The following is a 144,179-nucleotide window of genomic DNA, read 5'->3' as shown; positions in this document are numbered from 1 at the left end:
AAAAAAAAACACTGAAGTGACCAAACAAATGGTGGGGTAGGAAAGACAGCTCAGTGTTAAAAGATCATACTAGAAAGCACTCATTACTCTTGTAGAGTGTCTGTGTTTGATTCCCAGTATCCACATCAGGCATCTTACAATTGCCTTTACCTCCTGCAGCTGGAGAGGGCACCAGCACTCATGTGAACCTACTCACACAAAGACACACATACACGTAATTAAAAGTAAAATAAATATTTTTGAAAAAGAAAACAAATAACAAAAAAATATGTAGATGAAGATGTGAGGAAAGAGCAGCCCATAAACACTGCTGGTAGGAATGGGAACTGGTGCAGCCACTACAGAAATCAGTATGGAGGATTTTTATAAAATCAAAAGTAGAATTACTGACCCTGCTCTATCACTCTTGGGCAAAGGACTCCAAGTTCTAACACAGATATCTACACATCCACAATAGCTAAGAAATAAAGCAAACTAGATGTCCATCAACACATGAATCGGTAGTATACACAAGAGAATATTTTTCAGCTCTAAAGACAAATGCAGTTATAACACTTTCAGGAAAATTGATGGAACTGTAAACGATTATGCTAAGTGAAATGAACAAGGCTATGAAAGACATACCCTCACTGTTTCCTCACATAGGCTGATTCTAGACTTTGAGTATATGTGAATATATATACTAGTGTGTGTGACTAAAGGTCTTAAAACTAGAATGAGGAGCAGAGGGGCAGAAGATATTTAAAGGTGGAAGAATAACGTGTCATAAAAGGAGGAGAATTATTGGACAGGTAGATGAGAAACAAAAGGACAGGGTAGAGTGTGAGGGGGAAGAAAGGAATAGTGGGACCAATAAGAACAAAACATGTAGGAAGAATACATAATGGAAACCATTAAGATATATACTAATTTCAAAAAGCTAAAAAAATTAAAAGGCACATAGAAATAAGTATTTTTAAAAGACTAAAGGAAGACGATAAATATTAAGTAAGAATTTTCACAAGTAAAGAAAATATTTTGTCACTCAAATTAAAAATACTTGACTTCTTGTGATTGGTAGAGATAAGACATCCTTTTGCCATATTAATATTTAATATCCAAGTATCATTTATTAAAATAATCATATCGTCAACATTTCTCTGCAATACCCACCACATTTGTCAGAAAATCTTTGTTAGATATTCTGTTCTATCTCATTTACATGGTTTTTTATCTTTATTATAAATTCATTTTGTTTTTCAAGATAACCTTAATTCTCAATCCTGTGTACTTCCAGTCATCAATTTCCGCAACAAGAATTGGGAATTGAGCAAAAAATGATACTTTTGACATGAAGTCTTTTGTGCAAACAAAATACATTGCTGATAAACACTGAGCTTTCAAATAATAGATAAAAATGAAGTGAAAAATAGAAAAGGGGCTGGAAAGATTCCTCAGTAGTTAAGAGTACTTGCTGTTGCAGAGGACCCACATCTGCTTCCAAGCATTCACATTAGGCAACTCAAAACTGCCTATAACTCAAATTCTGGTGGATATGATGCCCTCTTCTTGCATCTTAGGATACCTGCATATATGAAGAACTCATACAGGCAAACAGGCAAAAAGATACCAACATACGTTTAAAAAGAAAAGAACAAACATATGTTTCAGCTACCCCACTTCCATAAATGCTTGCCCCATGCACAGCATTAACAGAGCGGCAGTGGAGATGCCTGTGTTCCATACAGATGCTGATACTACCCTGGGTCCTAGAACATTGGTTTCTACATGTTTACTTATGCTTCAGACTCTTTCACCAAGATGTTAACAAGAGTTCCATTAATGAAACACTGGTCCAAAAATGCTCTTAAGTAAACTCTGTTTCCAAAGGTGTTGATCACAACTTTGTAGATAGGAGGGAAATACATGAAAAGAGCAGAATCAGGCTTTGCCATTGGAAATATCAATAGTGCTCACCACCACAATGGACAACCTTACAGCCTTGGCTGCTGAGGAACACTGCAATCCTTCAACATTGACCTCAGATGGTAGAATTTTGTGGGCAGTATACCATGTTCTGTCATTGGAAATAAACAAGATACTCCACTGAAAACAATCAATTTGAAGACAACTATGTCTAAACAAAGTTAGGATTTATTTAAGTATTTGTTTTAAAGTCTTTAAAATGATTTTTTAGTTAATTAAGCAACTATTATTTTAGGTCACTGTGGCATATTTAACACCATATGTGTGTTCCAAAATATTCATATATCTGAGAGCTTATTGCATTAATTAAAACCTACTTCTTCCTCCTCAAGACTGGTGACTGATTCCATGGGCATTTAACTATCAAAATCTGGAGGTCAAAGAGGATAAAGGGACTAAGAAGACAGTTTATAATTTGGTTCTTACTCTCCAAGGTCAGCCAGGATTCCTAGCCTACAGTTCTACTAAGATACCTATCCTCTTGAACAGAGAGGCTGTATAAACACTGAATATGTGTTTTATCGCAGTAGATAATGAAACTGATGCATCTGATAGAAAAAAGTTAAAGGAGTCAATGAGTGCCTCGTGTCCCTAAGGAGCTTCAATCAAACAGTAAAATAATGAAGAAAAAGATACTTTTAGACACATACATTGTCTTAAACATTCAACAGAAAAGTATAGCCAATAAATGAACTAATTAGTAACAATAATAAAAAACAAAAAGAGGCAAACTGGATCTGAAAGAGGGCTATCAGTATGCACTATAACAGTTGTTACAAGAATTTTTCAAAAATAATAAAAGATATCCATGGATATAGCTTTCAGGGAGAAAAGCCAACAGTTTCTAAACGTTTCTTGACACACCTCTGCTATTTTAACCAAGAGCCATAAAAAGTCCAGTACAGCTAGCCTTCACCATAATGTATCATTCAGCCCTTCTTAACACTACCATTAAGATATTTTAAAATACAGTTAAGTGTATTTTCAATTATGTAAACAAACTTTCTGTTATCTACCTTGGTTTGGGATGTATGTTTGGGTTATCTGAAGCCAATAATTACCACAACTATCTTTAGTGCTACAAAGTGGAGATCAGAGCCTGAGAAGTGAGCCCTATAATAGAGGTTACTCCAAGGTGTCTGTGCTATTTAAAGAGCTAATAGTCAAACAAGAAGATAAATATCTTCATTTGTCTTCATCACAGGCTACATTTCTTTCTTTGCTATGCATTATGATTTGCCATATTTCTTGCTCTAGGACAAAATGTCTAGATTATTTTAAAGTAATATAAACATCATTTGGACAGCAATAAAAATTGTCTTGCTTCTAAGGTCTAACCTATTTTTTATCATTCTTAAGCCCCTGATAACTATTATTCTGCTCCTCATATTTGGTCTCTACATTTTTTTATTTTAAAATACAAATCTTTCAGACCAACGATTCCATGCTAAAAAGATGGTCCTGTAAGATTTCAAAGGCACCTGTACCACCTCTGACTGCCATGGGTCAGAGTCAGATTGCTTTGCTCTCAATAGGTAGAGTCAATAGAACAGTGTCAGCTGGGAGTCATTCACCCCTCAAGACTAAGGAATGGGAATCTCCAAGAGAAGAAATAAGCTAGATAGGCCCAGAGGGGAAAGAGGTAGGCTAACGGTTGCTCTAACTGTAGAGTTGTACTACAACAGCACATCATTCGAATAAGCAAACAGTAAAGACATAAAACCACCCCAAACCAGGTGAAACCAAAATAGCCAACTGAGAAGACAAATTGCCCTTCACTTCATTATATTAGCAGCTCCATATCGTTAGCTGTGCAAAATTGTCCACCCTGTCATGTCTGATTTTATCCACATCTGAAAATTCCCAAAAAGGGACAGAAAAGGAGGGTAACGTCTATTACAGGAAAGTCTCAATCCATTCTTAGAATTCCTTACCTCTCCTTCATCAAAGTTGAACCCACAGAACTAACTATCCAACATCCCTGGGATGTGTCTCTTATTGGTCTTTTCTTACATATTATGGTCTTTGATTTAGTCCTTTTCATGATATGTGTGTGTATGCGTTTGCCTTGTGGGGTTTGGGTTCTTTTTTTTAGCTTACTTGCTTGTTTTTTGTTTGTTTGCCTGTTCATTTTCTAAAGAGAGACAGAGAAAGAAAGAAAGGAAAGAAAGAAAGAAAGAAAGAAAGAAAGAAAGAAAGAAAGAAAGAAAGAAAGAAAGAAAGAGAGAGAGAGAGAAAGAAAGAAAGAGTGTCGTTGGGTTGGTACGAAGGTGGGGAGGACCTAGAAGGTACTGAGGGAGGGAAAAAGCATAATCAGACTATATTGTAAGAAAAAAATTGCTTTTTGAAAAAAAACTCCTACTGCGGTGGTTTGAAAGAAAATGGCCCCCAAAGGGAGTGGCACTAGCAGGAGGTGTGGCTTTGTTGGTGTGGGTGTGACCATGTTGAAGGAAGTCTGCCACGGTAGAGGCAGGTTTTGAGGTCTCATATACGCTCAAGCCACACCCAGCATGTTGGACCCCTTCCTGTTGCCTGCATGTCAAAATGTATGATGTACCAGATCCTTCTTCAACACTGTGTCTGCCTGGATGCAGTCACACTCCCCACCATGATGATATTGAACTAAATCTCTGAAACCATAAGCCACCACCTCAATTAAACATTTTTTGTTTGTAAGAGGTCATGATGTCTCTTCACAGCAATAGAAACCCTAACTAAGACACCTACACTCACCCTTTGAGTGTGTTACCATTATCCTGTAATAAATTCACAATCAATTCCTTAAAGAAAGAGGATATATAAATTGCAAATATATATAGCCAACATAGAAGCACATAAATGTATAAAGCAGATATTAAGAAATATAAAAGGAGAAGTAGAAATACAAGTAAGGATTGATCATCCAGAGAAGCTATAAGGAAACAGGACTTTTTAGTAAATGTAAGTAAAATGGACCTAACACAAATATATAAGCATTCTGTCCAATAGCAGCAGAATACATATTATTTTCATGCATATGTGGAATACACTACAGGAAGGGCACAAAAGTTCTATATACTTCAAAAGATAAGACTCATGTCAAACATATTTTCTGGACACAGTGGCACAGGAATTGGCAACACGAAGAATTTAGAGAAATTCACAAATTTGGTACTAAATGACCAATGGGACAAGAAAGAAAATAAAAAGGGATATTGAGAAAATTAAACGGCAACACCACATTTTAAGTCTAATGAATTGAGAAAAATAAAAATGGCAACACAATATTTGAAATCTAATGGGATTTGAATCCCACGGTTAAAAAGGAAAGCTCTCAACCATCTTGATACTACAACTCAAGTAACTAGGGCAGGGTAAAATAAACACAAAATTAATATAAAAAATAAAATAGAATCAGACCAACATTAATGAACTAGAAACTGGAAAGGCAGTAGAAGACAAGCAAAAGTAAACGTGGTTTTTCAAAGGATAACGGTAACTGACAAATGTTTAGGTAGCCCCAACTCCAGCAGACTCCATCATACAGTCCAGACCAGACTGAAGAACAGCAGCCCTGCTGGACTCTGCATCCCCCCAATGCTATCAGAAGTTCGCTGCTTGGCTGTTAGCCACATCAGTTCAAGGAGCAGGTGAGTAATAGGACTGACAGCTGGACTGCCCCCATTGCCTGGAACCTGTTCCCTCAAGACCCATTGCACTGCCCAAGTCTTCCCACTTGATCATCCTCCCTACAGCCAGCCCTTCCCCCCAACTCCCGCAGACTTCATCAGCTCAGGTACAGTGCACACCAGTCTAAAGAACAGGTGAGTGACCTGCTTGACAGCTGAGCTGCACCATTTTCCAGAATTGTTCCCCAGGACCCATCCTGTGTTCATCCACCTCCTATGTCATCACCAGCACCACTGCAGGGCCCTGGCCACAACTCAGGTGAAATCCCAGCACTCAGGTGCAGACCATACAGTCTGAGGAGCAGACTTTGGTGGCTCATGTATAGACCACACCAGTGGGAAAAACAGGTGCAGATAACAGCAGTCAAAAAGAACAGGCCACACCAGTTAGAACAGAGACCCGCCCCCCATCCACCCACTGCACCAAAGGCCAAGCAAACCACCAGTAGACAAGCTCCCAACTTGGACAGAGATGCCTTATTAGTTCAGAGGTCACACTGACTGTCAGAAATACAGAATACAAAGATGAGAAGACCAAAAAGAAAACAAAAACCAAGGATCAAAACACCCATCTGACAAAAAAAAACCCTCAGAAATCAGGATCTAGATATAATCACGACCCCAACCAGATACCTAAGCACCAGTGTAAGAACACAAACAACAACAGCCATGGCAATATGACACCACCAGAGCCCAGCTATCATACTACAACAGGCCCTGAATATTCCAATGCAGCTGAAACACAAATGCAAGTACACTGACATTTGTAAAAAAAAAAAATACTAAAGTTTAAATCACACATCAAACCCAACATATTAACTGTCTGAGACTTCAATACCCCATTCTCACCACTGGACAGGTCTACCAGATAGAAACCTAACAGGGAAATATGGAACTAACAAATATTATGACTCAAATGGACATAACATATCTACAGAACATTTCACCCAAAGACAAAGAATCTATCTTCTTAGCACCTCATGGAACCTTCTTCACAACTGACCATGTAATCGACCACAGATACAAAAAAATCGAAATAATCCCTGTATCTTATCAGACCACCATGTATTAAAGCTGAATTTCAACAATAAAAGCAACAGAAAGTCTATAAATTCATGGAAACTGAACAACTCTTTACTAAGTTACCACTGGGTCAAGGAACAAATAGAAAGAAATTAAAGACTTCCTAAAATTCTGTGAAAATGAATGCACAACATAACCAAATTTATAAGACACAATGAAAGAAGTGCTAAGAGGAAAGTTCATAGCACTGAGTGCCTTCATAAAGAATTTGGAGGGATCTTATACTAGTGACCGAACAACACACCTGAAAGCTCTAGAACAAAAAGAAGCAAACACACCCAAGAGGAGTAGACTGCAGTAAATTATCAAACTGAGGTCTGAAATCAATAGAATAGAAACAAAGAGAACAATACAAGGAATCATGGAACCAATGAGTTGGTTCTTTGAGAAAATCAACAAGATATACAAACTCTTATCTAAACTAACTAAAAGGCAGAGAGAGAAAAGGAGTGAATTCAGGGAGGGTGGGGGAGGGAGAAGAGGGAGAGAAGGAAGGGAGGCTGGGGTTGGAATAGAAAACAAATAAATTAGTTAATGACTAAAAGATATATTAAATGTTTATGTAGACTAAGAAAAAAGGAAAGTATTCATATAATTTAAAGAAAGATGTACTGCACTTCAAATGACAACACAGATATACTAAAAAACATTGTGAACAATAACACACCACAAATTGGACAATTTAAAACAGATGTGATGTAGGATTCTTCTCTGTATTCTATGAATACCATTGTTTAATAAAGAAACTGGCTTGGCCTGATAGGGTAGAACAGAGCTAAGCAGGGAAAACTAAACTGAATGCTGAGAGAAAGGAGGCAGAGTCAAGAGAAGCCATGTAGCCCCCACCAGAGACAGATGTCTGAACCTTTCCTGGTAAGCCACAGCCTCGTGGTGATACACAGATTAATAGAAATGGGTTAAATTAAGTAAGATGTAAGATTTAGCTAATAAGAAGCTAGAGTTAATGGACCAAACAGTGATTTAATTAATACAGTTTCTGTGTAGTTATTTTGGGAGTTTGGGGAGCCAGATGGTCGAGAAACAAAGAAGTGGACTCCTACAACAGAGATAGATACATTTCTCCACTTACAGACACTACCAAGACTGAAGCAAAATCAAATACAAAATCTGGGCAGACTAGCAGCAAGTAGTGTGTTAAAGTCTAGCACAGAGAAGTTTGGGATCAGGTGGCATCACAGCTGTATTCCATCAAATGTGGAAAGAAGAGATAACACTAATCCTCGCCAACCTCTTCCCAGATATTAAGGAATACTTTCAAAAACATGTTACAAAGCTAGCAATACCCTGTTCCTAAAGCTGAGAAACACAGATTCTTAAAAATCATTCAGTGGAATTTCTAACAAATTGTACTCAACATCACATTAAAAGGACCAGCCATTCACCAGGTTTAAGTTTACTCCCTGGAGTGTATTCCTGGGGTTAATAATGCAAAACGCATGATCAAAAAGACTAAACATCATAAGATCATATCAATGTGTGCATAAACAGTGTTTGACAAAATCCAACATCTTTGTAGTATAATGAAGTTGGGTATTTTAATACCTCCAGCAATGTTCTTATGCCTTGGAATTGTTTTGACTATTCATAATCTTTTGTAGTTTCATATGAATTATTGGATTGCTTTTTCTAAATTGGTAAAATGTGGCATGGGAATTTTAACAAATACAGAACCAAGTATATATATAATGTGGTGCACAGAAATACATGCAGGCAAAACATGCAAAAATACAAAATAAAAGTAAATAAATCTTTCAAGTATCCAGTGTTGTCTAAAGATTCAATGCCATCTCTATAAGAATCACAATGTGGTTCTTTTTATATTAAATCCTTCTTATTTTAATTGTTTGGAAGCACAATGTGACTCTTAAAAAATAGACAAAACAATCCTGAAATTTATATGAAACCAAAAAAGACTGAATAATTCGAACACTCTTATGGATGCTATTTGATCAACTAAAAAAATTAAAACAATGAAAATAAAGTGATAGTATAAGCAAAATAAACATCTAGAACAACAGAACTAAATAGAAGGCCTAGAAATAGTCTCACATGTATATAAGCAACTAATATTTAACAAAGGTACCAAGGACACACAAAGGTAAAGAAGAGTTTCTTCAATAAATTGTGTAGGGAAAAATGGATATTCACATCTAGACAAAGGATTCCTCTGGCATATATCATCTATTTACAAAACAAATAAAAATTACCAAAGAATTAAACATAAGACCTAAAAGTGTAAAATGTTGGAATAAAACATGAGAAAGATTTATTAATGTTGGCCTTAGCAAAGATTATTTTAATATGAATGGCTCCAAAAACCTAGAAAACAAAGTAAAAATAGACAAATGAGGTTACCAAAAACTTAAAAGTTGTTTCACTACTAATAAGACCCACAGAGTAGCAAAGTGGAAAATGAAGAAAATGCTGTATTCAACTGGTAATGGATTATGTTCTAAAATATATGAGGAACTCAAACAATAGTATCAAAGCAAATACATCAATTTAAAAAATAGACTAGGTCCATGAGAGTTTATTTCTTAAATGTAGGCAAGTCAGTGGCCAATAACTATATGACCAGTTTCTGAACATTACTAATGATCAGGAAAATGCAATTAAAATCACAATGAAAGGTCATTTTGTACCTGTAGAATAGCTTTTATCTAAAAGAAAGAAGATAAATGTCAGTGAAAGTTTAATCCTATCCATATTGCTTAGCAAATTAAAGACTCATGTGGTCAGAAAAAGAGGGATATACAGTAAAGATAGATTCAAAGATGAAGAAAACCACTAAACAGTTTACTGTGTGTTTAAAAATATATGTAGGCTTGGTCAGTGAGCTGCTTGGCCAAGAGGGGACCTGAAAGTCTGCCAGAGGATGCATCATTCATTGGGGTGAGTGAGGAGTGAGTGCCGGAACCGCGGCAGCTGCCTGGAGAGGGACCACCGACATTTCCCAACTCCTCCCCCCCCATCCTCCCATCTTTGGGGCCACAAAAATCCCACAGCTCAGCCTGTTTGGGCGCCGGGGACCTGGAATTGAGTGCACCCAGGCCGGTGGGAGGTCCCCTCCTTCACTAGCCTGCCTGCAGCAATGTAGGCCTTTTGTCAGTGAGCTGCTTGGCCTGCAAGGAGACCTGACAGTCTGCCAGAGGATCCACCATTCATTGGGGTGAGTGAATTGAATTCATTGGGGTGAATTGAACTTCTAAAAGAAGACCCAAAGGGGATTATTCAGAGGATAAAATGGGCAGGTGCCAATGCAAGAATTCCTCCAACAATTTGGAAAAAAACATGAAAGCACCAGAACCCAGCGAACTTATAACAGGAGGACTTGAACACACTAATCAAGAAGAAGTAGAAAAAATTGACTTTATGAAAGTAATAGAGTCCCTTAAACAGGAGGTGAAAAACTCCCTTAAGGAAATGGACGAGAAGAATAACAAAAAGTTTGAAGAATTGAGTAAATCCGTAAATGATATCCTAGGAAACCAAGAAAAAAAACAATCAAACAGATAATGGAAACAGTGCAAGACTTGAAAACTGAAATGGAGGCAAGGAATAAAACACAACCCGAGGGCCAGCCGGATATGGAAAATCTATGTAAACGAACAGAGACTACAGAAACAAGCATAACCAATAGAATACAAGAGATAGAAGAAAGAATCTCAGATTCTGAAGATACCATAGAGAAAATAAATGCACTGATCAAAGAAAACAGCAAATCCAACAAATCCTCATCACAAAACATTCAGGAAATCTGGGACACAATAAAAAGACCAAACCTAAGAATAATAGGCATAGAAGAAGGAGAAGAATTACAGCTCAATGGTCCAGAAAATATATTTAATAAAATTATAGAAGAAAACTTCCCAAACCTGAAAAAAGATATTTCTATTAAGGTTCAAGAAGCTTACAGAACACCAAATAGACTGGATCAAAAAAAAACATCCCCTCGCCATATTATAATCAAAACACAAAACATACAGAATAAAGAAAGAATATTAAGAACTGCAAAGGAAAAAGGTCAAGTAACATATAAAGGTAAACCTATCAGACTAACACCTGACTTCTCTATGGAAACCATGAAAGCCAGAAGGTCCTGGATAGATGTTTTGCAGAAACTAAGAGACCATGGATGCAAGCCCAGATTACTATACCCAGCCAAGCTTTCATTCACTATAAATGGAGAAAACAAAATATTCCAGGATAAAAACAAATTTAAACAATACATAGCCACAAATCCAGCCTTACAGAAAGTAATAGAAGGAAATTCACAAACAAAGGAGTCCAGCATTGCCCAAAATAACTCAGACGTCTAGCGACCCTTCACCAGCACATCTCAAAGAAAGGAAACACACAATCTCTACTACCAAATAAAAAATGACAACCGGAGTTAACATCCACTGGTCATTAATATCACTTAATATCAATGGGCTCAATTCACCTATAAAAAGGCACAGGCTAAGAGATTGGATACGAAAACAGGATCCAACATTCTGCTGTTTACAAGAAACACACCTCAACCACAAAGACAGACATCTACTCAGAGTAAAGGGTTGGGAAAAGGTTTATCAAGCAAATGGACCTAAGAAACAGGCCAGTGTGGCCATACTAATTTCTAACAAAGTTGACTTCAAACTAAAATCAATCAGAAGAGATGGAAAGGGACACTTTATACTCATTACAGGAAAAATCTATCAGAATGAAGTCTCAATCCTGAATATCTATGCCCCTAATACAAAAGCACCCACTTATATAAAAGAAACATTACTAGAACTCAAGGCAGCAATCAAACCAAACACACTGATAGTGGAAGACTTCAACACTCCTCTTTCACCAATGGACAGGTCAATTCGACAGAAACCTAACAGAGAATTAAGAGACTTAATAGAGGTAATGAACCAAATGGACTTAACAGACATCTATAGATTATTCCACCCAAAAAAGGAAAGAATATACCTTCTTCTCTGCAGCTCATGGAACCTTTTCGAAAATTGACCACATACTCGGTAACAAAGCAAACTTCCACAGTTACAAAAACATATTAGTAACCACCTGCATCTTATCGGATCACCATGGATTAAAATTAGAATTCAACAACAATGCTACCCCCAGAAAGCCTACAAACTCATGGAAACTGAACAGTCAACTACTGAACCACAGCTGGGTCAAGGAAGAAATAAAGAAAGAAATTAAAGTCTTTCTTGAATTTAATGAAAATAAAGACACAACTTACTCAAACTTATGGGACACTATGAAAGCAGTGCTAAGAGGAAAATTCATAGCACTAAGTGCCCACTTAAAAAAAAACGGAGAAAGCACACATTGGAGACTTAACAGCACACCTGAAAACTTTAGAAAAGAAAGAAGCAGACTCACCTAGGAGGAGTAGAAGACTGGAAATTGTCAAACTGAGGGCAGAAATCAACAAAATAGAAACACAGAAAATAATCCAAAGAATCAATGAAACAAAAAGCTGGTTCTTGAAAAAAGTCAACAAGATTGAGAAACCCCTAGCCAAACTAATCAAACGGCAGAGAGAGAACACTCAAATTAATAAGATCAGAAATGAAAAAGGGGACATAACCACAGACACAGAGGAAATTCAGAGAATCATTAGATCTTACTACAAAAGCCTGTATGCCACAAAAATGGAAAATGTAAAAGAAATAGACACTTTTTTAGATAAGTACCATATATCAAAGTTAAACCAAGACCAGGTAAATGCTCTAAATAGTCCTGTTAGTCGCGAAGAATTGGAAACTGTTATCAGAAACCTCCCTACCAAAAAGAGCCTAGGACCTGATGGGTTCAATGCAGAATTCTACCAGAACTTCCAAGAAGACCTAATACCTATACTCCTTAAGGTTTTTCATAATATAGAAACAGAACAGTCATTGCCAAATTCCTTTTATGAAGCTACAATTACCCTGATACCTAAACCACACAAAGACTTAACCAAGAAAGAGAATTACAGGCCAGTCTCACTCATGAACATCGATGCAAAAATTCTCAATAAAATACTGGCAAACAGAATCCAAGAACACATTAGAAAAATTATCCACTATGATCAAGTAGGTTTCATCCCAGAGATGCAGGACTGGTGCAACATACGAAAATCTATCAATGTAATCCATCATATAAATAAACTGAAGGATAAAAACCATATGATCATCTCATTAGATGCAGAAAAAGCATTTGACAAAATTCAGCACCCCTTTATGATAAAGGTCTTGGAGAGATTAGGGATACAGGGTTCATTCCTAAATATAATAAAGGCTATTTACAGCAAGCCGACAGCTAACATCAAATTAAATGGAGAGAAACTCAAGGCCATCCCACTAAATTCAGGAATGCGACAAGGCTGTCCACTCTCTCCTTATCTCTTCAATATAGTGCTTGAAGTTCTAGCAATAGCAATAAGACAAAACAAGGGGATCAAGGGGATTCGAATTGGAAAGGAAGAAGTTAAACTTTCGTTATTTGCAGATGATATGATAGTGTACATAAGCGACCCGAAAAACTCCACCAAAGAACTCCTACAGCTGATAAACTCCTTTAGTATCGTGGCAGGTTACAAGATCAACTCCAAAAAATCAGTCGCCCTCCTATATACAAAGGATAAGGAAGCAGAGAAAGAAATCAGAGAAGCTTCACCTTTCATGATAGCGACAAATAGCATAAAATATCTTGGCGTAACTCTAACCAAGGAAGGGAAAGACCTATTTGACAAGAACTTTAAATCTTTGAAGAAAGAAATTGAAGAGGACACCAGAAAATGGAAGGATCTCCCTTGCTCTTGGATTGGGAGGATCAACATAGTAAAAATGGCAATACTACCAAAGGCAATCTATAGATTTAATGCAATCCCCTTAAAGATCCCATCAAAATTCTTCACAGATCTTGAGAGGACAATAATCAACTTTATATGGAAGAACAAGAAACCCAGGATAGCCAAAACAATCTTATACAATAAAGGGACTTCTGGAGGCATTACCATCCCTGACTTCAAACTCTATTACAGAGCTACAGTATTGAAAACAGCTTGGTATTGGCATAAAAATAGAGAAGTCGACCAATGGAATCGAATAGAAGACCCAGATCTTAACCCACAAACCTATGAACACCTGAATTTTGATAAAGGAGCTAAAAGCACACAATGGAAGAAAGAAAGCATCTTTAACAAATGGTGCTGGCATAACTGGATGTCAACCTGTAGAAGAATGAAAGTAGATCCGTGTCTATCACCATGCACAAAACTCAAGTCCAAATGGATTAAAGACCTCAATATCAATCTGAACACACTGAACCTGTTAGAGGAGAAAGTGGGAAGTAGTCTACAACATTTGGGCACAGGAGACCGCTTCCTACGTATAGCCCCAGCAGCACAGACATTAAGGGCAACATTGAATAAATGGGACCTCCTGAAGCTGAGCAGCTTCTGTAAAGCAAAGGACACTGTCAATAAGACAAAAAGGCAGCCTACTGACTGGGAAAAGATCTTCACCAACCCCGCAACAGACAAAGGTCTGATCTCCAAAATATATAAGGAACTCAAGAGACTAGACTTTAAAATGCTAATGAACCCAATTAAAAAATGGGGCACCGAACTGAACAGAGAATTCTCAACAGAAGAAGTTCAAATGGCCAAAACACACTTAAGGGCATGCTCAACCTCCTTAGCAATCAGGGAAATGCAAATCAAAACAACGTTGAGATACCATCTTACACCTGTCAGAATGGCTAAAATCAAAAACACCAATGATAGCCTTTGCTGGAGAGGATGTGGAGTAAGGGGTACACTCATCCATTGCTGGTGGGAATGCAAACTTGTGCAACCGCTTTGGAAAGCAGTGTGGAGGTTTCTCAGGAAATTTGGGATCAACCTACCCCAGGACCCAGCAATCCCACTCTTGTGAATTTACCCAAGAGATGCCCAATCATATTACAAAAGCATCTGTTCAACTATGTTTATAGCAGCATTATTTGTAATAGCCAGAACCTGGAAACAACCTAGATGCCCTTCAGTGCAAGAATGGATGAAGAAACTGTGGAATATATACATATTAGAGTACTACTCGGCGGTAAAAAACAATGACATCTTGAATTTTGCATGCAAATGGAGGGAAATAGAAAACACCATCCTGAGTGAGGTAACTCAGGCCCAAAAAGATGAACATGGGATGTACTCACTCATAATTGGTTTCTAGCCATAAATAAAGGACATCGAGCCTATAATTCGTAAAAAAAAAAAAAAAAATCCTAGAGAAGCTATATAAGAAGGTGAACCCAAAGAAAAACATATAGTTATCCTCCTGGATACTGGAAGTAGACAAGATTGCCGGACAAAAAATGGGAACATGTGGGTGGGGTGGGATGGGGGGAGGGCGGCATGGGGAGAGAAAAGTGTGAAGTGGAGGATGGGAAGAGCTTGGGGGAATAGGATGGTTGGGATATAGGAAGGGTGGATATGGGAACAAGGAATTATATATCTTAGTTAAGGGAGCCATTCTAGGGTTGGCAGAGACTTGACTCTAGAGGGGTTCCCAGGTGTCCAGGAAGACGCCCCCAGCTAGGTCCTTGGGCAGCTGAGGAGAGGGTGCCAGAAATGTCCAGATCCTATTGCCATACTCATGAATATCTTGCATATCACCATAGAACCTTCACCTGGCATTGGATGGAGAAAATGACAGAGCCCCACATAGGAGCTTCGGACTGAGCTCCCAAGGTCCTGATGAGGAGCAAAAGGAGGGAGATCATGAGCATGGAAGTCAGGACCGCGAGGAGTGCGTTTACCCATTGAGACGGTGGGACAGATCTAACGGGAGACCACCAAGTCCAGTTGGAATGGGACAGATGGAACAGGGGACCAAACCGGACTCTCTGAATGTGGCTGACGGTGGAGGAGGACTGAGAAACCAAGGACAATGGCAATGAACATGAACTCTACAGCATGGACGGGCTCACTGTGAGCCTTGTCAGTTTGGTTGCTCACCTTCCTGGACTTAGGGGGAGCTGGGAGGACCTTGGACTTAACATAGTGAAGGGAAACCCTGATGGCTCTTTGTCTTGGAGAGGGGTGGAGAGGGGGTATGGGTGGTAGGGAGGGGAGGGAAGGGGGAGTAGGAGGGAAGGAGATGGAAAAAAAAGAATTTAATTAAAATTTTAAATATATATATATATATATATATGTATATATATATATATATATGTAGGCTTGGGAGAAAAAAAGGATAAAGTCCTTAAAAGAAAAAAGAAAAAAGAGAGTAGTTGGGTGTGGTGGCACACACCTTTAATCCCAATACTTGGGAGGCAGAGACAGACAGATCTCTGAGTTCAAGGTGTGGTGGCACACACCTTTAATTTCAGCACTTGGGAGGCAGGAGAAGGCAGCTCTCTGTGAGTTCAAGGACAGCCTGGTCTATAGAGTTCCAGGATAGCCAAAAGTACACAGAGAAACCCTACCTCAAAAAGCCAAAAATTAGGGGCTGGGGAGATGGCTCAGAGGTTAAGAGCACTGAACTGGCTGATCTTCCGGAGGTCCTGAGTTCAATTCCCACCAACCACATGGTGGCTCACAACCATCTGTAAAGAGATCTGGTGCCCTCTTCTGGCCTGCAGGCATACAAGGAGGCTGAACACTGTGTACACAATAAATAAATACATCTTTTTTTTAAAAAAAGCCAAAAATTAAAAATAGGGTTTAAAATAAAGCCATGTAAAGATTAAAAATACACAGAAAGTCGGGATACTGTATATTATTGTGTTGTCTTTAAATTGTTTGATGACTGAGGAAGTAGCAAAAGCTGTTAGAAGACATTTGATGGTAAATGCTGCTAGATTAGTCCAGTGTGTGTGTGTGTGTGTGTGTGTGAGTGTGTGTGTGTATTAAAAATGCTTTGACTTTAAAATTTAAGTCAAATGATATGTTACTTTGGAGAAGAAGTTTTTTTTTTTTTTTTTTTTGCTTCCACAGGAAATGAGGGACCGTGAATTCATTCTGCATTAAGAAAATCAGGTTTGACCAAGGAAGACTCTCTGAGAAATCTCTGATCGGAGGAATGGCCCAGATATCTGAGTTCTACATCCAGAACAGTTCAAAGACTGCTGCCTAAGATGATGAAGCCTCACAGGATACTCCAGTCAGCACTTGAGGTCCCCATAAGATTATCAGTGCCCCCAGTCAGCAAGAAGTAACCTAGAAAACTATGCCCACATTCCAAAAAATGGATTATGGATGTTTGCCTTTGTTTAAAATGTTGGTTGCAAGTTGTTATGGATAATGGTCAGTAGAAAGCTAAACAAAGGAGATTCAATTTAGAGTTCTTGTTTTAAAAACGGAGGGGCGGGTGCTGTGCGACAATGGTCTGTACCCTGTCACTTGTATTTTAAGTAAATGCTGGTTGGCCAGTAGCTAGGCAATAAGTAGAGGTGGGGCAACAAGAATTCTGGGAAGAGGAAAGTTTCAGTCTGCAGTTGTCACCCAGACAGAGAAGAAGCCAGACACAGAGCAAGCAAGATGTGACTGCCTCGCTGAAAATAGATACCAAGCCACATGGCTAACACAGACAAGAATTATTAACTAATACAAGTTAGAAGAGTCATTAAGAAGCCTGAGATAATAGGCCAATCAGTTTATAATTAATGTAGACGTCTGTGTGTTTCTTTGGAACTGAATAGCTGTGGGACTGGGCTGGACAGAAAACCTCTGGCAACAGTTTGGTCTATAGATGAGATTGTTCATCATTTTCAGTTGTTACTGAACTTCTCAATTAGGACACTATTTGTAGTCCCTCCCTTAACTTTTATCTCTTTGATGATCTTTTTGTTTGTTTTTTGAGACAGGGATTCTTTGTGTAGCCCTGGTTGTCCTGAAACTAGCTCTGTAGACCAGGCTGGCCTTGAACTCACTGAGATCCTCCCGTTTCTGCTTCTGTAGTGCTGGGATTAAAGGCATGTACCACCACCTACTGCTCTGCTATTTCGTTTATATCCTAAATTTTTCCCCCAACAGTGGAACAAGTGGACATCCCAGAAACTTTATTGAAGAGATAATTCCAGGCCATTGAAAGTATGTCCAGGAAAGTTAGGATGCTTCTACAACTGTAGAACTATCAGATGTGGATTTGCTCTCTAATGATATCAAAGAAAAGCAATGATTTAAAATTTTTCAGAAATAGAGGAATAACAAATAATTAACAGTATTTTGGTCTTCAGAAATGTCTGTGGTGATGTATGTACAGTTAGTGTAACCACCTATGACCTTGTGATTACTACATTCTTCTGATATAAAAAGGAAAAAAGTCAAAGTCAAAAACAGTAATGTCTAATGAGTGTGTATCCACAGGATATAACAGGCAATGAAAAGCAATAAAGTGAGTATCAAAGGAGAAAAAAAAATGATTACTGGTGATATTAGCATGCTTGAGATACCAGAAACTAACAACAAATATAGAAGGTAGGCACTATCTTAGTTAGGTTTATCATTGCTGAGATGAAATATGATTACCAAATGCAACTTGGGGAGGAAGTGGTTTATTTATTTGACTTACACTTCCACATCACAGTTCATCATCAAAGGAAGTCAGGACAGGAACGCAAACAGGGCAGGATCCTAGAGACAGGAGCTGATGCAGAGGCCATAGAAGGGAGCTGCTTACTGGCTTGCTTCCATTGGCTTGCTCAGCCTGCTTTCTTGTAGAACCCAGGACCACCAGCTTAGTGACGGCACCACTCAAAATGGGATAAAATAACAAATTAAGAAATTGCCTTACAACTTGATCTTCTGGAGGCATTTTCTCAGTTGAGCTTCTTTCCTTTCAGATGACTCTAGCTTGTGTCACACTGACATGAAACTAGACAGTATATGCACTATCAGTGGCAGCTGTGTGATGGGAACCAGCACAGTCTTCTATGCTCATAGTGGATATCTTGTACTGAGGCAGGACAATAGCGCAAGTACAAGCAAGCACATGCAAACTCACAATGAATAAGCAACATTGGCCAAAACAACCAGTCAGTGGACCAAAAGCACAGTAACTAATGACACGCACTCCTAGCCAATCACAACACGCCAGCAGTGACCGCCAGTTTCAAAAGGACCAAAAATGTTGCTGTGGCTGCTTAATTTCTCTAACCCTATAAAAAAAACCCTACCTTTTTATAATAAAAAGCTTCTGTATTGGAATCTCTGGGAGTCTGTGTCACTGCCTCTGCACCTTCTCACCCTCTGCCCTCCCCCCTCACAGAAATGGAGATCGCACAACAGGCAGCAGTAACAAACCCACAACAACCACAACTGGCACCCAACGCGGATGGATCTTTTCCTTTTGCTTGCTTTTTGGGTCCTCCTTATCCTCTTTTGGGCATTTTTCTTTATTGCTTGCTGCCACACTGCTGTATTCATCCCGACTCCTTGCCAGCATCTTGAGTTCACCCCCTTCAGCTGTTTTCAGTGAATTGACCCTTATTTTTGTGTTCTAATCCCTTGGTGGGTTGCGACTTTCTTTCCTATTCCTACATCTTTTGCCCCTCCCCCCGTTTGTGTTCCTGGTTAGGAACTCTCCATCGTGACTCAGTTCATCCCAGTACATAAGGGCTGACCACCCAGGAGCTAGAACCAATAAAGAACTCTCTGACCAGTCCCTTTGGCCCGGAGACACTGTGTGCGCATATGGTCATGGGCTAACAAACTATGAAAGGCCCTCACTATAAGCAGCACACTCGGTCTGCGGAACACTGCTTTCCTTTTCCCCTCTGTCCTCGTCCTAGCTCAGACTCCCTCGTGGCCTGAGAGCAAGTGACAACTTTTGCCCAGAGCCACTCTCCTGGATTATCTGAAGGCTCTCTTGCTTTAGGGGAGTTCCAACTGGGGAGTCCCAACCGCTTGTCTGAGTGTGGACTGTTGGACTTCCTCTCCTAGTCTTTCTTCTCAACTAATCTGGTTATTTGACCACCGGTTAAGAGCCATTAGGGCGGTGGCTGATCTCTTAATCCACGGAAAGGCTTTGGCTGTTGGATTATAGTTGAATCCCCTTTCTTTCCCTCCCGGAATTGGAACATTCTCCTCAGATGGCAGCTACTTCCACTAGCTTGACCCTGGAGCTGAGCAAGGGGACCGAGATGCAGTTGCTGCTGCTCACCCCGTGTCTTCTGACTGTTTTCTTCTTTGCTGCCCCCTCCTCACAGGCTCCTCCTGAGGCCCATCATGAATGGTACCCCTTACCTGAAGGATGGGGCCTTCCCTTCTCCACCAGCGCTGTCACCACCCCCTCCCCGAAGTTGGCAAGGGTTCTGTGAGTACCACGCGAGGGCTGCTGCCCTGGATCTTCCCCACCATTTTCATCTCTACCTGGCCTCCCACCCACAATATGCAGAGCATGGAGCAGAAACTGCCTTTTCTGGTCATTTTGCTGAGCTATTCCTACACCACTTCGAAGCTGAGGTGGCCCGGGGTCTCGGGCTCATTCTCCTCACTTGTCTTGGCCCCATTGAGCCCCCGTATGGAGATTGTGCCACCACATGACTTGTCCTTTGACAGTTGCAGGGTGGGAGGGTCCCTGGCTGTGCTGGGCCCATCTCTATCTACCTAGATGGCCCCCTTCCTTCCTCAGCCTCTTCCTCCTCTACATTTTCCTCAAAGCTGAAGTTCAAGAAATGCTTTTCCCTCCATTCAGTGTGTCATTCAGTCAGAGATTCTCTATGAGGCATCATGCAGTGGAGGGAGGCCATTGATACTTCCCAGCAGGGCCTCTGGAAACCACATCAGACCTTCCAGTCCTAGGTGGAAACAGGAACTCCAATTCCTCTGGTGGTGCTGGGACAGGTGGTAGGGGATTGGCTAGTGATGGCACATCCCCTGGGGAGAGATGAACTCATTACTTTGAGAGGCTGAGACTGGGTCATAGAGGAAAAACCTTGAAAGACAGAGCAGGAATGGTACAGAGAGAAGAGCTGCTCAGTTTTATGGGGTCTGAAGAAGCTGCCCCTGACCCAGCAGGAGTGGGTCATGGAGGAGGGGCATCTGAGCTAAACTGGGGGGGCGGAGGCAGCCTCAGTGGCAGAAGTATCACCTACTGCTTCCAAATGAAGAAAAAGGAGGAAGAAGAAATCGCTTGGAGTTTTTTGTACCACCCAAGGCAACCCAGCCCCAATTCAGCATTTCCTGTTCTACTATCACTGATATCAGCAAGCCACGACCCTAGAGATGCCTGACAGGGAGAACACGTTTGTGGTTAAGGTAGAAGGCCCTTCAGAGTACATTCTGGAGACAAATGATGCACTTCATGAGAAGGCCTGAATGTCTGACATCCAGGAAAGGGTGCCTAAGCCCAGGATCCTGCCCTGCTAACAGCCCCTGTAACATGACCCTTCTTCTGACCCCTGGGACTTCCTTCCTCGCAAAGGAAAATACAGGTACAGCCTGGAGTTGCCCAGCTTGAATCCTTCAGAGAGTCTGTCCAGCCAGGATCTGCTGCTGGGACCCAGCAATAGTAATGACCGCTTGTGAGAGGAGGCTTATGGGGGCCTTTCTGACCAGCCATCAGCATCCTTCTCCCCTAGTTCTGCCTCCATTGCTGCCTCCTACTTTGACTCAATGGAACTGCTTTCTCTGGAACTGCCCCCTCACATTCCCATTGAGGAGGAGCCCCGGCAAGAACAGTTCATCCCCTCTCAACTCCCTGCCCTCCCCTGGATACTTCAGAAGCAGATGCAGGGTTATTTCTGTTCCAGGGGTTGTCAGAGGGCACTGAGGGGGAATCAGCCCCTTTCAGGATATCCTTGGTTCCATGGCATGCTCTCTCAACTCAAGACTGCCCAGTAAGTGCTGGAAGGAGGCACTGGCTCCCATGGTGTCTTGCTGGTACATCAGAGTGAGACAATACATGGTAAATATGCCCTCACTTTCAACTTCCAGGGCAAGGCCAACCACTTGTGTTTATCCCTGAATGAGGAAGGTCGGTGTCGGGTCCAACATCTGTGATTCCAGTCCATTTTCGATATGCTTGAACACTTCCAAGTGCATCCAATCCCTGTGGAGTCTGGAGGCTAAAGTGATGCTGTCCTTGTCAGCTATGTTCCCTCCCAGTGGTAGCTGGGCTGGGAGCAGGCTGGGAGCCATGCAGGGGTGTGTAAGGGTGACCGATGCTACCCTGATTCTCCTTATTTTGAGCAAGTACTCAAAAAATGGGCCATGCAGCTTCAAACCCATTACAATTGTTCCTTCATGTTGAAGGCAGTCTTTGATCCCTCAGTTTTCCTCCAATGGTGCTCTGCAGAGACCCAAGCCCATACAAATTTGTAATTTGAACTTAATATTACCCTCAACATGCTTACTGGCCATGGTCAATATATTGATCCTGTCTCACAATCCACAATTGACCTACATGCCTATTTCCAACAAGTGTCCAACCTAGCCCTCAAATGTTGTATACACCAAGATAGAGTAGGCTATTTCCGCAATCTTGTCCAGCAGACTGCTGAACTATTTCCTGAATTTTTGACCCAAGTCAAAACAATGCTGTTAAAAAGAGTGTCCCATCTGGCCCTTACTAAAGATATCCTTTTTAAACAGCTAACCTGGGAGGGGCTCAACACTGTCACACATAATGTCTTTGCACCTGTTAGAAATGAAAATATTCATAAGTGGGTCTTGGCCACCAGTGATATTGAACAGGCCCATTTCCACCCTTATGGCTTTCATCAATGTCTTTGTCAACACCAAACTTGACAAGGATGATAATTCCATCCTGCCAGATCATACTTGCTGGGGATGTGGACAGTCTGGCCATTTATGTATAGATTGTCCCAGGGATCATCCAAAGACCTAATGCCCTAAATACTGAAATGGCTATCATTGGGCATGAGACTTTAGAAGCTCCCAGTGGGCCCTGATAGAAATGATAGACTAAACAATGACTTCACACTCCTGCAGCCTGAAGGTAAGTGGTGTGCCTTGGTTTGCACTGGTTAAGGTGAACTGCTTCTCATCCACGAGGCAGAGCTCTTTGATTTCAGAAGCATAGTAGATGTTATTTAAAAAAGATAGATTGCCCCAATACTTTTGTTCTTTCTGCTGAGGTTAGTTGAACAGCAGTATAGCCAACCTTAATAGAGATTTTGGTGTCTTTGCGAGCTAGCTTGAAAGCATCATGGAAGACCTTTAGGTCCTCTTCCTGAGCCAAGGTAGCAGCAGGGAGTTTCTGTTGCTCATGCTCTATGTGCTCAGCCAGCTTCCTGGGACAGCCCATGAAAATAAGCTATTTACTGCTGTTCAGGCCAGTCAACAGTCACTCGTGGTACTTGGTGCACTCCCTGACCCAGGAGTTACATTTATAGATATAGACTGCAGAGATGTTGTTGTAAGCAAAGCCAGGAAAAACAGCAAGCCACTTAGAGAAGAAGTCTGTTTTAAAGTGATTGCTAGGTCCAGTATGGGCATGCTGGATAATCATTTCCCTCAGGACAGACAACTTTCTGCCCTACTCCCTTTAAAATTAAAGATAAAAAAATTGTGCCACACCATCAAAAAATGTCATCCCTCAGGCTGCTATACACTTTACAGATGCTAATGAAACTAATTTTGGGTTAATGAGAGTTAATCATAAGGAAAGGACCTATACCCAACCAAATCTTGAATCAGTACAACTAGGGGAGTTATTGGCAGTCCTTAAGATACTGGAAAAGACCCAACCAGATCCCGTAAATATTTTCTCAGATATCCACTATGACACACAAACATGCAAAATTAAATCTTTTGCAAAATTAAAGTCCCTAAAGGAGTCTACCTCCAAAACCATGTAAACTATTCAAGACATTACAGTCCAGAGGACACCCTTAGCATATATCCCTTATCAGACCACATACAGGACTGCCAGGAATGCTAGCAACAGGCAACCACAGAGCAGATCACCTAATTATGACTATGACAGTGTCATTGCCTTTGCTGGAACAGGCTAGGCTCCTCCATCAGCAATTTTATTTGTCCCCTCAAAATTTTCATAATCTTTTACCTGGTTTACCCCTGCCCAGCTGTAAACATTTAATCAGTACCTATACAACTTAACTTACCACGAGTCGAGTCATTGGATTTTTCTACCATATTCTTTGGCCAAGTATGAGATCACATAAAATCCCTTCTAGACCCCTCTAAACTTGTTGCAGGGATAGTGGTGGCTCTAATATTTCTGCTTAAGGGTCTCCTACAGTCAAGATCCTGAAGAAAGCAACACTCCAGGTGTTAATGGCTATGGAATGCACCGGACTAAAGCCTTCAAGGGAGGTGGTCCTTGCTTGACTAACACAAATACAGGAGGCAGTTTAAAGCCCTAGTTCTCCTTAAAGTCTCCCCTTGCTTCTAAGTTCTTAGAACCTTCCAGGGACCCAACCCTTCAAGAACTGGCAGTCAAAGTTGGGTAAAAACTTGTCCAGCAGGTCAACCTAAGACAGACACAGCCCAAAATGTCCCCAAGGTGGGGTTATAAAAACCCATAACTCCTACTAGGTCACCCACAAAAAAATAAAATAAAAAAAGATGAGATGAAGCAGTACAATAGCACAAGCACAAGCAAGCACATGCAAACTCACAATGAATAAGCAACATTGGCCAAAACAACCTGTCAGTGGACGAAAACCACAGTAACTAATGACATGTACACCTAGCCAATCACAACACACCAGCAGCAACTGCCAATTTCAAAAGGACCAAGTAAAAACATTGCTGCTACAGCTTAATTTCCCTAACCCCATAAAAAAACCTGACCTTTTTATAATAAAGAAGTTCTGTATTGGACTCTCTCAGAGTCTGTGTCATTGCCTCCGTGTCTTCTCACCTCCTCCCCGCCCCCAGAAAATGAACAACAGGCAGCAGCAACAACCCTGCAACAACTACATTGTACCAATAACATAGTCAATGTCCTTAGTCAAGATTTTACTGATATAATAAAATGCCATGACCAAAAGCAGTTTTGGGAGGAAAGTGTTTGTTTGGCTTACATGTCCTAATCATAGCCCATGCGGATATGATTAAGTGGCCGGAAATAAAGCAAAGACTATGGAGGAGTGCTGCTTATTGGGTTTCTCTCCATGACTTGCTCAGCCTTCTTTCTTGCACTCTCCAGGACCACCAGCCCAGGGGTGTCCGCTCCTCCTATGGACTGGGAATTCCCACATCAATAATCAATCAAGAAAATGTCCTACAGTTGTGCCTACAAGCAATCTGATGGAGGCACTACTCAGTTGTGCCTCCTCTTCCCCTACATTGTGTCAAGTTAATACAAAACTAACAAGGACAACCAATATTTGTTTCTGGAGAGGAATCATAGATACAGAATACATTTCATGAGAAAGCAGTTGCTGTTGTGCCATTCTAGGAAAAGAGTGACAACATCTCTATACTCCACATATACCCCAAGCCTGGAGCTGCTCCACGAGGGCCCTCTAGACTTGAATGAGACCTGAGCTCTGTGCCTGATTGACGTGCTGTTATCTCAAACACTGGCACTACCATGATAGCAAGCTAGTTTCACGTCCAGCCTCTAGAGATAAACTCACACTGAGCATTCTCATAATACACACATCACAACAGAAAGTTGGGACCTGCCATAACTGCAAACTGCTCAAACTCTGCGCATGCTTGTCCTACCATTTTTTTATAATGACTGGCTACTTCACAAGCATTCATATCTTGTCTACTCTGAAATAATGCAGGAGTATCTGTACCATGGACATTAGTGCCATTAGTTCCCTGGATTCTAGAGAAGTGGCACCTCCACAAATGCCTGTGTGTGAGGCCTCAGCTCAGTGGCTACACCATGAGTGCCACACACCATATACTAATGTCACAATACTGAGACTTCTGGAAAGTGATGCCACAAGCCAGTCTGAGTACCAAGAGGGAACCTTTCAGTAAAAAAAAAAAGACGTCAGGAGTATTTTAGTAGTTATCATCAAAATGCCCAACAACTATAACCATAAGAGTATAACCAATGTTCACCTGCTGAGGAGCCCAAGAAACTTCATCAACAGCAACTTCAACTGACATAGCACATAGACTACATAGGCATCATTATACTTGGCAATGAAAACTACTTTATACCACCCAAAAGGTGCCTTGCACCAACGTGTAGAAAGAGGAATTTCCAAAACAAAACAGGCTAAAAAATCTGCATCATGTAGAAATTCCATCAAACTTGCAAACATCAAGGCAAGGTACCTAGAAACATTTTTTTTTAAAAAAAAGGAGTCTTAACACCAACAAAATAACATAATTTCAGTAGCAGATGCCAAAAATGAAGATATAAACCAACTAATAAAGACTCAAAATTATTGTTTAAGAAGAGATCAGCAAAGAGAAAGAAAACACAAACTGTTCAAAGAAATCAGAAAAATGTCAAAATTTTCAACTTAGAAGAAAGGTTAAAACTATAATTTTAAATTTCTGGAGCTGAAAATACAACTGATGAAATAAAAACATAATAGAGAGAATCAAAGAATTGACCATTGCAGAAGAATCTGTGAAGTTAAAGGTGGGTCATTTGCAAATCTAGTCAGAAAAGATTAAAGAGAAGGAAACGGAATGAAAAGTATTCATGAGCTTATGAAGCAGCATCAACACAGGAACCATTTGAACTGTATAAGCTTAAGAAGGAAACAGGAATAGAAGGCTTCCTTAAAGATGTAATAGAACATCCAGGTACAGAAAGCTCAAACTTCTTCAGATTTAATCTAAGAAACATAATCCCAAGACACATCATTATCAAATTTCCCAACACACAAAAAAAGCAAATATAAAGAGAAGATCCTAAAATCAGCAAGATAAAGGCACATGTGAGAAAATTTCAATAAGGGTCAAAGAATATCTTCAAAAAACCTGGAAAGAAGCCAGGCAATGGTGGGACAGACACACCTTTAATCCCAGCACTGTGGAGGCAGAGGCAAGTAGATCTCTGAATTGGAGGTAAGCCTGGCCTACAGAGCAAGTTCCATAACAACCAGGGCTACACACAAAAAAAAAACCCTATCTCAAAAAACAAAACAAAACAAAAAAACAAACAAACCAAGAAGAAGAAACTGGAAAGGAAGGCACTGGACTATGTAAGCATTCAGAAACTAAAGTGGAAGAGGAACATAAACTGAAACCATAGATAATAAGGATTGATGAATTGCGATAAAAATGAGGTTATTTTATTAATCTCCTCAGACAAATTTTTAAGTCAAATTTACTGTTTTTAAATGCAAATTGTTAGGATTTTACTAGCTGGAATTACAACATATGCAATAAATGTTTTATTCTTCCATTGTCTTCAAGTAAAATAAATGCCAAATTAATATAGGAAGCTGTATGTAAAATTAATTTAGCTCTCTACACTTGGTTTTAAATTTATTTCCTGTGCATTCTGTAGCATGTTTGTATATTTTCAAATCTTCAAATAATTTTTCTAAGCAAAATGAATGTAGTTTTGTGCCTAGGTTTTATGTGATTTTAATAAAACATGGATACTTGTGGCTACATGCTATTTGTTGTTTAAAATTAAAGATTTTCTTATATGGAAAAAGGAGGATGCTATCAAAATAGAGAGATCAATTGATCAGTGAAACAGGATAGAAAGATCCTAAACAAAGCCACATACTTACACTCAACAGATTTTTTTCATCAAAGCACCTAAGGACATAAAGAGAAAGAAAGGCACCTTCAAAAACTGCTTCTGGGAGCTAAAGAGAAGGCATAACTGTTAAGCGAACTTACTGTTCTTGCAGAGGACCCAGGTTCAGCTCCAAGCACCCACATGCCAGTTCACGACATCTATAACTTGAGTGTGGGGACATCCAAATACCCTCTTCTGACTCCTGCTACAGACCTACTGTGAGGTACAACATCATGGTAGCAAAAATGCGAGAAAAAGTCAAATTACTTATCTCAAGGTGGCAAGGAGAAAGACAGAGACCATAATGACTTCATTTAATACTAATTACCTCCCAAAGTCTTTATGTGTAAATATCATTAATATTAATTTACTGGTAAATTTCCCATGAATCAACTTTTGAGGGACGTATTTATAGTATTCCACCAGCCATATCTAAAATTATTATCTTTCTCATGTGCAAATACATTCATTCTATCCCAGTACCCACAAATTCCCAACTCCTTCCAAGTCCAAATTCCAGAGTCTTATGTAAATAATACAGGAATAAAAATCAAGTCATGATTGATCCTGAGTCTAATGAAATCAAGCAAGTCATCTTTATTCAAACTAGAATGCTGAGAAAGATATAGAACACATGTTTCCATTCCAAAAGGGACAAGTAGGCAAGGAAAAATATGAATCCCAAGTAAGCCCAAAATCCAGTTGGGAAAGCAACCATGTTCTGTCACTGTTCTTGTTTGATGTAAGATTTCATACAGCCCAGGGTGGTCATGAACTCTCTATGTAGTGAAAATCAAATATTGTTTAAGATAGACTGTTGATAATTTGTGCTTGGAAGAATAAAAAAAACAAAGAAGGAAGTTATAGTTTAAGATAGACTATCTTTCCTAAAAACTGTATTTTAGTAACATCATAAAAGAAGTCCATAAGCCATTTATATATTTGTGGTGTTCTATGTAATGAGAACAGGTAGAAAAGCTCAGCAGTACAGTCTGCCTGATTTGTCCAAGAAGCAGAGAAAATAAAAGTGTGAGGGGAAAAAACTATACTAAGAAATAAAGTCTGAAAAGACTTGTGGGCTGGACCATATGACTGAAATATGTATTGTGAGCAAATCAATACATCGAAAGGAGATGGAAGTCTATTGGTAGGGGTCACTTGTGTGTTCCCAGCTGCCCAGACTTGAAATAACCACATAGAATCTGTATTAATTAAATCACTGCTTGGCCCATTAGCTCTAGCCTCTTATTGGCTAGCTCTTACATCCTAAACTAACCCATCTCCATTAATCTGTGCATCACCACAAGGTCATGGCTTACCGGCAAAGTTTTGGCATGCTCCGGCAGAGTTGTCTGTCTTCTGTGGCATATGGCTTTTCCCTGACTCCACCTACTCTCTCTCTACATCTCTGTTTGGATTTCCCACCTGGCTTTACTCTGTTAAGCCATTGGTTGAAAGCAGCTTTATTCATTAACCAATAAAAGCAACACATATACAGAAGGATTTCCCACACCATAAGCCATTTATAGAAATTCAACATACACTTCCAGAATCCTTCTGGCTATTGTGCTGACAATAAATTGTTTAGAACAATGTCAGAACTAGGAAGAAAAATTCTAAGCCCATACCAACAATTTGGTTGACTATGAACACAGTAGTTTTATGGAGTTAATTTTCAGATTCTAGATTTATTTTCATGACATAACTGTTAGAATTTGTTAGCATACCGATTTCCTAAAATCCTTGAAATGAAAAGGCAGTCTGGTATGAAACCAAGCATTTACACTGCTTAACTTTAAGAATTAATCAACCATCATTTATTGTCAACCAATTTTTTTAAGATGAGAAAATCTACTGAAAGAACAGATTTGAAAGGGAATCCCAAGAGCTCAAATTTGAGTATTTTAGAATGTAGTGCATATTATGTATAAAAGTGAAAATTTTGATAAATTAGTTGGTTTTGAGAGGAACTTCATGGTGAGAACCCAAACTCCAATATTAGAAATGAAAATTGAAATCATTAGCATCACAAATGACTTGTAAATCTAGGAAATAAGAGAAGAGTGAGAATAACTGGGCAGGGGGTGTATACATGCAGAAAAAGAAAACAGAGTCAAGGATTAATCCTGGTATATTCCTAGGATCCTAAGAGAGGAAAACAGCTGGTAGTAGAACAGGAAGAAACTGGGAGAGTAGTGTGTAATATATTTTGAGAAGGAAAAAAAATAATTGTCAAAAGTCACTAGAAAAGATCAGCGCCTGATAAGTGATCAGTGGATTTATCAATTTAGATGTTATTACATACATTGTGAAGTGTAGTTGAAGCTGAGCAATAGAAGAGAACCCTAATTGCACTGAGTTTAGAAATAAATTGTAAGAGATAAAAATAAAATAACAATTATATATACTCTTTTAGAAAGCTTAATTTTTGCTGGGAATGGTATGCTATCTCTGCATGAAAAGTGATCATTTAATCTGAGCTCATTAAGAGATAATTTCAGTTAAACACTGAATGCCAGTAATACTACTTTCAAGAAGGAAAGACGTAAAAACACTATTTGACTCTGATTTTAAGTAACTTTCCTGAAGAATACTTGCTATCTCCCAATTTTCTACATTTTCTCACTTAGTGACTAGGATTTTGTCTTGGAGTTACTTTTTGTTTTTGCATTTTGCATAATTATCTGAGAGCTAGATGTTTCATCACACATTTTCATACAAATCTAATAACTGCTATTTACTTACCAAATTCTTGTCACTGTTCATTGAAATATTCTAATCTAGAAAGAAATAGAACAAAATATTTCACTCAGCAAAAAATCATATTCATCTTTAAAATGACTGCCCTGGTACCATCTACTTAATCAACGAAACTGACAGTTCTCAATCTTGTAATTATATTTTCTCTTCCATGTGCCAGCTTTTTAAAAAAGACTTACTTTATTTGTGTGCGGAAGTGGGTGTGTCTGCACCTAGAGCTGGAAGAGTCCAGATGAAAGCATGGATACCCTAGAGTTATTGACAGACAAATGTATACAAAAAAATTACCTAACATTCATAACTATCAGAGAAATGTACGTCAAAAGTACATGCCGATCCGTTTTACCCTGGTCAGACTGGCTATAAACAAAAGAAACAACAAACGCTGGTGAGGATGCAGGGGGAAAGCGCCCCCTATATACCACTCAGGGAAATACAAATCAGTGCACTCACTACAGAAATCACTGTGGATATTACCCAAGAAAATAAAATTAATGTTACCTTATTATCCAGCCATATTATTGCTAGGTACTTGCCTTCGGGATTCCAAGTTAGTTTGGCACAGAGATGCCTGCTCATCCATGTTTATTGTGGCTCTATTCACAATCACCAGCTTATGCAAATAGGTCTAGGTGTCCATCATGGATGACTAGATAAAGAAATGTGATATATATTCATAATGTAACCATAAACGAACGAAATTATATTATGACAGGAAAATGAGTGGAGTTGAATCAGATCATCATGTTAAGCAAATAAGCCAAGTCCAGAAAAACAAATATGTTTTCTCCCATATATATAATCGAAGTATAAATAAAATAAAGTAAAACTTGAAGGCAGAAGGAAGATTATTTAGGAAGAGAAACAAGATCAGTGAGTCGGAGGAGAAGGAACAAGATAGTGTGACAAGGTAAAAAAAAGATCAAAGTACATAATATATATGTATGAGAATGTCACAATGAAAACCCATATTTTGTATGATGAATATATGCTACTCCAAAAGACACACCTCTATTAAGAAACATGGAAAAGTGATACAGAACTTAACTAGTAAACAATATATCATCAGAATCTTTCTTTCAAGAAGGTCATGCCAAAAGTAAAATAGTTCATTGATGTGGATGAACAACACCCATGAAGAACAATGAAAAGCTATTTAATCCCTTTTGATGACAACAATAGTGATAATAACAATAAGAGAAAGAAGAATTACAGAAGGGTGGGCTTAAAGAGAATGAAGCAATAACTTTAGTGAATGTTATATGTACCACCAAGATGCCCAATTCTCCCCGGCTGAAGTGATTATTCCTTCAGTACTTAAGGCTGTTGAGAGTTGCTGGGTTTATACTTCCATAGATCACTCTTTTCTGGAAAGAACTGACTTCTGCACAGACAAATCTCTTCACCAGGGTCAGGATACATCCAATGGCTGAGCAGCACTATGGAAGTATAAAAATTCAGTCACTTTTCCTAACTTGGGGGCAATTCTGTAGGATCACCCTGCCTTGAAACTTGCTGGTGAAATCAACTAATCTATTTGCTGCAACTATCACTATTCCGCTTCTGCAGATTTCAGCTTCCTTTGCTTTCTCACAGGCATTGAATCCCAACACACTCCCCGGTAAAATTTTCAGGGAAATTTCCACTTCTCGGTTTAATTCCTGGTAAAGAAAATCAGCTTGCAACATCATCTATGCATTGCTAACTATATCTGGTCATGTTGTATTTTACATGTTATATTTAATTATTACATAATTATGGACCAGGTAAAATCATTATACTCATCTTAAAAACAGGGTTACTGAAGTGCAAAAGTGTTAAGTAACTTATTCAGTGTCTCATATCTGATAATGAGGGAGACCCTGGGTTTGTAGCAGGCAGTATAGCTCTAATCACTATGTGTTAATTCCTTTAATATCTTTATACAGTGGAGACTGCTTTCTTGGGTATTTTATTTAAAAAGAGGTTGCCTGACTCTAATTATTTAGTTCAATTTTCCTTGAAAAAATATATTTTCTTAAAAGAATTAAGAAAAAAATTCTGTCTTAGAATTAGAAGTTCTGTTTTCTTTGGCCTTTTAGTTTTTCAGTACAAGAGCCAACATAATTCTGTCAAAACTAACTCTAGGGGCTGGAGAGATGGCTCAGTGGTTAAGAGCATTGCCTGCTCTTCCAAAGGTCATGAGTTCAATTCCCAGCAACCACATGGTGGCTCACAACCATCTGTAATGAGGTCTGCTGCCCTCTTCTGGTCTGCAGACACAGACAGAATATTGTATACATAATAAATAAATAAATATATTTAAAAAAACTTTAAAAAGAAAAAAAAACTAACTCTAGTCCTTCCAGTCCTCAGATGAAAATCTTTCAATAGCTTTCCATCTCACAACAAATACTAAATTCTCATACGGTCAGCTGACTTTTTTTATTCAAAATATGTGTAGCTTCTCTTAGGCCAGTTACTACATATCCTTCATTGGAAGAAGTACACTATCCTTCCATTGACAGCAAGGTTGACTATTTGACATGGATTTTGCCAATGGACTATAATACAACTAAGCATAAATTTTTAAAAGCACTATACTGTTCTAGTAGGGCTATTTTACCTTTGGTAGAAAAAATAGATTTTATGTATGTGGGCTACTCCTTTAGCTTGTTTACCTGAATGAAGACAATATAAACAGAGTGACAGGAAACCCATGGAGATCATGGAAAATGGGCTCAAAAAGTGTGTTGGTATATATCACTGAAAGTTGAGAGTTATTTATTTATACATGTATTTATTTATGTAGTTACATGTTTAATTTTATATGTAAATGCACGTGCACATGTGTTTGTGTGGACGCCATGTGTCTGCAGGTACCTGTGGAATCCAGAAGAGGATGTAGGATCTCTGAAGCTGGAGTTTCAGGTGTCAATGAGTTGCTTGGTGTGTGTGCTGGAAAACTGGACTGAGGTCCTCTAGAAGAGTAGCAAGTGCTCTTAACTTCTGAGCCATGTCTCCAATCCTTTTTAAAAATATTACTTTTTCTTTATTCTTGAGAATATTATACACATATACAATGAACCATGATATCCACCCCTCCCCATTTTTCCTTCCAAGTCTTCCCCAACATGACCTCCCACAATGTTGTATCCTTTTTTCATAATCTACTAAGTCCAATGTGTACTGCTCCTGTGTGCATGGGTGTGGGGCCATCTAATGGAGCATGGAAAATCTACCAGTGGCCACACATTTTAAAAAGAAGTATTCTCTCTCCCACAGCAGCTATCAACTGCCAATAGCGAGCTTGTCAGAAAAGGTGGAGCCTGGAGAGCACTTTCCCCATCTATAGTACAATTTTGACTACATTGATCTTGTGCAGGTCTTGCAAGGGTAACCACAGTTGGTGAGAGCTCATGGGCACAAAAGCCATGCCCAGTGAAGAGCTTTGTATTCCACAAATTCCACAACACTCTTCCCCATCATCCAGCTCTTAAAATTCTCTCCATGCTCTCTTCCTCCTTTGACGGTCCCTGAACCTCAGTGATGGTAGGGGTAAGAAAGATGTACCATTTGGGGCTAAGCACTCAACTTGGGGATACATATTAAAACTACAGTATAACTCAGAGGAAGCTAATTCAAACATCCTTTTTTTAATTATTTAAGACAAGTCCTTATGGATCCCAGGCTGGCCTTGAGCTCTCAGTGTAGCTCATAATAACCTTGAATTTCTGTCCCTCCTGCCTCTACTTCCTGAGTGCCAGGACTACGGGTGTGAGCTACCACATATGGTTTATGTGGTACTTGGCATAGAATCCAGGGTCTTGTGCAGACAGTCTGAGTTAAATCCCCAACTCACGGACTCATATATCTTTTATTAATTTTTTATTATTATGCATGTGTATATTTTTGTGTGAGTGTCTGCCACATGTGTGGGTTGCTGCTAGGGCCAAAGGCATTGGATCCCCTGGAGATGGAGTTACAGGCAGTTGTGAGGTGCCCAAAGTGGGTGTTGGGAACCAAACTTGGGTCCTCTGGGAGAGCAATAAGTACTCTTAACCAGTGAACTATCACTCCAATCCCATGGCTCAAATACCTTAATGCCATGTGAAATCTCTTACCAATCCACACCAATACTCACTGAAGACTGAATCCAGATTTGAGTTCATTGACCTCGTGCTGTATGAAGAATTTAATCTTGTCCTCCCACCCCCATCATGGTCACTATGGACTATTTGGATTCAGGAATTAGATTGATGTGTTTCCTCTTAACTCCCATAGAACTCTCTACTTAGTGTACTACATAGTTTATAACATAATAAAATTTCTGGTTCTCGAGTTCTGGAGATCTTGTAAATGTCTATCATACTATTACAGAATATACTACTCTCCCCATTGTATGACAGGAATTGAATAAATATTTATTGAATAAATTAGTGCATCAACATTGTTTGCTTTATCACACCTTTATTTTTCAATACATTTTAGCACAGCAAAGCAAATACAGGTAGACATTAGTATTCTTCACACAATAGCAGACAGAAAGGGAAGCCAGCCACAACTTAGTGCTTTGTCAGTTGTTGTATATTTGTTTGTTTAATATCTGAAGCTAGATCACTTTACTGATGATTTTTTAAAGCTTTCAAGGAAAAGCCTGTATCTATAGCTATATGCTATATATTATCATTTTGACAATGCAACAAGATGGAAAGAGTCCCAAAACGTTGTGTAACACTATTAAAACTCTTACACCAAAGTACAGCAGAGACGGCAAGTAGCCAATCACATTTACATCACTGGACAACATTATTAAAACAATTGAAACTTCAAGATACCAAACAAGAACTAAATATGAAAACACACCAATGGAACCGGAACACAAATATCAAACACAATACGTAACCCCCCCTAACCCCAATACATGAGAACCAGGGCTCTAGACCCTGCCGTACAAGGCCTTGCTGACTGCCACACAGTCATCTATCGCAAGTTGCGAACAACCAAGGGCCGGTGCCCGGCTTCAGCTCTATTGGCCTCATCTTCCAGGGCCTCCCTGTACTGCTCTGGCCAGTCCTGTGGCTCCTTCCTGTGGATTCGGGCCACATAACGCAGGACCTTCATCTTGGAGGTTTCCAAGCGGGCTCTAGGGCCCCACACAAAATCATATTGCACTGGATCACTGTCAGGAACCCGCAAACTGTCAATGTAGCGCTGGCTCAAATACCTGCAGGTGATCACATGCTTTCTTCCATTTTGAACTCCCAAGCCCCTCAGAAAGGCCCAGACTGCAGATTCCCTCGCATGGTTGCCCATTATAAAGATGAAGCTCAGAACCTGCATTAAGAAGTTGTTGCCGGGCCTGTTTGGACTGTCCATAATCTCTTCATTATCTTCCATTTCTCTTCGGTTGTACAGGGTGTAAGAGTGGTTCCTGGGATCAAGGACCACTAGCTCTGTGCCATACACATGGTTTAGGGTGCGAGCAGCCCGATTCAGGAGGTCAGGGAACACTTTGCTACACTCTCGACCAATGTAATACAGAATTCCTTTCTTTGGTATAGGCAGCTTAGTTGAATCCATCAGCAGAAATAACTGGACCAACTTCCTTGACTTGCTCTCTAATCTTGACTCAGGCCATGAATGGGGGGAATATTTTGCGGGACAGCCAGGAGCATCTGAATCAGGAGCCAGGAGCTCTGGAGAAACTTCCTGAAAAAAGGGCCTCCTAAAACGAGGAACAGGCCGCCATCCATTAGCAACATCTCGGACAGCTTCTTCTTCCAGAGCTTCATTGTACTGCGCTGGCCAGTCCATAGGATCTTTGTTATAGATCTTAGCCATGAACTTCAGGATTTTCATCTTGGTGGTCTCGAGGTGGGATCGTGGGCCCCAGTAAAATTCATATTCTACTGGTACACAGTCAGTTATCGGCCTGTAGTCCAAGTAACGCTGCCACACGAACTCAACAGACAGAAGCCTCTTCGGGTTGCCAAAAACCGAAAGCCTTCTTTCACGCTGCACCCCAAACCTCCAGAGCATTTCCCAAATATCAGCTTCCCTGGCTTGGTTGCCATTTAGGAATATCTGTCCCAGGATCATCATCAGGAGGCCCATCTTTGGCCCATTGGGGATATCTTGCAACCCTTCAAAGGGCACAGGTCCCAGTTTGTTGAGCAGGATGTAGGTGTGCTCCTCACGATCTAGCTCCTTCAGTTCAAACCTAAAAATGCACTCCAGGTGGACTGCTGCTCGCCTCAGGATCTCAGGGAACTGGTTGCGGTATTCTCTAACAATGAACTCCCTCATTTCCGATTCCTTAATAGGGTACTTGGTCTGATCCTTCACCAGCAGAAACTGCAGCAATTCTGCTACGTTTTTCTCCATAGGATCCTGAGGCTTCAGGGTAAGGGCAACGTGGGCGGTGCCAAGGCCCATAATGGTAATGGAGTTGGAATTCTCACTGTCTCTCAGGACCTGGAAGTCCCAGGGGCCTTCCGATCGCTTCGGGCGTACAGAGGGAGCAGAGGCCTTTTGCAGAGCAAGGGAGGTGCACTTGAATAAGTTCATGCCGGCAGAAGCACCGCAGCTCAGCTCAGCCTCAGGGCTGTCAGCGGCAGTGGACACTCCGGAAGCGCAAGCGCCCTCGGCTGCGAGGGGCATCTGCAAGGTGCTCCGCCCTCCCCCCAGGGTGTGCAGCCCGGAGGTGCTTGGGCCCTCGCCGCAGGGAAGCAGCCCGGAGGTACCGGGGCCCTCACCGGAGGGAAGCAGCCCGCAGATGGCAGATCCCTCCGCAGCGCAGGATGCCACCGAGATGCTGAAGCGCTCAGCAGAAATGGATCGCAGGGATGCACCCCGGCCCTCAGCGCAGGCGCTCGGGCTCTCGCGGGCAGCGGGCCGCACCAAGGTGCGCAGTCCCTTTTTGGAGGTGGGCGGCACTTTGACTCTAGCTCCCTCCAAGATGGTGGGCGGCACCCAGGTGCTCTGGACCTCACCGGAGGGGGGCGGCATGGAGATGCTCAGGTCCTCCCCGGAGGGGGGCGACACAGAGATGTCGGAATCCTCCGAAGCCGAGAGCAGCTCGGAGATGCTCGGGCCCTCAGCAGAGGTGGGCGGCAGGTTGATGGCCAGTCCATCAGAGTCAGTGGGCGGCACCGAAGTGCTCAGGACCTCACAAGCGGGGGAGGGCATGTTGATGCCCGGTCCCTCCGAGATGGTGGGCGACACGGAGGTGCTCCGGCCCTCGCCAGAGGGAAGCGGCGCGGAAATGCCCGATACCTTGGAGAAGGTGGGCGGCACCGAGGTTCCCAGGCCCTCAGCCAGGGTGGGTTGCACACCAGGGCCCTCATCGGAGTGGGGCTGCTCGGAGATGTTCAGCCCTTCAGAGACATCGAGATGCTCGGAGGCCTTTGAGCCCTTAGGAGCAGTGGGCGACACAGAGGTGCTCAGGCCCTCCACAGCGGTGATTGACATAGCGGTGTTCAGCCCCGCGGAGACTGCAAGAGGCCGGGAGGTGCCAGGGCCCTCCTTCCCGGAGGTGGGCAGCTCCGAGGTGTTCGGGCCCTCAGAGATGATGAGCTGCCCGGAGGCGCTTGAGCCCTCTGAGGCGGTGGGTAGCACAGAGGTGCTTGGGCCCTCCCGGGGGTTGGGTAGCCCGGAGGTGCCTGGGCCCTTAGAGGCGCAGTGGCCCTGGAGGATCTGAGGATCGCTGGGATCCTGAGGGACGTCTGGGCCTGGCACGGCAGCAGGGAGACCTTTCCCGCTGCTGTTGCGCGCATTTGCCCTGCCACCGCGGCGGCGTCGCGAATTCTGGCTTACCAGCGACATGGTCCTGACGACCTGCGTGTGGAAGCTGACACCGACAGGCCCGCTGTCTCGCAGAAGAGGACGCGAGGTTTGTAGGTGCCCCTACACAGAACTGCCACTAGCAAGTAATGCTGCTGCTGTTGCCAGAACCAAAGTTCCAAGCAAGTCACAGGAGCCGAAATTAGAGGTGGTGGGAAAGAAGGAAGGTTCTAGCCAACGATGAACGCTAGTCTCAGAATACTCGGCTCTCACACCCCGCCTTCTGCCGCAGTCCGCGCAGGCGCAGTTGGGCTCTGCGACAAGGCGACCCCGCCCCGCCCAGCCCCTCCCGTGGGTCTGCGAAAGTGGACCTGGTGATTCTGCACCAAAACTGCGCAATGGCTGGAGGGAGGCTTTGGTAGGGTAAAACAAGGAGCTTGGAGCAGATGGGCAGAGAATAAAGATGGAGGTAACACTAGCCATTTCTCAGAGTCAGGGTACCTATTAGAGGGTTTCTACTCAATTGTCAGGTACTTAATAGATTTTCAAAATTGGTAGTTAGCATCCTTAGGATTTGCATCTTCCTCAAAACCGTTTATGGGGAAAATATGCGTGCTGCGTGGGAGGGTGAAGCTCTAATTCCTTCTCTTGTCTCCTCTGTCATTTTCTCTATTGAAGCCTCTAAGAACTCTTACATTGCTGCCAGCTATAAGAGCCTGTCCCTTCTCCAAAGAGCCAAAGGGCTGGGATTTAGCTCTAATTAAGAAACCTGTAGCTATCTAGACAATCTCACTGTGCACAGTCCCAACCCTTACAGTACAGAAAAATATAATTCCTTTTGTGGGGTCCGGCCATTGTACTATTTCAGTCACATCCAAAATTAGTGGTCCTAGGGTAGTTAGCACCATGGGCGCTATTAGGATACCTCATTGTCAGCTTTGGAAAACTGCAATTAGCACGATTTTTGCAGTCTTTTGGGAGCTTTCTATTAGTTACCAAAAGGCGACTGGAATTTTGAGTCACAGTCAATTGCAGGAAACATTGCCCAGGACTGCAAGGAGAAGGAATCAATGGATGGAAGAAATAGTGTGTTTTCCTCATAAGCCTACGTGGTAACCTATGCAGGCAGTATTCTATATGTTCCTGTGAAGATAATTTTGTGTCATTTAGTGCAATACCAACTGGTTTTAATAGAATCGTATGATGTCATACTCTGGCAAGATTTTAAGCTAACCACCTTGCATCCAGTACGTAGATCCACAAAATTGGTTATGAGCCTGTAGCACACCATTACCCAAATAGTTGTGTCTGATTAGCTTCTGAATCAAGTGGTAAATGTCCTTGACTTGGAGGACAGGCTCATCTTCAATAAGTGAGGTTTGTCGGCGGTGGGGGGCGGGGGAGAGTAGGGCTTTCCAGAAGAGATGCTGTAATCTGTACTAAAAGCAGGGTGGCCAGAAGCAGTTAAATATACTATCTTATACACTGCTGCAGCTACACATGTAGATTTGAAAAGTTGAGTGTTTCTTCTTGTTTATATTGGTATGCACTAGAACTCATTTCACGGTGATTGTCAAACACACAGAAAAGGGTGCTTCTATGGACATGCAATAGACGTCACATGAATTAATGGCAATTTAAATAAAGTTGCTAGTTTGATAGCCACACACAAAATCATACCGTGTACTATGGAATCCTCAAAGGTGGCCACATTACTTCAAAAATAAATACTAACTGTATGATACATTTGCTCTATTTCTGTCCCTTCTTGTCATGATGTGGCTATATTTCAGTGAAGAACTACCTGCTCTATCATATCCATTCACAAGGAAACTTTTCCAGAGAGTTTGTTTATATAGTTTTCATAGCCATAAGGATTGCTCCTTGGGGGCACAGTAGTACCAGAACACCAACAAATTTCTTTCCAGGTCAGCTCCAATGCTATTGTTCTCATTGCTGTATGTGAGATATGTACTAAGAACCAGAAAACACAAATTGGCAAGGTTCGACCATATACGAAAGTAAAATTATACCCCAAAGCTTTTAGCAACCTTCTCAGAAAAAAAATGACACTTTTATCTACAATAAACAGCCCTGGAAACCCACCTCCTTCAAATCAGACCTTGGATGATGTCATTTTACTAACATTAGTAACAATCTAGGAAGCTAAAGTATAACTTCTGTAACAATCAGCCACAAATGGCCAGGACTCAATTAATAATTAACAACTTCCATAATTTTTGGCTACGCTTCTAACTTAGGTCCAACAAGAGACAGTCAAATACACAACTCTGAGAAATCATATAGGATGCCCCATTTCTTGTTAGCTGGTCTGCAGCTTCCCCGATTTAATGGCTGCCTACCTGTACATACCAGAAGCTTGCCCTTTCCCACTATAAAATTCTCTCACTCCTCTACCTGCCATTCTCTGCTAAAACAAAAGTTAGAGTGGTTGTCTCTTTGCTGCAGTAAACCCTGAATAAAAACTCTCTGCACATTGGGTGATCTTTACTATTTCCACTGTATGTTATCTTAGGAACCCTCAAAAACATATTGGAACTGGGATGTGGCTCAGTAGTAGAACACTTGCCTAGGATGAGTGAGTTTGATCCCCAGCACTACAAAAAAGTAACATTGATCAGAAATGCCCTTCAAGTGTCTGTCAATGTTTTATTGCTGCTGGGTTTAGTAGGACCAGCAAATATTCTAATAGCTATAAGGAATTCGTTGACCATTTGGATAGGAAATCTAACAGCAGAGAGACGTTAGAGTTCTCCATGGGTCTAATATACTTTTAGTAAGAGCCATCTTTGAGGTAACACTTAAGAACTTTATTTAATATGACAGCCAGTTTTTCAATTGTTGCATATGAAGATACAAGAAGCTTACAGAACACCAAACAGACTGGATCAAAAAAAAGTACCCTCATACTACATAATAATGAAACACTAAACATACAGAATAAAGAAAGAATATTAAGAGCTGCTAAGGAAAAAGACCAAGTACCATATAAAGGGAGACCTATCAGACTTCTCAATGGAAACAATGAAAACCAGAAGGTCCTGGTCAAGCGTTCTGCAGACATTAAGAGACCATGGATGCCAGCCAAGACTACTATACCCAGCAAAACTTTTAATCACCTTGGATGGATAAAACAAGATATTCCATGCCAGAACCATATTTAACCAATATTTAGACATAAACCCAACCCTACACAAAGGAAAACTCCAACCCAAGGAAGTTAGTTGCATCTACAGAAACACAGCCTTACAGACAAGATTATGGTAACACATACCTTTAATCTCAGTAGCCATAATGACACACACCTTTAGTCCAGGTAGCCTCACTAGTTGCCATAGAAACTGGGAGGTGCATGCCTTTAATGATGGTGGTGCATGCTTTTAATCCCAGCCCTAGAGAGGATTATAAATCCAAATGGATCAAAGCACTCAACATAAAACCAACCACACTAAAGCTCATAAAAGAGAAAGTGGGAAGTACAATTGAATGCACTGAAACCTAACACCAGTAGCACAGGGACTGAGAGCAACAATAAATAAATGTGACCTTCTAAAACTGAGAAACTTCTGTAAAGCAAACAACACAGTCAATGAGACAAAAGGCAGCCTACTGAAGGGGAAAAGATCTTCACCAACCCCACATCAAACATATCGCTGATCTCCAAAATATACAAAAAACTCAAGAAATTGATCATCAAAACAACAAATAATCCAATAAAAAGGGGGTACAGACCTAAACAGAGAACTCTCATCAGAGGAATCTAAAATGGCTGAAAGACACGTAAGAAAATGTTCAACATCCTTAGCCATCAGAGAAATGCAAGTCAAAACAACTCTGAGATTCCATCTCACACCTGTAAGAATGGCCAAGATCTAAAACACTGATGACTACTTATGCTGGAGAGGATGTGGGGTAAAGGGAAAACTCCTCCATTGCTGGTGGGAGTGCAAACTGGTGCAGCCCCTTTGAATATCAGTATGGCAATTTCTTAGAAAATAAGGAAACAACCTACCTCAAGACTCAGCAATACAACTTTTGGGCATATACCCAAAGGATGCTCAATCATATCACAAGGACACATGCTAAACTATGTTTATAGCAGCATTGTTTGTCATATCTAGAACCCGGAAACAACCTAAATGCCCGTTGACCAAAGAATGGACAAGGAAAATATGGTACATTTACACAATGGAGTACTACATAGCAGAGAAAAATGACATCTTGAAATTTGCAGGAAAATGGATGGAGCTAGAAAACATTATTTTGAGTGAGGTAACCTAGACCCAGAAAGACAAATATCACATGTACTCACTCATAAGTGGCTTTTAAACATAAAGCAAAGAGAAACCAGCCTACAATTCACAATCCCAGAGAACCGAGAGAACAAATGAGGACCCTAAGAGAGATATACATGGATCTAATCGACATGGGAAGTAGAAAAAGACAAGATCTCCTAGTAAATTGGGAGCATGGGGATCATGGTAGAGGGTGGAAGGGGAGGGGAGAATAAGGGAGGGGAGGGGAGAAAAATATATAGCTAAAAAAACCAATTTAACAATAAAAGCACAGCTGTCTGCAAAAGTTATACAAATAACAATGACAAAGCTAATAAGTAAAGATGCTGGTTTACATACATTTGTATATTGTAATAACTTTGAGAAGCAATATAAAATGGGTGGAAGTCTTTTGGGCTAATACAAAAATAATGTTCTTTTTTAAAAAATAAATTTGTTTATGTATTTTACATCTCAGCTACAGTTTCCCCTCCCTCTTCTTCTCCTAGGCCCTCCCCTACTCCCCTCTCTGCTCACCCCCACAATCCCTTCCTCCATTGCTGCTCAGGAAAGGGCAGGTCTCCCACAAGAATCAACAATCTTACTGCAACTTGATAAAATAATGCTCTTATTAAGCAAAATATAGTACAAACAGTACTTAACATGGACATTTTTATATTATTTACTGTAAGACATTATATTTAGTGTTATAAAAACAATGGAAATTTTCCTGAAGTCTAGGTTCTGCCAATCATCCACATTGATGTTTACAGTATTTTTTTTTTTTGATGAAAAATCAGTAAGATGAGATTTGGTGACTTGAACTGAAATATCAGAATTTGAGTAGAAAAATGTTGTTCCAAGGCATGAGGAAAAGTGTTAATAGAGAATTATGCTGACAGTCAGTTCAGGATTACATCATTTAGAGTATTGAAAAATAAAGATATACAGGTTGCTGATTCTTCATAAAGAACTTCTTTCTTTCCTTTCTTTCTCTCTTTCTCCCTCCCTCCCTTTCTTTTCCCTCCCTCCATTTTCTGGTGGATTTCTTCAATGTATCCAGATTTGGAAGAGGGACAGAGAAATCCAGTGAACCTTGCCAATCCAATTTCTAGGTCCTGAAATGAGATTAAAGTTTCAATTGAGAGCTAAAAACATGCATATCTAGGCAATCCAAGGTAGGGTGTGATCCTGTTTACCACTATCCCATCATTGTCTCATTCTGTGAGGTGATCTGAGAAAATTATTAGAACTGTGAAACTTCTTTCCAGGAGACGTTTGTCCCTCTGGCTAAGGCCTACTTTTTCTCCCAGCATGATATGCCCAGGGAAATTCCTTTGTGGGCGATTTTTGAATAGTCTCATAGTCAGAATGAGAGACACAATTGTCTCTTTAGATCATCTTCATCTCTGCCAGACCCATTACAACTCACTTTTGTTTTAACACTTCAATCTTGAGATACAATACCTACATGTATGAAACAAGTGTAAGAGCAAAGCATTAAGTTTAGAACACATTCAGTTGGTGCATGGGAACCATTTTTTATAACTTCCTAGCTTGTTGTTAACTTAAAAAGGGTTGACACATAGTTCCTTTAGTCTCAGTATTTTTTATAAAGTGAATAGTTTTTTAATATTTATTTTTTATTTATTATATATACAGTATTCTATCTGTATGTATGCCTGCAGGACAGAAGAGGGCACCAGACCCCTATACAGATGGTTGTGAGCCACCATGTGGTTGCTGGGAATTGAACTCAGGACCTTTGGAAGAGCAGGCAATGCTCTTAATCACTGAGCCATCTCTCCAGCCCCAAGTCTCAGTATTTTAACTTCATAATTCTACATTGCTAAGATATTTGGTAAACTCTAATTTTAGAATATCTCAAGAAATTTTTTCTTTTCAATACAAGGTCCCTCTGTGTAACAGCTCCAGCTGTCCTGGAAATCATTCTGTAGATCAGGCTGGCCTTGAACTCAAAGAACCAACTGCCTCTACCTCTACTGAAATCAAAGGTGTATGTCATCTTTGATTTCTATTTGACAAGAAATTCCTAATTTCTAATTGACAAAAGTGTAATTAGTTTTAATTTATTGCCTTCATAAGCTTGAAATATATATACACAAGCGTGTTGGTATATGTACACGTATCTTGTCAGTATCATAGCTTTTTTCTTTTTATTGAAAAATAGATTATTTTCTCACACAATATATCCTGATTATAGTTTCCCCTTTCTCTACTCCTCCCAGTTCTTCCCCACCTGCCTTCCTATCTGGATCCACTCCCTTTCTGTCTCTCATTAGAAAAGAACAGGCTTCTCAAGACATAAAATATAAAATATAATAAAATATATATATAATAAAATATAAAAAAATAAAACAAGTGCTAGTTTGCCTTGTCGAAGTTGAACAAGGCAAATGAACAGAAGACAAAGAGTCAAAGACAAACAGGATTCAGAGACACACTAGTTTTCACTCTCAGGAATCAAATAGCTGAATTAAATCCTTACCTACTAATAATTAGCTTAAATGTAATTTAAATTCTCAAACCAAAAGACATAGAGTAATTCAATTATATGTTACCTACAAATAATTTACTTTACTAGTAAGGACACACATACAGTGAAAGTGAAGACATTTTAAAAAAAGGTTATTCTATGCAAATAGAAGGAAAAACAAAGTAGGAATAGCTAATATATCAAACAAAATTGATTTTAAGAAAAAAAATTTAAGAGACAAGCTAATGATATTGTGGCCAAGCTTATAATAATTGTAAATGTATTTGTACCCAACTTTGAAGCAACTATTACGGAGCACAATCACCAAATGTTCTGATGGAAAGAATAAAAGGAACATAATAGGCACGTTTTCAACAGTGCACATTGTTTTATTAAGTACAGCACTCTCGGGAGGCTGAGCTCATGGCAGGGAGACAGGAAAGCGGGGAGCACATGCAAACCCAGAATCAGGTGTTTCTCCTCTGGGAGCCCACTTAAATACCCTGTGGGAGTGGTCCTGACCCTCCCCAGGGAGTCCAGACCAATATACTCCCAGGCCAGGGTGGCTGGGATGGATACCAGGTGCTGGACACTATGCTCCAGACTTAACATTCCAGACTCTTTGGATATAGGGGTGACAAGAAGTTGAAGTGATAATTAGGCTCTCTTTGGAAAAATGGCGTAGACTCAAGTCTGGCTACTTCCTGAGGGCATAGGGCGATGTGAGGAGGGGAGAGCTGGGTGTTGGTGGGTCCACCTTTATCAGGAGGTGTGGCTGGAAAAGGCATCCTGTGTGCTGTCATCTTGGAGATGCCAGGCATTTGTTTTAGGTGTCTAAAAGGAAAAAATATTGTTATCATTGGTCCTGTGAAATGGAGCTAGCCATGGGATGAGACACAAACCAGATTTTTGTTGGCAGGTGTTTTTGATCCAGGAGAGCTGATACCAATGATGAAGTCCCAGGAGCTGGTACAGGTGCTTTTGGCATTGTCCTGGGAGCATTTTGTAGGCTGGTCTTGACTTAGGCAGCAGGAGTAATCTGTGTTAAGAAAAAAATAAGAGGGGCAGCTCTGCCAATGCAAAGAAATGCAAATAGGTCAGATCAAACTAAATTAAAATGCTCATTTTATTAAGTACAGCACTGTCAACTAGCAGCACAAAAATGTATTCTTCTCAAGCACACATAGAACATTCTCCAAGATATAGTATTATATTGTTGTGTGATACTACTCCTGGAGAGATGTGAAGAAATGCCTACTTGCCTCAGATGGGGAAATGACAAGAGAAAAAATGTCACCCAAGTCCATCTCATTGAGCTAATGAGTTTTATTGGTCTTACATCTAAGAGTATAGGTAAGGTGTTACTTATAGAAGCAGAAATAACTCAAAGACAGCTGCACCACCAAAGCCTCCCATAACATGGGTGACAGCTCACAAAAGTTGGGAAACTAAGGCACACTACACAATCTGCAGGCAGCTCAACAGTGCATTTCATGATTAAAAATAACTTCCAGTGTTGCAGCTATAAGACCTCAACAATGTTGTTGCCTAAACAAAAACTACATAAAGACAACACCAGTGAAGAGAACCACTGTAGATGGAGCAGCAGGGCTGCGTCCCGCCATCCAGCTAGCTTTACATCCGAAATAATTACACGGAAACTGTATTCTTTTAAACACTGCCCATTAGTTTCAGCTTCTTACTCACATCTTGACTAACCCATGAGGTGGTCGCTTACCAGGAGAGATCTTAACCTGCTTCTGTCTTGGAGAGGAGAAGCATGGCGACTGACTATGGCGACTGCCTGAAGCGTCTGCCTCACTGCCTTCTACCCAGCATTCTGTTCTGTTTACTCCTCCTACCTAATTTTCTGTCCCATTAAAGAGCCGAGGCAGTTTCTTTATTAACCAATGAAATTAACACAGACACTCCTCCATCATTTCCCCTTTTCTGTTTAAACAAAAAAGAAAGGCTTTAATTTTAACATAGTAAAATTACATATAACAAAACAGTTATCAAGCAAGAATTACAGTTACAATATTTAGATCTATTTTATCTTTTATTATAACTAAGGAGAGCTATAACTATTTATTCTTCAACTCCATCAAAGACTCCAAAAGGATATAATACTACCTAAGTAAACAAGAAATATGCAACTTTCAAACTCTAGAAATGACAGAGACACGCGCTGCCTGGAAAGTCACCCAAAGTTCCTCTGTACCATTGGAGCATCCATCTTCGGTCTTCAGCCCCATAGTGTCCAGTAGACATTTCCATGAAGCAGGAAATTCCAAATACTGTTCAGTCACTTTCTGTTGTGTCCTGAAGAATGTCTCGCAGACTCTTTCATGAATCAGGAACCCTGAAAGATCATCTCACCTTTAGGCAAGTTCAGTAGTCCTCTCTCTGAGGGTTCTTTGTGTCCAGTTTATGCAACAGTCCAGGCAAGAGCAGTTTCTTGCCCAAATGGCTATCAAACTCCATAAGGAGCCTCTTCGATGCCCATCTTCCTCTTGAAGTAGATTGGTGCTGCCAGGAGCAGACGTGTCTCATTGTCATGAAAAGCCCTAAGTTATTAAAAATCTTAAATGCCATGTTCTGTAGTCTTTGAAAGATATGAAGAATGCCTATTTAACTAAAATATATCTCTATATATCTAGAAAATCTAACTAACATGACTACATTATTATTATTGATGAGTATCCATTAACAACCTATATTCCCCAATTATACATTACAGTTTTTAAAATGAACTACACAATCAAAATACCTTAATCTATATCAGAAATACATATACATATAACAAAATTGACCTTAAAATCCATACCAATGCAAATCATTCATATCTATATCATATCCCCCTTTAAATGTAAAAGAACATTTATAAACTATATTTGAAAATATGGGCATAATTTTTTCTCTCCAAACTGCTTCCTGCTGAATGGGGGCACTGTTAATCAGACCTTTCATGGTGTAATCTGTGTGCCAGGTTCATCTCAGTCGGCAGTTGAGTGAAGTAATTTTTTGAGGGTGTTCACAGCAACCTTTCAGGAGGGCGTGGTCTATCATACCATATTGGGATAGAAGCAATCCACAGGGTGTCATCCTCTGTGAAAACAAAAGAAGACCCTCTTTTCCAAAGCATCATGTTCTTAGATCCAAATTCTGAAATCATACCATTAAGATGTCCATTCTGGTCTAGCCTGGCAGCCCATATAATGAAATGTCTCTCTGTACTTAGCTCCTTTACTGTCAAAAATTTCAAAGAAAACACAATAATACAAAGAATCCAGACTCTCTGTGAATTTTCCATTTTTACGTGGCTTATTTTTTATTCTATCAGTTTACTTTATTTTGTCTCTTTAAAGACTTTACCCTTTTTTAAAGGCATTAACTTTATTTTTTATATTTTTTCTTCTCTCTCTCAAGCCTACGTACATTCATCCAACACTGTGATCCATTTAAATGTCTTTTATATCTGAATTTGTCCTATTGTGAGTCTGTAATTTTTTTACTATTCAGGAGCACTTTTGTTTTGTGCTTTTAAATCGCTAAGCACTTAAGAATCTAAGCTGAGACATTCCTAGGTCAAAAACAGGTACTGTGAGCTTGCCACACCCAGTCCAACATGGCGGAGCCACTTGTGACTGAATCAGTTGCAGATCTGGGCTGCAGAGCCTCCAGTTGTTCTAGATGTTGGTTCCACCTCTCTCCAATTTCAAAATGGAGGACATACCATTTTCTGCTAGCTCTGGGGCCACCAGGTAGGAGCTGTACTCAGCACTTTAACTTTGAGACTGAGCATGTGGCACAGAAACTCTTTTCATCCAAGTTACAATAAAATCTGATATGCAGAGCACCGTGCAGTCTGAAAACAACTCTCTGTATGGCAGCAGGAATCCGCCATGCTCGCCCACTCGCCTAAGCCTGATTCTGCCATCTGCCCAGGTGCAGGCAGGGAGTGCTGAGCCATTGGCCCTGTCTCAGTGCACTCTCCTTCTGATCCCAAGCGGGAACACAAACATCCAGTCCCATAAAAGCCATTGAAACGCTTTAAAGCCAGAGTTTGCACTGGTGGCACAGCACCAGGAAGCCGCGTTTTAAAATGACTCAGCTTTTTCTCTGCCGCTATTGCCAAAACAGGAAATCTCTCTACGGCACGTCCTAGCAAACAGCTGTGTTAAACTCTCTCTCTCTCTCTCTCTCTCTCTCTCTCTCTCTCTCTCTCTCTCTCTCTCTCTCTCTCTCTCTCCTTTATTTAAAGCCCTCTCAGGTTTTTAAGTGGATTTAGTCACCACGTTGGAGCGCCAATCTATAGAAGGAATGGCGGGGCTGTGTCCCGCCACCCGGCTAGCTTTACCCAAAATAATTACAAGGAAACTGTATTCTTTTAAACACTGCCTGGTCCATTAGATTCAGCCTCTTATTGGCTAACTCACATTTTCACTAACCCATATTTAGTAATCTATATAGCACCACGAGGGGTGGCATACCAGGAGAGATCTTAACCTGCATCCATCTCAGAAAGGAGAGGCATGGCAACTCACTATGGCGACTGCCTGAAGCGTCTCCCCAGCTCTGCTTCCTTTCTCCCACAATTCTATTCTGTCTACTCCGCCTACCTATTTTTCTGTCTCTTAAAGGGCCAAGGCAGTTTCTTTATTAATAATGAAAGTAACACATAGACACTCTTCCATCAAATCTGTAATTTTTTTACTGTCGAGAAACATATTTGATTTGCGCCTTTACATCGCTAAGTCCTTAAGACTCTAAGCTGTGAAATTTCTAGGTCAAAAACAGGTACTGTGTGCTTGCCATGCCCAGTCCAACATGGCGGAGCCGCTTGTGACTGAATCAGTTGCAGCTCTGGTGAGCTGTTCTGGATATTGGCTCCACCTCTCTCCAATTTCAAAATGGAGGACATACCATTTTCTGCTAGCTCTGGGGCCGCCAGGTAGGAGCCGCACTCAGCACTTTAACTCTGAGACTGAGCATGCAGCACAAAAGCTCTTTCCATCCAAGTTACAGCCAAATCTGACACGCAGAGCACGGTGCAGCCTGGAAACATCTCTCTGTATGGCAGCAGGAATCCGCCATGCTCTCCCGCCTGACCAAGTCTAATTCCGACGTCTGCTCAGGCAGAAAGAGCTGAGCCAAGGGCATGGTCTCAGCTACTTTCCTCCCGATCCTGAGAGGGAACACAAACATCCAGTCCTATAAAAGCCATTGAAATGCTTTAAAGCCAGAGTTTGCACTGGCGGCACAGGCCAGGAAGCTGCATTTAAAAATGACTCAGCATTTTCTCTGCCGCTATTGCCGGCCGAAAAAGGAAATCTCTCTATGGCACGTCCTAATGAAGAGTCCAAGAAATAAATAAATATATGGATTCCAAAAATGAGGAATATACATATATATATACGTATATATATATACATATATATATATATATATGTGTGTGTGTGTGTGTGTGTGTATGTATGTATGTATGAGAATAGACCATCAGCAGCTTTCCCAGCAGATCAAGGATCATTCACTCACAGGGAGCTGTTTTCTCAGGTGTTTGGGAAGCTTAGGTCATTTTATGACTGGCTGTTTCATTTACAAGACCAGAACTCCCCCCTATAAATTGAGAATGGTGTCCCGGCCAGTCCTGATAAATGACAGACATGAACTGAGCTAACCTTTAGGAGACAGAGATAGGTGACCTTTGGGTCAGACACTGTCTCCGTTATGGACAAATGGTGCCACAGCAGCATATTTTATGGGTTACATCTGGTCCAAAGATTAGCTGACTGGACTAAGCTCCCAGGCTACCTTATCACAGTTGTCAAACTGATGAAGTATACCTTGCAAGAAAACCTGGGAACAGACAAATGGGACTGTCCCCAAGATGACCCAAGCCCCTACCAATAGAATTACTGTTACTATGCCCCCCCATGTAACCTGTAAACCTATAAAAGCTGAATAAAAAGTTGGATCAGTGTGGTCAGTTAGTGAGAGCTACTGATTCACCCACAGACGCCTGTGTAATCAATAAAGAAACCTCTTGCTGATTGCATCTATTGGTTCGGATTGTTGAGTTTGGGGGGAACCTCCACCCTTGAAAATGAGCGTCTTTTCACTAGCAAACAGCAAAAAGCTGTGTTAAACTCTCTCTCTCCTTTATTTAACGCACTCTCAGGGTTTTAAGTGGAGTTAGTCACCACATTGGAGTGCCAATCTGTAGATGGAGCAATGGGGCTGCGTCCCGCCATCCGGCTAGCTTTACATCCGAAATAATTACACGGAAACTGTATTCTTTTAAAAACTGCCTGGCCCATTAGTTTCAGCTTCTTAGTCACATCTTGACTAACCCATATTTAGTAATCTGTGTAATACCACAAGGTGGTCGCTTACCAGGAGAGATCTTAACCTGCTTCTGTCTTGGAGAGGAGAAGCATGGCGACTGACTATGGCGACTGCCTGAAGCATCTGCCTCACTGCCTTCTACCCAGCATTCTGTTCTGTTTACTCCTCCTACCTAATTTTCTGTCCTATTAAAGGGCCGAGGCAGTTTCTTTATTAACCAATGAAATTAACACAAAGACACTCCTCCATCAGACCACACGAATGGAAAAAAATTCACAAGGCCCCACCCGTAGATGAAGAGTTACTGGGTGGGAGGCAAATCTGGGGATGAGTGCCCTAGAAAAATATATGTATACACAGACACACACACACACACACACACACACACACACACACACACACACACACACACACACACATACACAGAGTGAGAGAAATAACAATGAAAAAGAGTTATAAATTTGAGATGGAGTCGGGGAATAAAGGAGGAGTTTGAGGAGAAAGGTGGTGTGGTAGTTTAAATGAAAATGGCCCCCAAGCTCATAAGGAGTGGCACTGTTAGGACATATGGACTTTTTGGAGTAGATGTGGCTTGTTGAAGGAAGTGTGTCACTAGGGGTGGGCTTTGAGGTCTCAGATGCTCAAGCTAAGCCCAGTGACTCTCTCTTCTGTTGCCTGCTGATTGAGATGTAGAACTCCTATCTCTTTCTTCAGCATCATGCAGATAGCTATGCTGATTAGTTTTTATTGTCAACTTAACAAAAATTAGAGTTACTTAGGAAGAGGGAACCTCAGCTGAAGCATTGTCTGGATCAGAGTGGCCTGTCTGTGGGGCATTATCTGTATTGCTAACTCATGTAGGAGGACCCAGTCCACTGTGAGCATTATGTCCCTAGGCAGGTAGGCCAGAGCTGTATTAAGGCCTGAGACTGAGAATAAGCCTGTGAGCAAGCAAGCAAGCAAGCATCCCTCCATTTTTCCTGCCTTGAGTTTTTGCCCTAACTTTCCTCAATGATGGACTGTGACCTACACAGAAACCCTTTCCTCCCCTATGTTGCTTTTGGTTAGGGTGTTTTATTATAGCAACAGAAAAGAAATTAGAAGAAGAAGAATAGAGGAATATACCAACCATCAACCTCTGGCTTCTATACATGCTTGTGCTGGCAAGCACAACTGTACTCACATATTTGGATGTATTTACATATTTGTATGGAAAGATATACAAATACATACATACAAAATGAAATTTAGTATGTTAAGGAGATATCCGTACTCTGATAGAATTGCAACATTACTCATAACAGTCAAAATACAAAATCATCAGTTTGTATTCACTAGATGGATAACGTTTGTGTGTGTGTGTGTGTGTGTGCGCGCACACACACACGTGTGCACGTGCATACACATGCATGCCAATGAACACATGTATGTCTATGCCACAACCATCAAAAATAAAAATTGAAATAAAATTTTGTCATGGATAAATCTGTAGTCTGAAAGCTATTCTGCTAAGTAAAATGAATCAGGCACAGAAATACAAAAGTTTCATGTGTTCAGTCATATGTAGTAATTTGAAAGTTGAATTCATAGGGGCTGAGTATAGAATGCTAATTTCCAGAAGTTTAGGGATGGGTTGATATGAGTGGGAGCAGGAAGTTTGGGATCAAAGGATAATAGAAAGTTACTCACAGGAAGAAAAAATTCTGAGACTATTTGCAAAGCAGAATGACTGTAGAAATAATAATATTGTGTCTATTTAGAAGTAATATTAAAATTTAAATATCTGACTATAAAATATTAACAATGAAGTGGCATGTTAATTATCTTAATTTAATCATTCCATATTTTATACATGTATCAAAACATGACACAATGCTCCATAAATGTATGCAATTACCATTTGTCATTTAAAATAATATTGTTTTGTAAAAAGAAAATTTAATCTGGACATGGCAGCACATGCCTTTAATCTCAGCATTTAGGAAGCAGAAGCAGGCAAATCTCTTGAGTTCAAGACCAGCCAGATTCGAAACTTCCTGCTCCTGCTTATATCAACCCAGGATTTATCCCAACTGATTGTTTTAGCTTTTGGAACCTATTCTCTTTGGTTGAATACCTTGCTCAGCCTAGATATAGTAGGGAGGGCCTTGGACCTTCCCCAAAGCAATGTGCCTTACCCTCTTTGGGGAATGGATAGGGGTGGGGTGAGGGGGTAGGTGGAGTGGATGGGAGGAAGGGGAGGGAGTGGGAATTTGGATTGGTATGTATAATGAAAAAAGATAGCTTGTTTTCTTTTTAAAAAAGAATAAAAGAAATTATATTTTTAAAAATCCTTTAAAAAAAGAATGTCTGGGGGGCTGGAGAGATGGCTCAGTGGTTAAGAGCATTGCCTGCTCTTCCAAAGGTCCTGAGTTCAATTCCCAGCAACCACATGGTGGCTTACAACCATCTGTAATGAGGTCTGGTGCCCTCTTCTGGCCTTCAAGCATACAGACAGAATATTGTATACATAATAAATAAATAAATGTTAAAAAATTTAAAAAAAAAAAAGAATGTCTGTCTTCCAGGGAGACATCCTTCAGCCACCACTAGTTCCTTCAGTACTGAAGTAAGGGTCCACTAGGAGAATTAGAGGCACACATGGAGTTAAGACTGTCTCTGGAACAGTTAACCCACAGAAGTACTGTAATTTGCTTACTGACTTAACAGGAATCATCTAATTCAGACCCTCCCTCAGAGTCCTCTGTAACCTCCCTTTTCATCTCCAAGCTCACAGGTAAGCAGAGTCTTGGCTGTGAATGGGTTGTTTGCCTTAAGCGTGGGATAGTGTCATTTGTTTGTAGTAACTGATTAGAACCAAACACGGTACTGTTTATTAGAACTAACAGGCAGCGTTTGACTCTGGGTTCACTTTTTGTGAGTTTTTATTAAATCTAGAGCAGACACAAGCTACTAAATTGTTTTCATGTTAGCCATCAATACTAGTATAGAAGATTTACATTTGTCAGAACGCCCCAGGAGAAACAACCGGGTGGACTGAATTCAGCCTCTGGACTTTCCACATGATCATGCTGAACAATCAATCCCACCCAAGCTGATTGAGGAAGATTTGACTCTAGCTAGCAATTTATATTGACGCTTTGAAGTCTGTTAAGAGGCCTTATATGAAGTAGCAGCCCACTAGACTCTAACATCACAGCAGCTGAACCAGCATAACTAGAACGTTGAAGGTGGCTAACAGGGGTTAGGAAGTCAGGTGGACCCAAGAAAAGATGGACAATGTTGATACAAAATTGCAGTTAGATAAAAGGAATAAACTCAAGGGATCGATTATGCAACATGGTTACTATTGTTAATAACACTGTATCACAATCTTGAAACATATTAGAGGTAGGGATGGGGAGGGAAGGGGAGAAAGAGAGAGCCAGAGGGAGGGAACCAGAGAGTCAAAGAGAGAGGGAGGGAGAGAAAAGGAGAGATCTTGCTGTGAAAACCAATTGTTCCTTTATACCCTGATTATTGAAACTTGCTTCTAACTAGATGCATTCCATACAGCTGGGCAGCCACTTCTTTGCTTGATTCAATACTTAAGTACTTATAAAAAAGACTGAGTTTGGGGGAAAGGCTATGTCTTCCTAGATCCAAACTCTTGGCAAATTCTAGGACTGGAGGCATTAACAAATTGTGCCTGTTTGCTTGTTTTGAGACAGCATTTCTCTGTGTAGTCCTGGCTGTCCTAGAACTCGGTCTGTAGAACAGGTTGGCCTCAAACTCAGAGATCCTCCTGCCTCTACTGACATTTACAAAGAGATATTTTTCAATAGCTGGACACACACACACACACACGGAGAGAGAGAGAGAGAGAGAGAGAGAGAGAGAGAGAGAGAGAGAGAGAGAGAGAGAGAGAGAGAGAGAGAGAGAGAGAGAGAGAGAGAGAGAGAGAGAGAGAGGGAGGGAGAGAGAGAGAGAATAAAGTATATCTATTTTCATTACTATCATGATGATACTGTGCTTCATTTTCCTAGAGGACAGCAGTTTTCTTCCCTGAAACCCTCCCCTCTTGTTTCCCCCACAAAGTCTAAGACCCCACCCTTTCTCCATACAGTGTCCTGGTAAGAAGCAATCTACAACAAAGTCCAACACACAACTGGTGGTTTGGGTTGGTGATTCTGAAAGCTGGTCATCTCTGCTGAATCCTCAAAGGGACAGGAATAAAACTTTATCTTTGGTCAACGTAATGTTTCGACTGGCTTGACACAAACAATGGAGCCTCAGTATCCCTTGGAAGAAGGACTGGAATGATGCCAGCTGGAACGCAAAAGCAAGTGCATCCAATCACAGGTAAACTACAGCAGTACCTACTACAGTTAGATTTAGGAAACTGGCCTCAGCTTTACTGTCATGTATTTGCCATAACATCCACAGGGATGAGAATGTCCTCTCATCTCAGAGTGCCCCAAATAATTATCCCAACTGCAGGGAGACCCTCTCACCATAGTTCATTATGGGGTCAGCAGGCAAGCCATTCTTGGTTGAGAGGCAGGTATTCTACCTTTATCCTATTCAGGCCCACTGCCTACCTGTCATGAAACCAAGGCCAGCTGATTGACACCCCCATATTTAGACAGGTAGACATCCACAAACCAATTCCAATTGTGTGAGGTTTTGCAAACTGTGGTGCTACTACTTGGCCAGGTTCACGAGGCACAAGGGGAGACCGGAGTACAAAACATGTATATCTAAGTGGTGCATATACGCCCCAAAATGTGATTGCCAATCATTCACGGCCTTCCAGGATTGTTTTTGCCAAATAGTTTTCCAATTGGCCAGATGAACCCAGCAGTTTGCTTTTTTCTTTACTACTTGCTAGTTTCAATAATGTAGTTATGTTTAAGGGAGGGAGAAGATAACCACGAGGTGGCAGTAGCACACAATGATCTTCATGTTAGCAACAGGGACAGGTCTTCATACTGAGAGTGGGGAAATAAGCAGGCTCAGAGGTGGGGGCTGTCTGAGAGTGAAACCTTCCAGGGGCTATAGGTGAAGGATAAAGGAAGGGAATCAACCCAAAGGAGAGCGGGCAAGGACTTCACAGGGAGAAGAGAATCAGAGTAAGATGCAAGATTAGACTTACATGTCTAGACGATGCTAAGAAGCATGAGGGGATTTCTGGATCGGAGCTCTGGAGGCCAGTAGTAGTTTGTGCTCTTCTAGCCCAGAAATTATCTTTCTTAGGGTAAGCAAATGTTTGGTGTACTTTCATAGTGGATGTAGTATGCCTAGCCCCTGAATAACTAAAAATCTCAGCATGCTACACTTGTAGTAATTGAATATATAAATATCTGAGTGTGTCATCATCAGGCTTTTAAAACCTCGCCCTACAACCAACAGATTTTTGAGCTAATGAATTCTAACCTCTTCTGAATAAGTAAATAACATACAACCAATATACAAATGCCATGTCCTTAACTCAATTACATAACAAACTGAATAGCATTAAAAGGTGGAAAGGGAAATGGAGATAAAATGTTCTAAGGTCTTTACAATATCTGGGGAAAAATGAAAGTAACAATTTTAACTAATAAGTCAATAATACACAATAATAATAAGCATAAAGATGAGACTATATTTCATTTATATGTATAATATAATGTTAATATGTTTCAAAACCTAGGGGCCTAAAACAAGTATTTTATAGTTATAAATTATCTCAAAGCACATTATTAACTTTGTTATGGGTCGAGTGAAAGTTTGATTGTGACGATAAGCTTCAAACAGAATGTTTGAAGTATGTTCAGGAAAAACATTCCATAGGGCCAGGAATATAGCTCAATGATAAAACATTTGCCTAAATGTATATGAGATCCTAAGTATCTGCTTACATCCTGCCTACATACTATTTACTTAACCTGTTCAGAATTAACTAATTTCTAAGAAAAACATTGTAATCAGTTATACTGTGCTTTCAATATTCTGATGTAGCATGTTCCCTATTTTTCCTTTGTGATCCATTCATACACCTGATTCAGAACAATGCCTACACATATAGCATGTGTGGCTAGCCCCAAGACCATTCTATTGAAAACAACCCCTCATACACACACACTAAGACAATGCTGAAATCAACAGATAAAACCATAGATTGAGAACAACTGTTTGTGGTTTTGTGTGCTATTCTGAGTAAACAAGAGATAAAACTAATTTTCTCCCTTGTGAAACTCCTATAAAAGGCTAAGACAAAAGTTTCAAGTTCTTTTTAATACCATATTTGCTGTGCTGCTCCTACATAGAGTGGTCAGCCTTTGTTCAAGAGTTCAGATCAGTGGATAGATCAGAGCTTTTGTCAACAAATCCTGCCCACTTGGTTAAACTATACTAAGAGTCAGTAGTTTTGCTTTTGCATTGTGCTAGAGCCCCCCCCCCATTTTTTATTTTTAAATTGTGAAGCAGTCTTGCTAAGTTAATCAGGCTGATCTTGAACTTACATTGTTTCCCTGGCAGGCCTCTTGTATTAGCCTCCTGGGATGCTGAGATTACTGCCTGTGCCTGCTCAAAGTCTTGAAGAATGGAGACAAATTTGCATAGAGCGAGGTAAGGAACTGGTAAAGGCCATCATTAGAAGCTGAAGTAAAAGCTGGTACCCTAATAATTTTGAAAAGGAGAATACAAGAGACAGAATGTGAGACAAATAGAAAACAGGAGTAAGTTAATATATGTATACCAGATACTCTAATGATTATATTAAATATGATTATGCTAGAGACTACAAGAAATAAGACAAAGACAAACATCATGAAATTAGAAAAGTAAAAATGTCACCTACAAGAAATATCATCTTAAATATGATATTAGAGAAACATTAAAGGTAAAACGATAGAAAAATGTCATAAAAGCACTAACAAAATTAAGTTTTGTGGTAATAATAACATTAGGGAACATGAACTTATTTAAATAAACATATAAGAGATACATGGAACCATTATATTGTCATGAAATTGTCACTACATTATAAAGACATAACAATTCTAAATCTGTATAACCTAGTAGCATAATAGTAAGTGATATAATGAGCAAAAGTTGACACAATACAGGGTAGCAGAATAGCATCCTTTGAAATACAACCACATCCTAATTACCAGGACCTACAAACATATTATGTTTGATGGAAAAGGAAGAAATTAATGTAGTGGATGAAATTAAGGTTGCTAATAACCTGATCTTAAAACATAACATTTATACCAGGGAACCCAAGATAATCATAGTAGCCCTCAAAAAGAGAAGAGGGAGGCAGAAGAGATGGCATAATGATCCAGAAACCTCTAGTAAGTTGACTTTCTTTGTGTGAGTTCCACTTTCAGTTTTCTGAGGCACCCCCTCTCCCCATGGTGATTTCCAAAGTGGTTTAATTACGTTCCCACCAGCAGTATATAAGGGTTTCTCTTGCATCCTCACCAACCTTAAGATAATTGGGTTAAACAAAGGAAGTTATATGTGTGTATGTGTATGCCTAGAAAAAAACTTAAATGCATTGAGATTAAAAACATATTAATTGTTGCTCAGAATGGGGTTGAGAGAGAAATTGGGAATGATTGATCCTAATAAGTGCAGGATTTATTTGGGCTGTAATAAAATGAGATTTGGAATTTTTCCAACACTCTATTGAAAATTATATGAGTAGATATTCCAGTTAATGAAAGAAAGGAGAAATAACACAAAATTAGAGGATAGGAACAACTGTACTATTACTTGGGAATAAATGATTAGAGGAAGCTATAAACTCACAGAAGGCAAGGTAAGGAGACTTCCTGTGCAGAATACTAGAGCGGAGAAAACAAGAGAGAGAATACCAAATACAAGGGGACTGAGACAAGAGTACTACTCTGTGGCCCAGGCTGGCCTGGTATTCATGGCATACCAACTGCATAAACCTCCCGAATGCTAGGATTCCAGGTACGAATGCCACACATTTGCCGTAGGTTTCAATTATTCAGCTTAGTTCTGATTAGTGCATGCATGCACAGATTCTTTTGGGGGAAAAGTCCCCAAAATCAATACATGCCCAGAAAAGACCAACCATCCAGAGTAGGAGATTTTGTTGGAAACTGTGTTAAGAAATTTAGAGAGGCTTTTTCCCCCTCAGTAGTAGAAAAAAAAAATCTCAAGTAATTGTTACTCTACCTTCATCTCATGAAGCTTAAAAGTTAAACCCAAAGAGATCAAACTGTTTTTAAACAAGTTAACTTAATATGAAAGCAAACCTCAATATTATTTATAAAAATAAAAATTTCAAATACCACATAAGTCCCTAGATGAAAATGAGTCCTTGCCCAAGTAGAAAGCAAATGTCAAAGCAGCATTATCAACTGCCTGAACTTTGAGTACGCTCGCATTTACCTCCTAAGTAAAGGTCGGCGGGCACACAGGCACAGTGTTTAGACACCACCTCTGTCTAATCACTTGGTGAACAATAAGTTATGTTGACACAGAGGCAACTCCAAGGACACTAGACTAGAAAATTGAAAGCAACTCAAAAGACAATGACATAAACAATTAAAAAAGAAAAGAAAACACACAATAACCAAAAAATGTGCAAAGGGAAAAGTGGCCAGATACTGCCAGAGAGAGGAAGAGATTGCAATATGCATTATCAGGTACTTAAAAGCCAAGTGGGTCGTGTGGTGCAGAGCAAGTAAACCAGCTTCTGGGTGAAGAAGCAGTAATCCATAATTCAAGTCATATATATTATTCAAAAGCAGGAGTGTTTGAATTTAAAGCATGGCAAATAGCCAGGCGTGGTGGTGCACACCTTTAATCCCAGCTCTTTGGAGGCAGAGGCAGGCAGATCACTGAGTTGGAGGCTTCACAGAGAAACCCTTCTCGAAAAAACAAGCAAAGAAGCACAAAAGAATGGCGAATAAAAGCAGGAGGTTCTAATCTATGCAGGAGGCACTGTCTGGATCCAAAGTAAAAAGTAAGCTAGATTACCATTCTAAAATTTAAAATATGTGCCCATATACAGATACTCTAACCAAAACAGATAAACACAACTGATTAGTTATCAAAGTACCACTACATTGATATTTTATTTTTTTTATTTTTTTTTTTTTTGTTTTTTCGAGACAGGGTTTCTCTGTGGCTTTAGAGCCTGTCCTGGAGCTAGCTCTTGTAGACCAGGCTGGTCTCGAACTCACAGAGATCCGCCTGCCTCTGCCTCCCGAGTGCTGGGATTAAAGGAGTGCGCCACCACCGCCCGGTGATATTTTATATTTTAACCTATATTTTTTATTTTATTATTTTTATTTTCTTGGTTGTATATTTGGTTTTAGTCAAGCCTGTTAGCATAAGCCTATTAAGTCCAGCTGCTTGGAAAAGCAAGGCCTGACTGGGCTCTGTGTGTGCTCAAGGCAAGCCTTGGCAACCTAGTAAAAGGGAGGCTGGGAATTTAGATCAGTGGTGGAGTACTTCCTTAGTGACATCAGCGGAACTAGAGTCCCAACTTGGGGTTCTTTTCCTCCCTAAGCTTGAAAACAAGTTTTATTGAAGAAAATATTTAATCATTAAACCTGCAGGCACATTCTTTTCTTAATGGCAGTTCCTACTAGCCTCACAGATACCCCAAACTCCACACCAAAGAGACAGCTTTGAAAGGTACCACCACCGTTTTCAGCCAGTTCCACAAACAAGCTTGCCTCCCCATAAATCAGGAGGGGACAAACACATTTACATAAGTTATCTGCTTTGGCAAGACTATTCACTTCTTAGGACATCCAGGAAGGTAACAGTTCCCGACCAGCATGCATGGGGCCCCATACTAGTTTTGCAGGGTGTCCCTGCGATGCTCAATATATGCCAACATATATTGGAAGGTGTTGATTTATCACATGTACAAAAAAGAGAAGTTGCTGGAAGTGGGGAGGGCATGCAGGGCAGGGTATCTGCTACAGTCTTACCCAGCTGCTTTTACCTTGATGGAAGTCTGACTTGGGGGTTCTTAGTCTCATTTATAAAACAGAAGCTTGGGGATAATTTTTATTAGAGTTTAATAGAAAAGACCCTAGGCCACACAAGCTGCAAATCTCAACAGCTACCCACAGGAGTAGAATGGAGGATAAGCAGAGCCGCTACTGTAAATTATTTCTTTGTCAAAGAAAACTCCGATAAATTGCTATATTTGAAGAAAAATACCAATAAATGTTTTTTAACCCAGCATCTTAAAGGCCACAATACCTTGTTTTGGCTATTTTATCTTCATTTGATTTTAGCCAAAAGGCCTAGAGCAATTGAACATCAAATCTTAAAGAGCTAGCAGAGACAAATACAACCCTGATTGACTACCAACTCAGAAAAAAAATATGTTAGCAGTCTCAAAGATCTTTGCTAAAGTCATGTTAAATAAAAGAGATTTTAATTTATCAATTTTAATTTATATGATTACTCACTACAAACCAATTTGGTACCATGGACATAGTACACAAACATATATTAACTTGTAAAGATACTAGACAAAAAATAGACAAAAGCCTCAAAGATTATAAAGATTTCATTTAAATTCATCATCTGCCAGTTTGGAGCTTTTTCCCCCTGAAAATTTAGACTGTTTCTTCCTCTGGACCTTTAAGCAAACACCAATTCTAAATCTTTACTCCCAATGATATGACAATTAGTAGAAGCAAGGTCAAAATATTTACACGTTGAAGATAAACTTATAAACATCATTGAGAGGCTGTCTTATATTTTCTACTATGACCAAGGCAATTTGCAAAAGAAAGCATTTAATTGGATTTACAGTTCAGAGGGTTAGCGTCTGTGATGGTAGAGCAAAGGCATGGCGACAGAATCAGCTGAGAGCTCCCAATCTTGATCAGCAAGTAGGAGGTAGTGAGAGCTACTGGCAACGGCATTAGTCAGCCTCAAAGACTGACCCAGCGTCACACCTCTTCCAGCTAGGCCACACATCCTATCCGTCCCAAACAGTTCTACACCCTAGGGACCAAGTATTCAAATATGTGAGCTTCTGTGGACTAGTCTCATTTAAACCACCACTGAGGGGTTTATATAGAAGAAAAAAATGTCAAAAGGTGAAGGTGAAGTTTATCGCATATTCTTAAGTAATATTGTTCCTTGGTTTAACAACTAATAGGACCAGGCTGTTGGTTCAGTGGTCAATGATGCGGGAGATTTGAAATAACCAAAAATAGTCCTTTTAGAATAAATCAATTTTAATAAAAGGAGAAAGAGGGACACTTACAAAGCCAAGACTCCAGCGAAGCAGAGGGTGACGCGGGGAAAAAACAGGGCGCCCCTCTCCCACCCAGTTCTTTTTAAAGATACCCCTCTCCCCTGGGGCAGCCATGCCCCTGAACGCAGGGATTGGGCCAGCTGCCCCAACAGGTCAAGACCCATACTTGTGGTGGTTTGAATGAGTGTGGTCCCATAGGCCCATATATTTGAATACGTGATCCCCAGTTGCTGAAATTATATAGGATTTCACCATATAGCAGAGGCCTATAGCAAAGATTTCCCCACTTTGCTGTAACTTGCCTACCTCATGCTTCCATCTATATATACTGAAAACTGTCTTCAGTTATAATTATCTTATTCTGTGACTATAAGGGTTCACGAAACTGTTACCACACTGAAACATAGTATGTGGAATAACCTAAATCTGTGTTTCTGGGTCATTGCCAGTCAAAATTGGATCCAGAATAAACTATTTCATATTCCCTTTGAGGTGAGGAATTTTTTGTATAATCACTATACTATTATCTTTACCTTCAGATCCCCTAATATTTATACATATTTAGGTGCTCCAGTGATGAGTTCATATATGTTTACAGTTGACATATACTTTTGGCTGTTGCTTTTGAGCTAGGATCTGTATTACTTACTTTTCCTGTTGCTATGTTAAAGTATCCCGAGAAAAGCAACTTTAAGAAGGTACCCTGGTAGGGTTTTGTTTACACAAACTATTTATCTGGGAAGAGGAACCTTGAGAAAACATCTCTACCAGATGGCTTACAGGCAAGTCTGTATAGCATTTTCTTGATTTTTTTGGGGGGGGAGGGGTCGAGACAGGGTTTCTCTGTAGCTTTGGAGCCTGTCCTGGAACTAGCTCTTGTAGACCAGGTTGGCCTCAAACTCACAAAGGTCCACCTGCCTCTGCCTCCTTAGTGCTGAGATTAAAGGTGTGCACAACCACTGCCCGGCTGGCATTTTCTTGATTAATGATTGATGTGGAAGGGCCCAACTTATTGGGGTACATGCCACCCCTGGGTTAGTGGTCCTGGGTAGTATATGAAAACAGGCTTGAGCAAGCCTTGAGGAGAGCAAGTTAATAAGACGTGTTCCTCTCTGGCCTCTGCTTCAGTTCCTGCTTCTGGGTTTCTGTTTTGAGTTCCTGACTTGACTTTCTTTCATGATGGACTATAACTGTAAGGTTAAATAAACCTTTTTCTCCCCAGGTTGCTTCTGGTCATGGTGCTTTCTCACAGCAATGGAAACCTAAGACAGAAAAATCTTATTTTGACTTGTTAACAATTAACACTAACCATCACAGGGTCTCACTCTGTGGCCCAGAGGAAATGGGAACTTGCTTAAAGCTACTGTAATTGCCTCCAAAGTGCTAGGTTTACATGTGTGTGTTATTGTGTTTAGCTACAGTTTTTACACTTGGCATATACTATATACGAACTGGCCATTTTATTATTAAATAATGACCCCTTTTCCCAGTTGGTGCAAGACTTCAAATCTATTTTGCTTGCCATAAGCACAGCTGTCTCTTCTCCCTTTGCTTGAATTTGAATGGAATATATTTTTCATCCCTTTGCTTTCAATCTGCATGTCTGTGAAAGTAAAGTACATTTCTTTTAGACTATTTATACCTGTGTCTTTTTAAAAAAGTGTTCATTAAAGGTTAGGTGGGCTGGCTCGGTTGTTAAAGGTACTTGCTGCCAAGTCCATGGGCCTGAGTTCAATTTCTAGGCCCCACAACTTCTGCAAATTGTCCTTTGACCTCTAGGTATATGCCCTGACATGCCCTCTCCCCACAGTAATTTAAAGATTAAACTAATGTTACTAGAGAAAATTGGGGAGTCTTACATTGGGTCCTATACTATATGTCAGCATGGCAACTGAGGAGCTCCTCTGGGATTCTTAGTCTCATTAAGGAGGGAATTTAAAGTATACTGGGAGGAAAGGGTGGTCAAGGACAACAGGGCCAGCAGAGTCTGAAGGAGGGAGATACGGAACAGAAAGAAGAAAAGCCATGCTTTTACATTTTAGGGTCCAAAAAAGTCAGCAAGTCTGGCAACGGAGGACAAGGACCATAGAGCCGAGTGGGACAGCTTTAGAAACAGTGAGAGCTCCCAGAGTGCCTGGGAAAGAGACAAGGAAGAGAAAATTCACACTTTTCCAAGGGGGTAATCATACTCAATTTATTTCTGCCTCCCCTAGATCAAAGTTCCAACTTACAGCAGGGTTAAAAGCACACACGGGTGGGACCCTTTGAGAGTGGCTGGGTGGTGGGTCACAATTCTGGTTTTTCAGGTTCTTGTGAAATCTACAGGGTGTCAGAATCCAGGGCTTCCAAGGGATTTTCTGACCTGCTAACCTTACATGCTGGGGGTGAAACTAGAGTTTAAAAAGACACATTTTAAAAACATTAATATTTTCAAATGAGTCCTGGTACACACAAAATATCCTTTTCAAGCTGAGCAAGATTTAACATCTATTAGATAGAACTGTCCACAATGTGCAGAACAGAGGCAAGAGGCACAACTGGACTGTCACGTGCAGCAGTAGTGGCAGCCTGAGGAGTTCCTCTTAAGGACTTCCACTCAGGTCAAAGTGAATTTGTGGCTTTGTTGCCGAAAAGAATTTCAGAACTGACCAATGTGAAACAAAGTTGGGATTTAATAAAGATACTTTATTAGTAATCTAAGCTTAGTCACGAGGGTTTAGAGAGAAAGAGGCCAGGAGTGGTGGCACACACCTTTATATCCATCACATGGAAGACAGAGGCAGGTAGGTGTCTGTGAGATCAGCCTGGTTTACACAATGAGTTTCATGCCAACCAGGAGTATATACCAAGTCCCTCCCTGTCTGGCGGTTGTGGTGTGTGTGTGTGTGTGTGTGTGTGTCTCAGAAGGCATGAAACACCTCAGAACATGCTTGTATGCTTCTCTAAAAGAAAGTTGCAGACTTTTAGAATATATATATATATATATATATATATATATATATATATATATATATACAATTTTGATAGTTTTATTTAAAGCTATTATCCTCAAAGTGTTCCTAAGGAACATAAATGAACTAAATCACTGGATGAAAGTCTAGATCACAGGAATGCAGGAAGGTAAGGTATTGTCTCAGAACATAAAGCTAACAGTTTAAGTTGAACAGAAACTATCTGGGGAAAGGAATGAGGTCCTACCCAAGATCATATACATCCAGATCTTGAGCTTAGTTCAATATCATTTTAACATAAAATAGCTTTAAATAAAAGATTACTGCAGAAAGGACTCAGTTAGTAAAGTGCCTACTACGCAAGCATGAAAACCTGAGTTCAGATCCCTAGCATTTACATAAAAGTAAGGTCCAATAGTGTGTGTCTGCAAGCCCAGCACTCGAGTTGGGGGCAGGCAGATATGGGTAGATCACTGAAGTTCACTGACCAAATCAAGGACCTTTAAGTTCAGTGAAAGACTGTCTCTATAAATATGACAAAGAGCAGTTAACTTCAGGCCTCCATACAAACATGCACATATACACACATGATACATGCACACACACACACACACACACACACACACACACAAACAAGACACGCACATACAGGGGAGGAAGCAAAAGGGAGGAGATAAAAAAAAAACACAAATGTTATTGAGCTGGAATTCTAGCAGCCAGAGGCATCAATCTGAGGTGAGGGACTTCTTTTTATTTTCCTGTCCCCTTAATTTTCCATGTCTTTTTGCCTGAATTTTTGTTGTTGTTTTTCATTTTGTTTTGTTTTTCAGTATTGGGGATCGAACCCAGGGCTTCACTTATACCCTGCAAATTCTCTAGTAACACTGAGCTACATCCCCAGCAGGATATTTTAAATTAAATGTATTTACTAATTGGTACATATAAACGATCCCATGTTAATGGAATAACATTAAATGTGTATATTCTGAAATGTTTAAATCATAGGAAATATATGCATCTCCTCAAACAATTACCATTTCTTTAGGTTAAAACATTAAAAACCTAGATTCTAGCTTTTTAAATTTTTTTATTTTTATTACTTTTAAAATAATACCAATCAAAATTCCCACTTCCTCCCCTCCTCCCACTTCCCTCCCACCTCCCCCAACAACCCCCCCCCCCACTCCCTCTAGTCCTAAGAGAGGGCAAGACATCCTGCCCTGTGGGAAGTCCAAGGCCCTCCCCCTCCATCCAGGCTTAGGAAGGTATGGATCCCAAGAGAATAGGATCCCAAAAAGCCAGTACATCATTCTAGCTTTTTAAAAAGCATAGCACACTATTGTTATCTACATTTACTCTACTATAAAGTAGGATGACACAAATTTTTAGTCATATAATAGAAACTTTGATCAATATGCCTGCACCCTCCCTCCCTCCTACTCTCCTCAGACTCTGGCATTCCCATTCTACTCTCAATTTCAATGAGTTATTCCATATGTCAGCAACACGTGACACTTGTCTTTCTGTGATTGATTTATTTCACTTAACATAATAATCTGCAGTTCCATCCACACTGTCACAAGTGGCAACATCTCAGTCTTTCTGTGGCTTAATAGTACTCCTTTGTGTATTGTGTATATGTACTGCCACAAGTTCAAGGCCATTCTGGTCTACAAAGGGAATTCCATTCAGTCAGGGGTAAGTAGCAAGACCTTCTGTTAAAAAAAAAAATCAAAAAAGAAAAAAAAGCAGTAAAGCAAATATAACAGTTATCCAACAATCAGTTGTTACAATGATAAATGAAGTTCAGGTCCATATTAAAAATTTTGTTCTAACTGAAGATTACCTCTTTGTCATAATTAGCCAGTTCAGGCTGCTCTGAGATTTTAAGCTCTTTTAGATAGGCTGAGTGGGGGGAAAGGTACTCATGGAGAGTTTGTGGCTTGAGAATGCCATCATTATGTATTTCTAAAGTTTTACATGCAAGTATCTAATGCAGTAATTTGAAAGAGGGAAGAATATGATTGGACTTCAAGTCGTGTATGTATATGTGTGTGTGCAAAAAACTCTTATGAGAGATTTCTCTCAACTGTGTTTTAGGTTCATGGCATTAAATAACTGGCATATTGCAAATAAAATCAACATTTTCTCCAGGAGCCCTTTCTCTCTTACATATATGGATTTGCCACTGTGGTTTCTTTTTTTTAAAACAAAATTTATTTATTATATATACAATATTCTGTTTTGTGTGTATGCCTGCAGGCCAGAAGAGGGCACCAGACCCCATTACAGATGGTTATGAGCCACCATGTGGTTGCTGGGAATTGAACTCAGGACCTTCGGAAGAGCAGCTGGTGCTCTTAACCTCTGAGCCATCTCTCCAGCCCCTGTGGTTTCTTATATATGATAATAATTGTGAGCAAATTAAGTAGCACAGAAAATTGAGACCGTATTAATTTCTATGTCTGACACGTATGTTGAGAGCAGTACTGTGATAATCTTGTATGTCCAGCCACTCTTTGATCTAAAAAATTAGAAATACAAGTCATGGTATTGAACATATAACATGAGAGAACTGCCAGCAGAGATGATGCCATGAATTTACCCTCCTCTCTGAAACAACTAAATATTAGTGAAAAAGCAGCCATTGTCAATGATTAGGTTTCAGGTGATCAAAGACCTTGTTAGTGAAGAAGGAATATCAATATTGGCTTCCTACCTGAAGATGGGACTCAAGATCCCTGTAGATTTAAGGCAATGAAAGCCAAATCTCAGTTTAGCAGCCTTCCTCCTTAACAGTAAGGTGGTCTGCAGGACAGAAGAAAAAAGGTTCAACTAGACTGAACACTGAAACAAAAGAAAGATTCAAAGAGACAGACAGACAGATTCAGAGACCCATATCCTCTTCTATCTCCACAAAACAAAGGATCATCTGAGGAAACTAAGTCTAAGGAGAAACGGAAACGGGTCAGGAGGAACACAAGCTCTCACAAGTTCTTAAACCACCTGTTTCTCAACCAAAGTTGAGAATATTACACAAACTGTGAGTTGTGTAAAGCACTCAAAGGCTACCGACTACTGTCACCCAAAATTACACATAAACCACGGCCTGATAATTATATGCCCCTTAAACGTAAGAGTAAACCAGGAAGTATGAATTGATTCTTTTTTAAATATTTTTTAATGATTTATTTAACTTTATTTTATGTGCTTTGATGTGAAGGTGTCAGATCTCGTGGAACTGCACTTTCAGACAGCTGTGAGCTGCCATGTGGGTGCTGGGAATTGAACCCAGGTCCTCTGGAAGAGCAGTCAGTGCTCTTAACCGCTGAGCCATCTCTCCAGACCCTGAATTGATTCTTATATTGCCTTAATGGGAACTACAACGAAATACAAAAATACTTATAGGTGTCTTAGTTACTTTTCTATTTTTGTGATAAAAACACCATGACCATGGCAATTTATGGAGGAAGGGTTTATGTGAGGCTTACAGTTCCAGAAAGATAAGAATATAACACCATTATGGCAGGGAAGCATGACAGCAGGCAGGCATGAGGATTGGAGCTGGAAGCTAAGAGCTAAGGGCTCACACCTTGTCCCATAAACTAAGAGCCAAGGGCTCACCCCTTGAACCATAAGATAAGAGCCGAGGGCTCACCCCTTGAACCATAAGCTAAGAGACGAGGGTTTATACCTTAAACCATAAGCTGAGAGCTGGGGGCTCACACATTCACCCATAATCTGAGAACCGAGGGCTCACACCTTGAACCATAAGCAGGAAGCCAAGAGAGCTCACTGCAAAGACAATGTAGCTTTTGAAATCTCAAAGTCCACTCCCAGTAACACACTTCCTTCAGCAAGGCCACACCTCATCTTTCCCAAATACTTTTACCAGCTGGGGACCTAGCATTCAAATGCCAGAGACTTTTGTGGGACAGCTCTTTCAAACCACAAGAGACATCAAGATATTCAACATAAAACAAAATAATAATTAAGAATGTGCTGCATACAATCAAGAAATGTGTGGCATGTAAAGAAAAGACTAATTACCTATTGTTGTAAGAAAAACAAATAATGAGCTAGGTGCCTACTGGGGCTCAAAAGACTGAGGCAGGAGAATTATGAGGCCGAGGACAGCCTGTGCAATACAGGCATATTGAGTGTGTGTGTGTGTGTGTGTGTGTGTGTGCGCGCGCGCGCGAGCGAGCGAGCGAGCGAGCGAGCGAGAGAGAGAGAGAGAGAGAGATACCATTGGTAGAATAGAATAAAAAATACAACAAAATTTAAAAATAACTTCTTATTAAAGAACACACAAAAGATTTACTCTGGCCTTTAATCCCAGCACTCGGGAGGCAGAGGCAGGCGGATCTCTGAGTTCGAGGCCAGCCTGGTCTACAAGAGCTAGTTCCAGGACAGGCTCTAGAAACTACAGGGAAACCCTGTCTCGAAAAACAAAACAACAACAAAAGATTTACTCTGTTAATAGGATCATGGAGACTATTTAACAGGCTTAATGGGCTGTGGAAGTGGTTCAGTGGGTAAACACCACACAAGCAGGACCTGATTTTACATCCTTAGAACAGATAGAAAGCCAGATATGGTGGTGTGCATGTGGATACCAGAGGTGGCTGGAAAGACAAAAGAATCCTTGGACGATCATGGGCCAGCTGGAAAACAGGAGCCCCTATCTCAAACATGGTAAAAGGGGAGGAACAACACCTGATAATATACCATGACCATATGTGTACCATGATGCATGCATTCCACTACCTCCCTGACCCCACACACAGAGTTTTTTGTTTTTAAGTTCAAGGTTCTCCCCCTGGTAACAGGTCAGACTCTATTGAAGAAGACTGAAATTATATCAATTATCTTCTCTGACCACAATGGTTTAAGAATAGAAAGAAAGAAAAAAAGGGATTTTAGAAAATTCATAAATACATGAAAAGCAGATAGCACATCCTTGAAATATCAGTGCAGGAAAGAAATCAAGGGAGATTAAACAAATCATAAGAGAACATCAGAAGTGACGTCTATGAAAAATGGAAAAAACAGACAGGTTGTTGGGGAGCTGTTGCATATGATGGAATATTATTCAGTATATAGAAAAAAAGAATACCCCGCATTTACAACAATGTTGATTAATCTAAAGGATATTTTGCTAAATGATGTAAGCCAAACATAAAAAGGTAAATAGCACACAATCACCTGTATATTTGAAATCTAAAAGAATCAAACTCAGCCGGGCAGTGGTGGTGCAGCACTCAGGAGGCGGAGGCAGGCGGATCTGTAAGTTTGAGGCCAGCCTGGTCTACAAGAGCTAGTTCAGGACAGTCTCCAAAAGCTACAGAGAAACCCTGTCTTGAAAAACCAAAACCAAAATCAAAAAGAAAAGAAAAATTAAACTTAAAGAGAATAGAAAGGTGGTTTCCAAAAGCTACAGGCTGAGAAAAATGAGACGTTAGCCAAATGTTACAAGTGTTTTGCCTGCATGTATGTATGTGAACCACATGTATGTGGCTGGTGCCCTTGGAGATCATAGGAGGGCATCAGATCCCTGGAACTGAATATTACAGAGAGTTGTAATTCACCATGTAGGAGCTGGGAACCAAATTTGGTTTCTCTGCAAGATCAACAATTGTTCTTAGTCCCTGAGCCATCTCTTCAGAACTTCTGATGTTACACAGAATAGGACATGAATTTAAGAGCGATCTGTAGGAGGACACTGGAGGAGTTGGAGGGATGGATATGATGAAAACACATTGTACTCATATATGAAATTCTTAAAACAGCATTTAAAAATGAGTGCTTATAGCATAGAAAAATTATCATTCCATAAAATTTTGGTTCATGATATACCATTAAGACAGTGACAATGCCAGTAATTAAACAGAAGACACTAAACCACACACACACACATGCAGGCACACGTGCCACTAAAAACTTTGACTTTCATAAGAATCAAACCAAACTGCCATTATCTTTGTGTGGTGGCTTGAAAGAAAGGGCCCCCCATAGGCTGATATATTTGAATACTTGGTTCCCAAGTTGTAGGATTATTTTAGAAAGAATTAAGAGGTGTGGCCTTTTTGGAGGAAGTGTGTAATTGGAGGAGGGCTTTGAGGTTTCAAAAGCAGGCAGTATTCCCAGTTAGCGTTCACTTCCGGCCTCATGGCTGTCTTAACATGTAAGCTCTCAGCTACTCTACCAGTCCCATGCCTGCCTGCCTGCTTGCCTGCCTGCTGCCATGCTCCTAGCCCTGATGTTCATGGACTCAACTTCTGAAACTGTAAGTTCCCATTAAACACTTCCATCTATAAGTTGCCTTGGTCATGTCTCTTCACAGGAATAGAAAAGTAACCAAGACACTTAAATAAATAACAATTATTATGTGCATATAATATATGGCGTAGTATCTTGATATATGCATAAAGTGTGGCATGGTTGTAAGATACAAGTAATATATCCATCGGCTTGCTTACCTGGTCAAAATATTTAAAAAGGTAACTTTTTTTTTAAAAAGAATAGAAGATATACAAGATGATTCAAAGGGTAAAATGTTTTCTTACAAGTTTCGTGTGGGGTGCCACACCCCCATAAGCTGGAACCAGTAGAGTATGCCTGTAATTCCAGCATTACTAGGGCAAGATGGGAGGTGGATACAGGAGAATCCCTGACAGTTTATGTGACAGATATCCTGCCATATACAGTGACAAACAAGATACCCTGTCTTAAACAAGGCAGAAGGTTAAGACAGACACCTGTCCCTATGTGTGTGTACACACAAATCTGGAAGCCAAAAGTCAGTCAAATGTCTTTCCTTAACACTCTATTAATTTTTGAGAAAATCTCACTGAACCTGGAACTCAGCTATTTGGGTAGGTTGGCTGGCCGGCAGGATCAGGGGATCTGCTTGACTCTACCTCCCCAGTATGAGGGTTACAGGCACTCACCACCAAGCCTAGCGTTTCACGTGAGTGCTAGAGATCTGAACTCATATCCTCAAGCTTGAGCTTCCACTACTTTAGGAACTGAGCCATATACTTAATTCACTTACTGTACTATTTTAACCAGGACTTTACAATGTATTATGACTGTCTCACTTTTGGAGGTTTAAGAAAATATCCCCACAAAACCAGCCATGTCATTTTTAAAAAAAGATTTTTATTTATTTATTTATTATGTTTACAGTGTTCTGCCTGAATGCCAGAAGAGGGCACCAAATCTCATTACAGATGGTTTTGAGCTACCATGTGGTTGTTGGAAATTGAACTCAGGACCTCTTGAAGAGCAGTCAGTGCTCTTAAGCTCTGAGCCTTCTCTCTAGCTCCATCCAACTCTCTAGCCCCACCAATTCATTTTTAAAGATTCAATTTTATTTTGTGTTTTTCAGTGGCTGACCTGCATATATGTTAGTGCATCATGTGCATGCATGCTCAAGGCCAGAAGATGGTGTCATTTTCCCTGGAACTGGAGTTACGGACTGCTCTTAGCTGTTACATGGGTGCTAGGCACGAAACCCAGGTCCTTTGCAAAAGCAGCAAGTGCTCTTAACCACTGAGCCATGTCTTCAGCACCTTTGTGCTGCCTTTCAAATTAGACAGATATATAAATGAGAATAACACAATGCAGTCATTAGAATGGTTAAAGTAAAACTAACCAAAAATACTTGACGTTATTGAGAATATTGAATAAACAATTCTGACAAACTGCTACGAAATGGAAATAGTACATTGCTCTGAAAAATTGTTAGATTCATCCTTTCAAATTCAATATAAACTTATCATATGTTAAGTAATTCTACTTAGAGTTATTTAACCAAAGAAAATATACATCCATATAAGGACTGGAATGAACAATTTCATAGCAGTTTGTCAGAATTCTTTACAATAGTTTAAACAAGATAGACACCCTAGGTACCTATCAACAAGTATAAAATCTAATACAATCATAAATAGTTCAAGACCCAGTAGGAGACATGACTCAGGAGTTGTGCATGCTTACTGCTCTAGCAGGTAAAGACAGGCACTTACACATTAGTCCCAGTGACAGGACACAGGAGAGTAAAGGTACAAAGTGGCTGAAAACTAGATAATATGAACTTTGATTTTAAGTAATATAAAATCATATCTTATTTTCACTTGAATTTTAAGAGATCCCTGTCATTTAAAACAAGATTTCTTTTGTTTTTTTTTTTTTTCCAGACCAAAAGGAACACAAACCTCAATGAGGGCAAAATTTCCTATGTGAATGTATTTGGGGTTTCAGCCCAGCATGTAAAGGAAGGTAGGAGGTAAATACCTTTCTAAGATCTATAGCAAACATCCCACCACACCAAGGCTAAAAGAACATTGAAGAAGAGGGTAAGAAAAAACTAAAAGAGCAGGAGAATAAGGAATGGTGCTTTGAAATAGTGTCCTTTGGACATGGCATGGCCTCTGTACTCATGAACTCAGAGAAGCTGTGGTTGGCTGCCTCAACATGATAAAGTCATTTAAAAAGTCTACTAATGGGGGTGGGTCATCACTAGCTTAGGAGCTATTGGCAATTGATAGCTGGGGGAGGGAGGGTCACATAGTGTCTTTAGAAGTGTGGCCACTGGAAGGTTGTCCATACCTACCCCAGTGGATGATCTCCTGGCTACCCATATCTAAGTGGCACTAATTAGACTCAGAGGGTTAAAAAATACATAAAACACACACACACACAAAGATAAAGTAAAATGTTGAACTGTCAGGGACCATTTTCCTAAGGATAGATTTGTCAGGGACCATCGTCCTTACAGGGATAGCAGAGGTCATTGCCCTAAGGATGTTTACTGAGAACCCACCCCTCATCCCACTATCTTGAGAGCTATCCGTTAACAGAACCCACCCCTTACTCCAATGTTAATGAATCACATGCTTCAAAAGGACTATTTTGGTTATTTCCAAACTCCTCCGACCGCCGGTACATCTGGCGCCCACCAAGTGGGGCAGAACCCTGGGAGACCGGGGACCACTCCTACCCCACAGTCTGCTGAGGTCGGCAGATTTCTACTCGCAATTCACAGGCGGGCTGAACCAGCTCAATTCTAATTCAGCGGATTGAGCCGGAGCACGCATTTTTTTTTTTTTTTTATTTCCACGTCGGAGACAGCCCGTGGCCGAACTACGCAGTATCCTCTGCTGCGCCAGGCCTGCTGCTTTGCTCCGCCCAGGAGCGGTTTGCCCGTGTTTGCTTGGGTCACCTCGCGGGCCGCTCCGCACCGCGGGACCAGACAAAACCGCGGCTCGCTCCTGCCCCGGGGTGTCACCGGCGCCGCTCCTGCCCTCCTGCCGCTCTGCGTGCGTCCCCGTAGCCACCAACGCGCTTAGCCCAGGCTGGCCTCGAACTCGTGATCCTCCTGCCTCTGCCTCCTTCAGCAAATCCTACTGGCGTGCGCTTACACCAGGTGCTGGCTGATGACCTTCAGTTACCCCGGCAGAGTTCCTGCCTACCCCTACCTCCACCCCATTCAAGGGTATATAAGCTGTAACTTTCACCCCAATAAAAGGAGACCTTGACAATAGAATCTTGCTTGGTCTCCTTCCTCTTCTTCAGCCCATGTCTTGCAGGTTAGCGCCCCTTCAGAGGACCCTGAATAGCTGACCCTGCTGGCGGGGTTACATTGAACAAAAGCAAAACCAAAAGCTCTTATTAGTTTAGTCACAGAATTGAAATCACAGTGCAAAATTCTTGCCTCCCAAATGGGAGAACTGTAAACAAGTAGTGATGTATAACTTATGGGAATGAAAACATATCTGGAGAAACAAATTCTAAAGGGACAGGAACGGAAATTTTCCAGAACTAGAATTTGAGTAGGCAAACCTAAACATCTTTTAGGGCAATAGAAAATAAGAAATGCTTATATTTTAGTTTGATTTGCTCAAATTCCATTGCCCTTTACCTTGTGTGTATGTGTGGACACATGTTTCTGATCATCTATTTTTATGCCGGATAAACCTGTAGCACATCTTTAATTTCTGGCAACTCATTGGAAAGGAGTCCAAGAACTTTCAACTTGAGGGGCCCAGGAGTAGGGAGTACCCACATCTTTCTGAGATTTATCCCAAGGAGCTTCACTAAATTCTCACAGTACAGATCGGAGAAAATTTCCTTAAGCTTCTGACAAGGGTAGGAACCATACTACTTTGAAATACATCTGAATAATCACTCTCAACAAGTTCTGCCCTCAAGCAAAGCTATTTAAACTTGATGCAGGGGTGCATGACTGTAATCCTAGTACTCAAAAGTCTTGAGACAAGGGGCTGGAGAGATGGCTCAGTGGTTAAGAGCACTTACTGCTCTTCCAGAGGTCCTGAGTTCAATTCCCAGAATTCACATGGTAACTCACAAGCATCTGTAATGAGATCTGGCGCCCTCTTCTGGCCTGTGGGTAAACATGCTTATACGTTAAAAAAAAAAAAAGTCTGAGACAAAATGATAGCAAGTTCCAAGCCAGCCTTAACAAGACTCAGCAAGACTCTTACTAAAAAACAACAAAATCCACCAACAAAACAAAAATACATATAGACAAAACACCCAAAGAAACGGTGGGAAAGAGAGAGACAGAGAATGGGGGCATTAAATAATGTGTTAAAGTATATTTATCCCCCCACCTCATTGCCACATCTTGAAAGGTCTCCATTTTTCACAGTACACGATGCTCCCCCCTTAAAAAAAAACCCAAAATTTGTAAGGCGGTGGAGGGGGGCATGCCTTTAATTCCTGCACCTAGGAGGATCTCCGAGTTCAAGGCCAGCCTGGTCTATTTACAGAATGCGTTCTGGAATAGCTAGGGCTGTTACACAGTGTAACGCTGTGAAGAAACAACAACAAAAAAGGTTCCAACAACTCAAGAATGTTGGCACTATGGAACCACAGGTTTAAATAATTACAATTAATATGCAAAGGGATTCGCATATTAGAGAAAAAAGTAGGCAATACAAAAACAGATGGTAATATAAAGAGATGGGAACACTAACTCAAAGAGAAATACTAAAAGTGATAGTTATTGATGGGCTTGTCCCAAGAAACAAAAACCATTTTCTCTCAAAACAAACAAAAAAAATCAAAACATACAAACAAAAACTCAGTAAGAAAGAAAAAACTGCACAAAAAAACTGCACAAAAAACATGGAGTCCATTTTGTTTTGGACAACTACTCCTTGATACGGGGTCTGGCCTGGAGTGTGGCTGATAGACCCAGGGCCATTCCACTGGAGAAAACTGACTCTCTCCCAGCAGGCGTCAACTGCAAACAGCTTCTTAGTAATGGGTGGGACTTTGTATCCACTTTCTCTTCTCAGTGTTGGGGTTTTGTCTAGTTTAAACCTGTTCACATCTTGGGCATGATGAAAGACATAAAGTTGGGTAGGTAGAGAGGTGGGGTGTATCTGAAAAGAGTAGGGGAGGGAAAACATAATTAAAAAATATATATTTTAAGTCTTGATGAATTGGAAAAAAAAACAAAAAAGAAAGTCCCATTATTATTATTTGGTTGTTTTGGAGACAGTTTATGTAGCCCTGGCTGTCCTAGAACTCACTATGTAGACCACTACATAGGCCCATAGGCCTCAAGCTCACAAGAATTTGCCTCGGCCTTTTGAGTACCGGTTTAAAGGCATGCCACCCTTCACACCCAACTTTATTATTATATTTTATAAATTATTTTCTAGACGTTTTTTAGACTTACTGAGGTGTGACTGAAACAACTATACAAAGTATACAATGTGATAATTTCATACATCTATATACTATGAAACGATTACCAAAATCAAGTTAACACATTCATCATCTTTTCATTATTTTACAGAATATCTAAGATCTTTACGGTTAGCAAATCTCAAGTATGCCATACTATATATTAATAATTGCAGTCACCAAGCTGTGCATTAGAATTCTTCTTATAACTGAACACTTGTGCCCTCTGAGCAGGATCTCCCCATTTTCCCTACCCTTAAATTTTGACAACTATTGTCTTCTTATTGATTTCTGTTTGATTCTTTTTAGATTACACATATGATACTGTACAATAAGTATTGTTCTCTACTTGGTTTATTTCACTTAGCATAGTGTCACCCAGTTTTTCTATGTTGTAGCACATGGTAGAACTACATACATAATTTTTTCTATATGCATTCATTCATCTATAGGCAGGCACCTAGGTCAGTTCCACATCACGGCTATGCTGAAATACACATGGTAATATAGCTATTTCTTTAAAATACGATTTCAGGCTGGAGAGATGGCTCAGCACGTAGTAGTGCTTGCAGATCTTTCACCGGAACTGAGTTCAGTCCCCAGCATCAGCATCAGGTAGCTCACAACTACATTTAACTCCAACTTCAGGAGATCTGACACCCTTCTTCTGGCCTCCATGGACACTGCATGCAACTGCATATGCCCAAACACACGCAAATTAAAAAAAAAAAAAAATCTTAGCTGGGCGGCAGTGGCGCACGCCTTTAATTCCAGCACTCAGGAGGATCTCTGTGAGTTCGAGGCCAGCCTGGTCTAACAAGAGCTAATTTCAGAAAAGGAGAACAGGGTCCAAAGCTACAGAGAAACCCTGTCTTGAAAAACCAATAAAAAAAACTTTAAAAAAGTAAATAAGGTCAGGTGTGGTGGCACATGCTTACCTTTAATCCCAGCATTCAGGAGGCAGAGCTCTTAAGAGTGAGACCAGCCTGGTAGTTCTAAGCCAGCCAGGGCTACACAGTGAGATCCTGTCTCAAACAAACAACAAACAAATGTGAATAAAAACAAAGGAAAACACTTATTCCACTTTCTTTGTATGAATACAGAAGTGGCATTGCTGAACCCTGTTACTCTATTTATAAGATTTTGAGTAATCTCCATACTGTTTTTCACAATAGCTCTGAAATTTCCTAAATCAGCATAATCCCTAACAACAATCTAAACATTTGTTCCTACCCACACACAAGTGCAGTTCTCACTCGTCAGGGAAACTTCTCTTTGCAACAGGCAAACGTCTCCTTCCATCGTGGAGGCTGCATTTTAATTTTGCTGTTTCTTTTTGTTATGAAGGTCTTGCTTGTTAAGTCTCACTTGCTTATTTTTGTATTTGTTGCTTAAGCTTTAGATGATGTCAAAGAGGTTCCCCCTACATTTTCTTTTTAGAGGTTTTTGATTTCAAGATTTGTGTTTAGTCTTTGAGCTAGTTTTAATTTTCATAAATAACATGCCAGAGATGTTTTTTCTCCCTTTCTTCTCCCTCCTTCCCTTTCTGTGAACACCTAGATTCCCAATACCATTCACTAAAGATTGTATTGACTCTTGTAGGTATTACCTTGAACACTTGTCAAGAATTAGTTGATTATGAAGGTACAAGGTTATTACTAGGTATTATGCTCCATTCATTGTTCCTGAGTCTATTTTAATGCAAGTACAAAACAATGAAAAACCTTGTAAAAATAAAAATTTTAAATGAAATTAAAAGCAAATGAATGACAATTATTCAAAATGATTTTTATTATGACATTTCATGCATTGATATCCAATTTTCTTCATATTTATCCTCTTATTTTCTTTTCTTGCCATTTATTTATTTGTTTATTTATTTATTTATTAATTATGTGTACAATATTCTCTGTGTATGCCTGCAGGCCAGAAGAGGGCACCAGACCCCATTACAGATGGTTGTGAGCCACCATGTGGTTGCTGGGAATTGAACTCAGGACCTTTGGAAGAGCAGGCAATGCTCTTAACCTCTGAGCCATCTCTCCAGCCCCAAGTCTTTTCTTATACCCAATCATCTTTAAAAAAAAATTCAATATTACACATAAGTATGTAATAGTTTGCCTGAGTATCACTTACTTAACGATCTCCAGTTCCACCTGCAGAATTACATTCTTCTTTATATCTCATTAAAACATTGCTACATTTTCTTTATTCAGCTTTATTCAGTCAGGTGTTGATGGGGATCGAGTCTGCTTCTGTATCGTGGCTATTGTAAATGGTGATGCAATAAACAAGGATGTGCAAGTATCTCACCTGTATGCTGACCGAGATTCCTTTGGGTATATACCCAGGGAGCAGTACAGAAGATCATGTTATTTTGATTTCCACATTTTGAAGGCCCTCCATATTGCTTTTCACACTGGCTGGACTAATTTATATTCTCACCAAACAGAAATAAATAAATAAATAAAAACAAGATAAAACATCCCTTGTAGGATTATATGACTCTGAATGAGACAGTAAGAAGTGATTCAATAAATATGGGCATTTTTTTTCTAGCTACTGATAATGAGTAAAATCATTTCCATTATATAAAAATATCAAATTCAGGCTGGGCATGATGGTGCATACCTTTAATTCCAGCACTCTGGAAGCAAAGGCAGGAAATCTCTGAGTTCAAGGCCAGCCTGGTCCACAGAGCAGGGCAAGTAAAATCAAGTTCTCTGTAACATAAAAATATGTGTCACATGTGGTAGCATGTGCCTGTGATCCTAGTACTTGGGAAACAAATATAAGAATCTTAGGTTCAAGGCCAGCTTGGGCTACACAGTGAATTCCACACCAGCATGAGCTACATACTAACATACTAAGACCTTGTCTCAAGAGTCAATTTCTGAGCCAGGCATGGTGATACAGACTTGTAATCCTAGCCTCTTGAAGCCTGAGGCAGGTGGATCACCATGAGTTCAAAGCATTTTAGAGATGGATTACAAGGTGACTGGTTGAGAGTCAAACCCAGGAGATTCATTTCTAGACTTTTCCTTTAGTCACTAATAACACTTTTTGCTGAATAGAATACCCATAATCTGAACATTACTTTTATAACAGAATTGTATCCTCACTTGTGGTGTTTATGTTGCTACATATACTTGATCTGTAAAGCAAAATAGAAAGCCCAACCTTAATGAACCCCTTTTATTATATTTTAGGAGTTACAACAGCAGGATGGCTGATTAGGACTTTCCAATGTTCTTGCCCTCCATCAACATCACATCCAACTACTAATCACACATCAAAACACCTTCGCTCAGCAATCCAGGTGACAGCCTGCAGCACCTGGCTGCCGTGTGGCCATGAGGAGAGACGTATTAAAGAAGGAAGCATGGCTTCACCTCACCCGCATCACCCTCCATGCAGCCCAACCAACACAGTAGGAGACAGAGGAAACTGAACACCTGAGGGCTACAGGGCACAGCATCAGACCCCCAACGATGAACCTCCAAGTCAGGCAGGCCCAAAGACCCTGCACACCCGTGATTCAGACTCACCCCAGGTTCTAGACCAGGCCCAGCCTCAAGGTCTAGACCACTGAAAAAACAGACTCCATAGACTGTAGGCCAACCCCAGTGTCAGGTTAGCGCCATATTCCCAGGACTCAGGTTCATTCCGACACCAGGCTAGCCTTTACAGTTCCAGACTCTAAACTAGCCCAGGCCATTCTGACAGAGACCCAGATTCTAGGCTGGTTGGCACACACAGCAGCCTCTTGCTTGCCCAGGGATACACACTAGTCCCCACACTTCCATCCTTCAGAGGGCTCAGGGACCAGGCTCATTTCAGCAAACCCAGTGATGAGGCCAGTCCTGATAGTCCTTATCTCCATGAACTCAGGTTCTAGGTCTGCCTTGAGAACAAAGCCTCTATTTCCATATCAAACATAGGCTAAGTGCAGTGACCGGAAAAAACCCCACGCTATTACCTATTGGTATAGGCTCAGGCCAGTCCAATGGACCTAGCCTCAGACCAGCACTCAGTTACCCTCTATAGCTGACGTGTCAGGCTACCATTCCGACTAGACTCCAATCTGTCTCTTAAGGACCTACACTTTAGACCCTACACTGGCTAGACTGGCCCCAGACTCCAATATATCTAATGTAAAGGCCACTCCACTAGTCTCTCGCTTCCACAAGGCCAGGCTCCAGCCAGGAATGCTTCAGGCCTGCCACCATACACTCAAGTTCCAGGCCTGTCCAACCCCAGATAACTCAGGCTCTGGGCTTGTTCCTGTGAAGCCAAGTGCCAGGGACATCAACATAATTAATAAACCACTGGTCTGTTATAATTACCACCATGCTCTAGAAACTGTAAACTATATTCATCATAAAACATTGTGCTAAAGAAAATTCTTCACAATTAAAGTTATTGTAAGTTATAGAGTAAGTGTTGGGGAGATGGTTCAATTGGTCAGGAGTTTGCCACATAAACATGAAGACCTGAGTTCAATCCCCAGAGCCCAGGCAAATGGAAAAGGCAGAGGCAGGAAAATCTTTAGTGCATGCTGACTAGCCAATCTAGCAGAGCCAGCAAGCTCTAGGTTCACTGAGAGACCCTTAAAAAAATAAGATGGAGAGCAATTGAAGAAGATGCCGGACATGGACCTCTGATATGCACACATAAACATGCATGTGGATGTGCACAAACACACATATGCATACACAAACAAAGCTGCTACTGTTGCAGGAGGTGTGGTGCACACCTTTAATCCCAGCACTTAGAAGGCAGAGGCAGGCGGCTGTCTGTGAGTTCCAGGCCAGCCCGGTCTATAAAATGAGTTCCAGGACAGTCAGGATTATTATACAGAGAAACCCTGTCTTGAAAAACAAACAAAAAAAGCTGTTACTGTTAAGTGATATATACGAAAACATGCTAATTTCAAACCCCATTAGCATATTTCCCATAATGACTACAGGACTTCCTGTACGTTCAAAATGATTCTAGGTCATTTTGAATGGCGTTTATAGTTCTAATCCTCTGGTAAAGGACATTCCCATGTTTAAACTATAGTTTCAAAATAAGCAATACCAGTAAAGTGAAAGCCTCTACTTTGAGGGTAGGTCCCAGTATGTTTCCTTTAGTCATTTTGTACTTCCTAAGACAAAGTATTACAAAATCATTGACTTACATCTACCATCTGTCCTCTTGCAAGTACAAATAGTTACTTTTTTCTAGCTTTAAAAGATATTCAAAAAAGAGATACTGAGATAACTATAATATTGCCCTATTTTGAATAAATCATAGATTTCTATGCTCAGCCTGGCTCAAAATCAGAGTTCAAATCTCAAACTTCCTGGGATCTTATTTCAATGCTACCACCTTTTAAAAATTTCTGGGACTGGAGAGATGGCTCAGAGCTTAGGAGCAATGAGTGTTCTTCTAGAGGTCCTGAGTTCAACCAGCAACCACATGGTGGCTCACAACCATCTATAATGAGATATGGTGCCCTCTTCTGGTGTGCAGGCAGAACACTGTACACATAATAAATAAACAAATCTTAAAAAAAAAAAAAAAGGAAAGAAACCCTTTACCTCCAGTTTTCAATAACACACTCCCCCATTTCCTTCTGAGCTCTTTCTAACAGCACCCTTAAAGTCCATACACCTGGTCTGGGTCTGGTGACATACACCTTTAATCCTAGCACTCAGGAGGCAGAGGCAGGAGAATCCTTTTGCCTTTAAGGCCAGCCTGGTCAACAAAGCAAGTTCCAGGACTATATAGAGAAATCCTGTCTCAAAGAAAAAAACAAGCAAACAAACAAAAACCACACATACATATAAAAAAGAAAAAAAAAGCCCAAACCACTAAAAAGTCCATATTCCCATTGACAGTCTGTTCAAAAAGAGTTTAGGATTTGTTTCTATTATGTCCTACAAAATTCTTCAGCTTTTACCCACTGTCTGATTTCAAACACAACTTCTAACTTTTAAGTATTGGTGAAGTATAGCACCTCCCTTTTAGTACCAAAGTCTGTAATTTTTCCAATATTATGTAAGCAATTATAATATTTTTGGTCATGAGACAACATCATTTATTGTCTAGGAGTCCAAGAACAGCTTAACTAGATCATCTGCTCTGGGGCCCAAATCATACTGCCAATATCGTCTGAGCATCATAGTTCTCTTCCACTAATAGGCAGAATAAAGTTCCTTGGCACCCCCAGTCTCCTAATAACCAAAGATAGCTTTTGCTATCCTGTTGCTGGAAGGTTCCTAACCACTAGGACCTTCCACCAATCAGCCCCCATACTTTTCTTTCCTCCACCAATCAGCCCCAGATTAATCCCTCCTCTCTGGAATTCCCCTAACTCCATTTAAAGGGAGTTTGTGACCTTCTTTAGAGGTCACCAAATGCCACCCCAATGTTGGGATTAATAAAGCACTCTTGTTATTGCAAAAAAAAAAAAAAAAAAAAAAAAAAAAAAAAAAAGTTCCTTAGAACTAACTGGAATCCCCAGAGAAAAATATCACCTTCAGGCTTCCACATGACCTCTCAAACATGGCTGTTGGTTTCTATTCCTTCTGGTTTTGCTTGTCTCTTTTAAGGACACGCCTATTAGGAAGGACCTACCCAAGATTCCTTTAATTAACTTAAAATCAAATCATCCACAATTTAGGAATGAAATTTGTTCATATTCATAGGCTTTGTCCATACTATACAGCAGGGAATTATATAGGAACACCCATGACAAGGGGAAAATACTGAAATCATCTTAAGATTCATCTAAAGCATCAGGACCATCTTGCCTACTCTTTCCCCTCTAATCTGGGAGACTGATTTAATCTCCTGGACTCTTACAGTCCATCTGCCTTCTCTATATTTACTCTTTGTAGCATGATTAATAAAAACTCAGAGACAGAAATTGGGGTTCAACCTGAAGGTTAGAAAAGCAAAGCAGCCAGCCACTGGCTCTTATATCGACCTCAGTCCAAAATGGCGATTCTGCCTCCAGGAATCTCAGATTGAGAATAAGACTGAGAGCTGTCTCCACCCATTTTATAACCCTCTCTAGGGCTGGGATTAAAGGTGTGCACCACTGGCATTGAAAGCATTCACTGCCTGGTTTCTATGGCAATTAGTATGGCCACTGGGATTAAAGGTGTGTGTCACCACTGCCTGGTCTGTGAGACTGACAAGTGGGGCTGTTCTACTCTCTGATCTTCAGGCAAGCTTTATTTATTAAAACACAAATGAAATGTCACTAAAATTCTTAATTTCCATTTTTTATCACCTGCTCCTTGGGGGAGGCCTCTTGCTTCAAGGCAGTCTGATTTTCACGTTTCTTATTCCCTAAAAATTGAACGGAATCATTAGGCTAGTTGTTCTGCCAGTAAACAACCTGTAAAGAGACATTTTTTTTTGTTTTATTAAAAATAATTTTTTTCTCTCATAATATATTCTGATTATGGTTTCCCCTCCTCTTCCCTCCCATGTAGATGAACACCTTTTCTGTCTCTTATTAGAAAACAAACAGCCTTCTAAGAGATAATAAAAATAAAATATAATAAAATAAAACAAAAATTAACACACTGGAACTGGGCAGCACAAACAGAAGGAAAAAGCCCAAAAGAAGGTACAAGCAGAGATCCACTTCTTTGCACACTCAGAAGTCCCATAAAAACACTAATCTGGAAACTATAACATATACACGACTCAAGCAGGCCCTGTGTATGCTGTCTTAGTCTTTGTGACAACTGCAATTATATATGGTCAGTAATTTTCCTTCCTCAACTTCTATGACAGTATATATGAACATATAATTGTAACCAACTAGAACTAGAGAAAATTTACAGTATAGATTTTTCTTAACAATCTGGCTAGTAAGAAATACATAAAGTTCTCCTATTCTTTAAAAACTATATATTTTTATAAAAGAAAAATTTTAATAAATGTTCAAAATATTCTTAAGAATTTAAGAGAACTTAGAAAGAAACCTGTTTGCTTTGTATACAAGTGTTACTGCTAGCTAAATGATTTTTCTTTTCATTTCCTTGTACAGCACAATATATCAATTAGATTTAACTTTTACTTTTCTCCTGAGTTTACTGAGGGATAAAGGACTTTTTTCCTTTTTATAGTCCAATAAATCCTTCCTTCCTTTCTCTTTTTCTTTTTTCTTTTTTTTTTGACAGGGTCTCACTATGTAGAACCCTGATTGTTTTGGAACTTACTCTGTAGACCAGGCTGACCTCGAATTTGGACCCACCTGAGTGCTGGGATTAAAGGTGTGGCAATAAATCCTTCCTCATACAAGAATGCTGTGGTTCAACAGAGTAGCATCTGTATGTATCACAAGTATTCCGTTTTCCTTTTATTTTCAGTGATCAAGCTTAGGCTGTCTGGGGGCACCAGGAACCTTCTTCATATACCTGTGCAGGTAGCTGAAGCCTTCACTCTAAACAGCTTCATCTGAGAAGGAAACACTTCCCTCCCATATCAAATCAACAAATGTTTGTTACGAGTCAAATACAAATACGTTCTTGCCCATAATTATAAACTAGAAGCCACTCATCAGACTTATATTAGATTATAACTACTATACTAGCATTTACTATTATTGGCTAAATTTCAGATAACAACTAAGTTATCAGAGGATACACGAGGCAGGATTCTGAGTATGAAACTAGCTTTGACTTACACAGGAAGTACTAGGCCAGAATGGTCTATAAGGCACGACTCTGTCTCAGAAAAACAAACAAAAAGACAGAAAAAAAATCTCTAAAAGAAGGAGGTGAAGGCTCTTGCTCTTCTCTAACAAACTGGGCTGCACTCTCTAACCTGTCAGCTGCGGCTGCTCTTTCCAATACAGCAAAGAAAATGAGAGAGCTACAGTCACCACAAAGGCAAACACCAATTCTTTTTTAAACAATTTATTTTTTGAGACAGAGTCTCACTCTATAACTCAGGCTGGCTTAAAAATCATGCAATTCTTTCCTTGGCCTCCCAGGTGTTGGAATTACAGGTATGAGCCACTAGGCCTGGCTATGAGTCAATTCTTACATATGAACTTCTAATACTGATTCCAAGTAGAAGCTAACACATTAAGAGAATTTCATTACTGAGAACAGTGAGAAAACTTAAAAAAATGACAGTTTTATATGTGATATGGTGATGAGATTATACAATTAATTTTTTTGAAGTAGCAAACAAATGTAAATATTTTCCAAAATCAGTCATAAATAATACAAACCAAAAGGAATATATTTACAAAATGTGTTACTTCAACAAGTTACAGTCAAAAAACAGGGTATCAATCAACAATTAACTAAGAGACTCTGCTAACTGTGTTTAGGCTATTATGCCCAGAGCAGCTTCTCTTATTTGCTAGAAAGATGTCCTTCTGAGTCCTCCATGTGCACAAGGGGTCTGTGCAAGGAGCACCTGATACTTGTGGGTTCAGCTGAGTCACATGTTTCTTGGCTTTCTTTTCCTCCTCCCTGGTTAGTTTTTTTGTTTTGTTTTGTTTTTAATTTTCTCTGTTGACTCCTTCCTCTTTTTCTCCTCCACTATCAGCTCCTTTCTCAGCTTCCTCTTCTTCATTGTCAGCTCCTTTCTCTCCTTCTTTGTCCTGAACACTGCCAGAAACTGCTTTGTTATAGCCTTCCCGGTTCCGAGCAATTTCAATTGCAAAAAATTGAATCCTGGGTGCTGAAAGGTAAATAGAATTAATTGTCCTGGTCTTAGGTAATTATGTACACTGGCTAGAAACCCACCGACAAATCTTAACTCACATGAAAGCCATTCAAATATATAAGTGAAACAATTGTGGGGGCACAGGAAACTCACCAAAGATGGTGTTCTCTTCAGTGTAGCCCTGAGAACAATCGAGTCGCAACAAAGTACCATAGTTGTAGTCTTCCACAATACCTTCAAATTTTAAGCAGAATGGCCTCCACTTCTATAAAGGAAAAGACACCTTAGCTGATGAATCCAAGATCAAGCCAGTAAAGAAGTTTGATTCCCCAGTGAGAATAAAAGCCAGGGAGAAAGAGACTAGTACTGAGGTGACTGTCAGCTTTATGGTGAAAATTGTACATTTCGGTGCTAGGTTATGTTTTCAGGCTGGTGTCCACCTACACAACATTTTGGTCAGAAAAAACAAACAACAAAACCAACCACCTCAATCTTTTTACTACAAAATTAAAATGTGATTTCTAAAATGGATCTCTGTTTTGCTTTGAGCTGTTTATCAGCCAGCTCAGTCAAATGGTTATTTATCATCACCAAAGTACCAATGAAACAAAGAGGACAGGGATATACTTTAGGTTACACATGCCCACTGAGTAGGGGCAAGTTCTCAAAGATCAGTGATAGCCTGCTAAGTTCAAATTCTTCATCATTCAAGAGCAAATTTTAAGGAGAATGTTTTTCCTATTATAATATCATATTCTGTGTCAGTAAGAGATGATCACATAAGCAAGAAACACCACTTGTATGCTATCCAGGACCTAAGATTAATGGAACAAAAATCCAGAGAATAAAAATACCTCCCTATCTTCCCTGTACCCTATTAACTATTCCACCATCTAACCTTTTTTATACTAACCATCATTCTATTTATTTATTTATTTATTTATTTATTATGTTGTGTTCTGCAGGCCAGAAGGGGACACCAGACCTCATTACAGATGGTTGTGAGCCACCATGTGGTTGCTGGGAATTGAACTCAGGACCTCCAGAAGAGCAGTCAGTGCTCTTAACCGCTGAGCCATCTCTCCAGCCCCTCCATCATCTAATCTTGCCAGCTAAATTTCCTGCTAAAATAAACTCATCCTTCCTCCTCACTGAAAGGAACAGGTAAATAGGGTATTTGAAGTGCCCAAGAAAAGAAAAAAAAAAATAGTTTCCATAAACACAAAAAGTACATAAGATAGAAAATAATTCATTCCATAATTGACTTCATTATTATAAAATTCAGGCTCCTTATTGTAAGTCCCTTGAACAAATTTTGCGCTTACATAAAAACATACAATCAATATCACTGGCCAGATGTTAGATAACACTCAAGAAGATACTTGCCTCTTTAGCTGATTCTGATTTGAGTTCTTCTGGGTCCAGTACATCTACTCTGAGCGTCTCAAAATTTTCACGGAACTCAGAGTAGATTTGGTCATCTACTTTGGTGAGTTTCAGGAACTGTGGGTCAACTGATGAAATCAGCTGCCAGACAGTAACACAAACATAAAGATGCTAGTCACTAATTACACTTCAACCCTCCAGTGCCACACCATCAGGAAACCATATGTTTCTCAGGACAGAAGATTACCTTTGGCAATATTAACAGCCCAGGTCTTGCATGAAGTCATTAAAATGGTTTTAAATGACATAATAAGAATCTCTCTCCTCTTTTTCTTTTTCTTCCTTTTACCCATTTGGCAACTGAATGAACCCTTTAGTCCTAGTATTGCCTGGCTCTCGTCCTGTGAATTGTTCATTCATTCAACAAACATTTAAGTGCTTGCTATGTATGGTCCAGTTATCTTTCCTCCAGGTAGCAAACAACAGGGGTAGACAAACAACTTCTCATTATCAAATTCACTTCTACTCTTATTCCCTGGAGGTAAGATTTCTTTGTTAGTTAAAACAATCTTCAGCTCTTTTCCATCTTCCTCTCGGAGAGGCAGCTTCACTTCTGCTTCTTTCCCCACTTCTCCCCTCCCCCCTCTCTGTCTCTCTCTTTCTCTTCCCCCCCTCTCTCTCCCTTCTCCCTTCCTTCTCCATAACCCCCTGAATACATATTCAACCTTACTCTGCAAAAAAAAAAAAAAAAAAGATCTTCAAAACTTAACAGTTTAAATTGCTGAGAACTATGATTAGCATAGCATCCACCATACACTAAAATTACACATTGACTTCTGCTTAATGATGAAGACGACTTACTTTGTAATAGACTTCGGCATGCTGCATTGCTCGAATGGCCCAAGCCATCTCAATATCAGGCTGCAAAAGAGGAAGAACATCAGCTCAGAAATCTCTCAGTTCTAGCCGGGCAGTAGTGGCACATGCCTTTAATCCCAGCACTTGGGAGGCAGACGCGGATGTCTGTGAGTTCGAAGCCAGCCTGGTCTACAAGAGCTAGTTCCAGGACAGGCTCCAAAGCCACAGATAAACCCTGTCTCTAAAAACCAAAAAAAAAAAAAAAAAAAAAAAAAAACTCTCTCAGTTCTGTAAAGGATAATAAGTCAAAGATGCTCTGCTAAATCTCAAGAGGTCTACAGAAAACGATAAACGATGTTGCTGTCAAGGGATAAAAGCTGAACTAAAAGATTTGGCAATATAAACCTTCTGCTCTTAGAATGACCAATACGGAATAACAAAAACAATGACCACTGGACATCTTTTCCCAGCAGCCAGCGAAAGTGTGGAAAATCAGGACTGACTTAAATAATTATTAAAGTTACATTAATATACCCACCTATGTGTCTCAGAGTTGTTTAGAGAACAAAAATACACATGAAACTATGTTTCCCTTTAATGAGTGTAGCATGTTATACTCATCATTTGTGTTTATCAGGTAGCCATTTTCCACTTTGTAAAACCCCAGAACAAATGATGCAGCCAGATTATAAATAAGTCTGAACCACTAGCTGTTCCATTGGACTCTTCTTTTCCAACCCACCTGTTGTTTCCTTCATGAGGTCAGAAAAATCCATCTGCATATGCACCTCTCCAACTTAGGCAAAACAATTTTCCTACTTCCAAATCCACATCTTCTGTCCACTTATGCTTTGGGGGTCCAGTTCAAGTTACATTTCCCTGATGAAATCTACTGCCTCCATCCTTGCCTGAGCCACCCAACTAGTACATATTACATTCTGATTTGGGTGGTATTACTATTCCGGCTGTTTTTTTTTTTTCTTCTTGTCTCTCAACACACAGCATGTATAAGGGTCCAAATGAAGCACACCACAAACCAGTGCAACTTTGCTACGCAATGGGATCATTTAAGGCCCTTTAAAAACTACCAAGTTGTAAGTTCGAGGCCAGCCTGGTCTACAAGAGCTAGTTCCGGGACAGGCTCTAAAACTACTGCAAAACCCTGTCACGAAAAACCAAAAAAAAAAAAAAATCAAAAACCAAAAAAAACAAAAACAAAACAAAACAAAACCACCAAGTATTTGCTCCTCTTCCCCCAACATCCTGATTTGACTTGGTGTGGGTTGTAATCTGGACACGTGGGGTGTTTAGACACCCCCCCCCCACACACACACAGGTGTTTCTAAATCAGAGAAAAGTTAGGATTGACGTGCGGAGGTCTGAAGAAGACAACAGGAAAGGGGCTTATAATTCAGTGCAGCGGCATTCAGACATTCTGGGATAGCTGGGAGGGCGGGAAGAGTGGGTGAGTCATACTCACGTCATTGCCATACGACTCGGCTGGGAGGGAAAGAGCATGGGCCACGGACACCACTTCCCCACAAACCTGAGAAAGAAAAAAAAAAGCAGAACTGGGTGAGCGAACCCAGGCTCCCTAGGTCGCTCACCATTCAATCTCTACTTGGGTATTTACCGAGCCCCAGAACAGCATCTTACCGGCTCTTCGCTTTCGCTTGCAGCATCCATGTTACAACCGGGTAACTGCAGTTTCACCTTTCCGGAAGTGGTTTACTGTGCGCGCTGCTTTAACAGTTGATTAAACGGCGGAAACGGAGACCGGTTTTTCCGTCTGCGTCTGCGTGCGTCCTCCCTTACCAAAGGAAGCCTCATCCGGGCCACGCAGGCGCCTAAGTGGCGTGTTGTTGCTTAACAACGCTATTCCAGAGGAATTCGGTAAGTCAATGGGGGAATATATGTGGTGTGAAAGACATGTGTTAAGTAAATTGTGATGCTGTTTTTAAGTCCTGTGTGTGCTATGTTCTCAGCAGAAAGTCAAATTCACACTGCATTCCAGCGCGCGCGAACGCACGCACGCAAGTCGGGGGACAGTAAGCCACTTACAAACCCGATATGGTATTAGAGGCCGGACTGTGGAATTTGGGATGAAGGAAAAGACTTTGCTACCTACTTTGGAAGAACGAGCTAGAGAGGTAACCACGAGCTAGAGAGGCATTATCCTTGTTATGATTTTTTTGCGGTTGCTGTTTACCGCAGAGCGGGAGGAGACCCGGGACGTGAAGCCACGTTCGTGGAAAGAGTGTTTATTAGGGGGAGGGAGGTGTTCGACAGTGGGGTGAAGGGGCAGAAGGAAAAGGGGGGGGAAAGAGAAAATTCCGGGGTTTTTACTTTTAAAGGGGGTTTGCGCAGGGGCTGTTGCATGTTGCCGTGTTCCTGGGAAACGTAGTTTTCCGGTCCGGCGGGGGGGGGGGGGGGGGAAACTGTGATCTGCGCTTGCGCACAGAGGCCTTCTGGGAGACGTAGTTCTTGCTTCTGTGCCTGCAGTTCCCCGTGAGACTCACAATCCTGTACTTCAGTAGCATACCTGAGCTGAGTCAGGATTGGCGCTTAGCCAAGCAGGTGGGAAAAGACTTGAAGCGAGGGAATGGCATGGGCAAAGGTAAGACCTTGCAAAGAACAATCTCTCTAGAGCAGAGTGCAGACCGGATCTTTGTGTGGTGAATTTTAAAGAGATGAGATATTTTTTTTAAATCAGGCTTTTTTTGTTTGTTTGTTTGTTTTTGTCTTTGGTTTGTTTTGAGACTGCCTCTCTCACTTCCACAGTGCTGAACAAGTTTGGAATCTATCAACAGTAAACAAAGAGTTCCCATTCTCACATTCTCACCGGCATTTATTGTCAGTTGTTTTCTTGATCTTAGCTAGTCTAATTGTAGTAATGTGGAATCTCAAAGTTGTTTTAATTGGCATTTCCCTAATTGCTAAAGATGATGAACATGTTTAAAGATAATTCTTAGCCATTTTTCATCTCTTCTTTTGAGAATTCTCAATTGAAACCTACAGCTGCCCCCCCCAGCCCTTTTTTAACTGGATCATTGGATTTCTTTTATATATATATATATTTATTTATTTGTTATGTATACAATATTCTTTCTGTGTGTATGCCTGAAGGCCAGAAGAGGGCACCAGACCTCATTGCAGATGGTTGTGAGCCACCATGTGGTTGCTGGGAATTGAACTCAGGACCTTTGGAAGAGCAGGCAATGTGCTCTTAACCTCTGAGCCATCTCTCCAGCCCTCATTGGATTTCTTGATTCTTTTTTTTTTCCTTCTTATATTCTGTATACTCTATCAAATGACTAACTGCCAAAGATTCCTCCCACTCTGTGGGTTTCCTATTCACTAGCTTATTGTTCTTTGAGCCCTACATAAGTATTTTAGTTTTATGAGGTCTTATTGTTAATTGTCTTACTTCCTAACTGCATGAAGACCTGGTCAGAAAGTCTCTTCCTACACCTTTATCTTGTAGGGTACCGCCTATGTTTTCTTCAAGAAGTTCCAGCACTTCATATTCCACATTGAGTTCTTTGATCCATTTCATGTTGATTTGAGTTCAGGGTAATGCATGTGGGTCTAACTACCATCTTTTACACGAATACACCCAGTTCTCATACCACCATTTGTTGAAGAAACTGTTTCTTTGCCAGTGTGTATTTTTGGTGTCTCTGTCAAATATCAGATGGCTGACTCATGTTTGGGACTTCTATTTTGTTCTACTGATTTACTAGTCTGCTTTTGTTCCATTACTATGCTACTATTATTATTGCCATTACTGTGCTGTTTTTATTATTACTGTAGTACTGAAATCTTACCACATTATATTCACTCCCTGGTATATGTCTAAAGGACTCAATGTCCTGTTTTACAGATACTTGCTCAGCTATATTCGTCACGTTCATCATAATAACTAGGAAAAAACAGAGACAACCTAAATGTCCTTCAACTGATGAAAGATAATGAAAATGTGGTACATATACACAATGGAATTCTATGTCAGCTGTAAAGAAAAAATTGAAATCAATTTGCAAGTAAATGAATTAAACTAGAAAATATTATACTGAGTGGGAGTAATCCAGACCCAGAAAGACAAATGCTGCATATTCTCTGATTTGTGGGTCCCTTCTGCATCTTAAGATGTGAGTGTATAACCTGAAGTTCCCACAGAAACCAGGGGTAGAAGGAGCTATAGAAAGCAGAAGAGTAGGATGAATTGGGAAATTGGAAAAATAAGGGTACTTTATCTGGCAGAAAGGAGGGCAATCCAGAAGGAGAGGGAGGAAAGAGGGATAAAGGACATTACAGATGAAATAAAAAAAGCCATACATAAACATTAAGTGTATGTGTGTATATGTAATTTAAATGAAAATGCAAATGAAGTTACATCATGTGTGGCAATAATGCTCCCCAAAAGCTATAGACTACCTAACAAAACCCCCAGCGTCAGGCATGGGATGCCTTTCCTTCAAGTTGTTGATTTGGGGAGTTCAGGAGACTCCCAAAACAATAAAATTATGTGGAAAGTTAAAGACAAAATTAAAAGCAGACCAGCTTGAAAGTGATCGGTGATGGAAAGAAAACACTGGCAGTTGAGATAAAGTTTGAGAATGAATAACACCTTCTGGACCAATTTGATATGGAAAATAAAAGAGAATCAGGATCCTAGTATGAGCCCCAGGCTTTAGAACAAAATGTGGAGGGGTATATTAGTTAGAAGACACAGGAGGAAGGACGAGTGTCATTAGATAAACTGGATTGTAATAGCTTATTGGACTCATAGAGTCCACAAGGCAGAGAGAGTCCTGAGCAGAGATAAAAATCTGATAGCTAGCAGGCATTGTTTAATTGTGCTTTCACACGGAAAATATTAAGATTGTAAAAGGCACAAAACAGAGACAGGTCAAGGACATAAGGATCTATGAACAGACAGGAAAACAAAGACTAAACAGAAGACTTGTCACTGAGACATCAGCAGAGTATAAGGCAGAGTCTCCCAGAAGTCAAAGGGATCAGAAAACTTCCAGAACTAAGTGGTGAACAACAATACCCTGAGTATACTGAGCCTAGAACTGTGGAGAGGTAATTGAAATCAGATGGGAGTGGGCTAAAGCAGGCAGGAGAGACAAAGACGACAGTACCAATAGAAAGTTCTGAAAAGCTGCAAATAGGTAGAGCTATCAGGTCTAGGAACTCTGAGTTGTGGTAAGGGACAAATAACTTAAAATTATATTGTTTTTACCATTCATAAGTAAATAATTCAAGTGGTACATATATTCATGTTTTTCTGTAGCAGATCTCCAGCAATTACTTATGTCGCAAAACTAAAAATTCCATGCTCACTAAACAATACATTCCTATTTCCCCTTCTTCCAAGTTCCTGAAATCACTGTTTAGTTTCTCTGAATTTGACTGTTTAGATGCTCCATATAGGTGGGCTCATGCAGTTTTTCTGTTTTGTGACTGGCTTTTTTCACCTGACCTAAAGACTAACAGGATTTCTTTTGATTTTAAAGCTGAGTGATACTCCACTGTTATATAAGTAGCATGTCTTCTTTGTCCATGGAGAAGCACTTTGGTTACCTTCACCTTTTGACTATTGTGAACATGAGTTTGTTAATACCACCTTGAAATCCTGCCTTCAGTTATATTCCTGAACAGTATGTTTACTCATGTGCTTAATGGATCATATTTTTAAGCTTTTTTGTTCATTTGCAGAATCTCTGGAACTTTAAAAATTATTATTTTCAGTTTGGAGAACCTATACTATTTTCTTAGAAATTGGTCTTACGCAAAGGACTATTGGTGGAGGCAGTAGGTGAATCTCCACACAGACAGACAGCAGAAGTAGAGGTGTTGCCTCCAGGTGCCACTTGTTCTCTTGTACAAAGTACCAGGGTACAGCTGAGAGGAAGATGTACTAAGTCTAACCTTAAGGGAACTTTTTTTTTTGCCGGGTGGTGGTGGTGCACGCCTTTAATCCCAGCATTTGGGAAGCAGAGGCAGGTGGATCTTTGTGTGTTCTAGGCTAGCCTGGTCTACAAGAGCTAGCTCCAGGACAGGCTCCAAAGCTACAGAGAAATCCTGTCTCAGAAACAAACAAGAAAGAAAGAAGGAAGGAAGGAAGGAAGGAAGGAAGGAAGGAAGGAAGGAAGGAAGGAAGAAAGAAAGCTGCTTTTGGGGGCTGGGGAGATGGCTCAGAGGTTAAGAGCACTGCCTGCTCTTCCAGAGGTCCTGAGTTCAATTTCCAGCAATCACATAGTGGCTCACAGCCATCTGTAATGAGATCTGATGCCCTCTTCTGGCCAGCAGCATACATGCAGACAGAACACTGTATATGTAATAAAGAAATAAATCTTAAAAAAAAAGAAAGGAAAAAAAAAACCCTGCTCTTGTGTTAACTAGCCATTCACAGGAGTAGGAGAACCAATTTAAGAAGCATATGGAGGGTTTGCAAGGAACAGCTAAGCTGAGAGTACATGAGTTCATGTGCTACCCAGAGATCTGGATGTAGGGTGGATTGTCCATGTGGATGTTGAATGTTGGCCAATGTAGAAGTCAATAGACCAGAGTATTGTGGCAGAGTAGACTGAAGCTGATTGCCAAATGGCTACATTACAAGTAAATTCAAGAGACGCAACAGGCTTTTTATTTCAGAAAGCAACTTAGGTAATTTGCTTTATTTATTGTTTTAAGTAGATATGTTGCTTTAAATTTTTAAATTAAAAATGTTATGTGAATAGTATATTAGATTTATTTTTAATATTTTAAAATAACATAACTGTTTACTATTCAACTATTTGCAGACAGATATTTGCATTGACCAGTACGTAGATCTTAACAATATTGAGTAAGGCTACTTCTTCCAACTTAAAACTGCAAGAGACAAGACTATCACCTAGAGTTTTCTTCTCAGTGGTAGGCAAGGAAACTAGCCCAGATGGAGTTATTATAATAATTATTTTCACTTATGCCTATTTTTTCTGACTCAAAGCAGCTATTCAAACATTGGAGAGAAGAAAGGATTAGAAGTAAATGAAGTTTACATGGGGTCAATGGACTTTAAGGAAGATGTTCTGAATTAACGCTCAGTGCCTGATGAACAGCACTATACTGATGTCCACTGACAACTGGAAAGGAGGGTCTCAATGGTAAGATTGGAGAAAATACTATAGATGAAAATTCTAATCCTAAGAACAATAGGAAAGTATACAGGCAACAAGAGAACAGTAACATTCTTTCCTGCACACCAGACATGCTTTCTGAAACCAAAAATATCTTAGATAAACTTAAAGAAACAAAATACCAAGAAACAGAAAACTCAGAGGAAGTCCAAAAATCTAGAAAGATTCATCCTGTGATGAGGAAAACGGATAGAAAGGGAAATCACGATTTTATGGGAAATAGGCAAGACAAAGACAAACACTACATTTTCTCACATCTGAAAAATCTAGATTTAAATATGTTTCTGTGTGTGGTCATAGATTAGAAAAGGGAACACAGACATGAAAAAGAGATCTTGGGGAGAAAGAATGATGCAACATCTGTGACAGGAAAGCAGAAAGGGGGCTATGTGGAAGAGGAAGGGGATTAGCAAAATGGGGCAAACGGATGAGGAAGACTGAAGCATGTATCAAAATGCCATAATGCTACCTATTACTTTGCACACTAACTTTAGAAGCTGATTTAAGAAACCTGTATATTTCTACTCTAAACAAGTGCTTCTCAACCTGTGAGTTTTACTACCTACAGGCGTGGTATATATATGTGTGTGTGTGTCTAAAAAGAGTTAATAAATGTAATAGTTTACTTTGTTTCCTTGTGAAAGCACAATCTTTCAACAGTTTTCATATATTTTTCATTGTATCTTGAAAAAAATTTTTCTCTTAAATGTTTCTTCAAACTCCATAGGAAACTTACTGTAGAAAGAAACCCAGTGTGCAACCTAAAGAAAATACTGTGACGTCTTTCTCATAGACAGACACATGAAGTAGATGGTGCAGCAGGTCACTGACAGCCTAAGTGTTCCAGAGAAGAGATAGATCTTGGATTTAACTAGAGATGAAAATACGGCACCATGTGAGATTTTGAGACCTTGTAAATAGGGAAGCAAATATTACCTTTGTATTTTCTCGAGCCATTGATACCATGCTGGAATGCTCTATCCCACCATTTCTGACCACAGCTTTGGTTTTTTCGTTTTGTTTTTTTCTTCTCTCTGCTTATGAGAACAAATTTCAAGAGCAATCATGTCTACTTTGCTGTTCATAGTCCAACAGCTAAGAACTCCATAATAACTATGCCCCAAACAATGTCTACATGGTAGGTATGAGCCTTGATTCCTGCTGAATAACAACTGACCTTGCTATCACTAATTTATACCAGATAGAGTTTCAAGCCTTTCTATATGAGCTGAATTTCCCATTTGAAAACTAAAGATTTTTTTTTTTATCAATGTGTGTTATGGAATAGAATATTTGTTTAACTATGAAAAGATGTGTTGGATTTGATTGTGTTGCAGAATAATTGTTTAGTTCTGTAAAGGTGGATTGCATTTGTTTTTGCTGCATTTAATTATGTAAAAATTATATGTTGCTGTTTTACCTTGCCTGCTTAAGGCACCTGATGGTTCTAATAAAAAGCTGGATGGCCAATAGCTAGGCAGAGGATGAATGGGCGGGGCTAGTGGCAGAGAAAAAAGGGGAGCCAGGCAGTCAGACTTAGAGGAAGCAGGATGGACAGTATGTAGATGAGGTAAATGACCCTCAGGGCAGCACATAGATTAATGGAAATGGGTTAACTTAAGTTAAAAAAAAAAGCTAGCTAGAAACAAGTCTAAGCTAAGGCTGATTATTCATAATTAGTAATAAGTCTCTGTCATGATTTGGGGGCTGGCAGTCCTGCTACAAATGTGTATGCACTTGTGTGTGTTTTTATGTACATGTGAATGCCCATGGAGGCCAGAAGCATCAGATACTCTGGAGTTAAAGTTATAGAAAGTTGTACGCTGCGAGATGTGAATGCTGGAAACACAAATTCAGGTCTTCTGCAAGAACAGCAATCACTCTTAACCACTGAGCCATTTTTCCAGTCCCACTTTTTGATTGTGTATCATGTACTATAATGTAATCATCATACATATTCCATGGCTGGAAAATAATGGGTATTATATGATTGCTGGTTTCAGAGTTCCATTTATAGGCATTCAGGTAAATTTGTTTATTGTGTTTCTTAAATCCTCTGAATTTATTTATTGGCTGTCTTAGGGTTTCTATTGATGTGCTAAGAAACCATGACCAAAAGCAACTGTGAAAGGAAAGGGTTTATTCCTCTTATGTTTTCTTCATCACATTCTTATTTCTGAAGGAAGTTAGGGCAGGAACTCAAGGAAAGAACCTAGAGGTGGGAACTGAAGCAAAAGCAAGTTAAGCTTACTGTTTGCTCCCAAAGGTTGGCTCAGTCTGCTTTCCTATGCCACCAAGGATCACATGCCCAGAGAAGGTACTGCCCCCAGTGAGTTGGGCCCTCCCACATCAATCAATCAATCAAGAAAATTCCCTACAGATTTGTCTCTTAGCCAAACTTTGGAGAGCCATAGTCTTAGCTGAAAATCCCTTTCCCAGATGACTGTAGCTTTTGTCAAGTTTACAGAAAACGTGGCTATTTGATGTGTTGTCTCCCAGTATCTCTCAGCAGTGTGCTGTTCTCCAGAATTCTGCATCCTTCCTAAAGCCTCCCTGCCATCAAGCACAGCTAGCTTTCCCAATGTGTGAGGTGATAAGTTCCTGATCAAATAATACACTTCTGAGCTTCCCATGTGGACTATATTGCTGGCCTTCTAAGGGGCCCACAATCCCTGTAGACATTTTGGTCATTGCTCATGAGGGTGACAAAATCCTAGCTCACTGTGACTAAACATGGGCCTGCCTAAGGTCGGACCAGACCTCTAATTCTTTCTGCTTTCTGTCTCTCTATAGATGCCTTTTAATAATCCAACATGAGGTAAAAAATTAATTCCAACAGGCCAGCCAGAAACTCCAGCCACTGGTTTTTAGTACCCAGTGAACATATTTGCTTTTCAGGAAGGAAAACTCAGAAATCAACATCAAATACTCATAATTCCAACGCATGATAAACTAAATCTTTGAATTAGATTCCTAATTATGCTATTTGTAAAGTCTCATATATGTCTATATAATTATATGTATAATTATGTATATTATATATTCACACATACACCTCTACAATGAGAACAGAACTAGCCATCTTGTAGTAACTACTCATGCAGTTAGCTAACCTAGGAGGCCCACTCAATAAATATATGGCAGTTAGGTATTCATATTTTGGTCACAGAACTCAGTCACTAATGCAACTGTACTTGGAGGTGTGGGTTTGGAAGGTTTTTGGTGGCGAACTCTATAAACAAGATTAGGTGATTGTATAAAGAGACATATCACAGCAAGTGAATTCCTGGACACCTCTTCCATCATGTTAGTCACACACAGTTCCTCTAAGTACCACGAACAATGCTCCATCTTGAAAGCCATGAGAGTGCATAACCAGTTCGTTCCTTTTTCTTCCTTCCCAACCTCTAAAATGAGAAACATTAATTTCTAACGGTTAGAAACTACCCAGCCTGAAATTTTTTACAGCAGCACAAAGTAACTATGCTTATACTATGCTTATATTTACTACTATGCTTATATTTACTATTAATAATCAGCTCTATAAAGAAAATGTGTTCTATGGAAAGCTATAGCTCTGTCTTTTAAAAATCAAAATGCATATCCCAGATAGTATTGAAAGACCCCTACAGCCCCTGCTATAATATCAAAACCCTGCTTGGCTGCTGTAACGCCATTTTGCAAGGCTTACACATAAACAAGTATAAGTTCAGGGTAAAGTCAGTGCCCCACGGTTGCCAAGCAGGATATCTGTGGTCAGAAATCTGGCCTGGGATGGGAACGGAAAATTCTGGGGAAAACCACCTGTGCCCTAGATAAAGCCAACTCAGATATTATCAGACCTCCTGGTACCCGAGGGAAGTTGCCCTCAAGTAAACCATAACCACATTCAACCTGACCAATGAAATCCTTGTAACCTTGCATCTGCTTCTGTACGCCTGCTTCTGCTGCCCTTTTCCCTATAAAAAGGCCCTTCCCCAGCCTGAAGGCGCTGCAAGTCCTCTGAGAGACTTTGTCGCCCACAGGTACCTGTGTCAACTCAATAAACCTCTTGCCATTTGTATCCGTGGTCTCGGCTTGGTCCTTCAGTTGGGGGTCTCTACCTGAGGGAAGGGTCCCTTCGGGGGTCTTTCAGTATACATTAAGTTTATTAATCAAAGAAACAAGTTAAAAACTTTTTTTTCCAAACACTCTTCTACTCCTTAGATTGGCTCAGAATTAGAAAAACCTGGGAGGCCACAGAAATGCCAGAAAATACTGCTGTTTCTATATGGAAGTAGTTCTTGACTGAGGTACCTTTTTTTCTAAACACAAAGGGCGGGGGAAGAGCGGCCCTGCAGGCATTCATGAAACCATGCTGCCACCAAGCGGCTACTGTTTCACGGGTGAAAAAGAGGCCAGAAGAATGTTTTCTTTATCTCCAGACTTTGGCTGTTTGGACTGGAACAGACCAGTGAAGCTCCAAAGAGAGAAAAAGGGAAGGGGAACGCAGAAAACCGACTAAGCCGAAGACCCCTCCACGTGGCTCCTGAGGTTGTCCCGGAAGTGAATTCTAAATTGATTGACAGGTTAGTCACTGCAAGTCAGAGCCTGGAAACCACAGCAACAGTACAGGAAGTCCCGGCTGCTTAAAAGTCGCGGTTCCTGTGCTCGGACCGCCAAGAATGTTGGGAAGCTTGAGTTTGTTTTTCCTGTTTGCAGATAACTCGCCGTTCCTTGTTGCTTGCGAGACCCCGCTCCCTCCGGACGGACTGAGGTGGCTTCCTTTACTGGTAGGAATGAACGCGAGAAGGCTGGAGGTTTCAGTTTTCCGACTTTATCTGAGAAATCCTGGGGAGTAACGCAAAGAGCAACATGGACATGTGCATTGGGCTGAATAGATTTTGGCGGGAAGTTTCTCTGGGCTGGGCTGGGCTGGGCTGGGGTTGTGGGGGTGGAGGGGAAGCCAGTTAGCGCTGGGATTCTGAGGGCGTAATTCATGCATCTGTCCAGATATCCGTCTGTGCTTTTCGTTGAGGAAACATCTGACCTTATGATGTGCCGGATCCTGGAGACCCGAGACACATCGGCTCGCTTTTCAGGTACAATTCATTCTGATAGGTGGAGACATGATAAGCAAATTATTGGCTTAATTTCAGATAAACATGAGTAATAGAAAATGAAACAAGCCCAAACAAAATACAGTGTATGTATCTACCTTCATTTGACCTAAGCGGTCAGATCCTGCTTTCTCCAGGAATGATGATTGAAAACAGTAGGAATGGTGTGGTATGGCTTTAACGAGATAGAATAGATTAAAATACAGATGTTGGGCTGGAGAGATGGCTCAGCCGTTAAAGGTTAGACTCACTGCCAAAACACAGATGTTTACTGCTTCATCGTCTTCATTCTGGGCTTTGAAAACTAGCCTCCGAGTAGAGATACTACTAGAAAAGTTTAGTGGGGTGCAGAAGTGCAAGCACTAGAGCTTGGGTAGCAGTGCAGGCTAGGTTAGGGCTTTGAGCATTTGGATTCAAGCTCCCAAATAAAATTCCCACTCATGAGACTCCAAATAATACTAAACCCCAGAGTCCCTTTGGTGGGGAAGTTATTCCCTTCCTTTTTGTGTATTCCCTTCCTTTTTGTGTTCTGCTTTCCTGTCTTTATGGGTCCCAGGATCTCATCCTTCCAGACTGGGTGTCTGTGGGCTTCCCTTTGCTGTGAGGAAGGAGTGTGGCACAGACAGATCTCCAGGGCATCAGTGCAATGCCAGTGGAGTTTTAATTCTGGTTAAGAGTTTGGCATGGGGCCTCGCTGCAATGTGATCATGACGGGTGTTTTAAAGAATCCTATGGTTCAGCATGGTGCAGCCATGACAATAACTACATGGCAGATTGAGTAAAATAAACATAGGCCTATATTGTTGGTGGGCAAAACTGGAATCCCTCCAGTTATGTCTACATCTTACAGTTAGCTCCTTGTTCAGTGTCCCCCTTCCTATTTCCTCACTATCTCCTCCCTCCTCTCTACCTATCCCTCCCAGTCTCAGTTCACCTTCCCCCAGTCCCCTTCCCTCCCTTTAATAGGGTTTGAAGTAACTTAGGCCGATTTGCCATCCTTCCCCCAAGTGCCGAGATTACAGGTATATATTCTAGCATCACACTTGACCTGGTTCTCCCTTTGTAGGTTTGGGATGCACAAAGATGAGAAATAAAAAGGAAAAAGATTTCCAGAAAGAAGCCATAAGATTCAAGGTATCACAGTCCAAGCTAATGTCCACAGATTCTTGACTAAATGATCTGAGAAAATTGGATTCATGACAAACGAAGCTTACTAGACTAAGGCAAGGTAAATGGCTAAGTAGTCAGGGAGGCATGAGCTGGGCTTTGCAGGGGAGGGTTGAGAATGGCAGGTGGCTTGGCACATTGCTGTAGTATAAGGTACAGCCTGGAAAGATTTCTGCATTTCCTGCTTAAAGACACCTCACTCCTTGACTTTAGTTGGAATATTAAGGACACCCAGCTGTTTCTTTAGTTCAAAACAGTTCTTGTCCCATTGTGTTGGATGTCAGCTTGTAGTATATAATATAGTATGTAGTTCTTTCTTCAGTCAGCATCCACTTCGTCCGGATACAGGCCATAGGGTGAAAAGTCATCTTTGTTCTAAATACTATGATTTAAGATTGTCTGTACTTTATGCATAATTTAGGTCCATTATTTTGAGGATAGAAATTCTTTATGGTTGGGAAAGGAAAGTTAGAGGAAGATGTAATATCATGTCATGGTATGTTTTGAGCCATAATCATTACTGGTTGGTTGTTTGCATCCATTTGTGGCTTACCAAATGCTAACTCACACTAAGGGCTTTTTCCATGTTCCTCCTTCAAATGACCTGGACACATTGCTAGCTGAACTCTTTAAATATAAGAAACTCAGGCTGACGTAATTGCAGCAGTTTAACAACAAAGAAATACAGCCGTGGTTACAGTCTTGTAGCACAAATTTTAGGTGGTATTAATAATAAAAACCCAGAGTCAGATAATAGGAGTAAAAACTGAAGAAACAGAAACAGCGGCCAGCCACTAGAGTTCGTATCTCTACCAAAGCTCAGACCAAAGTGGCGTTGATCCTGTCCTCAGACTGACTGCCTCAGACAGCTCTGAGCTCCTGTCTCCTCCTGCTTTATATTCTTCTCTATACCCAGCCACATCACTCCTGTCTCTGGGCATGGGATCCCAAGTGCTAGGATTACCTTTGTGTGTTTTGTTTCTCTTTTAGACTGGATCAATTTACTGTAGCCCAGGGTGTCCTTGAACTAACAGAAATCTCTCTGCCTCTGTTTCCTGAGTCCTGGGATTAAAGGTGTGTGTCACCACTCCTGGCCTCTAGTGGCTTAGCTCTGCACTCTGATCTTCAGGCAAGCTTTATTTATTAAAACACAAACAAAATAGCACTACACAGTCCAGCCTCATCTCTAGCCCAGTGTTTCTACAAGCATAGTTCCCCAGACCAACAACAATGGCATCACAAGAAGCCTTGTCAGAAGTGCAAAGCCTAGACTCATTAAATCAGAAACTGGGTTTTGGGCCCAGCCATTTATGTTTTATGTATTTTTCAGTAACCAATAAAACTGATTTTTTTTTTTTCAGGAACTTTGATTCACTTACACATCACTTGCAGTGTCTGAGTCATAGGCTGGTCCGTTGACCGTGGTATAGCCCCTGTGCTGTATTTTACCCTGGCTTTCCTAGGTGAGCTTGCTTATTAATGAAGTGAAGGATTAGCCTCTTTAAAGTCCTGCCTTCTAAGAGCAGACAGGCTATAGGACCTACTTACCTCCATTGTCTATTTTTTTTTTCAAGTAGCTCTTTGAACAGAAAGATGATAGAGAAATCTAAGATACAGGAGAAGGGAACAGAAAGGACCCAACAAGCATGAACCAGACTGGGGTAACTAGAAGATTCTAATTTTGGCACCAGGAAGAAATTCTTCCCATGCTTCATTTGGGAAATGCTGGGCCCTGGTGGAAAAAAAAAAAAGAGGTAAGAAGCAGTCTAAATATTAACTCTCCGAATTAGATGATGTGTGCTTATTGTCCAGTAATTACCTCAAATAATTCAAGATAATTTTTGGAATTGTTTGGATTAGAATGTTGTAAATGAAGAGTATGGATGATCTTACTACCAAACTAGTGATAAATTAAGATTGGTCTGCTTCTCCAAACATGTGTTATGTGGGCGTGGTATCCAAGTAATTTCTATTTGGGATGCTATATGTTCTCAACTGTTGAGCGAACTCCTGTTAAAGGGCACATTTCCTGGTTTCTAAGGCATAGGACTGCTTCTAGGAAGCTCCTTGTCTTCTAGTGTAAGTGATTTGGTGTGTTTGTTATAGATACAACAAATGAGGACAAAGCAAAAACAGATTGTGCCTGATTTGTGTCAGAGTGGAGCACAGAGGACTTCTGGATTAGGTGGAGAGAATACCCAGGCATCTCCATGGCCCTGCTGATGGTTCCAGAACTTCATCCAGTCAGTGATGAGCTACATGTACACCTGGAGGAGGTAGGCTACCTACAGGATATCCTGTGGGCCGGGCAGTACAAGAATGTAAGGTGCTGCTCCTTAAAGCCCCAACTCTTGGCCAATGAGCTTCTAAAAGAGAGACTTCATAGATTCTGAGGTGTTTTTTTCCCCCCATTTTATTTTCATTAGTGTTATTTTGTCTGCATGTATGTGTGAGGCTGTGAGATCTTGGAGTTAGACAGTTAGCTGCCATGTAGATGCTGGGAATTGAACCTGGGTCCTCTGGAAGAGCTCTTAACCGCTGAGCCATCGCTCCAGCCCCTAGATTCTGGTTCTTGAAGGCTTCTGGAGAACATGAGGGCAGCTAGTATCCAGAAATAGAGCTGTTGCTCCAAACAGGCCAACTGTCTGGGATTATAATTGTCCTTATTGTGATAGGAATGTCCTTATTGACAGGAATGGTGGCTAAGAAGCACAACACTATGTGTGTTAATAGATAGGGACCATACAGCGATGTCAGATTGGCCACTACTTTATTTAGTTCATAGCAGTCTAGAAAAACTATCTGTATATCCTCCCTAGAATGTCAGAAACTACAAAGGGAGGGACCAAAATTGTTGTGGAATGCCAAGGTTTCCTCCCTAAAAGTGAAGGGGAGCATCTCTGCCCAATGATGGAATGAAAGGAGATCCTGCCTAGAGCACAGAGTAGGGGCAAACAGTAGCCATAGTAGAATCAGTGTGATCCAAGATAGGCCCTTCTACCCACTGAGATATTGGAGGAGAACGCTCTGTTTCCATATGCCTCGGCACCTGGCTTTTTTGGGTGGTAGTGGAGGAGGCGCTTTCACAGTCTTCTTTGTAGCCACAGTTTCAATTTCTTAGGACATTAAATAGACAGTGAATCGATTTTTGCTTTTCTCTGCTCACTAGAAGGTCAGTTGGATCAGGATGACTTGTTATCTTTAGTGTGCGTTTTATTGTTGACTAATTTTTCCTGTTGGGACTGGCTGTAGGGGTTCCATTCACGATTGCTGAATGAACAAACATATATTGCAAATATTGTGTTTTTACTGGCTATTTTTTAATCCAGTGAAGAATGAGTGAGATATGAAAGTGCCCCATAACATTATTTTTCTCTTCGGCTTTTTGTTCTTGTACCATCATGGACAAAATAAAATAAAGCAAAGAATAATATTTGTAATATATACGACAAGCAAACAGTAAATAACCCTAAGAAAAAAATGCTGGATATGATGGTGGAGCCCTATAACAGAAACACTCAGGGGATTGAGTTTGGGGCAAGTGGATCACTCAAAGTTCAAAATAGCCTCCTTGACTACACAGTGAGATCCTGTTTCAAAACGAAAAATACATTTTTTAAAAAGGGCTCAATTGGTAGAATACTTCTCTAGAAGTCTTGAGACGTAGCACCCGATAAACCTGGTGTGGTAGTAATCTTAGCATTCTAGAGGTGGAAGCAAGAAGATTAGAAGTTTGAGGTTATCCTTGGCTACATAGGGAGTTCAAGGCCAGCTTGGGCTAGAGACCTTGTGAAGGAAGGGAAGGAGATAGGGAGGTAGGAAAGGAAATAATAACATGTCATATAGCAAAATAGTAAATAAAACACATTAATAGCATAAATATATATACATTGTTTGTGAGCAGTTTCATGTGCGAAGTAAATGGCTTTGGTTAAACTACTCAGAGTGAGAGTAAGAACCAGTCTCCACAAATCTTGTATACCATGTTATGATTAGCATTAAAAAAAAGTCCACTCATGACATGGAATCTTTCCTGAGGAAAGTTCATGTCAGGGAAAAGGGTGGTGGTTCCTTTTGAGCAGTTAGCTGGATCTGATTTAAGCGATGCCCCGAGTCTTTCGGGGATCACATTTCCCTTTTTACTTACAACTGTTTAACTAGCAAGCTTAAGTCCACATCTCTGGCCATCTGAGAGCTGATATCTAAAACCTTATACATGCATTCTGTTCAGATCATTTATCCGAAGCCCTTGTTTGGGATTTCAGTTCTTCATTGAAAATATTTTAAAGCCACATCCTTCAAATTGATACATTTCTTGTTCTGCACAAGGCATTACAGGAACAGACTGGCTTCCGATGCCACACAGGGGAAAAGGCCAGTTAGCTAATAAGCCCTTACAGGACTGAACCCCATTTCACTCTAGCTAACCTTTCACAGTTTTTCCATTTAAAATTACTTTTGAGATTCATACAAGTATACAAATGTATTTTAGTTGTATCTAGCCCGACTCTCCGACTCCTCCCAGATACTCTCCATGTCCTTTTTTTCCCCCTGAAACTGGCAGCCACCAGTAACTCATGAGCCTTGTAAACCCTTTATCTCTCTCTTGATGGCAAGTTATGGTGACTTTCTTAAGTTAGCATGCCCTGTGTTTATTCTGTACATGTTTTTACACACATTTGTGAATGCAAAGATTCCCTCACTGGAGTATTACGTAGTCTTACAGCAGAAGTATGAATGAACCTGGAGGATATTCGTGGAGTACGCTGACTACAGAAAAACGACTGTTGTTTTAGATAACGTATATGTAGAATCTCACAATTGTGGAACTCACAAGAGTAGTGAATATTTGGATAGTTACCAGAGGGTGGGGTGGGGGGCAGGTGATAAACAAGACGACATGGTGGTCAAAAGATGCAGCCTTCACTTAGAACAAGAGGACAGTTTGGGGGACCTATTGTTCAGCATGGAGACTGTCTATTTTAGGTTTGTGAAGTCGTTTTTTATGGTCTCAGTAATAAAATAAATCTGTTGATGGATGTTTTCATTATTTTAATTGAAGCGTTTCACTTTGTGTATATATATATATCAAATCACAGGCTGCAGATATGCTCAGTGGATAAAGTACTTGTCGTGCCAGTATGAAGAACCGAGTTCAGATCTCCACAGCCTTGTAGAACCTGGCATGGTAGGTAGCATTTGTCTGTAATACCATTGTTCCTATTGTGATGGAAAACCCTAGAGCTACATAATAGGAACAAAGAAGTTATTTTTCCTATAAATTGTTTCTTCTCCCTTCTTCATCTTTTTGCTACTTGCCTAGGAAATGTTCCTGACCAGCTGTAATCGAATATGGGTATAGACAGTTTTCTACAACAGACTACATATCAACTTTTTCATCTCTTTATTACCTGCATTGTATGCTTGAGCTTTGCTATGAGTACAAGACTGATTATCAAGCAGTGGTAATTAATTAATTATCATTATTAAAGTCATTGTGAGATATAACTGCTTGGTTTTTTTTTTTTCTTTCTTTTCTTGAGACTAGAATCTATCTTGAAGCCCTGGCTGTTCTGGTACTCACTCTGTACACAACACTGGCCTTGATTTTGAGATCCTCCTGCCTCTGCCTCCTGAGTACTAGTATTAAAGGAGTGCAGTACCACACCTAGCCAGTTTTTTTGCATTTTTAATACATTTTTATTGATATTTATTGGGAGCTCTACATTTTTCTCTGCTCCCCTCTTCCTGCCTCTCCCCCCCCCATCCTCCCCCAAGGTCACCATGCTCCCAGTTTACTCAGGAGATCTTGTCTTTTTCTACTTTCTATTTTTCCTATGTAGATTAGATCTATGTAAGTCTCTCTTAATGTCTGTATTGTTGTCTAAGTTCTTTGGGATTATTAAGGTTTGTAGGCTGGCTTCTTTGCTTTATGTTTAAAAACCACCTGTGAGTACATGTGATAATTGTCTTTCCGTGTCTGGGTTACCTCACTCAAAATGCTCTATCCATTTTCCTGCAAAATTCAAGCTGTTATTTTTTTTCTGCTGTGTAGTATTCCATTGTGTAAATGTACCACATTTTCCTTATCCATTCTTTGGTCGAGGGACTTTGAGGTTGTTTCCAGGTTCTGGCTATGACAAAGTTGCTATGAACATAGTTGAGCACATGTCCTTGTGGCACGATTGAGCATCCTTTGGATATATACCCAAAAGTGGTATTACTGGGTCTTGAGGAAAGGTTTCCTAATTTTCTGAGAAATTGCCACACTGACATCCAAAGGGGCTGTACCAGCTTGCATTCATTGCTACCAGCAATGCAGAAGTGTTCCCTTTTCCCCACAACCTGTCCAGCATAAGTTGTCATCAGTGTTTTTGATCTTGGCCATTCTTACAGGTGTAAGATGCAATCTCGGAGTTGTTTTGATTTGCATTTCTCTGATGACTAAGGATATTTGAACATTTCCTTAAGAGTCTTTCAGCCATTTTAGATTTCTTTGTTGAGAGTTCTCTGATTAGGTCTGTACTCCATTTTTTAATTAGATTATGTGATCTTTTTGTGTCCAATTTCTTGAGTTCTTTGTATATTTTAGAGATCAGACCTCTGTCTGATGTGGGGTTAGTGAAGATCTTTTTCCATTCTGTAGGCTGTCGTTTTGTCTTGTTGACCGTGTCCTTTGTTTTACACAGTTGCTAGATTCTTAATTTTGTTTTTGGATGGCTTGTTGGAGCCCACAAGACTACAGTAAATGCACAGCTGACAGAGCAATAGACTAATCCACGGGAAGTGTATACCTACATGTCCACATGGAATAGCCTGTTTTACAGAGATGTGGGAACACTTGATTTTGGAAAAGTTGCTGTCATGTCTGTAAAAAACCTTGTGAGGCCACGATTCTCCCTCCAAAATGGGATTTATTCCCAAAACAGCAGTGTAAGGTCTGCTGGGGCAACTGAATGACCTTGCTCCATTCCCCAACACCTGAGGCCTTAGGGCAGTAACATTCACTGTTCTAACAGTCGACTTTAAAGTCAGTTCCACAAAATCATCTGCTAACAGATCGCCTCAGAAATGTCTATAGAAGACAAGCACTGTGCAGGAAGGTAGCATGCCCCATCCTTACTGGACAGACAGGTCTGGGTGTGGGTGTGGCCTAGGTTCAGGGCCAGTTAGTAACTTCCATCTAAATGATTTGGAATGTCAGGTATTTCCCCTTGGATTCTGGCTATTTCTCTGTGTGCTGCTTTTCCAGGTTCTACCTGCTCTTTTTTTCTTTGTTTTGTTTTGTTTTTTGTCTTTTCGTTTTTTAGAGAAGAGTTTCTCTGTAGCTTTAGAGCCTGTCCTGTAACTAGCTCTTGTAGACCAGGCTGGCCTTGAACTCTTGGAGATCCACCTGCTTCTGCCTCCTGAGTGCTGGGATCAAAGGTGTGTGCCACCACTACCCTGCATCTTCAGCCCCTAAAGAGGAGCCTCTCTCTCTCTCTCTCTCTCTCTCTCTCTCTCTCTCTCTCTCTCTCTCTCTCTCTCTCTGGCTTCTCGTCTACCTGCCCTTTTTTGTGATTTTGATATGCATATTATCATTGTCTTTGCCTATGGAATTTTCCAACTATATCTGTAAAAACTAGAAACCTTGTGGAGATCACCCCTTATTCTTCTCCTTGCTGCTTTTTTGTGCAAAGGAATAAAGAACATGTAGTGGGAATGTACGTGAGTTGTATTCTGTTTACCCTCAGATCCATTTGCTAGTTTTCACCTGCCATAGCAAATCTTTCTGGGACCTCTTCCCCCCCCCCCCCCCCGAGGTTTAATTGGTTTAACCACAAAATAAACCTCAATAATGGCTGTCACCTTTAGCACTGTTTCTCTCTGTGTGTGAATATACTTGTGTGGGGGGGCTAGAGAGATGGCTCAGAGGTTAGGAGCACTCATTGTTCTTCCAGAGGTCGTGAGTTCAATTCCCAGCACCCACATGGTGGCTCACAACCATCTATCATAGGATCTGGTGCCCTCCTCTGGCCTGCAGGGATACATGCACGCAGAACACTGTGCATAATACATAAGTTTAAAAAAAAGGAAATGTTTTAAAAAATATACTTGTGTGTGTGTGTATGTGTGTCTGTGTGTGGATAGATGCATGTGCCTATTATTTGGTTGGAAACGTCACCTCAGCCCCTAACATCCTTATCCAAAGAGTCTAGAACTTTTGAGTGGAGCTTTACCCCAACTCCTGGCATCCATTTTGGAATGTTGGGTGGAAAAGCTCCATTTCAAGCCTCCCCTTCCTTGGGAGTTGCTACTGTCCAGACTCCGCCTCTGAGAAGGCCACCAAAAGGCAACCCCTCTCTAGAGAGGGTCAAGACCACTCCCACAGGCTATTTAAACTGCCTCTCCCAGAATAAACACATGCTCATTCAGGTTGACCTTTCCCTGCTCTGTGTTTTCCTGGAGGGCCACTCTGGAGAGCTGGCACCATTAAACCTGGGTTTTTTCTAATTTGGTCTGATTTGGATTATTCTGTTGACTGAGAGGTTTGTCAGGCCAAAATAACACCTATATGTGCCCATGGTGAAAATTAGGTGTGTTTTTCTCCATCACTCCCCACCTCATTATTTATTCCCTTTTTCTTTCCCGTGGCTGTGTGAGTGGTTTGTGTGTGGGCATGTATATGTGGGGATCCTTAGGTGTCATCTTTACACATTGCTGCTGCGTACACCAAGTCAGCTGGCTCTTGAGACATGGAGAGTTTCTTCCTCCCACTTTGCTGTAGGAGCACTGAGATTTCAGATGCATGCTACTGTAGTAGGCTTTGTGTGAGTTCCAGGGACTCCATCTCAGGTCCTTGCACTTGTACAGCAAGTACTTTCCCTGCTGATCCTCACCCCAGCCTCTATGCAGTGTTTCTGTTCTGAAATACATGGCTCATGGACTTGTAGTTTTTTTAGGCAACCTAAATTCTGCCTTTACTTTGAGTCATTTTTCTCGTGCCATACTAATGTCTCTGTAGCATTCCAAATAAGCACCCTGTTGTCAAAAAAACATGTTTTTAAGCAGATGAAGATTTTCCAAGTGACTCAGAAACAGTATCTCAGTGTGGCCTTGTTTCTAACCCCTAATGTGATGGTATTTAGTTATGGATATTAAGAAAATAGTTAATAGTTAAAATAGTCCTGAATGTGTCACCCTTGTGAATTGGATTATCTCCCTTACAACAAGAAGCCAGAGAACCAGCTCTTTTACCATGTGCATATACAGATGTTAACAGTTTGAGGATAGGAAGAAAATACTCATCAGATCCCAGCTGTGCTGCCTCTGTGATTTCCGACTTCCAGGCTCCAGCACAGTGAGGGATGTTTACTTCCTTTTATTGTATCCTTGATAATCAGCCTTGAGGACGAGTCTGATTAACAGCTAGTGGTAGACAGTGATCAGCTTATATCTGACTCCCATTCATGAAGTAATTGGGACAGATAGCTGCTTGCTTCCTGATTCATTACTTTGGCTGTTTTTGCATGTCATCTAGTATATAATAGTTCATAATAGCAGTCAAAATTAGCATAAGCCTGTAATTCAGTGAAAGTGCATTTGGGCACTGTATCCTAAAAGAGATTCAAGAGTTAGAAGATTAGATTAGGTAATACCAAACACTTTCTCGGCCAGGCAAGTTTGTCTTTTCTATATTGCAACCATTTGAACAAGGAAAGGGCTAACTCTGCTTCCTTCATCTCCAGGCATAGAAGTAAAGTCTCAGGATATTCTCTGTGGAAGTCTGTGTTCTGTCTAGAACAGTGGTTCTTAACCTTCCTAATGCTACAAGTCTTTACTATGGCTCTTCATGTTGTAGTGACCCCCAATTGTAAAATAATGTTCATTGCTACTTCATAACTGTAATTTTGCTACTGTTATGAATCATAATGTAAATATCTGATATGCAATTCCTGTGAAGGGGCCATTTGACCCCCATAGGGGTCATGACTCACAAGTTGAGAACCATTGGTCTAGAGCTAAACTGAGGCAACCATGGGCAAAACCCAGTCCTCTTCTACAGAACAGCTTAACAGCCCAGGGCCTCCCAGGTCTGCATTCTGGCAGTCTACTCATCTAAAGTAGGAAGACCACACGTAGGTTTTACATACTGACTAAGGAATCAATGGCTGTTTACACTAAGATGCTCAAGTACAAACCTGGGAAACATGGTTTTTTTTTTAGTTTTTTTTTTTTTTTTTTTAGTTTTTCGAGGCAGGGTTTCTCTGCAGCTTTGGAGCCTGTCCTGGAACTAGCTCTTGTAGACCAGGCTGGCCTCGAACTCACAGAGATCCGCCTGCCTCTGCCTCCCGAGTGCTGGGATTAAAGGAGTGCGCCACCACCGCCCGGCTAACATGTTTCTTATTAAAGGATTATACAGGTGACCTGAAGAGTTATTATTTTATTCTGATGCTGAACTCCATGGAGACAGTTATTTAGGTGTTTTTCTCTAGTGTGGTTTGGAGAGCACATTACTTAGTAGCCATAGAAGTTTCTATCATTGAAATTTTGGAAAGATCCATGAATATGAAGTATTTCTCTTAATGTGCCCCCTTAAATTACTTTAGGATTTCTAGCGCTGCCCTCCTAAATTCCCAGGAGTTTTATTGAGGTATTCAGTGAGCCTACACATACGTGAGCATCTCACTGTTGGTAGCACTCAGGTTCATCTTCTGGTTTATGTGGTGATGTTTGTGCTCTAACGAAGCTTGCCTGAAGATCAGAAGGCAGAGCTAGCGACTAGTTAACCGCAGAAGTCTGGAGTTCTTTACAGAGAGGAAGTGATATGGCTAGGTGGAGAGACGAATATAAGGCAGGAGGAGACAGGAACTGAGGGCTTAGCAAGGCAAGAGTTGGCTGTGGCTTGCTCCTCTGTCTCTCTGATCTTTCAGCATTTACCCCAATTTCTAGCTCTTAGGTTTTTATTATTAAAACCAACTAGAACTCATATAACAGGTTTATATTTCTGTATTCAGCTTATTCTACATAAGACAGGTTTCATTTTGAAAATTTCTCCAAACATTTTATTTGTAATCTGATCATCAGCCTCGGTCTGCATCCTCTGTGATATCTGTTGATTGAGATTTGATCTTTCCTCTCTTTTAGACTCCTTCAGACAGCTTGGAACAGGACCCAGACCTTCAGGAAGAGTTTCTCTTGGCTTGTCATCCCTGGTCGCTTCTGTTCTTGTGTGTTCACAGTTCTCTCATTGTCTTTGTCATAATCCTGATACCTTTTCACCTTGTGTGTGCACTCTCGTGTGTCCATTTCCTTTAATGTGATACTCTGCTTGGTTAGGAGCTGGATTCTGAATTCCTACCCACGCAGTCTCATCATCAGGCTGGCTCTCTGCAGCTCTGCTAGCTGAGTATGCTTTTTGAACATATACATTGAATTGGAAAAAAAAATTATGTCTCTGGAAGAAGGTCACACTTAGCCTATTCATTCCTCTGCACAAACCACTGTCACCCTGAGCAACACAATTAATAATGTTAAACTTTTATGAGTTATAGGATGTTTAACCTTGAAGCAATTTAAGAAAACAGGCTTAGCAAGGTAAAATCATCTTCCCAAGGTCACACAAAGGTTCTGGTAAGTTATACTTTGTGTTTATTTGATTCCAGGAACTTTTTATTTCCTCCCTGGTTTCTTCAATAACCCATTGGATATTCATGAATGTGTCCATCTCTATATGTTTGTGTGGTTTCTGTAGTTTTTCCTTACTGTTGATTTCTAGTTTATTTAGGTCTGATGATATTTAGAAAGTCTTTTCAGTTCTTTTATATTTGGTAAGGGATTGGTTTGTAGCATAGAATGTAGTCTACTGTAGATAATGTACTATGGACTGCTGAGAAGAATCTGCTCTTTCCCTTTTAGGTGAAATGTTCTGTTTATATCTGGTCTGTGGTGTAGCTTAACTCTGTGGTTTGTTGGCTTTTGTCTGGGTGTCCTATTTGAAGATGAAAGTGGGATATAATAAAATCACCCAGTATGATTGGATCAGGACTATGGAACTTGAAGCCCCACCTTTTGGCTCATAAATATTTATAATTGTTATAGTTTTTTAATTCCACTTATTCACACACAGTGGCCTACTTTAACTCTTCGAATAATTTTTGCTTGAAGTCTTTTGTGAGGTGTCAGGACAACTTTACTAGCCTCTTTTCAGTTTCTGTTCATGTGATAAATTTTTTTTTTTTTGATTTTCCATTTGTATGTGAATATCAGTGATGTGTATTTCTTGGAGACAACATATACCTGAATCTAGATTTTTTTTTATAATTCTGGTTTTTATTAGAGAATATATCTAAAATACATTATCCATTAAGTTATGATATACTCTGTATTACAACTATACCAATTTTACACCTTATTTGCCTCTAAAATTAAGGTCACTAAGTTACAACATAATTCAAATTTAAGATAACATTGCTACAAATATATAAGCATATTAAAAGTTTTTCTTTAATATAACATCTTAAAATAGTGAACATTTATATAATTTATAATCATAAAACTGTAACCATTTTACCTGATTTGCTTAAATTATCTCAGTTTGTCTCATGATATAGACTTGTAACCAGTCATTCTACTTTCCTATGTTTTAAAAATAGCATTTTACCAAACAAGCCTGAGTACTCATTATCCTATGGCTGTGAAGAAAGGCAAGAATCCATTTCTGTCTTTTGCATTAGATTGCTATGACTGATTGGGTGTGCCATGAGTCAGCTACCAACCTGCCACCATACTACCACCATGGGAGACACCTGAGACTTCTTCACATTTGATTAATAAGCGCAACAGGTGAGAGACGCAAAGGTGGGATCCAAATCACCAAGGTTGAATTGTGCTCAGCTACAGAGAGGCGGCCACACTTTTATTTGGACGCCCGCTACAGGACCATTTTATTTAAAGGATGTTTTGATCTTTCTGTTTTTCAGTGGTTAAGCTGGGTGCCAGTTGTCCACCATCGGTTCTTCAGGTTCCCCTTCTGTGTTGAAGTTCAGTCTACGGAACTGAGACATCTGCTCACTGCTGATGGTAATGGGTTCCTTCACACGATCCAGGTTACACATTCCAGCAGAGGCGGAGAGGTCAGAGAGCCAGGGTATGTCCAGTAGTCAAAGTTTCCAGGAAGAAGGGAGCAAGGATCAAAGTTAGTGAAGGCAGTACTCTTCCCCTTTGTTTTAATGGCGTTCAGGGCATCAAGAACTTTCTGAAGGCCTTTGTAGCAGGTCCAATCTTCAAAAAGATACCCAAAGCAGCCAGTCCATCTGGTTGCTGTGCAGCTTTCCCAAAATCACCATATTTGGTGTTCCAGTGAACCAAGTGAAGCGCTACAGCGTATTTTGTTTTGTTCACAGTGGGCTCAGAGCCATGCCCATCGGATGAGCCCCAATGAAAGTGAAGTTGGATAAATCTGTAGGTGCCATTGAGGGGTCCTCCTTTCAGTACTGAACAGTCCTGGGAGTCATCAAACTCAACGTTGAAGGAGTGGCCATTGTTGAGAATCTTCTTAGAAGTAGCTTGATCATAGCATATACTCAGAGGACAGGGTCATACTGGGCAGTCTTGGTGTCAGTGTCAACCGGGGACTGCTGCTCTTCATTAGCAGTGGGGAAGTCTTTATACCAGTGCTCTGGTCCATTGTGCCCGCTGTATCCCCAGTGGTGGGACATGGTTGCGCCGGTGCTTGGGGCAGAGCAGCATTTGTCCTCTGTTTAGCGGTCTTGCAGTGTCTGAATCTAGATTTTTAATCCCTTTACTTGACCTTTGTCCCTGTATTGATAAGTCAAGGTCATTTACATGTCTGGTTATTGCCGAAAGATGTTTACTAATTCCTGTATTTTGCTGGTTGTTTTCCTCGTTAATTGATATTGGTTGTTCTTTACTATCTCTTCTGTTACTATTGAGGACTGTCTGATTTACTGAGTTGGACATGATGATTTCCTTCCTATTCCTGCTTTCATGTGTTCCCCTCATGAAATTTCTTTTTCTGTTTTCATATTGGGACTGTCCTCTCTATATGTTACTCCTTTAGGTATCGCCTACAGCGCTGACTTGGTGGTCATGTACTGCCTCAGTTTGTGTTTGAAATGTCTATTGCTCTATGCATTCTGAAAGACCGTTTTCCTGGAGATAACACTTTTTTGTTTTTGTTTTTATTTTTTTATTTCCTACAGGATATTTTCTTGAGAGATAACACTTTGTTTCATGGCTATTTTCAGGACTTAGAATGTGTCATTCCACACTTTCCTGGCATTTAGGGTTGTTGAGCCAATGGTCTCATTATTCTGATCTTCCTGCTTTGTAGGTGAGTTCATGTTTTTCCATTATAGCTTTTTGCTTATTTAAGAAGTTTTTTTGTTTGTATGCTTGCTTGCTTGCTTGCTTGCTTGCTTGCTTGCTTGCTTGCTTGCTTGCTTGCTTACTCTGAGACAGTGTCTTATGTAGCAGCCTGACCTTGAATTTACTGTTGTAGCTGAAGATACATAGTAGTGATGACTTGGAGTTTTTGATCCTATCATATCTACTTCTGAGATTCTGGGATTGCAGGCATGTACCAACACATATGGTTCCCTTAATAGCTTTTTAAAATGATGCTTAATTATGTGTGTGTGGTACTTATGTGTATGCACACATGGCATGGAAATTTCAATTTCCTTGCTAAACTTTTCTCTGTATTCCCATTCTTTTATCCAGGTTCCTAATGTCATCAATTTTGCTGACTTTTTCCTCAGTGTTTCCTTGTATCTTCACTTTCTACTTCTTCACTGAATTCATCTATTTGTTTGTGTCCTCCTTGAGGTCATTGATCATTCTTATCAGAAAACTTTGGAAGTTTTTGTCCATCATTTCACTTATTAGCCCCTTTGAGCTCTGTAGGTGAGGAAATTATCTTTCTGGGAGTGTCATGTGGACTTGCTTTATTTTACTTATGTTTGTATTGTGGTTTGCACATCTAGTGGTAAATCTTCCGGTTTTATTTGGGAATCTTCTTGTTGAGCAGCCTATTCAGTTTCCACTCCTACTGAGAGAGGAAGCGAGTGCTTTAGCTTCCCTTCCCTCCTCTAAGAGACATGTTCGACTTAATTCCTAGGACTTTGTTGCCTCTCTGCACAGCGCAGGTTTCCTTTCATTTCCTTTGTGGATTACCAAAGCTCTTCTGTTTAGATAGTGTTTGGGTTCTCTTCTTATTCTGATTCTCTCCTTTGCAGGCTTACATGAAGGCAGCTTTTAGCCTACCATTTACCTGGAAGTCTCCGATTCACTTCCTTGACATAGACTCTGGCAATCGTGGGTGCTTTCCTCAAATCTTAAACCAAGAGATGGCAGAAACCCAAAGAAAGTCTCAAAAGTAGCATCTTTTTGAAGTTTCTTTGTTTTCAGATTGTGTCAGGTTTCTATCAGACTTTATGTAGATCTGCAGCTGTGGCAGGGAAGAGACTTTATTTCATGAACTGGTAAACAGATAGGGAGGATTGAAGAATTGAAGCAGGATGAAGGCACATGGAAACTGCAGCCTAGTACCATGGTGGGTCTTTTTTTTTTTTTTTTTTTTTTTTTTTTTTTTTTTTTTTTGCGGGGGGATGTTGAGACAGGGTCTCTCTGTAGCTTTGGAGCCTGACCTGGAACTTGCTCTAGTAGACCAGGCTGGCCTCGAACTTACAGAGATCCACCTGTCTCTGCCCCCCCCCCTCCCCCCCCGAGTGCTGGGATTAAAGCTGTGTGCTACCACCACCCAGCCTAGTACCATGTCTTAAGCAAACAAGTTTTGTTTTCACTTCTAGTCTTAGGTGTTCTGGACTCCCTCTAAATTTCAAATTCTCAAGTGATCTGGGAGTCTCTGAAGTCACAGAAGGAAATGATTTGCAATTTGAAACAATGGCATAAGGAAAGGCACAGCCATTGATATAAACTGCAAATGAGCAGCCATGAGTCTTTTCACTCAGTCTGTGAGCAAATAATCCTTCCCAGAAATAGCCGAGTTCCACCTATGATTTTGCTGATTTGAGCAAGTAAGTTAACTTCTTCAGGCTTTAGTTTCTCTACCTTGAAGGACTAACAGTCTCTACACCATTGAGCTGTTTTAATAAAAACCCTGACTACTTTAAAGGCTTGATATTAACCCCACTTGTGCATTATCTTCTCCAGTGACCACCAAACGCACCCCTCATTTCACCTCTCCATCTTTTCACCATTTTACACATTAGAACTTTGCAAGTTCTAGTTTTCTATGGATATAGGGGAAAATACTGTTGCTGTGAGGGGGTAGATGAAAGAAAAGCATTTTGAGCTTTCTCAGAAGTTAGTACTCAAAATCTGAGGGAGTGACAGTTTTTCTGATTGTTAAAATTCTGTTCCTGTACCAAGAGTAAAAACAGAAAGGGATTAAATGTGTGTTATTGAAAAGAGTATCACTTTGTAGTATGCAGACCTATGTTTGAACCTCAGTTCTGCCACTTTTTTTTTTTTTAAAGAATAGGATGTATTTATTTTAACTGCCCATGCACATGCTCAAGGAGGCCAGGAAAGGGTGCTGGATACCCTGAACCTGGAGGTACAGGTGGATATGGGCTGCCATGTAGGTGCTGCGAACTGAACCCAGGTCTTCTGTATGCGTAGCAAGTGTGGTTAAAAGTGTGGTTAACCTCTGAGCCATCATTCTAGCCCCTAGTTCTGACTCTTAGGATAAGATCTGTCTGTAGATGAGCAGATAAGGTTTCAGCTTTCTGAGCCATGGCTTTTTCACTTGTCAAATATATCTTACAATACTTACAGAATCATTGAGAATGTCCTTTGGGAAAAATATAGGAGGGAGATGGGGGGGGCAAGGGTGTGAGAGAGAACGAGAACTCACATGCATATGAGCATGTGCTTTATTTTAGAGTTAATGAAAATGTTTCTGGCACTGAAGTCCTTGTCGCTTTTACTTTGCAGAGTTGGTGCAAGCCTTCTCCTTTTCTGGGTATTCTTAGGTATTTTAGCCAGAAGCTAGGGGAGGAAGCATCAAAACATGTTTGTCAATGGCTATTACGAATGAAAACCCAAAAGTAAAAACTTGAAAAGACATGTAATTATTATTTCACTGATTTTAATGACAAAACATTTGAAAAAGTATTGTCATCAGGGCTCTGAGAATCTGTTAGATATAATAGTATAATTTGATGTGTTTAATGAAGGCAGTGAAAGCAGTTTGAAATTTTGACTGTAAATAGGTTGTAACCCAGTAGTTCACTTCCAAAAATGTATTCAAAGATATGCCAGTGTTGTACATATTTGCAAAACGTGTATCCCAAGTCATTCACTACAGCATTGTTTTTAATAGCAAAACTCAAATATTTATCAAAGCACCCATTAAGTTATGAATGAGGAAATGTTTTCTATACCCTTAAGTGAACAGGGAGTGTTTGCTAAAATGTATGTTGAGTGTTGTATATTTGGGGATTATATCTTTTCTTAAACATAATTATTTGTACTTGAGGTTTACAGAAACTGCTTAACTTTGTGTGAGTGGGTAAGTAGGAATAAAGGAAATGGGAGATTAAGTTAGAAGGGATACTTTTCATTGTATCCCTTTTCTTATTTTCTATTTTTAATTAAAATGTTTTTCAGTACTAGAACTTGAACACAGAGCCTTGCACATGGTAGGCAAATTGGCTGCTGCTGAGCAATGAGCTATATCTCTAGGTCTTATTTTTTGGGTCATTTTTTTTCCTCTTTTAATTAACTTATTTTTACCAGAAAAAAAAAAATCTATATTTTTCTGTTGGGGGAAGGAATAGAAAAGAAAGCAGCCCCTATACTGGGCCCTATTCAGTGGTACTTTCTTGTTCCATTGGGTTAAGGAAGACTTTGAGGAAATAAAAGTTGTATGGAAAAATCCAGGTGTAGTTGCTTTGTATGCTGTGATGGGTAGGAGGGATGCAGTGAATTGTGAAGGCCCCTCACACTCTCCATCTTGCCTCAGACTATGTCCTGGAACCCTGGGGCGGAGAAAACGCTACTTTCATTCCTGCTTCTTGGGATTGTTGACAGCCACGTAGTAATAGAGAGCCACAAGCAAGTAAAGTGTCACGGCCGGCATGTTGGCGAAGATGGCAGGCGGGCTGCACATCCGCGATCACCCTGACCAGCTGCACTCGACTCCAACTCTACTGCTTGCTGTACAGTTGGAGGTAAGATAGTTAAAAGTTTTTTATCCAATATATTTTGATCATGTTTTTCTTCTTTCCCAACTCCTCCTAGATCCCCCCCCCCTCAGTTTACCCAACTTCATGTTTATTCTACCCCTTCAAAAGAAAGGAAGCCAAGCTGGGCAGTGGTGGCACAGGCCTTTAATCCAAGTACTTAGGAGGCAGAGGCAGGAGGATCTTTGTGAGTTTGAGGTCAAACTGGTATACAGAGCATCCCAGAAATTCAGAGAGGATCAGATTAAGTAAGTACAGGCTGTTCCATGTGTCCTCACACAAGAACTGGGGCCAAGTGCTCTGAGCCCAAAAGAGACACAGTAGCCTGGTACCAGGACTTCAAAAAAAAAGCCAGAAGATGAGGAGAGGACTGTGCTTGAGAAATGAAGCCTCAAGTCCAGCAGCATGGTCAGAGGTGGGTAGCCCTGCCAGAAACCATATTGCGAAGCTGCCAGTGAGTGAGAAAGTAGATTTGTTGCAGGTGAAAGAGGCGGGTAAGGGTCCTAGTGTGAAGTAAGCACCTTTCACGGACCTTACCAAGGTATGCCACTAAGCAAACATGCCACATGCAACAGTTAGTGCAAGAGGTTTATTGGGAGGGGGAGAGCAAAAGAGTGAACGGGTAATACCTCCTTCCATCTATTGTTTCGCTGGCAGAATGTGGCAAAGGTCCCATAAAATATCTGGAGGGATATTTGGGCAGATCTGACTACAAAGGTGGGCACAGTTTAGAAGCCTTTAAAGTTTTGCACTGAGTGCAAAAGTTAGAGGAATAGGCGATGCCAAAGTTCTCACGAGTGAGGCAGATAAATGAGACCCAAGGGTCTGTAATTCCTAGCATTCCAGGAATTCAAAGAGGATCAAGAAGGCATAGGCTGCTCAGTGATTCCTCAGACAGAGTAAGAGGAGCCAAGGGCTCCAAGCCCAAGAGAGCCATAGTTACCTGTACCGCCAGGGCTTAACAAGGCCCAAAGGTGAGAAACCATCCTGGTTTTAAGACATTTTGAATCGTGGAAGAGAATCAGACATGCTATACAGGAACTTTGTCCAGTGATATCCCTGGAAGCATCCTGTTCATCTCATAATATTTCTTAGAGGGTAGAGTTATCCTTGCCCAACGATGAGGAATAGAGGGAAATTTTTTAAAGCTGTAGGCTTAATTTATGCTGGGCTCTCCAGCCATCAATTCCCTCTCTGTTTAAGAAGTTTATAGCTTCTTTGTTAGACTGTTTATTTCCCTTGTTTGATTTCTTTTGATAGTTATTAATCTGTAGCCCAGGCTGGCCTGGAAGTTACTATGTAGTACAAACTGGTCTGGAATTTGCAAATCTTTCCTGCCTCAGTCACTCAGATGCTAGGACCACAAGAGTGCACCACCGTGTTCAGTCAGGAAGCTGGGGATAGATTCATAGGAGACGTTTCCTTCCTGTTATGGTACTCGTAAATGCACAAAAGCAATTCTCAAAGCAGGAGATAGAAAGGCAGCCACAACAGAAGGAAGTGACCATCCTGCAGGGTGTTAGCCTCCTTACTCAAGGTGTCCATGGTGTGGTTTACAGTCACTGTTCTTCGTAAGACAGTGCACTAGGGAAAGGACAGCTGAGTTGATTTAAGGAAAACAATCTTAAATATTCTTTTAGGGCCTGGAAGGCTCAGTGGTTAAAGGTGCTTGCTGTTCTTGTGGAGGAGTTCTTGCTGTTCAGTTCTAAACACTCAGGTTAGGAGGCTCATAACCATCCAGTGCCCTCTTCTGGATTCTGAGGGCATCTACACTTGTGATTTACTTACATGCACACAAAATAAAATTAAACCTTAAAATACTTAACAGTTTGAATGGAAATAGTGACAGTAGGTGACAACCTTTCATTAACACGTTAAACCAAGCAAAATTCTAATGACATGCATTAACCTATTTAATTCTTTTTTTAAGAAAACTATCTTTTCTCTCTTAACACTTCTGTGAGATAGGTAGTGGTGTTAATTCCCATTTTATACGTGAGGGAGAGAAGACATCCCAGACTCACACATCCACTTAGATTTCCGTAGGTGCTAATTAAATCATAAAGTTTCCGAGCAGACCCACATGATAAAAGATCTTCAGCACTGATGGGAGATAGCAGAACTTTCAGGGAATGGGACCTAGTGGAAGGAAGTTAGGTTAATAGGGGTATGGGCTTTAAGGGCATTTGGAGATTTCGGTCCCTTTCTCTTTGCTTCCCAGCTGCTTGAAATGGTCAAGCCTTTTCTGCCACATACTCTGCCATGGTGTATTATGCCACCATAGACACAAAACAGTGGGACTAATGACCATGAACTGAAACTGAAAGTAGATATTTCCTCTTGAGCTGAGACAACTCAGTAACACACAAGGTGTATCATAGGAATGCAACACCAGCAAAGCTGTGTGTGTTTTATAAATATTCTCAGTGAAATTTTCTCATTACCTGAGGCTCCCTTTCTAGGAAATGGAAATATGAGCAGGTGTTGCTTAAACCGGTACAAGCCAGACCTTCACTTGAAGCTTTTATCTGGTCTGCTACTCAAATGAAAACTTTACAAATGTTTAGCTACTCTTGCTCCTAATTTCAGGAAATTCCAGGAACCCTTGTTGTAACCTGGGTTGTATTGGCAGCTTGATTTGCTGTCTGGGCAGTTCCTTCAAGTTAACTGAGTTAAGTCCTTTCTTTCTTTCCAGAGCTTGGGATCAAGCTCAAGAGTCTCACATCTGCCAACAAGCAAGCACTCTACTACTGACTGAGCCACCTCCCTAGCCCGTTCTTAGTCTTGAGTAGCCACAAAATATTCTATGGTATGGCTAAATAAACCTTTTAATTTAGATATTTCTGCCATTTAAATTATTTTATGTAGTTGAATATATACTTTTTTTCCTAAGGAATTCTATATGTCTAGATTTAAGACTCTTTAACCTTTATGTTATACATAATTTCTTATAGTTTTCAAAGTTTTAATAAAAAGTTTAACTTTGAAATAGTTGTGGATTCGTATGTAGTTATGTATTCTTTACCTTGTTTTCCCTAATAACATCTTCCAAAACAGTATCACAAGCAGAAAATGGACATTAATATAATCTATTAATCTAATCCATGTTTCTTTCCTAGTTATTTATATGTGTACCTCCCATCTCAACTCTTCAGCCATTGGCCTCTGGTCCCTTGCTCCATAGCTACTCTACTCAGACTATATATGAGACCTTGTCCCCACCAAAGACCCATCTGTTCTGCCATCTCAGGGGTCCCCTAAGCTAAATCCCACTTTGGGATTCTAATCTGGTGGGTTAAAACCCCATGTGAAAGCCTAACTAACATTGTAAATTTGAATACCGAGGTTACAGCAGAAAACCAGATGAACTAAATCAGTATCTAGTCATCCTCCAAATCACCAATCTCTTAGTAATATTCCCTAAAGAGAATAAGTAGAAGAAATTGAAGATACAGAATTCCAAAAGACAATTACAAGCATGTTCAACAATTTCAAAGCATTCAGAGAGGACATAAATAGCTACATAAATGAACTTAAAGAAAGCAGGACTAAAATGATAGATGTCCACATAAGCAAAAATAACACCTAAACAAAACAATGAGTATATATCAATATATAGAAATTAAATTTAGTAAAGATAGAAACACCAAAATAAACAATCAAGATTAAAAAATACAATACTGAAACAAAATAACAAGTGAACTTAAAAGTCTATGAAAAAGCTCAGTGGAATGGATCACATAAAAGAATATCAGGGCTTTGAAGACAAGGTAGAGTGAGTGGAGCAATCAGTAAAAAACACAAGCCTGACCCTGTTGAGGGGGAGCTGCTCTGAGATTGTGAATGTGGGCGATCCGGTCCCATCCCTCATCTGCTATAAAGTGGTGTGGACAAGGGAGAGAATCTACCTTCCCCCCACTGCTTATGGGGAGAGTTGGCCCTTACGTTATAAGAGTAGGAGAGCTGTCCTTGCCTTTTACCAGCTGCAGCACTCGAGAAAGTGGCCCATGCGCATCACCTGGGCAACACAGAGCTGGCCCTGGTGATGTAGATGTGGGAGAGCCAAGCCTGAGGGCATGAAAGCAGGAGAATCTGTCCCTGCCCCTTGCTCATAGGATGAACTAGCCTGTGGCAGTGCTGGAGAGCTCACCTTGGTGGTGAGGATAGGGTAGAGTTGGCAGGCTGAACAACCCGGCAACCACCAGGCCCAGAAGCAGGGCTATGAGTTGGCCCACCCCAACCTCCACCTCTACCTCATCTATATATATATAATCTGCTCTAGAGCATTTGAAGGGGCCTGTCTTGAAGATCCAAAGCTGCAGGATCTCCACAGCAGAGCAAGGGCAGGATATCTAAGAGGAGTCCCAGTGGGGGCTCAATATTGATGGTGTAGCAGCAACCAGAGGTCTCAAACCAGACCAGTGACTCACTGCAATGAACACTTGAAGTAAAGATATATGGACAAAAGGGTTTACTGTGTGATTCACTGTGTCACACTACAGCTTCCATGGCTTGATTTTTCTTTTCTTTAGATTTTATTTATTTGTTTGTTTGTTTGTTTATTTATTATGTATGCAGTGTTTTGCTTGCTTCTCTGCCTACATGCAAGAAGAGGGCAACAGATCTCATGGATGGTTGTGAGCCACCATGTGGTTGCTGGGAATTGAACTCAGGACCTCTGGAAGAGCAGCCACTGCTCTTAACTGCTGAGCCATCTCTCCAGCCCTCTTTTTCTTTTAAATTTTATTTTATTTGGGTTGGGCAGAAGAGGGTGGATATGAAAGGATGGGGAGATGAATGGCATTAAGATTCATGATGTGAAAACCATAAAGAATAAAAAGGTAACAAACATCTCCCAACTCATAAGCTTAAAAAAAATTCAAATAACTGATTATTCAGTGAAACTTTGAAAGCCAGGAGGTGTTGGGTAGACATTATCCTGGTTTGCGTTGTGATAAAACCAGGACAAAACAAGTTGGACAGGAGAGGGTTATTTCTGTTTGATTATTTTTCAGTTTTAAATATCATTTCTAAAATTTTCCTCCATATTTCGGGCTTTTATCTCCAGTTTACTAATTGGTAAATTCACTTTGGAGACTGCTGTGTCAGGGTCTTGGCTAGATGTCCTTAGTTCATGCATCTGTGTGTTTATTCTTTATGATTATTCTTTTGAACAGTAAGACTAGTTTCTCAGTTCAGCTATCTATAATTTCGGGTTCCCTTGTAGGGGAGTTGCTCAGTTGGTCACAGGCCATAGGTAGTGGTTATCTCATTTTTTATGTTGCTTTATTGTGTTTTATGCATCTGTTGAAGTGAGTTCTTTTTTACTTTCCTCTTCTTCCAAGCCTATTAGGATATTCTGTTTTCTGCCTAGAGGAATATCTGGATGAAGTTCAGTTAAGGGGACTAGTGAAACTTGGTGATGATTATTGAATGGGTTGCTGAAATGATCTCATCTTGGTTATGTGCCAACAAGACCCAAACCTTGGTCACTCCATGGATTATATGAACCTGTTGGAGACAGGATACCAAATTTCAGACCCAGAAATTTGTCTACTATCTGGGGCTATGGTTTGAGCCACAGGCCCAAAGTAGCCTCTGGAACTACACCAATATAAACTCCAGATCCTGCAGTGACCACTGGAACCATAGAAATCAGAATCCCACCCTGTAACAACCCCAGAGATTACAGGAACCAATGCTTGTCTCAGGGGATGCTGGGCACACTGGAGCCAAAGCCCAGGCCCTGAACTTACCTCTAAAGCTACTGGACTGGAGTCTTGGCCGCAGAGTGCACTCTGGTCTCATAAAAGTCTGAGGCCTGAGCAATGGCTCTGGTTCTGCAATATCGAAAGCATAAAATCAGTGTGAAGCGCCTCAGCCCCCTTTTCAAATGGCAGCTCTAACTGTAGAGGAGTTTGTGGAGTTGGATAATCTTCGGGTCTTGTTAATTTTAGTGTGTGGGTTTTTTTTTAGTTGCAATTTCTGATAATAAAGCTTAAGTTTTAAAATATTAAAAATATAATAATTTGCAAGACCTCAAATCACTAACTTAATTGTGTACCTTAAGGCTTTGGAAATAGAACAATCCAAATCCCAAAATAGTAGATGGGGAGACATAATTAAGAGCAGGAAAGAAATTTAATAAACTAGAAATGAAAAACTACAAAGAATCAATGAAATGAAGAGTTGGTTCTTCGAAAAAAATAAATAAGATTGACAAACATTTAACCAAATTAACCAAAACCAAACTGATAAAATTACAACAGATCCAAATGAAATTAAGAACATCATAGGAACATACCTTAACCTTTACTCTGTTAAATTAAAAAATCTGAAAGAAATGAGTGTATTCCTAGATGCATAAAATTCAGATTATTGGGGCTGGAGAGATGGCTCAGCGGTTAAGAGCACTGGCTGCTCTTCCAAAGGTCCTTAATTTAGTTCCCAGCAACCACATGGTGGCTCACAACCATCTGTAATGAGATCTGGCACCCTCCTCTGGCGTGTGGGCATATGTGGAGGCAGAATGTTTTATACATAATAAATAAATCTTTAAAAAAATTCAGATTATTCCATAAACCAGAAAAGAAAAAAATGCCAAGCAGTTTATGAAGCCAGTATTACCCCTATCAAAAGCAGATAAAACCCAGGTAGGAAAGACAAACTTCATGCTTTCTCAGCAGAGGCTTCTAGTTCCATATCTTCAGATGTGAGTGCATATCCAGCAATAACTGCAGAAACAAGGAAAGTAAAAAGAGACTCTTGCTGTGCCGAGGGGATGGGGGTAGAGGAGCAGTAGAGAAGTGAATAGCCGGGTACAAGTGATCTGATGAGGGAAATGGGAAAATGGTGCCTCTAATTAGGGAGGAGGAGGGATATAAATACAGAAAAAGTAGGGAAGAGAATAAAGTAGCAGAAAAGATATCTGAAAAAGTCGTAGGAAATCATACTCTTTAACTAGAACTATTTACCTAAAAATACCTATAATTCACATAAGTCAGTGTATAAATATACGTAAATACTTTAAATGAAAATTTCCCATTTGGGCTGACATTACTTCAACACCAAACATAAAAAGCACTCTTGAGTTTTTAGTCAGGGCTGTCCAAGGGACTCCCAAACATTACAGACTATACCTATTGCCCTTAGTTGCATTCCCCTCCCACCCCCAAAGGTGGAAGGTAAGTCCCTATTGCTGAAAACACCATGCACTTTGGACATAGTTCACATGCCCCTAAACTGGAACTGACATGCAAGCTCCCTTCCTGAGCACTAGCTATCATGGTACCAGAAAGTGCCATGCAAGCTTCCAAAGGAGGGCAGCAACCTACAGTCTTACTCAGCTCTGATGCCTATGAACCACAGCAACCAAGATGGTGCAATAACCGTAAGGGTGCAGCAGTGGCACACATCCCCTTGATGGTAACCAACAGCTCTCTGATTGGACTTAAGACCTGCATAACCAGAGGGAATCATGCCTGGTACTAGACATCTAGCCAGTTACTCAGAGTCAAGTCAAGGATCTTGGAGAACATACAGTTGTCACTTTACTAAATCAACATAATCCCTAACAGTGTTCTAAATTTGTCCATATACTAACAGATGAGAGTAGTCCTCGCTTCTCATCATGGAAACTTCTCTTTCCAACGAAGACCATTACAAAAACCCACCACTAATCAGGATGCAGACTTATGGAACCCTGTCCCAATAGATGTATCTGCACAAAAGGCTCAGGGATTATTGTGGAAGAGGGTGTGGACAGTGTAGAAGCCAGAGGATCATGGAGTTTGCTATGAGGTTGTATCTTCTAAGAATGTCAGACACTACATACATGAAGTTTTACCAACTTGACAGCGTCAACATGTGCTGAACAAGGACATCAACAATAGACATGCTAATGTGGGTAAGGGACCATCCAGGAGGCAACAGCCCTACAGGAAGAACTACAGGTAGCCAAGGAATGCTAAGGGCAGAAGAAATGGTCTTCCCCAGGGAAGAGCACAGTTGGTTATCTAATACATATATATTATTAAATATAACTTGTCCTATCCATATAATGTTACTTGCATTTATGTTTTCAGGGCTGACTATATGGCACTGGACAAAACATTTGTGTGTTCTTTTCTGAGGAAGATCACCTCTCCTGGTAAAAAACTATACACCAAGAAAGCCAACAATCCAATTAAAAATGATCTATAGAACTAAACAGTTTAGCACTACTGGTGGCTAGGAAACACACACACACAAACAAACTACTCCACCTCCTAGCTTTCAGAGAAATACAGATTAAAGCAGTTTTAAGATTCCATCTCACTAGTCAGAATGGTTATCATTAGGAATACCCGTGACAGCAAATGCTGACGTGGATGTGGAGAAGGGATTCTTTTGTTGTCTAAGACTCAGAAAGTACTGCAGACGAGGAGGCAGGAACTAGGAGTTGGAAGATAAGGTCAAGGGCTACAAAATTCCGTCCTCTAGATTCAGTATGACCATTGCAAGATGAACTCGCAAGAACTGCAATTGCCTGAATTTAGCTAACATTATACTGTCCCTGTCAACAGTCAGTCATAGAAGAAGGAGGGGTTCACCAGCCTCTCCCTCTTAGTGCTGAACTATTGGCTATCGACAGTTTGGAGAGAGGAACAGTTCTTGTCTTGAGTAGTGTACCCACTGGTGAGACCACTAGGCTCTAACACATAGCTTCCTACCCATACAGGTGGCCCTGGTTGCACTCTATAGAGTACAAGAGAAACCAAATAAACATGAATGTGAGAAAAATTTGTTGGGAAGATATGGGGCAGACAGCATTGATTTGGGAGATGGGAAAGGGTGGCAGTTAGAGTAGTCAGTATGAAAAATGTACATGTGTGAAATGCACATACTGTCAAAGCACAAATGTGATTGCTGATACAGACTTATAAAATTCAGTACTGGAGAGATGGCTCAGCAGTTAAGAGCACTGACTGTTCTAAAAATCCCGAATTCAATTCCTAGCAACCACATGGTGGCTCACAACCATTTGTAATGAGATCTGGTGCCCTCTTCTGGTTTGTAAGCATACATGAAGGCAGAATGTTGTATATATAATAAATTATTAAATCTTTAAAACTATTTTAAAAAGTTATAAAAGTCAATTATAAAATGGGGAACATTTTCTTAGGTTTTGTGGTTGCTCACACGCCTTTAATCCCAGCACTTGGGAGGGAGAGGCACTTGGGAGTCCATTGCCAGCCTGGTCTAATAGGGAGTTCCAGGACAGCCAGGACTACACATAGAAACCCTGTCTAAAAAAAAAAAAAAAAAAAAAAAATCAAACAAAAGAACAAAGAAGTTCTGTAACTGGAACCAGGAGATGGTATGGTGGCATGTGAAAACAGTTCTAGGCAGCAGTTCATGGTGTGGATCTACCGTGGCTTGAAAAGTCACTCACCTATTGAAGCCATCTGTGGTGTCTGGCTCAGAGCTCTTACAGATAGAGTTGGTAGGAACATTTGCATACAGATTTTTGTGTGGACATAAACTTTTAAAAATAATCTCTGAAAGGGAGTTCAATGGCAGTGTTATATCATTGGCATGTGTTTACTTAGTTTTTTGTTTATAAGAAACTTCCAAATATTTTTGCAGAATTTCTGGATCTTTTTACACTGCCATCAACAGTATAAGAGTGATCCAATTCCCTACATTCTCATCAGCATTTGTTATTGTTGCTGTAAGAAAACAAGTTAACCATTCCATTTATGGAGAATTCATTTACCATAGAATTCATTGCTTAGATTTGTAGATTTCAGTTGGTTTTGTATATCTATTACTGTTAATTCTAGAACATTTGATTACCACAGAACAAAGAAACCCAGTATTCATTTTCATCTCTATGGACTTGCCTATTTGGATATACCAAATAAATGGAATTCTTATAATACATGATCTTTTTCTTAAATTTAGAATACAGTTTTAAGGTTTGTCACCTTTCAATAGGTACACTTGCTGTACTTTTAAATTGCAATTTTCGCATTTCCTGGTCATAATTTTAATATTGTTTAATATGTTTAATGAATCAGGTTTCTTTTAAATATAGAACCCTTACTGTTCTTCGGACTGGAGAAGGGAGGGGGGAGTGGAGGAGGGAGGGGGAGGTAAATGGGAGGCGGGGAGGAGGTGGAAATTTTTAATAAAAATTAAAAAAAAGAAAGAAAAAAATATATTTTAAATAGGTACACTTGCTGAACTTTTAAATTGCAGTTTTCTCATTTCCTGTTCATAATTTTAAAATTATTGTTTAATACATTTAATTAATCAGGTTTCTTTTAAATATATATATTTTAGTAGTTCTTTGAGTTTTTCATGTGTGCTTTGATCATTTTCACCCTCTTCTCCAACTCCTAGATTTAGCCCCACTTCCCCCCATCCACCCAATTGTATGTCCTTAAAAAAAATCAAGTCCAATTTGTGAAAGCCCAAATATTCTTGGACATGTGACCTTGTACTGGAGCATGGTTGACTTAACAGCAGCTACATTCTTAGGTAAAACTGAATTTTCCTCTTCCAACAGCTAGTTATTAATTGCCAGTAGCTTCTCGGGTAGGGATAGGTCCACCTTCCCTCTCCATGCTGGGATCTAGTCTGGCTTAGACTTGCATGAGTCTTTTGAAGGCTGTCACAACCACTGTGAGTTCATTTGTAAACCTAAATGAATCCAACATTAAGTTGACCTTTATACCCATATACTAATATATTAATGAATCTTTAGACCCTCACTAGAGAAACTTCTAATTTCGGTAGATGGTGATCCACACAGAGACCCATAACGGACCATGGTATAGAGAATAAGAGACTAGGAATCTCTTATTCTAATATTTTCTAGATCCAATCCATTATGGTAAGGTAATACCTTCCATATGATTTCCATTGTTTTGTAATTAGTAGAATTTATTTTATGCTCCAAGATGCAATCTGTGCTCTTGTACTTTGATACATGTGTTTCTATTCATCTGAATTCCCTATGCATTAATTTAAGAACTAATCACTTGCAAAAAAATTCCCCATTCATTATTTCCATTTTACTTCTGTAGCTACAGTCAGAATCTTAAGGAATGTAATTTTCTTAAATTTCTTCTGCTTCTGTGTGTTTGGGGATGTGCATGGAATCCACTATTAATGTAAATTTCAGGTCAAGAGAATAATTTCTTAGCTGCATTTCATATAGTTGCCTGTGGGTGGTAGCAAAGCAAAGCAAAAACCAACTCCTTTTTCTTCATCCTTTGTGTTATAAGGAAACAGAAATGGGTGTTTTCTGCTTTCTTGAAAACTGGAATACTCCCTTGGAGAATAGCCCTTTTAAATACGTTTGCCAGTTTTAGACATGAAAAAGATTTATTATTTGTAAGTGCTATTTACAAATGGTAGGCCAAGTTTTCATTTACATGTATATTGGCTATTTTCTCCCCTCTAATTTATCCTTTCATTTCTATTGTTAATTTTCCTGTTTGAGGTTAAAAGAAAAACTTACTGCTTTTTCTATCATTAAAATAATATATATCTCATTATGGAAAATTAAAAATATCACAAAACCTACATGTTATCATTATTAACATTTTAATACATTTTACCTATTCCTGGATTATTAATGTTTTGGTGAGGTATTGTGAGCTTAAATTATTTATTTTGTCCAGCTTACTTCCTAGTTTTTAAATAAAATTCATAGTGACTTTCTATCTTCTTAGGCTTTTTCTAGGTATCCTTTAAAGTAAATAAAAAAATGTAAAGTCTGAGATACTGTCTTAAAAATAACAGTGGTAGAGGAAGATACTTGGCATTGATCTCTGGCCTCCATGTGTGTAAGCACACACGTACACATACATACACTCACTCACTTTAAAATAAATAGTAAGGTTTTATGTAAACTATAATTGTTAACTTGAAATCTCTGTGCTCTTTAAAATAGTTTTGTGTGCATGTAGCAACAATTGATGAAAAATGAGCCACTGAATTGAAAGGAGAGTAAGGAGGAGTAGGTACGTGGGAGTGTTTGAGGGAGGGAGGAAAGGGAAGCGGGAAATAATGGAGTTATAATCTCAAAAATAAAAGTAGTATTATAAATTAAGTAATTAGTTTTCTCGTTCAAGAATATAGCTTGCTTCTTTGTTATTTGCTCATTTACTCTTTTATCTACTCTAGCACATGGACTTCCAAAGACAACACTCAGGAGTAGTGTTCTCCTGCCATGTGAGGTCTGGGGATTTCACTCTGGTTACCAGAGTTGCTGGCTAGTGTCTTTACCTGCTGAGCCATTTCTCTGCCTCACCACTGTCTCCTTAAACAAATTGCTATGATTTTTTTTTTTCTTTTCATAATAGTGTCTTGGTTTCATCTGGGTCTTGGTTACCTCACTCTGGAAGACTTTTTTCTTCCAGATTTTTTTCATGATGTCGCGTTTATTTTATTTTTTTACTGTTTGAGAAATACTCAAATGTACCACATTTTCTTTATCCATTCTTTGGTTTAGGGACATCTTGATTGTTTCCAGTTTCTGGCGATTATGAATGGAGCCTCAATGAACATAGTTGAGCAGGTATCTGTTTCAGTTTATAACAAAATCGTCTCTCACTAGCCCAGATGGATTATAATAAGGTTTATTTAATAGGGGGTGAAGTCACAAAAAGGGTACCAATCCACTGTCCTTTGCATGCGCTGAGAACTGGAACCAAATCCGGCAGCCAAGAGATCCAAGCATGCTTTATGTCTGCATTACTAGTACATGAGACCACTCTCAAAGTGGGCTGGTATCTAAAAGGCTATTGGCAGGAGTTCCCACAGCAGGTGGGGCGTACATTGGGTATATGACGAATAGTGATATATCTGGGACTTGAGGTAGATCTGTTCCCAATTTTCTGAGGAACTGTCATATTGATTTCCAAAGTGGCTATACAAGTTTATACTTCCATCAGCAATCGAGGAGTTTTCGCCTTGCACCTCATCCTCTCCATCATGAGCTGTTACTTGTGTTTTTGGTCTTAGCCATTCTGACGGGTGTAACATGGGATGTCTATGTTCATAAGGGAAATTGGTCTGTAATTCTCTTTCTTTGTTGAATCTTTATGTGGATTGGGTTTCAGGGTAACTGTGTCCTCATTAAATCAACTGGGAAATTTTTCTTTTCTATTTTGTGGAATAAATTGAGGAGTATTGGTATTAGTTCTTTTGTGCAAATCTGGTAGAGTTATGTGCCAAAACCATCTGGCCCTAGGCTATTTTTGGTTGGAAAACTTTAATGATTACTTCTAATTCATGTCTGTTCAAATATATTATCTGGTGTCATTTAAGCTTGGTAAGTAGACCTATCAAAAATTACCCATGTCTTTTACATTTTCCAGTTTGGTGGAGTGCAGGTTTTTAAATTATATCTTTGGATTTTCTCTTGGTCTGTCATTATGTCCCTTTTTTTGATTCTGATTTTGTTAATTTTGATATTCTTTTTTTATCAAAGAAAATGTTAAATCTTTTTTCTGTTTTTTTTATTGATTTTTATTGTGCTCTACATTTTTCTCTGCACTCCTCCCTGCCTCTCCCCTCCCCTTCAGCCCTCTCCCAACATCCCCATGCTCCCAATTTACTCAGGAGATCTTGTCTTTTTCTACTTCCCATGTAGATTAGATCTATGTAAGTCTCTCTTAGGGGCCTTGTTGTCAAGTTTCTCTGGGATTGTGAGTTGTAGGCTAGTTTTCTTTGCTTTATGTTTAAAAACCACTTGTGAGTGAGTACATGTGATAATTGTCTTTCTGGTTTGGGTTACCTCACTCAAAGTGATGTTTTCTAGCTCCATCCATTTGCCTGCAAAATTCAAGATCTTATTTTTTTCTGCTGTGTAATACTCCATTGTGTAATATATCACATTTTCCTTATGCATTCTTCGGTAGAGGGCATTGAGGTTGTTTCCAGTTTCTGGCTATGACAAACAAAGCTGCTATGAACATAGTTGAGCACATGTCCTTGTGGCACGATTAAGCATCCTTTGGATATATACCCAAAAGTGGTATTGCTGGGTCTTGAGGAAGGTTGTTTCCTAATTTTCTGAGAAATTGCCGCAGTGACATGTTGGGAGCAGTGAGACCCCAGATCCTGAATTTCTTGTAATCCCCTGATGTGAGTGCCTACAGCTGTTCTGAGCACGAGACCTTCAGGAGTTCCTGATGGCAGAGTGGTTTCTAGTGGGTTTGGCTGGGGCGTGGCTGTCTATATAATCTGCCCCTGAACACAATAAAGGGGGCATTCTTAGGGACTTCAAGGATGACCCGTGTTGTTGTCTCTCTGTCTGTGTGAATCTTTGTGTTTTTTAACCTCCTGCCCCTTGCCCAAATCTCGCGAACTGGGTGCCAGAGCACCGAACACAGACACGGGGGCATGGTGCGCAGCAGTGACATCCAAAGGGGTTGTACCAGCTTGCACTCCCATCAGCAATGCGGGAGTGTTCCCTTTTCCCCACAACCTCTCCAGCATAAGTTGTCATCAGTGTTTTTGATCTTGGCCATTCTTACAGGTATAACATGGAATCTCAGAGTTGTTTTGATTTGCATTTCTCTGATTACTAAGAATGTTGAGCATTTCCTTAAGTGTCTTTTAGCCATTTTAGATTCCTCTGTTCAGAGTTCTCTGTTTAGGTCTGTACACCATTTTTTTTTTATTGGATTATTTGTTTTTTTGTTGACCAATTTCTTGAACTCTTTGTATATTTTGGAGATAAGACCTCTGTCTGATGTGGGGTTAGTGATGATCTTTTCCCATTCACTAGGCTGCCTTTTGTCTTATTGAGGTGTCCTTCAGTTTACAGAAGCTTCTTAGTTTTAGGAGGTCCCATTTATTTATTGTTGTTCTCAGTGTCTGTGCTACTGGGGTTATAATTAGGAAGTGGTTCCCTGTGCCAATGTGTTCGAGTGTACTTCCCACTTTCTCTTCTGTGAGGTTCAGTATGGCTGGCTTCATGTTGAGGTCTTTGATCCATTTGATATTCTTTCTTTGCCCTTTAGTTAGTTTGGATAAGGTTTGGAATATCTTGTTGATTTTCTCAAAGAACCAACTCTTTGTTTCATTGATTCTTTGTATTGTTCTTGTTTATTGATTTCAACCCTGATTTGATTATTATCTGCCATCTATTCCTCTTTGATGTGTTTGCTTCTTTTTGTTCTAGAACTTTCAGGTGTGGTGTTAGTTGCTAATATGCGATTTGTCCAATTTCTTTATGTAGGCACTTAGTGCTGTGAACTTTTCTCCCAGCAGTGCTTTCATTGTGTCCCATAAGTTTGGGTATGTTATGCGTTTGTTTTCATTGAATTCTAGAAAGTCTTTAATTCTTTATTATTGCCTTGATCCGGTAGTAGTCATTTAGTAGGAAGTTGTTTAGTTTCAATGAATTTGTAGACTCTCTGTTGTTGAAATTTAGCTTTAATTCATGGTGGTTTGATGAGATTCCGGGGGTTATTTCAGTATTTTTGTATCTGTTGAGACTTTCTTTGTGACCAAGTATGTGGTCAATTTTGGAGAAACTTCCACGTGGTGCTTAGTAGAAATATATTCTTTTGTGTTGTGTGAAATGTTCTGTACGTGTCTGATAGCTCCAGTATTTCTGTTTAGTTTTTTCCTTTTTTAAACTTTCTTTTTATTTTTTGTGCATCTCAATCTCATTCATTTCCCTATCCCTTCATATCCAACCCCTTCCCTTGCAACCCCCCCAATACAATACAATTTAAGAGAAAAAAAAAGGAAAAATCTCATCATGTAAGCTGTAGTGACACAGTGAGTTACATGGTAAACCCTTTTGTCCATATATCTTTGATGTGTTCATTACAAAGAGTCATTGTTGTGGTTTGACGTCTCTGATTTCTGCTATACTATTGACGCTGAATACTCAGTAGGGCTCCTCTTGAATATTTTGTTGTTGCTATGTGTCATGGGTCTATAGGACTTGCACCTTCACATGCTCCGGAAGGTTGTAGATGGGCTGGATGTTCCGGTGTGCCAACTCATAACGCTGGTTTGGACCTAGGTATTTGCAGGATTGTTCAGCCTACCAACTCTCCCTCATCCACACCACCATGCTAAGCTCTGTAACATGAGGGCCAGCGCTTGTTGGAGTTTCTGTCCTGTCCTGTTTCTGCAGCCGGCAAGTCACAAAGAATCACAAAGAGAGTCTGCAGTAGATATAAACTTTTTCCAGTGGGGCTGGTCACATCTTGCTTCTTTGGTGGTCTGTGCAGGACTCAGGAGAGAGCTTTCTTCTTCCCAGAATACTCGTGTTTTCATTGCCCTGCCTCTACTTCCTGTCTGGTTGTCTTGCCTATATTCCTTGCCTGGCTACTGGCCAATTAGTGTTTATTTAAAACACGATTGACAGAATGCAGACAATTCTCTCGCACCAAAGCTCTTCAGCATTGGCCTGACTAGTTTATCCCTTGCAGCAGATGAACAAGGGGCAGGGCCAGTTCTTTTGCTTTTATGCTTTCAGGGTTAGCCAGCTCTCATGAGTGCTACAACTGTTGAGGGGGAGGGATGTAGTGAGGAGCTGTGGGCAGGCCTGCTTTTCATCCAGCCCGGCTCCTGGCCACCGGCTAGCTTTACACGCGAAATAACAACACACAAATTGTATTCATTTAAACACTGCCTGGCTCATTAGTTTCAGCCTCTTACTCACATCTTGATTAACCCATATCTAATAATCTTTGTAACACCACGAGGGGTGTCTTACCAGGGAAGATTCAGCATGTCTGACCTGGCAGCTGGCTTCATCGCATCTGTCCCACTGAGCAGAGTCATGGTGACTGTCCCAGAGAGGAGAGGTGGGGCAATTGTCTGAGCCATCTACCTCACTTCCTTTTTCCTGTTCTGTCTACTCCACCTATCTAAATCTTGCCCTATCAAAGAGCCAAGGTAGTTTGTTTATTAGCCAATGAGAATCCTCCATCAGAGGGACAGCTCTCCCACTATGACCTCAGAGCCAACTTTCCAACTCATTACTGGTGGTGAGGAGTAGGGGGTAGGACATCTCTCCCCCACCATACCACCATATGGCAGATGAGGGGTGGGGCCAGATTGCCAACATTCATGTTCAAGAGGGAAATTTACCCATACCCCTGTCAATAGGGTCAGCTGTACTGTGCTGCCCAGATGAGGTGTAGGGCCTGCTGCCTAGTGTTGCTGCAGGTTAAGGGGGTGGGATCAGCCCCCTTGCCTGCTGGTGGTGGTAGAGGCAAAGGAGGAGGGCATCTTCCCCTCACTCTAGCCACAACAGCAGAGATGAGGTAGATGGTACTAGCCATGCCCCTCTCTTGCCCTCACTCATGTCTACAGGGTCAACTCTGCTGTACTGCCCAGGCTAGGTGCAGGGCCATTTATCCCAAGTGCTGTAGATAGTGAGGCCTTGCGTCAGGTCCTCCACCTGCCGCAGGTGCTAGGGGTGGGGAAAAAAAGGCATTTTTCCCTCAACTCATACTACCACATGGCATATGAGAGGGGCACAAGCTGTTCTCCCATTCTCATGCCCTCACAGCCAGTTTGTTCTTGCCCTTGTGAATAGGGTCGGCTCTGTTGTGTTATCCCGGTGGGGTGTAGGACCCTCTCTCCTGAGTCCTTCAACAAGTGAGGGGCAGGAACCAACCAGTTCTCCCTAGTGTTGCAACCAGTGAGGGACATGGCCAATTCTGTACAGCCATTTCCTCTTGGCCTTTTGGTATCAGGAGCCGTGGACATCAGCACAGACTGAGGCTGCTTTAGAGACATGGGCCCTGGCAGCAGCGCAGACAGAGACCTCACTATCCACCCATCTCAAACTGCTCCTCACCCCTTTCACCTCTTCAGATATGCCTCTGTCCATACGACATGAGCCATTTTGTCTGTGTCTGTCTTTCTGTCTCTCTGTTCTTTCTCTATCTCTCTCCTATACCACACTGTACATTTGTGACACCATGTGGGCCTATGTTTTCTTCTCGGAGCCTGGGGTGAACTGCCCTAAGCATTCCTGTGGATCTCCTTGTAAGCTCAGTTTGTCATGGTGTTTGTCAGGACCATGCATCCTCATCATAAAGAGATCATAATAGTGCCCAACTCCCTGCTGTCTCTGGTGTGGGGAGGGGTCCTGGTTGGTGGGGAGGTGTTGCTGGACTTATTTTGCCGCCTGGGGCTGTATTCGGTTGAGTCCTGCCACCACAGCCACATGGTGTGGAGCATAAGTGGTCTAGATTTTTTGTTTTGTTTTTTTGTTTTTGCCTCAATGACTTCTCCATTGGTGAGATTAGGGTATTGAAGTCTCCCACTATCAATATGGAGGTTCAATGTGTGATTTATGCATTAGTAATGTTTCTTTTACTGTCCCCCATTATTACCATTTAAAGTTTTAGTATTGTTTAGACTGTCATTTCTAGGAGAGATGTTTAAAGGAAGTTAAGACACTTGGTTTAACAATTGATTCCCCATAAGAATCACAGACTAATAAAAAACCCCAGGCCCAAGAAACTTCTTTTCATTTTCTGTTTCTTTTCTTTTTTAATTGATTTTTATTGAGCTCTACATTTTTCTCTGCTCCCCTCCCTGCCTCTCCCCTTCCTCCTTCAACCCTCCCGCAAGGTCCCTGTGCTCCCAATTTACTCAGGAGATCTTGTCTTTTTCTGCTTCCTATGTAGATTAGATCTATGTAAGTCTCTCTTAGTGTCTGCATTGTTGTCTAGGTTCTCTGCGATTGTGGTTTGTAGGCTAGTTTTCTTTGCTTTATGTTTAAAAACCACCTATGAGTGAGTACATTTGATAATTGTCTTTCTGGGTCTGGGTTACCTTACTCAAAATGATGTTTTCTAGCTCCATCTATTTGCCTGCAAAATTCAAGATGTCGTTATTTTTTTTTCTGCTGTGTAGTACTCCATTGTGTAAATGTATCACATTTTCCTTATTCATTCTTTGGTTGAAGGGCATTGAGGTTGTTTCCAGTTTCTGGCTATGACATACAAAGCTGCTATAAACATAGTTGAGTACATGTCCATGTGGCATGATTGAGGATCCTTTGGGTATATCCCCAAAAGTGGTATTGCTGGGTCTTGAGGAAGGTTGTTTCCTAATTTTTTGAGAAATCACCACACTGACATTCAAAAGGGCTGTACCAGCTTGTATTCATTGCCACCAGCAATGCAGAAGTGTTCTCTTTTCCCACAATCTCTCCAAGCATAAGTTGTCATCAGTGGTTTTAATCTTGCTATTCGTACAGGTGTAAGATGGAATCCCTGTCTCGAAAAACCAAAAAAAAAAAAAAAAATGGAATCTCAGAGTTGTTTTGATTTGCATTTCTCTAATGACTGAGGATGTTGAACATTTCCTTAAGTTCTTTAAGTGTCTTTCAGCCGTTTTAGATTCCTCTGTTCAGAGTTCTCTGTTTAGGTCTGTACGCCATTTTTTTTATTGGATTATTTGTTCTTTTGTTGACCAATTTCTTGAGTTCGTTGTGTATTTTGGAGACCAGACCTCTGTCTGATGTGAGGTTAGTGATGATCTTTTCCTATTCTGTAGGCTATCGTTTTGTCTTGTTGACTATTTACTTTGCTTTACAGAAGCTTCTCAGTTTCAGGAGGTCCCATTTATTAATTGTTTCTCTCTGTGCCTATGCTGCCGGGGTTATATTTAGGAAGTGGTTCCTTGTGCCAATGTGTGTACTTTCCACTTTCTCTTTTATGAGGTTTAGTGTGGCTGGCTTTTTGTTGAGGTCTTTGATCCATTTGGACTTGAGTTTTGTGCATGGGGATAGATAGAGGTCCATTTTCATTCTTCTACATGTTGATATCCAGTTATACCAGCACTATTTGTTAAATATGCTTTCTTTTTTCCATTTGATATATTTTTGCTTCTTTGTCAAACAGCAGGTGTTCGAAGATGTGTGGATTGATATCCAGGTCTTCTATTTGGTTCCATGGGTCCTCCTGTCTGTTCTTATGCCAATACCAGGCTGTTTTCAGTACTGTAGCTCTGTAGTAGAGTTTGAAGTCAGGGATTGTGATGCCTCCAGAAGTTCTTTTATTGTACAGGATTGTTTTGGCTATTCTGGGTTTTTTGCCATATAATGTTGAGTAATGTTCTTTCGAGGTCTGTGAAGACTTGCTGGGATTTTGATGAGCATCGCGTTGAATCTGTGAAACTTCTTTTCAAATGGTTAGGCAGGATAGTCCAAATGACTCCCCAAACAATTCAAACTATTGATGTAGCCCCTTGGGCAAATCAACTGAGAAAGAAAGGAAGGAAAGGCAAGACAGAAAGGCAGGACTAAGTAAAGGAAGGAAGCAAGGAAAGAAAGAAAGGATTGAACTGAAAAAGGAATGAAGTTAAAAAGAATGAATTAAAAAAAGGAAGAGAGCTATTACATTAGCTTCCCGAAGATGGCAGCAGTGTGCTGTGAAATCGGACTCTGCCAGTCTTTCCTTCTAGTTAGAGGAAAATATTTCCAAGCAGGGTGGGTATGAACCTGGCTGTGATCTTTAACAGAACTGTTTATCGGTGTGATGGGTGGAAATCTGCCTTGCAGCATTGTTTTCATTTGCATTTCTTTGATAGTCAGGAAAGGAACGAATTTCTGTGTTTCGAAGCACTTCTCTTTCTTCTCAGAACGATTTTCATATCCTTTATCTTATATTTATACCAGGATTTAATTTTGTGGTTTTTACTTTTTCTCGTTATAAAAATTATAGGCATATACTGTTGAGATTCAAATAAACTTAGAAATTTTACATGCTCCCATTTATAGTTCCAGAGACAATGGCTTCAACATTTAGATTCGTTTTTACTACCATCTGTGTAGTTACTTGTCTTCACCACATTTTACATTATTTTGCTGTATATCCTGGTTTTTTTCGTGTAACTGTGTGCTGATATTTACTGTGCCTGCATATAGTTTGAAAATATCTTTAGTTTATGATTTAAAGAGTATTTCATTAGCACTCTTAAATACTTGATAAATACCAGAAGGTATAATTTGGAAAACCCAGAAATAACTGTTATTAAGTTTTTGATGTATAATGTATATATATATATATATATATATATATATATATATATATTCTACATGCGTTTCTGTCTGATTGGGTTTGTGCACACATGAATGTGGAACTAGAGGTCACCCTCAGGAGCCATCCACTTGGTTGAGACAAGATTTCTCATTCTGTGGAGCTCACTCAGTAAGCCAGCCTTCAGCCCTGCTGGTCAAAGCTCATGTCATAAAGCTGAGTAGAGTAACATTCATTTGTACTCCCCAAATTAAGGAGGCGGAGATGGCCAGATCTCTAAGGCTAGCCTACACACGTGTGTGTGTGCGCGCACACACCGTTTAACTGTGCTAGCGCTTCTCTCTCATACCTAAATCTGAAGAGCAAACCTCGTAAAAGCATTTTATAGTTTCATTTACAAAAGGAAATTTTCTAAGAGAAGTATAGATTTTTGCTTAATATTTAAACTCTGTTTTATCTTGAAGCCATTGAGCAATGGAACTTAGAAAAGCAGAGAATTACAGAAGACATTAATCACAACTCTCCCTCTCCCAAAGTGTGTGTCCATTCCTTGATGTGTACTGTACTTTTCCAAGTCAGTAACATCCACTTCTTTTTGTTTGTTTTGTTTTGTTTTTTACCATTTTTATTGATTTTTATTGAGCTCGACAATTTTTGCTGCTCCCCCTTCCTACCTTTCCCCTCCCCCCTTCAGTCCTTCCCCAAGGTCCCCATCCTCCCAATTTACTCAGAAGATCTTGTCTTTTTCTACTTTCTACTTCTCATGTAGATTAGATCTATGTAAGTCTTTCTTTGTCTAAGTTCTCTGGGATTGTGGTTTGTAGGCTGGTTTAGAAACCCGCACTTCTAGTACTGCCTCTTTCCCTCACTCTTCTCTGCCTCAGACCCTTGCTTAAATCTGAAGTATGTGCTATCCTTTGTCTTAGAATAATAAACTCACTAACCTTGCTTCATACTTACTCTCTTGAAATTATCTTCTGTGATGTAGTGAAACATCCAGCTTTACTTGACTTCAAGCCTCTCAGGAGCAGGCCAGGAGGCTCCCAATGGCGGTGCTGATCTGTGTCTCACCACTGGGGCTGACAAGACCAGCGATTTTGAATTTTGTGAGTGAAATTCTCTTCCAAGTATTAACATGCTTCAGATAAAGATAAACTTCTAAGGCTATATGTGGTACCCCCAACACAGAACTTTACCACTAATGCAGAGAAGGGAGCAATCACGTCAGCTATCACCACCAGGGAGCTTCCTCATGATGGTAATAAAAACAACAGCAAATACTCCCTGAATTCTTGCCCTGTGTCACACATTAAAATTATCTCTTATAAATTAACTCATTTAAGGTTCATAACAACTCTTTGAAGAAGTATGGCTATGATTACCAACACCTTATAGATGGAGACGTGGAGACATAGCTGGAACAGATTCAGTGAACCAAACTGTCTAAATACAAATGGGAGAGCTGAGAAATCTTGTGTTCGTCAATATTTTAGAGAAGATTATTTTAATCAAGGTAGTGGCTGCTTTCTGCCTGGAGGTGGAACAATATATAGGAAGCCTGTGCATTTATGGAGAAGGTAAGGCTAGAGGTAAAGGTCCAGAAGTTGAAAATGATTATAAAAGAAAGTAGGGAAGTCCAAGAGACACTTTTCTTTTCCAGCATGACTTTACTAAAATATTATCAAATTACACATTTTATGTGGGAGGATTGTGTGGTAGATAAATCTCACTGAAGCTATTAAAATCAAACAGAAAGGAAACACCAAGAAAACACATCCGAGAAGAAAATTTAAACAGGGCTGTGGACTAGTAAAGAAGAAAATTAAACAGGGAAGCAATTGTGAGAGCAACAGCTGCACCCGGAAACCAACTGTCAGGAAAAATAACCTCAGGCTTCGCAGAGGGACTTTAGGACTTGGAGAGAGTCGCAGAAGCCTAGGCAGCTGCTTTAATTGGCAACCCCCACTCCTGCACTCCCTCCTCACAAATACCGCATCCTCAGAAGTTATACTTTAAGTATAATTAGAAGGGAAAGGCACAGTATTTGATGGTGCCGTCTGGCATAAAGTAAGTGCTAAGTAAATGTCACCCATTATTGTCATTTCCAGTCAGATTATTAAAACAGGGTTTTTTACTCAATCTTCTTTATCAAGTTTCCTGTCAATCCATCATCTCGCCAGCGGCTTGATATAGCTGACCTCACAGGGCTCCTTGCTGCAGCAGACAGTGCACAGGCTGACCTACTACCTGGACAAAACTTACCTGGACAGTTAAGAAAATCTGCCGGCACGGCTCTACACAGTTCAGGAGGTTTGCATACACTTGAGTTGCCTGGCAACAAATAGCATTTTTAATGAAAGAACGTTCTGACAATGTTGAATTTTACCTGAACTTTATGGTTCTGGACCACAGGGCCAATTGGTAAGTCTTTCCAGGTCCTGGAGAAAATAGAGTACTTGCTAGCAGGTGCAAGGTCCTGGGTTCAATGCCCAGAATGGCAAAAAAGCAAAGCAACACAACTAACCAAATAAAAGCTTGAAAATCCTCCCATACCTTTTGTTTTCTAGGAGCCTTCTTACTGCTAATAACTA

General features: G+C 40.3%; 3 protein-coding genes, 1 long non-coding RNA gene and 2 pseudogenes across 17 annotated transcripts; 3 read left to right on the top strand and 3 right to left on the bottom strand.

Annotated features, from left to right (window-relative positions):
* The first annotated feature begins 19,944 nt into the window (after nt 1–19,944).
* LOC119805229 lies at nt 19,945–21,246 on the top strand (annotated as a pseudogene).
* A 13,858-nt stretch (nt 21,247–35,104) lies between these two features.
* Nucleotides 35,105–37,948, bottom strand: Magee1 (MAGE family member E1). The gene has a single exon (XM_038315928.1). It carries the CDS (start codon nt 37,946–37,948, stop codon nt 35,105–35,107), a length of 2,844 nt encoding a protein of 947 aa, XP_038171856.1.
* Nucleotides 37,949–45,072: 7,124 nt separating this feature from the next.
* Nucleotides 45,073–90,676, bottom strand: Pbdc1 (polysaccharide biosynthesis domain containing 1). Of its 13 annotated transcripts, none has more exons than XM_038317410.1 (9): nt 90,548–90,674; nt 90,372–90,437; nt 88,895–88,954; nt 88,034–88,174; nt 86,801–86,912; nt 84,246–84,304; nt 67,956–68,044; nt 45,645–45,737; nt 45,073–45,532 (listed from the first exon to the last, which is right to left on the bottom strand). In XM_038317410.1, coding segments are annotated over exons 1-9 (651 nt in total). In that variant the 5' UTR covers nt 90,578–90,674; the 3' UTR covers nt 45,073–45,531. The 13 variants fall into 13 exon arrangements, 12 of the variants coding, with proteins under 12 accessions (XP_038173338.1, XP_038173334.1, XP_038173344.1 ...); XM_038317409.1 differs by lacking the exon at nt 45,073–45,532 and adding an exon at nt 57,532–57,688 and having other exon boundaries at nt 45,662–45,737; XR_005283904.1 differs by lacking the exon at nt 67,956–68,044 and having other exon boundaries at nt 90,548–90,668.
* A 5,341-nt stretch (nt 90,677–96,017) lies between these two features.
* Nucleotides 96,018–97,745, top strand: LOC119804310 (ASNSD1 upstream open reading frame protein-like; the record flags this gene model as incomplete). Its single annotated transcript, XM_038315767.2, has 1 exon — nt 96,018–97,745. A coding segment is annotated over one exon (372 nt), but the record flags the coding sequence as incomplete, so codon positions are not given.
* Nucleotides 97,746–100,733: 2,988 nt separating this feature from the next.
* Nucleotides 100,734–115,175, top strand: LOC119805533. Of its 2 annotated transcripts, none has more exons than XR_005283913.1 (7): nt 100,734–100,856; nt 101,077–101,165; nt 102,250–102,317; nt 103,712–103,813; nt 103,928–104,104; nt 104,457–104,626; nt 115,067–115,175. It is a non-coding gene; the product is annotated as an uncharacterized LOC119805533 (long non-coding RNA). The 2 variants fall into 2 exon arrangements; XR_005283912.1 differs by having other exon boundaries at nt 102,250–102,411.
* A 101-nt stretch (nt 115,176–115,276) lies between these two features.
* LOC119804748 lies at nt 115,277–116,050 on the bottom strand (annotated as a pseudogene).
* Between the last annotated feature and the right edge of the window lie 28,129 nt (nt 116,051–144,179).

The sequence above is a fragment of the Arvicola amphibius genome, chromosome X, assembly GCF_903992535.2.
Source record: "Arvicola amphibius chromosome X, mArvAmp1.2, whole genome shotgun sequence".
Lineage (NCBI taxonomy): Eukaryota > Metazoa > Chordata > Mammalia > Rodentia > Cricetidae > Arvicola > Arvicola amphibius.
The sequence above is the reverse complement of the archived record's forward strand: the minus strand, read 5'-3'. Positions and strand labels throughout refer to the sequence as shown.

Excerpts from the sequence above, each read along its gene's own strand:
- Pbdc1 (XM_038317406.1), bottom strand. The coding sequence starts at position 90,577 with ATGGATGCTGCAAGCGAAAGCGAAGAGCCG. Across the intron at positions 88,175-88,894 it reads ATGCCGAAGTCTATTACAAA|CTGATTTCATCAGTTGACCC; the intron begins GTAAGTCGTCTT and ends ACTGTCTGGCAG. Across the intron at positions 68,045-84,245 it reads AGGCCTCCCCCAAGGAGCAG|ACCACCTTACTGTTAAGGAG; the intron begins GTGATAAAAAAT and ends TCTGTCCTGCAG.
- Magee1 (XM_038315928.1), bottom strand. The coding sequence starts at position 37,948 with ATGTCGCTGGTAAGCCAGAATTCGCGACGCCGCCGCGGTGGCAGGGCA.